Genomic DNA, 142,722 nt, shown 5'->3' with positions numbered 1-142,722 from the left:
GGGCTGGGGAAAGTGTGGACCTGAGGCCCCTCAAGCCCCAGCTCAGCCAGGAGCAGACGGCCCCTGTCTCAATTGGGGAATCACCGCAGGATCTCCCAAGCTGGCAATTTTCTGGGGAAACCTCAAATAGGGGTCTCAAACTGAAGTGACTTTGGGAGCTAGGTAGTTAATGCATGAGAGCAAAGTCAACTGATTATAATAATAGACAGTTCTGGGGACTGTGGCTAATTGTCTAAGCTCCAGTTGAATATTGGGATTTGGGAATGAGGGTCCAGTTTTGCCATCTGTTCTAATTTTTTAGGAGAAATGGAAAACTGGATTTTGTGTACATGTGTGAAATATTACCATTTTTAAACAGTAATCAGAGTTGTTTGTTTATTGTTTTAAAATACTCTCCTCATCATTTGTGTACAAACACATCCATAGGCCAGAGGAGCCAAAAGGCCTATTTTGTGACCTCTGTCTCAGAATTCTAAAGCTTCAGGAGTGCAGAGTCCCTTAAAATTCACTTAAGACTTTTGGTTACTATTTTCTAGAGACTTCAGACCAGTCTCTGGTTGAGAGTATCAGAATTATCCAGAGAAAGCTTTTTAAAAAAAATGAATATTTAGGGATTCTGATTCAGTGGGCTTGGAGTGGGATCTGGGGAGGGTCTCCTATTTTTTTTTTTTAACTCCTCAGATGTTCTGGTGTGCAGCCAGGTTTGGGAAATGGTGACCTCATCAGTTCTTCTTAGTGTTTTTAAATTTTTTTAAATCATAAACACTTTTGAGAAGCTGAAGAAAGTTATTGGGAGATGAACTTTTTCAACATGAGTCAGGTACAGCTTGGAGATACCAGAAGCATCAAATATGCGATCACTTGAATCCCTTTAACCCAGTACTCTTGCTTTGATCAGGGTCTAGTGGGCACTTGCAGGAGAGGAATGCTGCCGTGACATTCATGCCATCCCATTCATTCAACATTGGCCAAACATTGACCACACGGTTGTAAAAGGGCCTCCAACCTAGCCTCAGATCTGTCACCTATTGACAGATTGGAAGCAATTTGAAGCCTTCTTAAACCTGTTTTTATTCTTGGCCCATCCTACCTCTGTCTTGGGGTAGGAAACATCATAAGGTCCTTCTGAGAAAAATAGGTTGGGGTGTGTGTGTGGCTTTTCTTTGCCTTAAACTCTTTTAAACTTCAAGGTGGAACCTCTCCTTCTTCTAACAGTTGAGGTTGGGTGTCCATCATCCCTCCCTCTGCATCCAGTTGGGATTTTAGAGATTTAATTAAAGTCTCCTTTTCTCTATCTGGAAGAAGCCTCGTTTTGAAGCTCTGTCATCTCATCATCCCTTTGATCACTTTAGTCCTCTGTACTTGCCTGACAAATGTACCCGGGTTTGAATGCAAATGCCCCTAAGTGCTTTCACTCACCTTTCATCCCAGAGCTTCTGGAAAAAGGGAACACATGGGCCTGCCCAACATGGGTTTGAGTGAATCCCACAGGGAGGCTGGAAAAATGCTATCTTCTTACTAACCCTGCCGGAAGACAGGGAGGATTGGCCTCTTGTCATTGAATGGATGCTCATGGAGCTGGCAGAGTCCCACTCATGCACTCATACCATAAATATTTACCAAATTCATAAGATAGGCCAGGTTCTGGGCTGCATGCTGCAAATTCAGCAATCAATAACACCAAACAATCCTTGCCCTCCTTGGGTTTCTATTTTAGTAGGAGAGACAGAGACAAATAAATAAGCATACACATGAATAATTATAAGTTGTGATATGTGATATGAGAGATAATCACAGATCCATTAAGGGGAACCCAATTCAGACAGAGGAGGTAACCTTCAGCTGAGACTGGTGGAGGGAAGTGTGTTCCAGGCAGAGAGAACAGATTATGCAAAGGCCCTGTGACTGAAAAGAGCTTGACTTTTTTGAGAAACCCAGAGAAGGCCAGTGTAGCTAGCAGGTAGTGACTAAAGGGGAGGAGATACTTCAAGAACTGTGATTCGAATGCCTACAGGGTTCAGCAGGTTTCATGAATGAGAGAAGTGAGCCAGGTGGGAGACAAGAGGGAGCAGTGGGGACTGTGGTAAATTGGTGAACACACCCCCTGTGTAAAGGAGACAGTCACTGCTCAGCTCTAGCCAGCCTTACACATGTGAAAATGGAATCCTGGCCAGTATTGCAAGACCTTTTGATTTTTCAAGAGAACTCTCAAATCTAGATTTTTATTAAAAAATCTTTTATCTTTAAAAAACTTTGAGGGGACTTCCCTGATGGTCCAGTGGTTAAGATTTGCGCTCCCAATGCAGGGGGCCTGGGTTTGATCCCTGGTCAGGGAATTAGATCCTACATGCATGCTGCAAGGAAGAGCCTGCATGCTGCCACTAAAGATCCCGCACGGGACTTCCCTGGTGGGCCAAGAATCCTCCTTGCAATGCAGGGGATGTGGGTTCGATTCCCAGTCAGGGAACTAACATGCCGCGGGGCAGCTAAGCCCGTGTGCCACAACTACTGAGCTCACACGCCTCAACTAGAGTCTGTGTGCTGCAAAACACAGAGCCCACACACCCTGGAGCCTGCGCACCACAACTAGAGAAGAGAAAACCCACACGCCACAACTAGAGAGACACCCGCGCGCCTCAACAAAAGATCCCACATGCCTCAATGAAGATCCCACGTGCCGCAACTAAGACCCAACACAGCCAAAAATAAATAAGATAAATAAATCTTAAAAGAAAAAAAAAAGATCCCACACGTGGCAATGAAGATCCCGTGTGCTGCAAAGACCCAACGCAGCCAAATAAATAAATAAATAAACATTTTTTAGAAAATAAAAGACACTGAGATCTTCACAACACACGTTTGAGGGCCGAATGTGACCTGCCTGGGTGCTCCCTCTCGGCAGCCCCTGAGCTAAGTAAATCCACGGTAGCGAATTAAGGAATTATAGAGTGCGGGGTGTCTCCTCACCCAGGGAAGTAAACTGAGACCCCTAGTAGTCTCTGCTTCCAGTTCTTGCTCCACCCAGTGGTTTCCTGAGGAATGAGCCGCCTTTTAGGCTGATTTCCTTTTTGGCTCCAGGCAAGCTTTTAACTGTGAGGCTCAGTTTTTCTAATTTGCAAATGGGAGGATTGAGGCCAAGTTTGGTGGCTCCCTGGGGCTCTAATGTGTGGGGTAATTAGGGTTTGAAAATGACTTTGGAGCTTCCGAGAGTGAAATACCCACCAAAGTTCAGAATGGGACTGTTCCTTAAAGTGCCACCAAGTTGTATATCCACCCGCCCCATCTCCAGGCCTTCCCCAGATAGCAATGCTGTGGGATTCCAGGGAACCCCCAGTACCTCCCTGTCTTCCCCACCAGCCTGTCCGTTCCTTCCCTCCCTTCTGTTCCCTTTCTCTCCTTGCCCAGAGACTCAGTGGGTCCAGTCACAGGGAGTCACAGTGTCGGCTCTAGGAATGCATCCTTGCGGAACTTGCAGCCCAGCAAGGAAAACGGAGAGTCAGACATGACATAGGCAGTGCACGTTACAAGATGGAAGTTGCAGGGTGTCTAAGGAGCCAATAATCCACTCTGGGTTTCAGGAACCCCACCCCTGATCCCAAGTAAGTGATGCTTCAGTTGAAAGCTGAATGTTGAGCAAGGGTTAGCCAGAGTGGAGACAAGAGTGGGGCAATATTCCAGGTCGAGTGAGCTTCCAGGATCAGAGGCTGGAGGAGGGGTGAGGGTGCTCTAAATTTTCCTAGACCTGAATTGAGGCCCACACTTCTGGGACCTCAAAGCCCAAGGCCAAGTGGTGGATTGATGGTTAGGAGGGTACAGGGTCCAGCTTACATGGGTCTTAGGAGCCACCAGGGCAAGGATTTTTTTTTTTTTTTAACCTTGAGAATAATAGAATTATAAGAAGTTGATGAGTTTCACCCCGCCCCCAATATAGGATTTGATTGTATCATTCCAGAACTCAGTGGTTACTCCCTTGGTCTCATCTCCTTCAAGGAAATTTCCTGGCCAATGAATACCTCTTCTGTGATCTCCAAACACCCTTTCTGCATCTTTTCTTCATCCCAAGACACCAGCTTCTCACCTGCAAAGTAGGTGCTATATTGTAGATCCATATGGGGATGACAACACACTGGCTCAGAGAGGTCATCCGCCAAGGTCATCCAGCCAGGAAGGGGCAGAGCAAGGATTTGAACCCGGGTCTGTCTGTTCGGAACCCCGGGCTTTGTCCACCATGTGTTCATGGTCAAGAGAATGACCGACACCTGGAAATAACCATCCTCAGCCACGTCCCCAGGTAGAAAAAGCCCTGGTCTGTGGAACTCTCCTTGCAGATGCTGGAGGGAAAACAATCCCCCTCTAAAATCAACATCTACACAGAGCTGGGTTGAGTGGGAGCTCGAGGAGCAGGAGCTCTGTTTGCATATTAAGGAGGCAAAGATGCCAGTGGCTAATTAATGACGACCTGGCCTCCAGGGTTCTTAGGATGCCAGCTTCAGTCCAAGTCTTTTCTCTTTCAGAGAATACTGAGCTGGTTCTTGGAATTGATGCAGCACAAAAGGGCAATTCAGGGCCTCCTTTGAATGAAGTATTCTGTTCCCACCACAGCTTTTTAAAGACGTTGGGAGAAAATAAAAACCCAGAAGGACTAAGAAGTTCTGTTTCTTGGGGTGAGCGGCAGGAGTGCTGCAGAGTCTGAGGACAGGCCTGCCAGTGGGACAGACACCTGCAGCCTGCTGGTTGGAGAGCTGGGGGCTGCCCTGGGCCTGGGCTGAGTCACCTTCCTGGTGCCCGTGGTAAATTATCACCCTTGGTTTACAGCTAGAAAACCCAAAAGGAGACTTGAGTCAGTGAGCATGATTGTGATCTGGACGTACCAGAAGATATGGATCCTCTTCTTTTCAGTCCTCTGAGGGGTCCAAAGAGGGCTCAGCCTGAGATCGATGCCATGGGTTTCCCTGTGGGAGGGCTGGATCTGTGTGAAAAAACTTAGACCATTCATACAAGTATAGAAAAAATAATACAAATGGCTCTTAGAGCAAATGATAAGATACTCATCTACACTTATACTAATAGAAATGCAAATTCAAACTACAACCAGATAACATTAAAAAAAAAAAATCTATCTGATTGACAGGGATCCCAAAATGTGAAGTATGCTGTGTGGGAGGGCGGTGAGGAAACAGGTGTGCTCTGTCATGGATGGTGACATGCAAACTGCAGGATAACCACAATTGCTCCCCAAATTTAAAAAGCACATGTGTGTCTAGATGCTTGCGATACATCAGTGAACAAAACTGATGAATATTCCATCTCTCAGGGAATTTACATTCTCAGGGAAAAGCAGGAGGAAAATATGAATAAACATGGGACTTCCCTGGCTGTCCAGTGGTTAAGACTCTGCTTTTCCACTGCAGGGGGCATGGGTTCGATTCCCGGTCGGGGAACTAAGATCCCACATGCTGTGTGGTGTGGCCAAAAAAAAAAAAGAATAAACATAATCGATCAAACGATCCTATAGTTTGTTAGGAGGTAATAACTGCTATGGAGAAAAGGACAAGTAGAGAAGAATAAGAGGAGTCAGAAGTTGCTGGGGGCAGGGGACACATGGCATATACAATAAGGTGGTCAGAGTAGGGTCCTTAGAGAAGGTCCCTCAACAGCCCTGTGCAGTAGTCCCCATTTCACAGATGGTGCAACTGAGCCAGAGGTGGGTTTAGTGACTTGCCTGGAGTCACACTGCCAAGAAAGGGAAGGCAGGAATTCTAACCCAGGCTGAATGGCTTGAATCTGTGCATTTCACCACCTCATTATGTTAGAGCTATTAGGAACCTGGAGATGGGAAAACTGAGGCCCAGAGAAATCAAAGGGACTTGCTCAAGGTCATGGAGCAAGAGGAGGAGTGGGGTTAGTGAATCCTCTGCTCACCAGGGAGAGAGGTGCTCTAGCCTGGGGTTCCCGAAAGGGAGAGGCTTTAAGATGGTATGCTGAAAAACGTCGTTGTTTTACTAGTTTTAATTGACATTAATGCGTATTAGAAAGAAATGCAACTAACAAATGGAATTTGTAATTGCACGAGGTTTGTGCTTAGGATGAATAATTAATTAATTAGGTTGCTCCGGGTCTTTTTTTTTCAAGATTAAATCAAAGCCTTTATTAAACATCTCTCCTTCAAACCACCTGCATTTAAACCTATACCCCTCTCCCGACTTGCGAACTGCTAGGGCTATGTGTGTGTCATTGTCACCTGGAGGGTCAGATCCAGTTGGGCTGCACAATGCTGAAAAGCCACAGCAAGACACACCACACTGGGCAGACCGCCACGGTTCTGTGCCCCTCAGGATCTAGGCAAAGGTTGGCAGCACTGGCCCTGGAACCAGAGCTCAAGCACAGGAGACCAGGAAGCTGAAGTCTGAGCCTCCTTGTTCCAGACCTAGCCATGCAGAGCGGACAAGCAGCTCTTGGCTACCACTGTGCACTGGGTCTTAGTTGCGGCAGGTGGGCTCCTTAGTTTCGGCTCACCGGCTCCTTAGTTGCGACACGCAGCCTCCTTAGTTGTGACATGTGAAGTCTCAGTTGCAGCATGCATGTGACATCTATTTCCCTGACCAGGGATCGAAACTGGGCCCCCGGCACTGGGGGCGTGGAGTCTGGATAAGACTTCCTGCGCCACCAAGGAAGTCCCAGGATGAATAATTTTTAACTGAATCAATGTAATAGAAAGACTAAGTAAATTATAGCACAGGCAGAATGCAGTTATGGCAAAATCTGGGGGGAGTATGCACGGAAGACTGAAGTTTGGACAACTCTGCCCTAGATTGTGGCTACCTCTGGGGCCACAGAAGAAAATTTTGGGAACAGCCTGGAAGCTGAGCCTCCTGGCTCAAGGCTGCTCTGCCTAGGAAACCCTACCCTGTTCCTGCATTGTCATCACCGCAGCCTCCCCCCAGACCGTCTCTGCACTGTGGGAACCAGCCCTTTGTACGGGCGATGTCATCTTCAAATTGCTTTTGGCTTGTTAGTTAGCTGTGATTCACACCAAGCTGGCTCAAGATCCCACATAGCCCTACAAAGGAGAGCTGATGTCAGTGGCATCGGGAACACCCTGCCAGGCTGGTGGCCAGACCCCACCCTAGAGACCAGCCTGGGAGAGGATCCTGGCTTCACCCCCACTGTTTAAAAAATAATATTAAAAAAATAAAAATAAAAATAATATTTATCACCTTGGAAGAAAATCCCCAAACAGTCAGCTCCTCTAGGTATTTATTTATTTATTTATTTAACTTTTTTGGCCGCGCTGCACGGCATGTGGGATCTTAGTTCCCCGACCAGGGATCGAACCTGTGCCCCCTGCGTTGGAATCGCAGAGTCTTAACCACTGGACAGCCAGGGAAGTCCCTTCACCCCTTTAAAGCATCTCTGGGAGCCTCAGGTTTTTTTACCTATGAAATGCAGGTAAGGTTGTTGGAAGCACTCAGCATATCAAGCATCTGGTGTGGGGCAGCTGCTCCATAAACATTGCTTCCTTTCATAGCCAGATGCCACTTCCTCCATGGGGCATTTCGAGGTTCCTCATCATCCCCCCTCTAACTTCCAGAACATTCCATGTGTTCTTCTCTTTTAACACCAGTCAGTTCTCTGTTTTGCATTAGGGTGAACTGTGCCCCTCTTTCAATTAACTCCCTGAGCTTGGGGCTTTGTCAAAAGGCATCATTATATCTCTCTGGGGAGGAAGCCCAGGGCCTGGCGAGAAATGCCATAAATGTTTGTGTGCCTGAGAGGCAGCAAGGCGGCGGGCCGTAGTGAGCAAGAACAAGGGCCCTAGAGCCCACTCTGTGGCTTCAGTCCCAGTTCTGCCTTTCATTAGCTATGTGATCTGAGGCAAGTCACTTACCTCTTCATGCCTGGGAGTACTGACCTGTAAGATGGAAATCATTGATAATAGCACCTACATCATAAGGTTGAGGATTAGATAAGTTAATGTGTGTAGGACACAAGCTGCCACATGTTAGGAGTTTTATAGCTGTTGACTATTATTATACCAGCATCGCACAAAGGACCTTTTTCCTGGTGTGGCCTCCAAAATATTTGTGGGGTTTTTTGTTTGTTTGTTTTTTGCAGGGGGGAAGGTTTTTTTGGCTGCGCTGCGTGGCATGCAGGACCTTAGTTCCCCGATCAGGGTTTGAAAGCGTGGAGTCCTAACTACTGGACCATCAGGGAATTCCCCATAAATATTTGTTAAGCTGAACTGAAAAGACTGTATCCTCACCTCTCATTATATACTCGGCAGGTTTCTGAAAGTCTCATTCCTAGTTCATTCTCTGGAGTGAAGACATTGTGCCTTATTACAATGCAAATGTTGTCCTCTTCAAATGTTATGTGAACACTCTCTGTGTAAAAGGCTTTGCGCAGGAATGCCCTCTGTGGTCTTAAAAGGAGAATGACAATGCTCTCCAAAGCATATTGTTAAGTGCAAAAAACAAAATATAAACCCCTGAGTCTAGTATGCTACCATTTATGGAGAAAACAAAATCTAGGGAGAGGGGTATACATAGGAAGAGTGGACTTACCTATGTAGTCATAGACCCTCTTCAGGAGACCCAGGAAATTGGTCTCAGGGAGGTCTCCAGGGAGTGGATTTTGGTGGTGAGGATGGGGGTGAGAGGGGGACTTCCTTTTTATTGTATGACACTTTTTAAAAATATATATATTTTTTATTATGGTAAAATATACATAACATAAATGTTATCATTTTTAGCATACAGTTCAGGAGCCTTAAGCACATTCACGGTGCTATGTAAAGAGCTTTTTCCTCATTCCAAAGAGAAACTATACCCATTAAACTCTTAACTCCCCTGGGACTTCCCTGGTGGTCCAGCCGTTAAGACTCCGTGCTCCCAATGCAGGGGGCCTGAGTTCGACCCCTGGTTGGGGAACTAGATCACACATGCATGCCGCAACTAAGAGTCCACATGTAGCAACTAAGAAGCCCGCATGCTGCAACTAAAGATCCCACGTGCCACAACTAAGACCTGGCTCAGCCAAAATAAATAAATAAATAATAAATAAATATATTAAAAAAAAGAGCAAAAGCGTTAATTTAAAATATAAATAAATGAACACTAACTCCTCATTCTTTCCTCCCCTCCAACCCCTGGTAACCTTTATTCTATTATACTTTCTCTCTTTATGAATCTGTCTATTCTAGTACCTTATGTAAGTGGAATCATATAATATTTGTCTTTTTGGGTCTGGCTTATTTCACTTAGCATAATGTCTTCAGGGTTCCTCCATGTTGTAGCATGTTTTGGTACTTCATTCTTTTTTATGGCTGAATAATGTTACAGGCTCCGGACGCGCAGGCTCAGCGGCCATGGCTCACGGGCCCAGCCGCTCCGCCGCACGTGGGATCTTCCCAGACCGGGGCACGAATCCGTGTCCCCTGCATCGGCAGGCGGACTCTCAACCACTGTGCCACCAGGGAAGCCCCTAATGACCTCTTTTAATTTGATTATCTATGCAAAGACCCCAGCTTCAAATAAGGTCACATGCTGAGGCACTGGGGGTTAGAAATCCAGCATACCTTTTTTTGGTGGGGCAGGGAGGATACAATTCAGCCCATAACAGGTGCCTCTTTTTCCCGTGTTGGTTTCCCAAGTCCTGTCCACACTGTCATTCAGTTTCTTGCCATCCCAGTTGAGCATGTGTTCTGTGTCTTGCAGGGACCCATCAAGCCTTAGCACTCTGGTCATTTGCTTCTGTCTATTTTTCAAAAAAATAGCCCTGATCTTTGTTTCCTGGTGTCACTGTTGGAGAATTTCACGGCTGCCTGACACCCCTGTTCTCTGTGTGGTAGTGTAGTGCTGTCATCACCTTGGCCTTGTCCCTGGGAGCTTGAGGCAGGTGGAGGGAAAGGACGTCTGTGTGTGTAGGAGGAGAGGGTTCACAATATGTCACATCTGCTTTAAAGTTCCTCTCAAAGCAGACTCCTTAAGGGAGAAGTAATGGTTAAGTGTGTCCAGGTGGGTAAAGGAACTAGGAATTTCATTCCCCCAAACTCCCAAACTCTTGAAGGATCCACCTGGGGGTGTTCAGCATAAAGAAGCCATGGAGGGAAGATGATAAATCTTCAAACACCTGAGGATCCCACATGGGTATAGTGATGAAGTCAATCTGTCTATTTCTATAGAGAGACGAATACATGACCCAACATAAGTAAGAGATTTCTGAGAAACGTGTTCAAATGTAATGGCTTCCATGTGAGTCATAAGCCCTTCAGTCACGGGAAGTATTCAAATAGGAGCTGGATGGTGATTCTTGCCTTGGTTAGAAGCCCGGGCTGGCAATCTCTCTGGCCTCTTCCTACTGGGAAATGTCATGATTGTAGAAATGGAACTTGGAGTTCCCTTCAGCTTGCCCTGCTCCCTGAAGATAGAATGCTCAGATATGGGGTCTTCCCTGGTGGTCCAGTGGTTAAGAATCCACCTGCCAACGCAGGGGACGCAGGTTTGATCCCTGGTCGGGGAACTAGGATCCCGCTTGCCGTGGGGCAACTAAGCCTGCGTGCCGCAACTACTAGTCCGCGCGCACTCTGGAGCCCACGCACCACAACTAGAGAGAAGGCTGCGCGCCACAAGGAAAGATCCCACCTGCCGCAGCTAAGACCTGACGCCAAATAAATAAATAGATATTAAAAAAAGAATGCTCAGATCTGCAAAGCTGCACACTGCTTTCAGCTACAGGAACTCCTAAGAAGGTAGAAAAACTCAAAACTTTCCAGACCAGTTGCCCCAGAGGTTGTCTTCCTGCCCAAATAGGTGGTTATGAAAGCTGAGACAAGCCTTAGCCAGCGTCCAGTGCCCACACCCATGCCCACACCTACGTATGGCTCCAGGAGGCTATAAAGAGCACACTCCTTGGAAACTGGGACAGACTCCAGCCATCAGCTTTGATCTGAACCCTGGGGGTGGTCTGGGCCAGGAACCTCTTCCACTGCTCCTTGGATGCTGGGCTCCCTGCATCCTTGTGGCCTCCTCTAATTTAAAAGTAATTTGAAGACTCTTGGGTCTTCGTTGCCCTGGCAGAGCTGACTTGTCATTGTCAGCTCACTCTGGTCACGCCTCCCCATCAATCAATACCATCTGCCACCGTGGGCTTGGCAGGTGGAGATGAAAGTGGGAGTAGTTTTTCATCAATCACAACAACAAAAAGATTAAGGAGAGAAGATTTGCAGATTACAAAAAAAAAATCACAACTCATGTAAGTTACATAAGGATTTCAAAATCAGAAGCTTATGCTTAAAGCCAGAGAGTATTAGAAGAACATCAACAAAAATTAATCAAAATCTGTTTCTTTGAGCGAATTGTTTGGCAAGGCTGTTATAATATTTGAATCCTGCTAGACAAAAATCTTTACTTTCTTAAAGGGTCTTTTTTTTTTTTTTTTTTTTTTTTTGCAGTACGCGGGCCTCTCACTGTTGTGGCCTCTCCCGTTGCGGAGCACAGGCTCCGGACGTGCAGGCTCAGCGGCCGTGGCTCACGGGCCCAGCCGCTCCGTGGCATGTGGGATCCTCCCGGACCGGGGCACGAACCCGTGTCTCCTGCATCGGCAGGCGGACTCTCAACCACTGTGCCACTAGGGAAGCCCCTTAAAGGGTCTTTAAATGTAACTTACTAAGTCTTTGAATAACTGAGAATGTGATGTATGAAAGCATTGCTTTATTGTTGTTTCTATAAAAAAATAATAACTCTGGTCCTCATATGTGTGCAAGTGGTAATCATCCCCTCATGGCTTCCCTTCTTCTCTTCAGGAGCCTGTGGCTCACCCAGAATCATGAATCGTGCTCAGTTCATGCCCAGAATGTCAAGCATGGTCTTGTGGGTGTCATGGTACAAAATAAGAAAAAGGAAGAGGTGTCACTTCTCAATGCCCAGTAATACAAAACCATACAATCTGTTTTGAAATTTTCAGTGGGGAGAAGTTATGTCGGCCGGTCCTACAGAGTGGACCAGGGTCATGAGAGAGAGAGATGGGGGCTCTGGGCAGGCCTCTCTGAGGAGGGAAGCGTTGAGCTGAGATCTGATTGACACATGGGAGTCAGGCTTGAAGTGCTTTGGGGGCTGAGCATTCCGGGTGGAAGGAACTGTAAGGTGGTTTAGTAAGTCCTGCCAAGTGAGTTATTTAAGACGTGAATGTTGACATATTTGCATAGACATCATTCATTCACCAAGTAATTAGTATTATCCATTATGTGCCAGGAACTGTTGAAGACACTTGGACGACTTTAGGCTGGAGTATCCTTTGCAGAGGCAGCGAGAACACTGCATGACAGTCCTGGTGTCCTTTGTTCCTGCTGCTCTGCCCTGTCTCCTGGGGTGTGCAGCTCAGCCGACCCCGGGAGCTGGCCTGCCTATTCCCCCAAGGGTGGTGAAAGAGGCTTGCCCCCAGGACTTGGCCTGTAGTTTTCCAGTGATGAACAAATCTCCTGATTCTGGAGTTCAGGATTAGGAAGCCCATTTTCTGGCAAACAGAAGTCACATTCTCCATTATCATTTCTTCTTTTTCTTAATAAATTTATTTATTTATTTTTGGCTGTGTTGGGTCTTCATTGCTGCGTGTGGGCTTTCTCTAATTGCGGCGAGCGGGGGCTACTCTTTGTTGTGGAGCACGGGCTCTAGGTGCGTGGGCTTCAGTAACAGTCTCAGTAGTTGTGGCTCGCGGGCTCTAGAGCTCAGGCTCAGTAGTTGTGGCACTCGGGTTTAGTTGCTCCGCGGCCTGTGAGATCCTCCTGGACCAGGGATTGAAGCTGTGTCCCCCGCATTGGCAGACGGATTCTTAACCACTGTGTCACCAGGGAAGTCCCTCCATTATCACTTCTTACAAAGGAAAAAGTAATACACTGACCTCCATCTGCCTGATTTCTCTTTCGTTCTCTTGAGGTGGGGGTAGGGAGGTAGTGGGCTCCCCTACCAAAAGTGGGCAAGACACTTGAATTCTAGTGTGGAGAGACAAAAAAAACCCAAAGAAATAAATAAAGAAGATCATCTCAGAAAGAGAGAAACACTTTGAAGAAAATAAAGCAGAGTGATGTGAGAGTGAGAGAAATGGAGCAAACGAGGGCTGCGGCACTGGGCAGTTCTCTCTGAGGAGGGGAGCTTTAAGCTGAGATCTTATTGACACATAGGAGCCAGGCTTGACAAGATCTGGGGGCTGAGCATTCCAGGCAGAGGGAACTGTAAGTGCAAAAGCCCTGAGGTGAGAACTTGAGGTGTGTTGGGATGATTCGCAGACACCAGAGTTCTGTAGGCCAAGTTAAAAGTTTGGATTTTGTTCAACTTATAATGGGAAGCCATTGGAGGATTTTATGTAAGGGAGCGACATGATCTTATATTTTGATCTCAAAATGTAAAAAAAAAAAAAATTCACTTCCTAGAGGCATAATTTACATACCATAAAATTACTTATTTTAAGTGTACAGCTGATGAATTTTGATGAAAAATTTCCATTTTAATATGTGTTTCTCACTTAGTCTGACTTTCAGCATCTCTTCCTGAGGTTATTCACAGACTTAAGCTACAAGCATCTGAGCACCATTGTGGACCCCAGCCTCACCTGGGGATGTGGCAAGAGCCCCAAGAAGAAGGCAATGATGCTTCGAGGGATGTGGGACCCTGGGCGCTGGGATTTTTGGCCTCTCCAGGACGTTTCAAGTCCTATGGAAGTATCAGAGAACCCCCCATTAACAAGAAACCACTGAGACCTTGGACAAGGATATTGGCAGCAACCACAGGAGACTGGGGGTCGGAGACCCCTCCCCCCATTTTCTGGCATCAGTAGGCCTCCCTAGTTCTGATGGGTCTCTGAGGTTGGGGTGTGGTAAAGTGGGTGATGCGGGGGTACCTAACCCTGATGGATGGCATTTCCTACCAGTTCAGTGAAATGCGCAGGTTGGGGTGGAATAAGGTGGGGAGTAGAGGAAAATTGGAGTTGAAATGAGTCTGTGCAAACTGTAAAGTGGGGATAATAATATTACCTCTCTCACAGAGTTATTATGAGGATTGAGATAAAAATACAAGTAAATAATTTAGAGTCTGGCACATAGTAAGTGTCCAACAGATGTTAGCTCCTATTAGTATTATTATTATTTAGCTTTTCCCTGTCTGCTGACCAAAGGTTAGCTGTTCCTGTTTTGTGTAAGTGACATGCTGTGAAGTGGCTTTGCATGTGAGTCTTGTACTCCACATTTCACATGTGTGACATGGGCTGACAGAAGAGACCAACACAAACGGTCTCACCTTCACGGCCCCCAGTAGACGCATCCCAGAGTTACCAGGGAGTCATGTGATGAAAGATTGAAGGATGGAGCATCCGGGAGGGCTATTTGTGAACCGTTCTCACAGAGCCAGGCTCTGTGCCGTCTGCTCTGCCCAGTGGTCCCCGGCCCCTGCCCCTCCATGGCCTAATGGTCACTCGCTTTAAGTTTGGGGAAACTTAAAGCTGGGGTCCTTTATTGGCAGGTTCTGGGGCAATGGTTGGGGAGAGGCTGTGGATCTCTGAAGTTCACAGACAGTCCCCACCCTCACACTCCTTTATTTTCAAGTCGTGCGTATGTGTTAATTACAGAAGTAAACAAACTCACTATAAAAACAGCCAACACCACAGTGCGTAAAGATAAAGGCAAAAATGCTTCTCCAGCTGCTCCCCTGCCCCAGTCCACTTCCCAGACGTCAACCCTGTGACTAGACTAGTGGAGGCCACAGGTCCTGGGGGCCCTCTCACCCCGCCTCTGTCTAGGCCTTTAATCCTGAGTCCTGATGTGTGAGAGCCTCCGTTCTTTACACCTGCACACCCTCTAGTGTGGGTGCTTTGCATAGGCGAGGTGAGGACACAGAGGTAGAGGCAGGTGGCAGGCATGGCCCCTGTAAGTCAGGATCTAAATTCTTGGTCTCAACTAGGTCCACCAGACCTTGACTAGTGAGGTTGGTTTTTCTAACCCCAGTGCTGAGAGGATATTTGGAACAAAGCTACCTGCTAAAAAAAAAAAAAGAAAAAAAGAAAAAAGACACCAACTTTATTACAATAGCAACCCTAACAAGTCAAAAGCAGCCTTTTCAGCTATAGGTAATAATAATAACCTTATAATAACGACGATAATAACCATTTATGGGGTCCCTTATTAAGTGCCAGGCGTTGCTTCAAGTCGTTTATTTATATTCGTTGGTCTAATTCTCACAACAACATTCCCCAGAAGTAGTACTATTAATCTTTCTCTTTTCTAGAAGAGACACTGGTGCTTGGGGGGTTGACTGAAGGAGACAGGACGTGCAGTGGTTAGCAGCTCAGGCTCTGGAGCCCAGACCACCTGGGCGAGCCCTCCTGGTTCTGCCACTTCCCAGCTGTGTGACCTTGGACTTAGGTTATAAAACTGCCCATGACTCAGTTTCCTCTCTTGTACAATGGGATGATGACAGAATCTCCCTCAGAGGGTGGCTGCGAGGATTCAGTGAGTTAGTGTGTCCAGTGCCTGGTACAGAGAAGGCACTCAATACATGTGGGCGTGAGGATTAAATGATGGGCCCCAGTCTCAACTAGTGATTGACCGAGGAAGAATTTAAACCCAGGCCTGCAGGCTCTCAAGGCTTGTGGGCTTACCTGCTATGGAATGCTGCCAACCTAGAGCCCACAAGCTCCTCCCCTCCAAGTCTTGGGCTCTCAGGAGCCTCAGATCTCCCTGATGTGAAGAATGTGTCCCCTCTGAAAAGCCAGTGATTCCTAGTGGGTGGTGAGAGGTAGAGAAGACTGTAGGCCAGCCTCTCCTGGCTATGGTTGGAAGGCCTCCAAGTCCCTGCCCTGATCAGCACTTGGCAGGGAGGATGGGGATTCTCTACCCTTCTGGGGGATCCATGCTGTTCCTAATTAGGGTTGTGATGCAAAGACTCAAATACCCCGAATATGGCAAGTGATGTGACTGCTGGGGGACCCATGGAAGCACAGAGAGGAAGGGAGGCTACCTCCCAAGTGTGGTAGCTGCTGTAAGAGAGACCGTCAGACATGACTCCCTGGAGTGGTGCTGTCCAACCTATGAGGTGGGGGTGAGGACATTCCAGGCAGAGGGCTAGCGTGAGCAAAGGCAGAGAGGCTAAGAAAGCAGCTGAGAAGGGACTGAGCTTGAGGCAAGAGGCAGCAAAAGCAGAGCTGCAGAGGCCAACAGTGGTCAGAACTTGGAGATCTTTGTATAATCTGTCAAAGAGCTTGAACTTACTTTGGCTGCAAATGGGGAAGCAGTGAAGAGTTATGAAGGGAGGAGGTGATTCTGGGAAGGTTTTGTCATCTGTCAAATGGGATAACAGTGGTATCTGCCTCATAGGGAGGAGTAAGAGAGATGATCCATATAAAGTACTCAGAATGGCACCTAGAAAATGCTCATTAAATGTCAGTGATGGCTGCCACTGCTGCTGGTACTGTCCTGTTGGGAAGAGCAAAAGCAAAGTTGCAGGCCCCCAAGGCAGTACACTGAGTGAGCGAGGCTTCACTGGGTGGATGGAGGCCAAGACCAGCTTTACGTGGATATCCAGCAGGCCATGGACTTGTCTGCCTGCTAAAGACTAAAACCCAAGCTCCTTGGTGTGGCTCACAGTCCTGTGTGTTGTGGCCCTTCCTGGCCTCTCTTTCTCACTCGCTAGGCTCCCGCCACCTTGTCTTCTTTCTGATCTTCAAACGTGCCCAGGCTGGGCCTTTGCCCTTGCTGTTCCCTCTGTCTGGAATGCCCTTCCCTCACATCTTCTAATGGCTGACACTTTCTTGTCATAAAGCTCTTGGTTCAAATGTCACTTCCTCTGAAAAGCCTTTTCTGAGCCTCAGCACATCAGCCTTATCAGAGAAAGTGATCTTATTTGCTTTCATGTTCAGTGTCTGTTTCTCCCTGTCCCTTTGATACAGGCTGAATTGTGTACCCCTCCATCCAAATTCATTTGTTGAAGTCCTAACACCCAGTACTCAGAATGCGCCTGTCTGGAGTTAGGACCTTTAAAGAGGTGATTACGTTAAAATGAGGCCCTTAGGGCAGGCCCTGATCCAATCAGTCTGGTGTCCTTACCAGAACAGGAAATTTGGACACACAGAGAAGGGTGCATGCACAGAGGGACAACCATGGGAAGAGGCAGCAAGAGAGGTTTCAGGGGAAATCAATTGTTTCGGCATCTTGATCTTGGACTTCCAGCCTCTAGAACTGTGATTGCATAAATTTCTGTTGTTTAAGCTACCCAGTTTGTGGTATTTTGTTATGGTGGTGTATTAGCAAATGAATACACTCCTAGATGTAAATTCCGTGAGGGCACAGATTATGTCTTTCTTGTATACCATGGTGTCCCTAACTACTTGAACACTGACTAGCACACAGAGACCCGCAATACATGTTTGTCAGAAAAATGAAGACTGTGAGATGACCTCTATTAGAGATTTATTCCTTTCAAGCTGTTCCTGGGAGGGGTGTCCTGTTAGCCTTGTGATCAGCTATTAGCAAAAGGGAGTGGATTCTGTGAGCTGATGCCTCCCTGGAGGCAGAGTCTAGGGGCTGAGGGGAGGGGTACCTCACAAAGTTCTGATGGTAAAAGGCAGGAGAACAGACCCAGGGCAATTTCCATTACAGGGCTGGTTGGGTAAGTGCTACAGGACTGTGGGGTCTAGGCAGTGAAGCAGAGACACTGGGGCAGAAAGGAGCTGGGAGAAGCCAGAGGCAGGGCCTATCAGACGGGGTTTATCGGGCTGTTGGCTCAGGCCTTACATTCCATCGAGGCCCTCAAATTTAGTTTCTTATAAATTTATTTATTGAATTTATTTATTTATTTTATTTTTGGCTGCGTTGGGTCTTCGTTGCTGTGTGCGGGCTCTCTCCAGTTGCAGCGAGTCGGGGCCACTCCTCGCTGTGGTGCGCAGGCCTCTCAGTGCGGTGGCCTCTCTTGTTGTGGAGCACAGGTTCCAGGCGCGCCGGCTTCAGTAGTTGTGGCACACGGGCTTCAGTAGTTGTGGCTTGCAGGCTCTAGAGCACAGGCTCAGTAGTTCTGGCGCACGGGCTTAGTTGCTCCGTGGCATGTGGGATCTTCCCGGGCCAGGGCTCGAACCTGTGCCCCCTGCATTGACAGGTGGATTCTTAACCACTGTGCCACCAGGGAAGCCCAAATTTAGTCTTTTGACATTATCTCCAGAAGAGATTACAACTAGTCACAGACCACCCCCCCACCCAGTACGCTTGAAAAAAGATGCTCATTTGTACGGCTGTAATTACAAAATGGAAATATCAAGAATATTCTAGAACCCATCTTTCAAGACCCACCTACAGCATCTGACACGGTTATTTTCCTACTCCTGGCAACACTCTCTTCACTTGGCTTCCTTCTCAGTCTCCTCTGTTGCTTCCCATTCATCTCGTCCCTCAGCCCTAACCGTTTATTTCTGGAAGGCAGCCAGAGCGATCCCTCAGTACCTTTGCACCTGAATTTCCTCTGCTGGAACACTCTTCCTCAAAACTGACTCCCTTACTTCTTTCAAGTTCTTGCCTGGACGTGACTGTCTCAGTGAGGTCTCTTCCCCACCACCTTATTTAAAACTGCACTCCCTCCAAACTTCTATCCTTCTTCCCTCCTTACCACTTACTACCAAAAGAGCTCCCACATGTATTTCTCAGTTAGTGTTTGTCTCCCCTGAAATGGAGGTCAGCTCCAGGAGGGCAGAGGTTTGTCTCATGTTAACTACCATACCTCTGTTGTCTAGAACAGTGCCTGACACATAGTGAACCCTCAAAAATTATCTGAATGAATGTCGAGAAGTTTAATGACTTTTCAAATTTTCGTGTTTGCATTTAAAATTTATAGAGCATCCATCTTACAAAGAGCCATGGACCATTTAAAGCTGAGAGTTTAAAACATTTTTTTAAAGAGTCTATATATTTAGTAACTACTGTGAGCATCAACATAACAGCTAAAGTAAGGAGAAGAGTAGGCATTCAAGGCATATTTCTTGAATTAATGACCCTTTGGAGTGTGGTTGACGTGCGCGTAGTCTGCAACGGTGCAGCAGCTTGGTTGTAGTGCTAGAAGAAGCCCCAGGGGTGCGCTGGCTCAGACACCGCCACTGTAGACCTGTTAGTTGAGTCGAATCCAACGCGGATAAGTTTCATCTGCTAAAGACACGACCCCACCACCGAGACCCAGTTTCAGCCTCAGCCGAGCCTGAGACCCGACCGCGCAGCCGCAGAACTAGGTGGGCGGGCCTGCGCAGCCGCAGAAAAAGCCGGTGGCCTGGGGTCCAGCTCAGTCCCGCTCAGTTTCCCGCCCGGCTTGGTCCCCGCGTTCTTCACCGCCGCGTGTGAGGCCGGCTTCGCTGCACCGGTATCGGACCACTAGCCCTCTTCTCCTGAGCTGTCGCCATCATGCTGCTGCCTGTGTTCACCCTGAAACTGCGCCACAAAATCAGCCCCCGCATGGTGGCCGTAGGGCGCTACGACGGGACTCACCCGTGCCTGGCGGCCGCTACCCAAGCAGGCAAGGTAACCGCTCCCACACGTTCCCACCCGTTCCCACCCGCACGGGGCCCGGGCCCCGGGAGTCGCCACGACCTCCGCCCGCTAGGTCCCTGCAGTCCAGCTGCTCATTCTCAGGCTCCGCCCCCAGCCAGGGTTGCCCGGCAACGGGTTGGTAGCCTCCGTAGCTCTCCATCCTGCGCACACATCATGAATAATCACGCAGAACGGCTTTTCTGAGCAGTTAACTTGTCTTCAGGCACTTAGACTCGGACAATGTTGGTGTCTCTCTACAGACAGGGAGCTTACGGAAGAGAAAACCCCAGAGGGGGAATGGCTTGGTCAGGGTTAGCAGTAATGGCAGACCCCAGATTAGAGCCCAGGCCCTCTGCCCTTCGCTCTGGAACTCCTACTATCTCAGACTGCCTCTCAGAGCCAACAACTTTACGGGGGGAAAAAAATCACACAGGACCCTTAAGTGATTCAAATTGCACTTTCGATCTTTATCCATGTACAGTCACGTCTCTTCCTATAATTTATTTACTAAGTACCTTTTAGGGGCTTACTATGTGCCGGGTGCTGGGCAAGGTGTGGGAATTACAGAGACGAAAAAGGTATGGTCATTCAGCATTTACCAGACTTACTGGACACCTTTGTGGTAGATCTTGGGGATTCAGAGAGAAAGTTGGAGTCCTGACTTTCAGAAAGCTTATAGTCCAGAAGGACAGCAGACAAGGCAAATCAAGAAACTGTGTGTTGATGGAGGCATGCCCCCAAAACATGGAATACTATGACGCCAAGCGTAATAACTTCTAACAGGTACAAAGCCTTATTATGTTAATCATCTCAGCGTCCTTGCTAAATTGCCAACCGCTGCCACATAGCACAGGTGTCGTAGATTGTGGCTCCGGTACCTACTAAGTTCATGACCTTGAGCAAGGTACTTAGTATCTACCACATAGGGTTGCTAAGAGGATTAAGTCAGTTACTACTGATACATGTCATGCGCTTGGCATATAGGCAGTGGTCACTAACTGTTAGCTGTTATTTTCTTCTTATTACTCCCACTTTACTGATTAGAAATAATGGTTCAGAGAGGTTCAAAGCAATGTTTGAGGCTGGTCAACTGGAAAGCGGTAGAAATGAGATTAGAGTGCATGTTCTCTGACCCAGTGTGGATTTAATAAACTAACATTTATATAATTTATAGTTTTCGAGACACTGCCACCTATGTTGTATGTTTTCTCATATGCCGTGCCTTGGGATACATAAGTAAAAAGTAATGATTCATTTTCATTAAGTTGTATAATGGAGGAAAGCATTTAGCACAGAGCCTCATACGTAATAATGTTTGTAGGCACTGACAAATACCAAAATTTCATATTGGTTCTGCTGTAGGTGCATAGCAGCTACATAAGTGGGCTGAAAAGATCCCATTGATATTAGCTCAGGCCCTGATTTATTGAGGGCTTGCTATGTGCTGGGCACTGTTCTTAGCTCTGCAGTTACAAGGGTGAAGGTGACAGACAAGCCTCATCCCCTTGGAGGTTACTTTGAGAGGGGGAGCCAGATAGTTAACAGAAACACACACACTGTCTCCATGGGAGAAAAACAGAGTAAGGGGTTGGGGGTGATGGGAGATTGCTATTTTAGACAGGGTGGTCAGATAGGCCTCTGATAACTGTGGATCAGAGGTTTGAAGCAAATGAGGAAACCAGCCCTGCAGATAGGTGGAGTAAGTGTATCAGCAAGTACAAAGGCTCTGAGGTAGAGATATACTTTGTGTGTGTTCCAGAAACACAAGAAAGTTGCTGGGGCTGGAATGGATTGAGGGAAGCAGTGGGGTAGCCAGCGGCTGGATCATATAGGGCCTTGTAGGCCACCGTAAAGACCTTGGTTTTAATAAAGTGTGTGACGGGATTCGGTTTATGTTTTAGATAAAGGATCACTGGCTGGTGCTGCAACAGAGCTGCAGGGAGGGGAGTGTAGGAGTGGAAGCGGGAAGATCAGGCAGAGGTTTCTATGGAATCACTTTCATTAGAATGTGACCTAGAGTGGGAGGCAGGGACACTTGATTCTAAGTCTCTTTCTGAAGATGGGGGGAAAAAAGAGAGAGAGAGAAGTTCCTATGTCCTGTGTAATTGGACACTTTATATTCAGAACTTCAAAAACAAATCTGAAAAGTTCTGATCTTTTATCTTTAGACTTAAAGAAAAAATTGGTACTATTTTATGATCCAAATAATACACAAATATATTTTCCTTTAAAAACAAACATTGCAGGTAAGGCTAAAGTTACCTCCTTGACTGTCGGGGCCCATGTCTCTAGAAACAGGATTTTGTCATTTTCAGTGGGACTCTGTTGTGAATGGGGGGCTGACTTATTGGGATCTGGTCTCTGAACCTGAGCAAGGATGCTTTAAAAAGGGGTTTCTTATAGGATGAACATTAGTTCTTCGGGGGACATGTTTCCTCTCACCATGGAATTGGAGGGCCTAGTTGGAATTTATATTGTCAGCAACACCCCCTCAGCCAGAACAGATATGTGAACTTCAGCCAGTCCTTTGGCTGAAGGCACTGGGAGTGATCTGTTTGTTGTGTGACTGAGCCTGAGGGACAGGTGAGTCTCCAGGGCACTGATTGCTCTATGCAGAGAACAGCAGGAGGGGAACTAGGGAGAAACCAGACTCCTGGGGCTCTTGCTCTTGACAGCAATCTCCAAACTCTTTTCATCCCAATAACAGTGAACATGAAGTCCATAGGTTATTTTTCCTCCTGTTCTTTCTCAGCCTGTCTAATTACTAGAAGACTCTGTAAGAGTTCTTTTGTTCAGAACTGTTATAAAAGGAAGTAAGATGTGACTAGAGATTACTGGAGCCAGACACCAGGCATGCATCTTAGCCCTGTCACTTATCAGTGGTGAGACCTTGGGAAAGGGCCTTAACCCTTCTGATCTCCTCTGTATATCAGGAGGACCAAATGTTGTGAGGACCAAATGCAGTAATGTTTATAAAGGCATGTTGGAAAGTATTACACAAATGAGAACATGAACACAGTATTCAGTAGCTACACATATTATCTCTATGTTTCTAACCAATCTTTTAAAAATTATTTTTTGTGGGCCTCCCTGGTGGCGCAGTGGTTGAGAGTCCGCCTGCCGATGCAGGGGATACGGGTTCGTGCCCCGGTCTGGGAGGATCCCATATGCCGCGGAGCGGCTGGGCCCGTGAACCATGGCCGCTGGGCCTGCGCATCCGGAGCCTGTGCTCCGCAACGGGAGAGGCCACAACAGTGAGAGGCCCACGTACCGCAAAAAGAAAAAAAAATAAAAATAAAAAAAAAAATAAAAATTATTTTTTGTCGAATAGGTTACCTTGTTTAGATAATAATTTAAAACTAATCCTGCTTGGATTTAAAACCGAGTCCCCTAAAACTGAGTTCCTCTGCTGAGTTTATGATTAACTTCTCTATCTCAAACTTTGTTTCCTTTCTTGTTCTACCCCTGTTCCTCCCCAGGATTGAGGATTATCAAAGAAAAGCAGGCATTGTAACCAAGCAGGACGCTATGGGGCCTTCCTGGGACAGACCCCTCCCCTCCATGTCCTCTACCTGCCTCTTGTTTGTAGAAAAGCTTTAGTCTCCCAGGCCTGCCCTGAGTCTCAGAAGGCTGACTCAGGAGTTAATTATTAGGAATGGGAAGGTGGAGAAACAAGCTGTTGAGCTGGGAAACTGGCAACAATTTAGACTCTAAACCAGCCATAAGGAGTCACGGGAACTCCCAGCTCCCAGTTCCCTGAAAGCTATAAAAGTCTGACACACATTCCTAAGCTGTTTTTACAGGGAGCAGACTCCTACCAGATGAAAACTGCTGATCACAAGCACGTAGACCCCAGACCGGTTGAAGCCAGAAGATAGGTGATGCTTGAAACTTCAGCTTGATGCCAACCAATCCAGGAATTGTGCACGAGCTGCTCACGCACCCTGCAGATCCCTCCCTCACACTGCCTTTAAAACCTTTGTCTCCTAACTGGCAACTTGCAGATGGTCTTAGGACATTAGTGCACCATCTTCCCAGGTTGCTGGCCTCTTGAGTAAAGCAAAATTTCCTTTTCCACCAACACGTGTCTCTCCAGTATTGGCCTTTTGAGTGGAGCAACCAAACTGGCCTCGCCTGGTTACAGATTTATACCAAGGGGTGAAATGCTCATTTAAAATTAGGAAATTTTAGAACTAGAAGGGGCTTAAGGCATCTCTAGTGCAGTTTCTCATCCTTTTCTTTTTTTCCATATTGCCTCCTATAGAGCTTTTTTCAGAAAATTAAAATTTCCCTAATGAAATTTTAATACCACAGACATACAGTATATCTGTTTTTATAAAGACCCTTTGGAGGCTACAAGCCATTCTAATGTCTAAGATCCCCCCCACCCCAAACCCATCCACCCATCTTTTTTTTTTTTTTTTTTTTTTTTTTTTTTTTTTGCGGTATGCGGGCCTCTCACTGTTGTGGCCTCTCCCGTTGCGGAGCACAGGCTCCGGATGCGCAGGCCCAGCGGCCATGGCTCACGGGCCCAGCCGCTCCGCGGCATATGGGATCCTCCCAGACCGGGGCACGAACCCGTATCCCCTGCATCGGCAGGCAGACTCTCAACCACTGCGCCACCAGGGAGGCCCCATCCACCCATCTTGAGAGCAATATCACCCCTCTTGAGAATGCATGTTTTAATCTAAACCTCCTTTTAGAGAAGCCCAAGGAAATTTAAAGATTTGTAGGGATACTCAGATGATTATATTTATGATAGTTGAAACTGCTAAATTAATTAACTTTGAGCTAATTATTTAATTCTGTCTTACTAGTTTAGACTATGAAAGCCTTCAAGAAGCTTGCTTTGTGTGACTCAGTTTAGGTTTGTAAGACAAATTTACTACCTACCAGACCTTAAAACTACCAGTTTTAAGGGTTAGGAAGTGAATTAGTTAGGTGCTTGGATGGAAGATACTAAAGGAAGTGTTTATTATTCTATTTTCTCTGATCTTCGTGTGTAGCAATCACATTGTAGCTGGTAGCAGCTTCCTATAGGTTGACCAGGAAAAGGATGGTTTGTAAGAGTGCTTTAACACTCTACTGGTGGGTAGTATATAAGCTGCCCTGGGAAGCAACAACTAGATCTTGGCTATTACCTTGTTCTTTATAAGGCTAAGAACCACTGGGTTTCCACAGTTTGCAGTGATTGAAAGCCAGCCTTGCACAGAACTGTGTATGGGTGTTTTAAGTTTTGTAGATTATTAAAGTCACTTCTTGTTAATGTTGATATCTGTTAATAACCTGAGTCTTTTTAAAAAAGATGTATGTTAATTTTACATTTTTGGTATTTTAAGGGGATGTAATTAACTGTTTTTGTTTTAGGTTTTTATTCACAACCCTCATACCCGGAGCCAGCATTTCAGTGCATCCAGGGTCTTGCAGAGCCCCCTGGAGTCTGATGTTTCGCTTCTCAACATTAACCAGGCAGTCAGCTGCCTGACTGCAGGAGTACTGAACCCTGAACTTGGCTATGATGCTCTTTTAGTGGGGACACAGACTAATCTTCTGGCTTATGATGTCTACAATAATTCGGATTTGTTCTACAGAGAGGCAAGTATACCCCTTTATAACCATAAAACTTCCATTACCCATTAAGTGTCCACTTTTTCTTTTTTATGATTAAAAGAGATCAGACATTTATTTTGGTTTTTTATGTGGTTGTTGTAGTGTAGTTAAAAAACATGCGGATTTTGTCATTTACATCTCCTTTGTGTACTTGACATTTATTTGGTCATGGTTGGTAACCGCTTTTTGACACACCAGCTTATCTCTCAGGAGGTATATCTGTGCTACTTCCATCTGTCAAGATTTGCCATTGAGAGTTCTGCCAACAGCCAGGGAGCCAGCAAACAGGTCTCCTGGTGGCTTTGCATTAAAGTTTAGTATAGTAGTTTCTAGGAGAAGCACTTACTGTAGACTGCCATCTACAGGCTACTGCAACTTTAATTCTCAGATAATCCAAATTTATTATAGAAAAGATATAGAAGCAAAATAAAAATAATTACGCATGGTTTCTTCATTTGGAAATAGCACTTAACTCTTGAATTGATTTATCCCGACTTTTTACTAAGTATTTGTGAGTGATTTTTTTTTTTTTTTACAAAATGGGATCATACTATATACATGTAGCCTTTTACTTTTTTCTATAATAGCTTTATTAAGATATAATTCATATACCATACAATTCACCTATTTAAAGTATACAGTTCAGTGGTTTATTCAGAGAGTTGTGTAACTACACCACAATCAATTATAGAACATTTTCATTATTCCAGAAAAAACCCCATACCCATTAGTAGTCACTTCCCATTTTCTCCCAACCTCTCATCCTTAAGCAACCACCAGTCTACTTTCTATCTCCATAGATTTGACTATTCTGGACATTTTCTTTTATAAATTTATTTTTTTTATTTTTGGCTGTGTTGGGTCTTTGTTGCTGTGTGCAGGCTTTTCTCTAGTTGCGGGGAAGGGGGGATACTCTTAGTTGCAGTGCGTGGGCTTCTCATTGCAGTGGCTTCTCTTGTTGCGGAGCACGGGCTCTAGGCACGTGGGCTTCAGTAGTTGTGGTGCGCAGGCTCATTAATAGTGCCACATGGGTTTAGTTGCTCCGCGGCATGTGGGATCTTCCTGGACCAGGGCTCAAACCCGTGTCGCCTGCATTGGCAGGTGGATTCTTAACCACTGCGCCACCAGGGAAGCCCTATTCTGGACATTTTGTTACATGTATCATACTTCATTCTTTTTATGGCTGAGTAATTTTCCATTGTATGTATAAACAACATTTTATTTATCCATTCATCATTTAATAGACATTTGGGTTGTTTCTACTCCCTGGATATTACATGTGGCCTTTTTATTCAGAAATATATGTATTGTATTGAACTTTATATTGAAGTTACTATATATCTATGCTTTATTCTTATTGGCTCTATAGTATTTCATTGTGTTAAAATATATCATAATTTGTTTAACCCTTTCCATATTGTTTCATATTTATGTTATTTCCATAGTTTCTCTATTACAATTGAGAATTTCATAAGCATATATCTTTGCCAACTTCTCTGATTATTTCCTAAGGGTAAGTTCTTAGAAATGCAGTTTTTTTCCTTTGGTATTTTTTTATTGAGGTAATGTACATACAGTGAGATACACAAACCTTAAGTGTTCAGTTCAATGAGTTTTGATCCCTGTAATCAACACCCCCCAATAAAAATATATTGGGGGTGTTATGGAAGCATCTTATGGAAAAACCGGAATGAACAACTTTTTGGCCAACCCAGTAGAACATTTTCATCCCTTCAGAAAATTTTGCTGTGCCCCATTCCAGTCAATTCCTATTCCCTATAGATATTCACTGTTTTGATTTCTGTCACCTTAGATTAGTTTCCACTGTTTTTGAACTTCACACAAATGGAATCATACAGAATGTACTCTTTGGTGTCTGGCTTCTTTCACTTAACGTCTGTGAGAGTCATACTTGTTGCATTTAGCAGTAGTTCTTTTTTTTTTTTTAATATTTATTTATTGTGGCTGTGCCGGGTCTTAGTTGTAGCATGCGGGCTCTTAGTTGCAGCATGTGGGCTCTTAGTTGCGGCATGCTGACTCTTAGTTGCTACATGCGTGTGTGCTATAGTTCCCCAAGCAAGGATCGAACCTGGGCCCACTGCATTGGGAGCATGGCATCTTACCCACTGGACAACCAGGGAAGTCCCTACCAGTAGTTCTTTTTTGTTGCCGAATAGTAATTCCATTGTGTGAATATGCCACAATTTGTTTATTCTTCTGTTGATGGACATGTGGGATGGACATCCGGGTTGTTTCCAGTTTGGGGCAATTATGGATAAAGTTTCTGTAAACATTTTTGTCCTAGTCTTTTTGTGGACATATGTTTTAGTTCATCTTGGGTAAATACCTAGGAGTAGTTGTACTGTTTTACACTTCCATCAGCAATGTGTGAGAGTTCCATTTGCTCCACATTTCTTGTCAGCATTTGGTGTTGCCCATCTTTGTAATTTGAGTCATTTTAGTAGGTGTGAAGTGGTATCTTACTGTGGTTTCATTTTGCATTTTCCTTGTGACCAGTGATGTAGAACACTTTTTCTTGTGCTTTTTAAAAATTTGTATGTCTTCTTTTGTGAATCATCTAAGTCTTTTGCCTATTTTTTATTGGTAGTTTGGGTGTATTATTGATTCGTAGATGGTCTTTGGATATACTGGGCACAAGTTCTCTGTCAGATTCATGTAAAATAAATATTTCCTCTCAATACGTGGCTCATTCCAATAGGTAGGTATCTTTTGATGAGCAGAAGTTTTCAATTTTGATGAAGTCTTGCTGATCAATTTGTTCTTTAATGGTTAGTGCTCTTTCTGTCCTAAGAAATCTTTGCCTATTTCAGTGTGACAAAAATACTGTTGTATTTTTGTATAAGACTGAAATTGAGTTTAGGACTGTATTAGGATTCTTCAGAGAAACAGAACCAATAGGATGTGTATGTATATATATATATATATATATATAGAGAGAGAGAGAGAGAGAGAGAGAGAGAGAGGGAGGGAGTGGAGATGGATTTATTTTAAGGAATTGGCTCATGCAGTTATGGAGGCTGGCAAGTCCAAAATTTGCAGGTTATGCCAGCAGGATAGAGACAGAGGAAAGAACTGATGTTGAAGCTCAAGTCCAAAGGCAGTCTGGTGGCAGGATCCTTCCTTCCTCAAGGGAGGTCAGTCTTTTTTCTACTTAGGCCTTCAACTGATTGGATGAGGCTCACCCACATTCTACAGGGTAATCTGCTTTACTCAGAGTCTACTGATTTAAATGTTAATCTCATCTAAAAAATACTTTCACAGAAACGTATAGAATAATGTTTGACCAAATATCTGGGTACCATGGCCTGGCCAAGTTGACACATAAAATTAATTATCACAAGAATTCAGCTTTACAGTTGCTGAGTTAAAAACCTTTTCTAAGTGAAATTTTTGTTAGATATTGCTAAACTGCTCTCTAGAAAGACTACTGTTTTCCCACCTACCCCTCAGAATATGAGAGTGCTTGTTTTATCACACCCTAACGAACAATAGGTCTCATCTTTGCTAATCTGAAAAGTCAAAAATGATGTATTGTAGAATGAACTTTTTTTATACTTGTTGGCTATTTGTATTTCTTCTCTTGTGAATTTCCTGTTTATTTTATTTATTTATTTTTGCTTGGGGTGTGTTTACCCATTTCTTATTTATTTACTTTGTATTAACTCTCATTAACAAGAAATATTAACTCTTTGTCCTATATATTGCAGTTATTTTTCCCAGTTTATTTTTTTTACCTTTTAACTTGATTGATTGACCAGTTAGTAGTTTTGGCTTCTTATGAATTCTTTTCTTTTTTTTATAGCCAATCTATTTTTTATAGTTTTCCTACTTAAAGATTATGTAAGTAAGGACTATTTTCCTATACAATAAACAGTGTTTCCAAAGATGTCCTCGAACCTTCCAAAAATAAATTAAATTGTGCTTATGTACTTTATTCAAGAAGTCAAGACACTTATTATTTCTGGATGGTGGGTCTATAGGTGTTTGTAGTTTTTAGTACTTTACAATTTACTTTACGATTAAAAAGAGCAGTAGCGAGAGAACTGAGTAATAAGTATTAAAAAGATTTCCATCTAAAATAGTTAAAATAGGTTACAAAAGTTTGGATGTTTAAAGGCATAAGTCTTGATTCTCTGGGGAATTTGGCCTTTAGAACCTGGTGGTCCAAGAGAGCCTGGGATTTTGTAGCAGGTTATCATAGCAGGTTAGTGTGAGAGACCAAGGGCCTGAGTTTATCCTGGGTCTGTGCTCATCCTTGCATGAGCACACATAAGCCACAGACACGGTCCTCAGTGGACAGCCCTGGCCTGCCTCTCAGGAGACCATGTGGCTTCTCAGAAATGATGACAGACGACTCTGAGTATCTAAATAAAAAGAGGGGTATATGTTACCTCCAGTGTGCCCGTGCAGCATTGTGTTTGAGAGTTCCTGTCTTTTTTCCTTTCTTAGGTAGCAGATGGGGCCAATGCAATTGTGCTGGGGACATTGGGAGACATTTCCTCTCCTCTTGCAATTATTGGTGGAAATTGTGCTCTGCAGGGTTTCGATCATGAAGGAAATGATCTCTTTTGGACGGTATGAAGAACGAAATACTCTCTTTAGTACTCTTAAACATTTTTACTTTTAATGTTCTTTAGGTCTTGTTTGTTTGTTTTTTACCACTAACTGTAATGAATAATAGAAACAAAATAGAACAATGTTTATAATTCTGTACATTAAAAAAAGGATATGAGTAATTAGAGTTTTAAATTAGTGGTTTGTATCATCCTCTCTTTCATGTAGCTCCTGTGTTTGGATTAAGTGAAAAAAGATGGTGTGGTAATGATTTTGGTTCTATTTTCAGGTTACCGGAGATAATGTTCATTCCTTGGCCTTGTGTGACTTTGATGGTGATGGGAAGAAAGAGGTACGTGCGGGAGGAGATACTTCACTTGTGTATACTTCTCAGCTGAGTACATACATTTTCCCCTGACGGTGACATTAATGTTGAGAGAGCTGTTAGCTTCTCACAGGTGATTTTGGTGCTCTGTTGCCTAAATGATGAGCTAAGTGGCCTCATTTGTCTCTCTCCTCTCTTTTCAACAATAATTTACTTGTGTTTGTCTAATACAGAGATCAAGACCATGATGTTTCAAAGACATCTGACAGGGAGAGAAGGCAGAACATTTGATGGGATCGCAGTCACATTCACAGTCTTGTAACTTGATTCCAATGCTTTTAAATCGTACCTAGTTCTCAGTTTTAGCCAACTTTTTCAGTAATCTGAAAGTTTTAGAGATTGGCTCTTAGCCTTTTTAAACTATTCTAATGGTTTCTCTAGAAATTAACTTCTTGAGCAGCCAGTGAAATACTGGGTTGGGCATTGACTTAACCTCCACTTGTCCACGGATACTGGGCTCCGGCTTTTGAAACAGGGCTTCCACCTGCAGGCAGACAGACACCAAACCAAGAACATTTTCAGGTGCCTGGTGAAAGAACTTGTTCTGGGTAGGAGGTGCAGCCCACATGGCAGGATCTATAGTAACCACTTTTTCTTCACTGACTGAATCTTGACCTTCTCAATGGAAGGAACCTTTCTGAGCATCACATTACTGGGAAGTTGGAACTCCTGGGTGGCTGTAGGAACATACGAAGTATCGTGCGATTTTTTTGTTTTATTTTTGGAAATTTTGCTGTGTTCACTCACTGAACTAAATATGTATGATTTTTTTCCTTTCAGCTTCTTGTTGGATCTGAGGATTTTGATATCCGAGTTTTTAAAGAAGATGAGATTGTGGCAGAAATGACAGAAACAGAGGTAAGAAGTGTAAGAAGGTATCAGAATTATGATAACCTTGACAAATTAGCATAGTCAAATGTAACATTAAAGGAGAGTGCTGGGACATCTTCTCACAACCCAGACAGTTTTAAGGTAAAAACTGTGGGGATTAAACAGAGCTGTGCATTACAGAGAAAGAAGCATTTTAAATATCCTTTATCAAGATATATCTTGAAAAGACTGATTAAATACAGAAAAATTATTGAGCACATAAAGGTATTTCTTTTAATGAGCTAATACATACTACTGATAATAATAGCAACCATTTATTGTGCACCTGAAATATGCCAGGCACTGAACTTACTCATCCTACAACAACCCTGTTATGAAGGTATTATTAGTTCTCATTTTACAGATGAGGGAACATGTTAAGTTTCCCTGTTAAGTTTCTCTTACAAGCTCATGGCTGTTAAGTGGCATATGGTCAGGATTTGTAGCTTTGTGCCTCCTCCTCCTCCTCATGTGTATTAAATGGGGTTGAATATTGAATAAAGTGTGTAAATGAGATTTTTATACTTTTTCTCTTAATTCAAATTAAGTACTTAGGCACATTTCTATAGGTAAACTTAAAAATCAGATGTTAGAGAACTTGACTAGTTTCTTTGTGATTAGAATTACTCATGTAATTGAACCTGAGATGTTTCTTAAAGAGTGTTTTTTAAAAAAAACATCGAAGATTACTCTTATCCTTTGTAGTTTTGGTATTCTTAGGATATTTATATGCTGCTGGTTTTCCAGGATTGGGCAAGATGGAAACAGAAAAAAGAATTAGGATATTCTGAATTAAGAAAGGAGAAAGGGATAAAGGAGCAATGGCTTGTAACCATTGTAAAGGGACAGAAAAAAAAAAAAACAGAAGGAAGTCTTGGAGATCAAAATGATGGGATTGTGCAAAATTGAATCAGGTGGTGTTTGGGAGTCTGTATCAGAAAAGCTTGAGGGCACCAGCCTCAGAACTCACCTTGGCCACTCATCCTCGCTTCTCGCCACTTACAAAGCTGTCTAGGGGTGTCACGCTTCTATTTCCCTGACTACAAAAGGGAGACCACAAAGCAAAACATGCATATTGATATATAAAAGTGTTATCAATGATTTTAACTGGTTTACCTTTATTATAGATTTTTACTTTGACTTACTATACTTTTTATGCAGTCTTAGTTATTATGGTTGTAAACTAATAGCTGTGGATGGAGGAAAATGAAGGGGAGAAGTGAGTGCCAAAAGCAACAGTCTGAAGATGTGTGTCCATATGGGGGCGGTTTTGTTTATGTGTATGTGTTTAATGTGTGCTTTTCTAGAGAGAAGATCCTTAGCTTTCATTAGATTCTTTTTTTTTTTAATTTATGTATTTATTTTGGCTGTGTTGGGTCTTTGTTTCTGCACGCAGGCTTTCTCTAGTTGTGGCGAGCTGGGGATACCCTTCGTTGCGGTGCGTGGGCTTCTCATTGCGGTGGCTTCTCTTGCTGCGGAGCATGGACTCTAGGCACGCGGGCTTCAGTGGTTGTGGCACACGGGCTCAGTAGTTGTGGCACTGAGGCTCTAGACACAGGCTCAGTAGTTGTGGTGCGCAGGCTTAGTTGCTCCACGGCACGTGGGATCTTCCGGGACGAGGGCTCGAACCCGTGTCCCCTGCATTGGCAGGCGGATTCTTAACCACTGTCCCACAAGGGAAGTCTCGGACTCAAACAATTCTGTATTTACAATTGTGTCCTCTCATATTCATACCCGTGTTCCTCGTGTTTCTCTCTCTCCCTCTCTCTCTCTCTCCAGAATTTATATCTCTGCATCTGCAGGGAAGAGGTCAGTATTCTCTTAGCTGCTTCTTTACACTCTCAGACTATTCTCTTGCTCTTTTATCCACAAAACCCTCTTCCCCTGAAGCTCATGCTTCTCCCTCTCCTTGTCACCTGTTAGGAGCCACCCCCCAAAAGTCATGGATTCCTTTGGCACCCAGTTCACCCTTTTCCTTTCATCTCTTACATGATTGCAGGTGACTTCAACAATTGTGTGGAAGCGTTAAAAAACAGTAAAAATACTAGCTAACACTTCTGAGCACCTTCTACGAGCCAAGCACTATGTAAGTGTGTTCCTGAATTATCTAGTATAATCCTCCCACCAATCCCATAAGGTGTGCTACAATTAAGCCCACTTTACAGATGAAAGGATGGAGGCTTACACACTCCATCTGACACTTGGCCAAGGTCCCACAGCTAGTAGGTAGCAGAGCTGGGAGTGAAGCCCAGGCAGCCTGACCACCAAGCTGCACGTTGAACTGTCTCCTACACTGTCTCAAAATTAACCGAACAGCATGGCCACCCAGCTCCTGGGCTTCCCAACCATAGCACTCTCTACATCCACGACAAGCTACTGCTCCAAACCCAGGAGTCTGTGGACACTGGGAACCGCTCCACACACGAAACCTTTATCTTCCAAATTGCAGGGCACGTTATCCTTCTACCAGCCCCTCCCACTTGTTCCCCTCTCCCACGAGGGGTTCCAGTCCTTTTAACCACTCCCTCCTGGTCTTGAAAGTTTGGCCTCTGTGCACTGGTGCCAAATAGGATCTCAGAGACAGAGTTCTGGGTGAAGTAGAAAGGAATAGCTTTAGAGCTGTGCCAGGCAAAGCGGGACAAAGCGGGCTCCTGCACCGAAAAAGGATGTGTCCCCTCATTAGATTCTTGAAGGGGGTCGCCACCACCCTGTTAAAAAAACAACTTAAGGGCTTCCCTGGTGGCGCAGTGGTTGAGAGCCCGCCTGCCAATGCAGGGGATGCGGGTTCGTGCCCCGGTCTGGGAGGATCCCACATGCCGTGGAGCGGCTGGGCCCGTGAGCCATGGCCGCTGAGTCTGCGCATCTGGGGCCTGTGCTCCGCAGCGGGAGAGGCCACAGCAGTGAGAGGCCCACGTACCGCAAAAAAAAAAAACCAAAAAACTTAAGAATCACTGGCCTGTAGGTGCTGTGTCCTGCATTACCATTTCCCTTTCATTCAAATTTGTAGTAAATCGGGACTTCCCTGGTGGCGCAGTGGATAAGAATCCGCCTGCCAATGCAGGGGACATGGGTTCGAGCCCTGGTCCGGGAAGATCCTACATGCCGCGGAGCAACTAAGCCCGTGCGCCACAACTACTGAGCCTGTGCTCTAGAGCCTGCGAGCCACAACTACTGAGCCCACGTGCCAAAACTACTGAAGCCCGCATGCCTAGAGCCTGTGCTCCGCAACGAGAGAAGCCACCGCAACGAGAAGCCTGTGCACCAAAATGAAGAGTAGCCCCCGCTAGCCGCAACTAGAGAAAGCCTGCGAGCAGCAATGAGTACCCAACGCAGCCAAAAATAAATGAATACATTAAAAAAATTTTTTCTGTTTAAAAAAAAATTTGTAGTAAATCTTTTCTCTTTTAGGGAATCATTGGGGTGTTGTTGGATTTCTGCTTATTGTCAATACTAGATGTGAGGGGAGTGCATTCTTTGAAACACCTCTTCCCTAAATCCTGGAAAAGGACAGAAGAACATGAAATAGAGCAAGGGATTTGAGGTGCCTCTTGATCCTCTAGTCCGCAAAAGAAGAAACTAGTGAGCTAATGAGGGACTAAGGGACCGAGGGAAACTGGGGCTAAATTTACGAAAATGTGGACTTCATGAGATTGTTCATTTCAGAGCTGTTTTCCTGTCCTCTTGGTTTGATTTTTGTTCCTAGTTCAAATGTCTTTTCACACATCAGCAAAATTATAATTTATTTGGCAGTTGAACAGCACTGCCAAAAGAATGCCTTGAGCTAAATAATTCTGGAGTCCTACCCAGCACTTTGTATTCAGAGTTAAGTGAAGTGGGTGGTTTTATAGAAAAGCTGTAGGTGTAGAAAAAATTCCACAACTATTCTCTGCTTTATACAATTTATTTCTTTATATCTCTTGTATTAGTGTCAGAATTAGAAAGTAGATCTGCAGGATCATAGATATCATTAAACTTTGGTTTTAACTTTTAAGGATAATTTTTTTCAGTATCTAAAATTTTGTCCTCTTAAGTATGTTAAATCCTCTAATAATTCTGTAAATATTTCAGTATAATATATACATTATATATATTGTTAGATACAGAAATCCATGTGCTGGGTTTTTGCTTTTCAAAGGATTATGTTTTCTTCTAAAAAATGTCTTTCGGGTTTCCCTGGTGGCGCAGTGGTTGAGAGTCTGCCTGCCGATGCAGGGGACACGGGTTTGTGCCCCGGTCCAGGAAGATCCCACATGCTGTGGAGCGGCTGGGCCCGTGAGCCATGGCCGCTGAGCCTGTGTGTCCGGAGCCTGTGCTCTGCAGCGGGAGAGGCCACAGCAGTGAGAGGCCCACGTAATGCAAAAAAAAAAAAAAAAAAAAAAAAAAAAACAAAAGTCTTTCATCTCTAGCAAACAATAAATTATGTCATAGAAAAGTATACACTTAAAAGATGTTTAATTGTGGATTTTACAAGTCCTTTTAAAATTTAGGCTGTAGGATATCATAAGGAAACTGGAATAATAATTAAAACATTTTGAGTTAGTGTGTGTAACATCTATTGTACATATTCCAGATCTTGTGTATGTGGCTTATTCCCTCCTTAATTCCTTAATTTTATTATTTAAAAAATACTAATTTGTTGAAACTTGCTACATATGCTCAATCTAAAACAGTAAATTTTGTGAGTTTATTTAATGCTGATTATCCAACTCTGAAATAGATGACACGGATCATAGAGAAGGGGAATGCATTCCCCTCTAATGGATTGGAAGTGCATTTAAATCTAATTTTAACATACTTATATTATAGCAAGGCATGCAGTTTTATAAAGCCACACTTTGCATTAAATTGAGCCTTAATAAACTGTGTGTTTATCATTATTTTTTGCAGATAATCACCTCTCTTTGTCCCATGTATGGCAGTCGATTTGGTTATGCCCTTTCCAATGGCACAGTTGGAGTTTATGACAAAACAGCCCGATACTGGAGAATTAAAGTTAGTATGATTAAGCCTCTGAGATTCAGGGATTTTATACTTATTGAGAGACTTATGTACTAATTGTTGAAATTCCTTTTCAGTCCAAAAATCATGCCATGAGCATTCATGCTTTTGACCTTAATTCTGATGGAGTGTGTGAACTGATAACCGGTTGGTCCAATGGGAAGGTAAGTTTAAACAGTAGAGTTCAAGTATGATTTAAAGTAATAATTGTCTGAGATACATTGGCTGTATGACTCAGAGCAGTAACACGAGAATATAAACTTGAGTTCCTTGGCTGTGCTTTCAAATGTAACTTTATAATCTTCCCATGTATTTTAATTCTTGCTCTAGTTATCAACACTGCAGAGTGAGTGAGTGTCCTTTCCGTCTCATAAGCGCTATTTGGGGAAAATCTCTAGGAAGGTTCTTCCTGAATCTCTTCCTTGAAGGAATGAGAATCAATTTAATCAAGTTGATCCTAAGCATAAGCGCGTTAAAAAAAAAAGGATTTTTAATAAGCTAATAGTGAACTGTGTGTATAGCTCTTTTCTAGTAAATCTTCAAGTCTGACTAAAAACAGGATTAATGGGAAGAATTATGTTAGCATATTGTTTTCTGAGCTAGAACTTCAAAATAGAATTTTTTTGCTTCTTTCCTTTTTTAACTTCAGATCAGAATTTTCTACAGTCTTTTGGCAAGTCAGGATTATCTTGTTAGCAACTGCTTCAGTAGCTGTCGGATCTCCATGGATACCATTTGCCCTAGCTCTTTCATCTGTCAGTGCCGATTGCCTGGAGGAGATCAGCTAATTCTATCTTTTCTTCTTTGATTTTTCTTTACTTTTGGCCAGTGCCTTGTAACCTTCCTTTGGTGTTGTGTGAAAAACAGATTCTAAAAAACTGTTATGTTGGTTGCTACTTCTCCACTTGGTTTTGTCTTTGGCAATGGGTGTTAAAAATGATAAAGGAAGACCATGTAGTTGCTTATTAAGAAACTTGAAAATCCATAAAGGGGACCCTGTTCTGGAGGAATATAAATTATTATGGTTGATTCGAGAATTAGAAACTACTTGACTTGAGAAGTTATCGAAAGTAACCTTCAGATCTGACTCTGGACCTAGATGTTTTTCTCGTTAAATGCTTTCAAAATTTTAAGAAATTTCTATTATATAATCTGTTGTAGGGCATAAAAAAGATAAGAAACTATACAGTTCATTATATAAGTAGAAAAATTGATATCTGCACTTAACAGAAATAGTATTAAAAGGAAAATATACAGATCCAGCAGGTGAATATAGGTACAAAATTACTAAATTAACTGCGACTAGCCAACTGACTTTTTCTCTAGTAGGTCATTTGTTGAGTTGGAGGCTCATCTTCTCTTCCAAGGCAAAACCTTCATGTTGGATAAAGCAAAAGAATAGAAAATCCACAGAAATATAAATTCGTAGTCCTGTTTCTTAGTTAGCAAATGAACCCTCTTGTTTGCTAAATATTGTGGAAATGCAATGCTGAAGGCCATGGAGTAGTCAGAAAGAAGCAAGTTCAGTTCAATCTGAGTTCGAGGGTTCTGTTAATGTGCAAAGAGCTTTGGTTAATACGGGCCATTCATTACTTTACAGGCTTTAGCATCCATACTTTTCAGGTTTAACTGATGTTGTTATTAAGAGCATGGTATTCTTCAGACAAGGGGTAGGAACTAGTAGTAAGCTATGACCTAAATTAGTGTTTTTCATTGCAAAGTTTTGCCCAGAAGGATGTTTATGAAAAGACAGAAATGGTGGTCACTGAGATGCTTGCTCTATTAGATTTTCTGTAGCTAGCCTTTTATTAATATAATGCATATGTTCTTGCTTAGAACAAAGTCATCATTTTAAGTGGTTATCCTTCATTGTCGTTTTGAGATGCTTTTGTTTCTGATGGGTTGGTTAGTTATTTGCCTCCCTTGGGAAGAGGAGACTCAGAGGATAGTAGGGCTCTCTGAGGTGTCTCAGTAGTGTATGTGGAAGAGGGACTCTTTTTTAAAAAAAATATATATATATATTTATTTATTTATTTGGCTGCACCAGGTCTTAGTTGCACCATGCGGGCTCTTAGTTGCGGCATGTGGGATCTTAGTTCCCTGACCAGGGATCAAACCCGGGCCCCCTGCATTGAGACCACCAGAGAAGTCCCAGAAGAGGGACTCTTAAACAGGGCTATTACAAAAGGTTATATGGTGGAAGATTGGGCTAGGTTGGCATTTTTCAAACTTTAGCTATAACTATATAGTATACATTTACGTATAGTAAAGATAAAGTTTGTATATAGAGCTAACATGTCTTGTATGCCTCTATGTGCCAGGCCCTGTTCTGAGTGCTTACCACGTGTTAATTCCTTTAGGCCTCATTACAACTCTGAGGTGTGGATACAGTTATTTTCCTCATGTTCTTATTATTGATCTCCAGATCAATTAATTATTGACCTCCAGATGAGGAGGCCAAACACAGAATGGTTAAGAGACTTGTCCTAGATCCCACAGACAAAAAAAGATCCCAGTGGCAAAGCTGGAATTCAAACCCAGGCAGTTTGGACTTTTGCACTGTTCTGTATATTCTAAATGTACTGCCGCTCAGGCAACCTACTTCTGCAAAGGAAATACTATGTGCAGGCCAGTATGTAAAACAGCTTTTACTTAATAAGAAAAAGAAAATAGAGCTGATTGTGGCCCCTTGGCCCTGATGGTTGTAGGTACGTCCTGAGAAGCCACAGGGCCCCATGGAATACTCTTGAAAACTTCTAGACCATAGCTGATTTTAAAGCTGATTCAACTTTAAAATTTTGTGTTATTTAAAAAAAACTGTAGCATAAGCTATTTTTCAAGTTCTTGTTTTATTTTTAGGTCGATGCTCGAAGTGACCGAACTGGGGAGGTCATCTTTAAGGACAACTTTTCTTCTGCAGTTGCTGGTGTGGTGGAGGGAGATTACCGGATGGATGGCCACATACAGTTAATCTGCTGCTCGGTGGATGGGGAAAGTAAATCGGGAGAGGGAAAATCCTTGAAAAGTCAGATTTTGATTTGGGTCTGAATACTGGTAAATTCCACTATAAAGTGTTTGTGTTGATATCCTTTCATCCTAATAAATTCACCTAAGTTGGGGAAATGAAAACTTAGCTTTTAAGAACAGGTAATTGATGACTTAAAGGTAGACCTGGCTGTACCTGGGCTTATCCCTCAGTCTGGTGAGTGTTTTTTCCTCTTGTCAGTCCGGGGCTACCTGCCAGGCACGGCTGAGATGAGAGGGAACCTCATGGACACCAGCGTAGAGCAGGACCTGATCCGAGAGCTGAGTCAGAAAAAGCAGAACCTGTTGCTGGAGCTCCGTAACTATGAGGACAATGCCAAGGTAGGTCCTAATGTGGAGGGCCCATGGGAGTCTGAGAAGTTGAGAATGACCAGGAGGATTGGCAGCTGTGAAAGAAGAGTTTCAGCGTCTGCCACGGTGTGGGCTCCCCCTCCCCGCTGGTGGAAGCACAGATGGTTTGCCTTTTTGCTAGTGTCAGAATGAAGAGGGTGTGTATCCTTTAACCTAGAAATTCCACTGCTGGGCAGCTAAACTATGGAAGTATTTGCATGAGTGTTCAGAGACATTTACCACGGCACTATTTGTAGCAGGGAACAGTTGGAAGCAACTTAACTTTTGATCAGTAGTAGGGACTGTGGGCTGGGGAATATTAAGCAGCTCAAAAGAATGAAGTATATATATGGGGACTGATATGGAAGGGTATCTGGTATTACTGAATGAAAGGAAGTGAGAACAATATGTATAGAGTAACTTTTATCTTTTTCAACAACAAATAACATAAAAATTGACAACTGCAGAAGCTCTGTGTGTGTGTGTGTGTGCATGCACGCGCATGTGTTTATATATACATGTATGTACCAAACTGGCTGGAGGATGAGCTGGGGAGTAGGATTTTAATTTGTCCCACGATGCATAACTGTATTTGAATTTGCTATACTAAGTGAATTTCTTTAGTTACTAAAAAAAAATGCAGAAAAATATAAAAGACATGCTGGGGGACACTGGACCCTAACCACAGGAAGGGATGAGAGTATTTTCCTTCGGGGAAAAGCCAGGTTAGAGCGAGAGCACTAATGAGGTGAGTCCTCTGAAGTCTAAAGAATCACGTGAATAAGATGATGGGGGATCTGTCTTCTGAAGCTAAATAGCCATGTTATTTAAAATTAACATTAGTTCACTGTTCCGGTGACTGAGTTGGAAGTGGGTGGGATGTTTTGCAGGCCGAACTGAGCAATCCACTGAATGAGGCTGATGGGCATCGGGGCATCATCCCGGCCAACACCAAGCTCCACACTGCCCTCTCCGTCAGTTTGGGGAGCGAGGTGCAGGCTGCCCATGCAGAGTTGTGCATTTCCACTTCTAATGGTAAGTTGTTACTTGGAGCTGGTGTGTTGGCACCTGTGCCATCTTGGAGTGGTTCTTGGACTGCTGTCTTCTCTCTTCCCTGCAGACACCATCATCCGAGCAGTATTGATTTTTGCAGAGGGAATTTTTCTAGGTGAAAGCCACGTGGTGCATCCCAGCATTCACAGCCTTTCCAGCTCCATCCGCATCCCAATTACACCTCCCAAAGATGTCCCTGTGGATCTGCACTTGAAAACCTTCGTGGGTTACAGGAGCAGGTGACCCTTTGCAAGTCACAGTTCATTTCCAGAGAGCAGTTAGCAAAATGTGTGGATTTCCCATTATGTCATGGATTCTCTGGGGCCGGAGAAGCCGTTTAATGGTTCTTCCCACCCAGGCAAGGTTTCCTATGACCTCTTATTTCTCTAATTTGAAATCTTTCAAAAAAAATAATGAGTATGTAAGTTTAAGATGGTTATTTCTGGTTTTAGTCAGATCTCATTCACAAAACTTCCAAAAATACATTTAAAGGATGATTTAGTTTTGGCCACTAAGACTACAAGGTTAGGTTGCACCTTTACATGAGAGTCATATGTAACCTCAGCTAGTGAAAGAAAACCACTAGATTTTTGGAAGATAAAAACCTTTTCACATTCCTTTTAGAGTGTTTTAAACCCTTGGTGCAGGCATGTATTGGGTTGGCCCGAAAGTTCGTTCAGGGTTTTCCGTAACATCTTACAGAATGAACTTTTTGGCCAGCCCAATATGTACAGACTCATAATGTCACTAAATCTCAAACACCATTACATATGGGACTTTTTTTTTTTTTTTTTTTTCGGTACGCGGGCCTCTCACCGTTGTGGCCTCTCCCGTTGCGGACCACAGGCTCTAGACATGCAGGCTCAGCGGCCATGGCTCACGGGCCCAGCCGCCCCGTGGCATGTGGGATCCTCCCGGACCGGGGCATGAACCCGCGTCCCCTGCATCGGCAGGCGGACTCTCAACCACTGCACCACCAGGGAAGCCCCTACATATGGGACTTTAACCCTCAAGTCTTTTTTGGGCTGGGGGAGTTTCTTTATTGAAACCCTTAAATGTCAGTTTGATGACCTGGTAGTGACGTTACATTTATTTTCTGGGCCTTGCCCTTTGAAATAAATTCTACATAAACAGTTCTCTTGTGTTCCGTTGGTTGGCCACAGCACCCAGTTTCATGTGTTTGAGTTGACAAGACAACTCCCCCGTTTCTCCATGTATGCGCTGATCAGCCTGGACTCTGCCAGTGAACCACTCAGTTATGTCAACTTTATCATCGCAGAACGGGCACAGAGGGTGAGTATCTGGCTTTTCTCTTTCAACACTTTTGCACTTTAGAATCCTTTGGATGTTTTTTTGTAGAAAGGGGAAAATTACATGAATGTGTTATTCGGTAGCAGTAAATATGACATGAAAGAGTTATGTAGCTTGGAGTTGGATTGTTTATAACCTGTACCAAAAATGTTGCTAAAATATCTTCTCCCATTTTGAAAAATTATTCAAAAATATTTATTTTGGATAATCAATTCAGAAATATTTATTTTGAATAATTTATTAGTAATAATTAATAATTATTAATAATTTATTATCTAAGCAATCCTTAGTCACAGGTGAATTCTTCCCAGTTTTCAATTCCTCTCTTTCTTATAGTCTTAGTGTGGTTGGATCTAGTGTTCCAAGAGGAGCGTGCATCAGAATGGAAAGAGAGTGGGGACTTGGAAATGGGAACATTTTTTGGGTTCAAGTGCTACCTTAACTAGTAAATTCTTAGCGATCTTACGGAATTCCCCTCACCAGTCTGAGCCCCAGTTTTCTTATCTGTAGGTGAGGATAGTCTTACCTCACAAGGGGGCCCCTGAGGATTACATAATTGGTATAATAGCATTTTGTAAAGTTTAAAGGACTAATACCTGTGCACTTTAACATTGGCTGGACTTTGGAATTCTCAGTGAGGCTTTTAATCATGTAGATTCTCAGGCCCCTTCCTGGCCTGTGAAACATGAAACTCTACGGTGGCCCCTTCCAAAAGGCCTCACAGGTGGACCTTATGTGGAACCTGTGTAGCAAACCACTGTAAAGTATTATTATTTATATTAAAATTAATTCTTATAGTGTGGATGTATCTCTGTGTTTGTGCTGTATGTGTGCAAACTTCATTTAAATTTTTTAAAGAGTGGAATGGAATGATTTTAAGCAGGATATAGCCACAGAAGAGCTATCATGTAAAAAGAATTAGCCTCATACCTGAATCATTTCCACATTGCATATAAGATAATGTCTAAGTAGAAAATGCTATAAAATTACGCATGCTGTGGGACCAGACATAATTATGAATGTTACTTAAGAACAGGCATGGGGTGGGAAAAAGGAGTGTGAATAGTGTTTTCTTGGTGGGGGTGAAGTATAATTCTTTGTTTTTTGTTTGTTTTGTTTTATTTTTCCAAGGAGTAAAACTAGAAAGCAGGATAACTCTTAGTAATGACTGTACTTTAAAAATGGAAATTCATTTCATCCTGTTCATCTTTAAGGTTTTTATGTGGCTCAACCAGAACTTTCTGTTACCAGAGGACACTAACATTCAGAATGTTCCATTTCAAATGTGTTTCACATCCTTGCGGAACGGTGGCCAGCTGTGTATAAAAATAAAACTTAGTGGAGAGGTAATTTTTACTGTCACGGGCACAGATTTTTCACGTAACATTTAACGTTCAGTGTAAAGTGAGGCAGGTGAAACCAATCTGAAGGTCGTAAAACCACGTGTTTCAGCCTAGTCTGTTAGTGTTATCTCTGACGAGGGCGTATAATCTATAACAGAGGTTTTCTGCCTCTCTCCCCGCTTCCCTTCACCCATTCCTTGCCTAATTTGGGACAGTTTAGGAATACAGAGGAGGACAAAACATTTTCACTGTCTGAATGACCTTGTTGTTCAGTTTATAAGGCAAGAGGATTGATTTTTTTTTTGCCTGCTGTTAGAAATAATTAATGTGGTTTGTAATTTACTTGAGGGCTAGACCTTATCTTTATTTATCACCACATATACATTTATGTTCAATAAATGTGTTGGATATGGGGAATTTCAGGTAGTTTCAGCCAAGTTCATCTTTAGTGTCCAAGGATGCTAACTTGTCTTTTTTTCTCTGGATAGATCACTATAAATACTGATGATATTGATTTGGCTGGTGATATCATCCAGTCGATGGCATCATTTTTTGCTATTGAGGACCTTCAGGTAGAAGCCGATTTCCCTGTCTATTTCGAGGAATTACGAAAGGTGCTAGTTAAGGTGAGGGCACCTGGTGGGTGCATTTGAGAGAACATTGTGGTCTAATAATGTTTGAAATATTTCTCTTAAATTAGTGGTACTACAAATGTACATATGTTACATGATAGCCATGTTTTAAAGAACTTTTGAAAATTCTTAAAATAAAAATTGAGCTAGTATTGGAGAGTTCATGAGTTAAAAAGATATCTTTTATAAAAGTGAGTGGTTGGGCTTCCCTGGTGGCGCAGTGGTTGAGAGTCCACCTGCCGATGCAGGGGACGCGGGTTAGTGCCCCGGTCTGGGAAGATCCCACATGCCGCGGAGCGGCAAGGCCCGTGGGTTGTGGCTGCTGAGCCTGCGCGTCCGGAGCCTGTGCTCCGTGACGGGAGAGGCCGCAGCGGTGGGAGGCCCGCGTACCGCAAAAAAAAAAAAAAAAAAAAAAAAGTGAGTGGTTAGCTCTTGCACCCTGCTTTCTGTGTTTGGTTTGGAGGGACACTTTAAAAACAATAAATGAACATTTTCCTTTGCTAGCCTGTCATCTTATCTGTTGTATCTACTTTGCTTTTTGGTTTAGTGCTTTCCAAGAACCCAAAATCAAAAAAGAAAAGGATTGTGATTTGTCCCCACTTATAACAACATCCCTACCCCAGATCTCTAAAATGTTAATATTTGTGTTGCTTGGGCTCACGCTGCTAAGACATGGGAAAGATTCACATCGAATGTCATTTTGAGGGTTGGAGGAAGCACAGGAGGAGATGAAACCCGGGAGATAGTTAAGATGGGGCAAGTGAACGGCAGAAAGAAAAGGGTAGGGGTCCCCTGGTGGTGCAGTGGTTAAGAATTCGCCTGCCAATGCAGGGGACATGGGTCCGAGCCCTGGTCTGGGAAGATCCCACATGCCGCGGAGCAACTAAGCCCATGTGCCACAACTGCTGAGCCTGTGCTCTAGAGCCGCGAGCCACAACTGCTGAGCCCACGTGCCACAACTACTGAAGCCTGCCCGCCTAGAGCCCATGCTTCACAGCAAGAGAAGCCACCACAATGAGAAGCCCATGCACCACAGCAAGGAGTGGCCTCTGCTCACCGCAACTAGAGAAAGCCTGCGTGCAGCAACGAAGACCCAACACAGCCAAAAATAAATATAAGTAAATAAATAAGAAATAAAAGGGCCTTGGTATATAATACATAGCGTCTTTTCAATTTATCTAGCTTTCAAGACGTTTGTGAGGTGCTTTTTTTTTTTTTTTTGGCCACCATGCGGCATGCGGGATCTTAGTTCCCTGATCGGGGCTCAAATCTATGGCTCCTGTAGTGGAAGCTCAGAGTCTTAGCCACTGGACTGCCAGGGAAGTCCCTGTGAGGTCTTTTTAATTCCTGGGTGTTCATGGTCTCCAGGTGGATGAATATCACTCAGTGCATCAGAAGCTCAGCGCTGACATGGCTGATAATTCTAATCTGATCCGAAGTTTGCTGGTTCGAGCTGAGGATGCTCGTCTGATGAGGGACATGTGAGTATTTACCATGGCTAGGACCGGTGCGTGGTTGAAAGCGTCAGCGATGTGGAGTAACATCTCTCAGGTGCTACTAGTAGGAGTGTAGATAGGTACAGAGACTTTGGAAAGTAACTTGGCATCATCAGTAAAGTTGAAAATGTGCACACCCTATGATCCAGCATTTCTCCTGGTTTATAGCCTCAAGAAACTTGTGCATATAAACCAGGATATTAGTTCAAGAATGTTCATAAAGGCATCGTTCATACGAACCCCAAAGTGGAAACAATCCCTACTAATTGATAAATTATGATATATCTGTACAGTGGAATACTACATGCAATGAGAATGCACATATCTGGATGACATGTAACAACATGGACAAATCTTACAAACATAATGGAGATTGAAACAAGTAAGACTCAAAAGAATATGTACAAAATGCTTCCATTTATATAGTTTGGAAACAGACAAAACTAAGCTATATCATTTGGGAAGCATACATAGATGATAAAAATATAAAGAAATACAGGGAAGAGATTATCATTTAAGGTAGTATATTCTCCTTGGGGAGGAGGGGACTCTATTCAGAGAGAAAACATTGGGAATCTTCTTGAATGTTGGCAATGTCCTATTTCTTGACCTAGTTAACAAGCGTTTGTTTTTTGAGTTTTTCTGAATATGTATTATATTTTAATATTTATATTAAAAAAATTTTTTTTAAACTTTTGGCTGCATCAGGTCTTAGTTGCGGCACGCAGGATCTTCGTTGAAGCATGTGGGATCTTTCGTTGTGGCGCTCGGGCCTCTCTCTAGTTGTGGTGCACAGGCTCCAGAGCACGTGGGCTCTGTAGTTTGTGGCATGCGGGCTCTCTAGTTGAGGTGCGTGGGTTCAGTAGTTGTGGTGTGCAGGCTTAGTTGCCCCGTGGCATGTGGCATCTTAGTTACCCGACCAGGGATCAAACCCATGTCCCCTACATTGGAAGGCAGATTCTTTACCACTGGACCACTGGGGAAGTCCCTGAATATGTATTATAGTTTAGAATAAAAAGTTAAAAACAAATTTGTGCACGTCTAGCTTCTTGCTAAGATGCAAAATTTATCTTGGCAATAAAATGTACTGAGGTGGATTCAGTGAAATAGTTCACCAATGATAGGTGAAGTTTATGTGTGCATCTTAGAGGCAAGAGTTCGCCTAAGGTGCTGCTTGTTTTTTTCTGAAAGGCCTGAATCATTAGCAGATAGTTAAAATGGTCTTGCTCAGAAGTCAGTGATTTCTGAAAGTTATATTGTTGAAGATTTCAAACACAAAAGTAGATTGAATTATATAATGACTTCCTCTATAGCAGCTACTTAGCTTCAGTAGTCATCAACTAAGGGCTCATCTTGTTTCATCTCCACATTCACCTTCTTCCTCTTCTAGGTACTGTATTATTATTATTATTATTATTATTATTATTATTTTTTTTTTTTTTTGGCGGTACATGGGCCTCTCACTGCTGTGGCCTCTCCCACTGCGGAGCACAGGCTCTGGACGCACAGGCTCAGCGGCCATGGCTCACGGGCCCAGCCGCTCCGCAGCATGTGGGATCTTCCCGGACCGGGGCACGAACCCGTGTCCCCTGCACCGGCAGGCGGACTCTCAACCACTGCGCCACCAGGGAAGCCCCGGTACTGTATTATTTTGAAGCAAATTCCAGACATCATATAATTTTAGCCACAAATATTTCAGACAATAAACCTTTAAAAAACAATAACCACAATACCATTATCACACTTAGAAAAATGTAAAATAATTTCTTAATATCACAAAATATCTAGTCAGTGTTTAATTTCCCCAGTTGTCTCAAATGTATGTGTGTGTGTTTGTGTGTTTGAAGTTGTTTTGTTCAAATCAAGATTCAGAGACCAAAGACTGTACATTGAATTTGGTTGATAAATCTCTTTTAGTCCATATATTTGCTTGCTCACTTTTTCTCCTAACTCTCTCCGTCTTCTGTAGTTTCCCACTTTGGATTTTGTTGATTGTATCCTGTGGTAATGTTTAGTATTATTCTTCTGTCCCCTGTATTTCTGTGAAAATGGTAGTTAGATATAGAGGATTGATCAGATCCAGGTTCAATTTTTTAGCAAGAATGCTTCATAAGTGGTGCTGTGTACTTCTGTGAGGATGCATGTGACGTCTGGCTGTCTCTTTTTATTATGTTATCAGCCGTTGATGATCACTGCTGAAATCAATTATTCTGGGGTTTGCAAAATAGTGATACTTTAATTGTTATTTTTTCTTTGTAAATTGGCTGAAGTACTTCTATAAAGAGTAACATTCCCTCATGAATTAATGAATTATTTGGTTCCCTGAGGTACAGTTTGTACTGGAATGACACACTATCAGTTTTAAAATAATGAGTTGGTTCCCTAGCATATCCAAGTTGACCAATGAGATTTTTAAAATCCTATTAACATTTTTAATGTGCTTCAGGCCATTTCAGATATTCTTTATGGTGGCTTAGTTGTCCTGTCTTTGGCCAGTAGAAGCCTTTTCAGGTTGACTGCAGTTATCAATGCCTTTGGACAGACCTATTAGTTTCATTAGTTTGTTTTCTTGTACAAGATGTTTTAGGCTTATCTGGTATATATCCTCTTCTGAATCTGGAATCAGCTATTTCTTCAATCCTGGTCCTTTATAGTGGGAAATGGAGATCATAGTCTGAGCATTAGAGATGCTCATTGCTACTGGGTTGGATATTGATTTGAGACCTTTTCCATAGATAAAGCCAGGTAATGTATATATTTTTTTCAATGAGCAAATATATCATGAATTCATACTATTTCCACTTCAAATTTATGAATACAGGCTCTTACTTAATTTTGATGTTGACGGTGTATCTCTTCTCTCTCACATTGGAAATCATGTCTCTAACCACTGTCAATAGAACTATTGGCTTTATCTTATGGTACACACGCAACATTTAAGGATAATACCAATATTACTACCAACAGTATGATTGCTGAAAATGGTGTAAGGCTTTTTTTCTAGTTCTTTGTGTCTTTAGAGTGTGTTCTAGTAGGGAGTTTTAGTCTAATTACTATATTTTAAAGTCATTTGAAATAATTCCTCTTTTTTTGGTCATGCTACAAGTGTGATATACAGTTAGATTCATTTGGTTCATTTTGCTGTCAATCTTAGGGGATTGACATTTTTTCCTTTTTGGTTTGATTTTATTACATATTTATTAAAACCTTATGTGGGGGCTTCCCTGGTGGAGCAGTGGTTGAGAGTCCGCCTGCCGATGCAGGGGACACGGGTTCGTGCCCCAGTCCGGGAAGATCCCACAGGCCGCACAGCAGCTGGGCCCGTGAGCCATGGCTGCTGAGCCTGCGCGTCCGGAGCCAGAGATACTTCTCATTTGTTTTTATAGCTGCACAATACTCTATTCTCTGGATGTTTATTCAGCTAGTTCTCCACATTTGGGTTGCTCTTCTGCTATTATATTGCAGTGAATAATTTTGTTACATAAATCTTTTCATATTTTTACTTAGGTATCTTTGGGGAAAAGTTCTAAAATGGGATTGCTGGGGAAAATGATAAATGTGTATACAGTTTTGAAAGATTTTGCCAAATTCCCCTCCATAGCTGTCATATCATTTTGCATTCTCCTCTGAGAGTGCCTGTTTCCCTTAGTCTTGTCAATGGAGTATGTTGGCAAACTCTTGGAAACTTACCAATTCAGTGGGTGAGAAATGGTCTCATTGTTTTAATTTTCATTTATTATGAGCAGTATTGAGCATCTTTTCATTATTTTAAGGGCTATTTGCGTTTCTTTTGGTGTGTAAATTGTTTCTTTCTTTCTTTTTTTTTTTTTTTGCCATGCCAGGCAGCATGAGGGATCTTAGTTCCCCAACCAGGGATCGAACCCATGCCCCCTGCAGTGGAAGCTTGGAGTCCTAACCTGACTGCCAGGGAATTAATTCCCTGTAAATTGTTTATTTCTTTTGCCTATTTAGATTTTTGGTTTTGCATATAAACGCTTTTAAAATTTTTTATGTAGTCAAATTGATCCATCTTTTCCTTGGTACTTCTACATTTTGAGTTCTAGTTACAGAAGTTTCCTTACTTCCCCTTTGTAGAGAAATTCACCTATACTTTCTTTTAGTATTTTGTATATTTACATTTAAGTCTGTTACAGTTGGAGTTTATCCTGGTGTTCAGTGTAAGTTATAAATTCAGTTTTATCTTTTTCTATGTGACTGTCACATTGTTTCAGTAATACTACTTTAAAAGCCTGTTTTCCCACTGATTTGAGATGCTGCCTTTATAATAATATAATGTATTTCCATATGCAGTGGGTCTATTTCTGGATTTTCTATATTGCTCTATCCGTCCGTCTTGTCTCTGCATTTGACAGTGCGATTCTTTTCTTAAAAATGCTTTGTATGTTTTAATGTCGGGTATGGCTAGGTGCCCCTCCCCCAACCCTTTTGCTCTTCTTTTTCATGGTTTTCTGGGCTACTCATGCTTGTTTGTTCTGTGAGCTTTATCAGTTATTTTAGCTCCAGAAAAAAGTAGGTAGTTTTACTGGGATCACATTAAGTTTATTATTGACATTGTTACAGTGATGTTCAGTCTTACTAAGAATGCGGTATGTCTTTATATTTTGCTCAAGGCATGTTTATGTGTTTCAGGAGTTTTATGGTTTTGTTCATGTAGGTATCAGACATTGCTTGTCAAGTTTAGGTGTAGGTATTTTCTTTTTGCAATTGTAAATAGGCTCTTTCTTCCACATTATATCTTCTTTTTCTGTTTGTCTATATGAACACTTGATTTTTCTGTGTTGATTTTGTAGTCTACTACTTTACTGAATTATCTTATATTATAGTTCAGTTTTTCCAGAGGTACGCTGTATTATTTGTAAATTGAGATAGTTTTACCTCTTTCCAGTTCATTTTCTTCCAGTTGTTTTCTCTGAGGTATATAAGATTTTTGCTTTTTTTTTGCCAACTTTATCTATAGGGCTCCTCCTTTTTTTCTCTCTCTGGCTTTTTTTTTTTTTTTTTTTTTTTAAGTGAAAGAGATGTTGCTGGCTTTAGGCATTTGACTGTGCTAAACTGGAGGGAGGTGACCAGCAACCTCTAAATTCCTTTTTTCTTGATTTATTTATATTTAATTTAGAGACTATCAGATATACATTGTTTGTATTTTTTAAAGCCAGGTTAGTTGATATATAATTTATAATATACGTGTAGATAATTCACCCTTTTTAGGTTTACAGTTCAATAAATTTGGGGAAATTTATACTACTACCAGAATCAAGTACCTCTCCTAACCTCTAGGCCCTGGCAGCCACTGATCTAATTTCTCTTCCTATAGTTTTACCTTTTCCTAAATGTCATATAAATGGAATCATACAAATATATAGCCTTTTGGGTCTGGCTTCTTTCACTTACTGTAATGCCTTTGAGATTCATCCATATTGTTGCAAGTTATCAGTAGTTCATTCCTTATTAGTGCTGAATAGTATTCTATTGTATGGATATCCATACTTTGTGTATCCATTCACCAGTTAATTGACATTTGGGTTGTTTCCAGACTTTGGTGACTGAGAATAAACCTGCTATAAACATTTGCATACAGGTTTTTTGCAGACATATTTTCATTTATTTTGGGTGAAATGTGGCATAATGTGATTGCTGTGTTGTATAGTAAGTGTATGTTTACTTTTACAAGAAACTGTCTGTATTAATCTGAAGCTTGGAAGATAGCCTATCACCTTACTCACTTTTCCTCACCCCTCATATCATAGGCATGATAATTCTTGGTTCCTAAGTTCAAACAAACCATGGATCAATAACCAAGGAAGGCCACTTGTCTTCCATTTATTTGGAAGAAACAGTATTTCATAGAAAATTCTCAATGTTTTCAAAGCAGACTTTAGCAGTTACCCTGTTTTAATGACAATACAGCTAAAAATCTGGTTTGTTCCTTTTTTTTTTTTTTTTTTTTTTTTTTTTGCGGTACACGGGCCTCTCACTGTTGCGGCCTCTCCCGTTGCGGAGCACAGGCTCCGGACACGCAGGCCCAGCAGCCATGGCTCACAGGCCCAGCTGCCCCGCGGCATGTGGGATCCTCCCGGACTGGGGCACGAACCCGTGTCCCCTGCATCGGCAGGCAGACTCTCAACCACTGTGCCACCAGGGAAGCCCTGTTCCTTTTTTTAATGTCTAAGAAGTTTGCAAGTCTTTTCATTTAAGCCTGCCATATTGAGGTACAGTGGTGTAAAATTTCTCTTGATGTACACAGGAAAACAATGAAGAATCGCTATATGGAACTATATGACCTTAATAAAGACTTGCTCAATGGATATAAAATTCGCTGTAACAATCACACAGAGCTGTTGGGAAGCCTCAAAGCAGTAAATCAAGCGATTCAAAGGGCAGGTCGTCTACGTGGTAAGTCTCTTTTTGTAGCACTGTATTTCGTCTGTAATTTTGGGGTGAGAACCATTGAAGATGGTGGTAGCTTCAAGAATTCATATCAGGGCTTGTATCTATAAAGATGCCTTTCATACTGAAGTTAGCACCGTTCACTTGAGTTTCAGTCAGCCTATTGTTTGGCTTTAGTCTGCAGACTTCAGAGGGAAAGAACACTTTGAGCTCCTTTTCTTAGATCTTGCTGCATCCTCTAAAGAAAAACCTAGTGACATATACTCAAGAGGAAAGCCTTAAATACTCCTATTAGAAAAAAATAAAAACGACTGAAAATTAATGAGTTAAGTGTCCAACTTAAAATTTACAAAAAGAACAACAGAATAAACCAAAGGAAGCAGAAATATCAGCTAGAGATTTATACCTGGAATCTGCTGTTTTGGGTCAGTGCTTTGACCTCCTTTTATAGAAAAGGATCAAAGCTCATATCCACTTAGCAAAGATTATTTCTAAAACTGACTCTTGGTTTCTAGGTGTGAGATAGTTTCTAAGCTTGGTTTGTGATAAAGTCCCTTACAAGGGTATGTATCTTTTTTAGGGAATGGTAAGATAAATTGGTTAAATTTGTACTTACCTATAACTCTTTTCTACCCTAGTTTTATGTTGTTTTTATAGATAGCCTCTGATTCATAATTTCACTTTTAATAATCTTGGCTCATATGGATTTGATGTTTCTTCTCTTACAGTTGGAAAACCAAAGAACCAGGTGATCACTGCTTGTCGGGACGCGATTCGAAGCAACAACATCAACATGCTGTTCCGAATCATGCGGGTGGGGACAGCTTCTTCATAGGAGAGGAAAGGATAGGTAACTAGGTTGCTAGAAGGGGTTTTTCCTTAAACTTCTAGGCTGGTTTGCTTTGGATCACATCCTGGTTAACCCAAGGTGCTGAGAGCGAAAACCACCTTGGTGAGTTGTACAAATGAAGGACAAAGCATTGCATCTGAAAAGTGTATTCACTTTCTCTTTTTTAAAATCAATAGTACTGTTGCAGAATACACTAGGTTTGTATGGAGGGAAATGAATACTTTTGAAACATTAGGGCTTCAAAGTCCAGTTTTTCTGTACGTATGTAAAGTCAGTATGTAGATGCATCTTTTTTCTTGAAATTGTAATTAGATTATCTACTTTTTCATTAAAATTTAAAGGTGTTGCACTATGTGTTGACTGATTGTAAAATCACCACCATATCAGAATTGCATAAAACCATTTGTGTTATGTGGAGAAAAACAAAAATATGGATATTGAATTTGTGTGCCTTTTTTTTAAACCTCACGTCATTTTATTGAATATATACTTTTTTTTTTTTTCTTTTTTTTTGCTGTATGCGGGCCTCTCACTGCTGTGGCCTCTCCCGTTGCGGAGCACAGGCTCCGGATGCGCAGGCCCAGCGGCCATGGCTCACGGGCCCAGCCGCTCCGCGGCACATGGGATCCTCCCAGACCGGGGCACGAACCCGCATCCCCTGCATCGGCAGGCGGACTCTCAACCACTGCGCCACCAGGGAGGCCCTGAATATATACTTATTAAGAACTTATTTACAGTAGGAATGTTCTAGACTTTGGTCCAAAGATGGGCCATATATATAATTCTCTGTATAACAAAAAACCGTTTGGAATTTTCAGAGCTGAATGTGGAGAAGTGAGGGTGAAGTCTAATGCAATTATGGAGGCTTGGCTCAGAATATCTGTTCCAATTTTCTTCTAGTGTGACTTCCCTTTCCTGTGAAGAGCAGGAAGCTAAAACTGAAGTTTCTCCAATTCGTTTTCAGCTGGTGATCCAGGTTTGATTCAGCTTGCATTTCAGATGCAATCACATGAGACTTGAAATTTGAACTGAGATAAATGGGATATTGGGCATGTATTTGATCAATGTGGATTATAGCAAATGTAGTGTGGTTCTGGAGCCAAACTCTGTCTCTGAGGCTTGCCGATGTAGCAGAAATAGATTCTGGGTAGTAGAAAAGCTGGCATGACTGGGGGACCTTGAAGCTAGAGTGGCAGCTTCCTGGTTTTGCACATGAGGTTTCCTGAATGGAGCACTGTGATGCTGTTCTGGAACCTGTAAATGGTAACTGATTTAGTGGCTTAGCCTGAGGCAGTCCTATGTTTATATATGCAATAAAGGGTGCCTCCTGGTTTCACAAGCAGCTTCCTGATCTGTCAGGAGCAGCTACTTTGGCAGCCTGGTTCTGCAGTACAGACTCGAGAAAAGATTCTGGAATTGCATCCTACAGGTTTTTATTCAACAGCCTTAATAATTCTGTAAGCCATCTGGCAGGCTGTAATCCTTTTATTGAAATTGTCTAGTGAGGAATCTGTTCTCTGAATCAGAATACTGACCTGTATGAAACCCCAAAGAGACTATACAGAACACAGGCCTTTCCTCTGTGGTAAATTAATTTCATAGTTTCCTCCGTTTGGCCATTTAGGATTACCTCTTCTATTTCTGAAATGTGAGCTTTAAGGGGCCCTAATTTTTATGAGACTGTTATGCCCCTCTAATACCTTTGTTTTGCATTTTCAACCTGTAAGCTCAAAAGACATCCACATATACTATATTATCTTCAGTAATCTCCAAAGTAGTAATCTTTTATACCTGCTTCAGAGATGAAGAAACTGAAGCGCAGGGATTAATTACTTGCCAGAGCCACAGAGCTACTGGCAAGACGCAATCCCACCGTGGGGTCTTTTTCTGTTTTAGCCATAGTCTAACTTACACCTTTTGAGATTAAAATCTCTAGTTGGTGCTGGTTTTAAATTGTATGGCATTATTCATTTTTAGGGACCCTTAAAGAATCATCTCATTAAAGGTCATTCTGTTGTTCTTCAGCCCCCAAACTTCCTTCTTACACCTAAAAATATTCATGGCCAAGGCTTGAAGGAGTCGACCTGCAGCAAGATTATTTTTTATAGCCCTGACTTATAGATTACAAATAGGTTATTTTCACATTAATTTGATCCTCTTGGTATTAGTATCTCTGAGCTCACACAGGCAGAATGTTTTCTACAGGGTCCTATAGCTTGGTTAAGTCGCAGTGTACAAGTTGGAAACCAAGTAGTCATGGCCCTTTCTGCTATTTCAGACTGCTCCCAAGTGAGTGAAGACTAGATGAGATGAAAATGTTCATAGTATTCACCCTTTTTATCCTCTTAGAAGTCTTGTTCAGCTTAGGGAAGAGAAAAACTGTTTGGTTATCAGCTACTTCTCTATTTTGTTGCCATATTTTTCTATCCTGATAGAATCTGAGTGCCTTCTGCAGCTATAGCTTAAGGTCTGTTTTGTTGCTGAATTTTGTTGAAGCTTTAAGTGAACACTCTGCCTTCATTTAAAAGCTGATCTTGAGGATTCTGGTATCTGGGAGAAAGCTTTTTAGTCATTTTTAAAGCATCCCTTTTAAAGTCACCCCCCTTATCCCTAGATTCAGGTATTCAATATTTTAGAGAGAGTATGGTCTTTATTCTTTCCCACCATGTCTGCCTGTTCAAATACTACATCAAGGCTCAGTTCAAATGCTCTCTCAGGAGACCTTTCCTCTCCCATGTCTATTCTTTAACCCTTATTACATTCTGTGTTTATATAAATCTTAATCCGCAATTAAGTGAGAGCAGGGGCTGCATCTTAATCAGCTTTGTCCTCCCCATGGTGCTGAGCCAGTGCCTTGAGCATAGGAAAGCATCTGCTGCCCCCCATGGAAGTGTTTGTCCTCAGTAAGCCTGTCAGTGGATTCAGAAATCAAAGAACTAGGAACTTTACAACTATTATGCAACCCTAGAAGTACTTTACAAGAATGATTTTCAACATTATTAACATTTCAAATTTTATAATTAGCAGTTACAAATCTGCCAGTGCAGAGTCCTGTGATCAGAAAACTAAATTATCTCGTTTCACTTTGACACTAAAGTACAGTAAGACACCCATTGCAGCCTGGTGTTTTGCATTTTTGCCTCTTCCCCATCTGGCCCCTGCCCACACTGTATGTTCTAGCTCATGAGTCATCTTTTTATTTGTGTGGTAGAGAAATGTGCTATTCCTGACATGAAGCCACATGGGCAATTTCCAAGTAGTTTTCAAAATTGCCTATGTGGACTGATCTTTTGTCAATCAGAGAAGGAGTTATCTGTTTTTGTAGGAATGTCCAGTTCACGCAGGCTGGAAAGCCTGCCGCTGATATCATTCTCTCTATGAAGGACTCTTTTAACAGGGTTTGATTTTCTCATTCAGTTGTAGTAGTGGCCAGTATGTAATGGTACGGAAGAGGTACCGCAGCCGAAACTTACTTGCTGAGGAAATGCTGGTCTGGGAGAGGCAGCCCAAGCATTGATTTTTTTTCAGCATTCTGTGGGAAAGAAACACCACATTCAGAGGAGTTTGAGGCAGTCAATGAGCTGTAGAAAAGCCAGGTTCAAAACGTAACAGCCTCTTTCTCTCCTAGGTTTCATTTTTCTACATCTTTAAGTGAGGGACTGAAATTAGATTTATGGGGTTCTTCCTTAAATATTTTATTTTTCCTTCGCTTAACAGAAATACTAATATACTTTCAAAGTAACTTTCTGAAAATGTTCTTATTTACATAATGGTTAACATGATAAGGGGAATGTGTCATGGGAACTTGACCTTACACAATTGTAGGAAGTGGCAAAGTGTAGTCTGTCAGTTTTCTAGTCTGATGCTGGAACTTGAAGCCCACAGGACAGGCAGTCAGAAAGGATGTAGAGTTGGGAAGAGCAGGAACAAGCTGGAACCCAGAGGCATGAGCTGGAGCCCACAAGGACACATTAAAATCTCATTTCTTGCCTCTGACCTTGATGGTGTGGGGAGACCCTTCATCAGAGAAGCTGGAGGAAGAGCCAGGGACGGTGGAGCAGTTGCAGGTGCAGACGTGGAATCACACTGAGAAGGTGAGCCAGCAGGTAAGCTACAGAGTGTGTGAGCTACAAAATGGCTCCTGCTTCATTCTGGCCCTCCATATCTTGCACAAGAATGTGTGGCTCATCCTAACTAGAAACAGAGGGAAGGGGGTCCTGGGAAATGTAGTTCAGTCTAGCCAAGTTGATATATCACATAGCACACAGTGGCTATCACAGTATGGTGGGATTCCAGGTGACCTTTACTTCATATTTTTACATGTTGTGTTCTTCACAACAAACATGTATTATATAGATAATCTAAAAAAATATATATATATAAAGCTATTTGGGAAAAAAAATCTTCCTTTATTGAAAGGAATTATAAGAATTATGAGATGACATATTTTACAGGTGAATATCATAGCTTTTCTCTGCAAGAAGTATAAAAAAGATGCCCATGTTTTAATTCCTCTGTTGCTACTTAACAGTTGTCAACATCAGCTCTAGGCCCTAAAAGTCAAGGTGAAGAATGAAATGCTGAGGAAAAGCAACTTCTTCATCACTGGGTACCTTCAGTAGAGAAAACTGACCTGCGAGTTACACCATCCTTCACAGTCTAAGAGGTACAACTGTAAATGATGTAACTAACAGCAACATCACAGTCTGGCTCTCAGGGATTCTTTCCCCTTGGACACCAGAATCCTTTTTTGTAGTGTGTAGATGATTCTGCTGTGTTGACCATAAACACACTGAGATTAAGGAGAATGTAATAAACACATTTTACTGCTTGTGTAGGATGCTATGACTTAGACTCAGTGCTCCAGAACTCTTAGATGTTACCTACAACCATGAGTCTCAAACTGTTTTCTAAGCTTGGCACACATGGTGGTTTCACCTGCTCAGCCCTATTCCCTGGGGCTTCCTGGGGTTATGCCACTAAGAAGGTGTTAACTAGAACTTCACCCCTCTTGCTGGCACTTACAAAAACACATCAGAAAGCAAGTGAGTGAAATATTATAGGGATGACTTTCAGTCTGCAGGAACTTAAAAGAAAAGGCAAGCTTTGAAATTTAAACCATTAGTAACAGAGTAGTACTTGTAATCCCACTTGAGGGTCACTACACTATGGTTAAAAAATTGTGCTCCCCAAAAAAGTATGCATGTAAATGGTCCCCCCCACCATGCTGGTGGGGAAAGACAATATGAGAACTAGTGCTAGGTATTTCTTTTTAGCTCAATTTTTTAAAATTAGTGTTTGTTTTATAACAACTAATACTGAATATTAGTACATGTGTAAAATTTATAGATAAATATCCATATAATGAGCATACATGCTAAAACATTTTTTTACTGATTGGGGTACAAGATCAAAATTTTGAAACCATCAACCTAAAAGAAAGTGCAACTCATTTTCTTCATTTAAATTCAAATTTTACTACTCAAAGTTTTAGGAGATAAAAAAAGATAAAGCCAAATGCTTTTCCTATTAATGAGTAAAATCCAAGATAAAAGCTACTGCAATAGCTAATAATACACATAAAAAAAGAGGAAGTTAACAGGGAGACAGCACTGGAATGGAATGAGAATAGCATCTTTCAACTAAACATGTAGTGACACCTTATACCCATCCATGCACGCCCATGCACATGGGTAGCAGTTATTATATAATCCCCTTGAACAGTTCAGGGGAAAAAGAATGTAACAAAATGGACAGCTTCTTGGCATTTTGCCATGGTCTTTAGTATTTGGTCTCTTCAAGAAAGGCAACTAGTTTGATGGTTGACCCTATAATATTTAGGAAATGAAAGCCATATGTGAGATTAGAAAATCATTTAGTCATAGTGGAGGCACAACTCCAGGATGGAAGAGCAGTGGGCACCTGAAAACTACTGCACATCTTCTTTACCAACCAGAACTTTCTTGTGGCCACGTGGTTTTAGGCCAGGCTTTTTCCAAGGGAACAGACTACACATCGCCTAGTCTATACAGTCCAGAGAGAGTCACAGTGGAACAAAGCCATAGGCAGTGGGAGGAAGTGCAATGGGCCCAGAATGAACAGGGTGTAAGGTTCTGTAATCTTCTAAACCAGTGAAATTAGGAAGGACAGAATCTGCAGTCATAAATTTATGAGTCCATATTAAAAAAGTCAATCACTGGAAACATGGATGAGCCTTGAAGATTTTATGCGGAGTGAAATAAGCCAGTCACAAAAGGACAGACATTCTATTATTTGTCTTATGAGGAATATGAGTTGTCAGATTCATAGAGACTGAAAGTAGAATGGTGGTTGCCAGAGGCTGGGGGGAGGGGAAAGTACAGAGTTACTATTTAATGGGGACAGAGGTACAGTTGGGAAAGATGGAAGAGTTCTGGAGATGGATGGTGGTGAAGGCTGCACAACGATGTGAATGTACTTAATGCCACTGAACCGTACATTTGAAAAATATACATTTTATGTCACGTATATTTTACCACATATTGTTTTTTAATCAATCAATCACTGAAGAAGCCAATATGGAAAATGAACTGAATGTTAAAAGAAAAAGACAAAACCCCTTTTTATTTTACATCAAGAGATAAGTACCTAGCTCCAAGCTCAAGGTCTAGATTGAGGATAATCATTATGAGCCCTACTAAAGGACAACCACACACAGTTTTAAGAACGCTGTCACACAGGTCACCTTGTAGCTCTCCTTCACTCGATGCCTAACTAACTCTTCCAGACGTCCCAGTACTGAGGAAGGGTTTCCTCTTTCCAGCTTTGCCCAACCTTATTCATAATAGACAAATGAAAAGTCCCAGAAACCTGTTCTGTTTGGGAAAGTTTTCTTTTGTTCTAGGCTTCGGTGGTTAATATGCTTGACGAATTTCAGAGTTTCTCTATCTCTGTAGACCAATGCCAAAGAATTGTTTTCTGGATTCACTGTTAGCAGCTGAAATAGGCAAATACAGTGATACATCAGAACACGGAGATTATTCTCACCTCTTTTCTTAAACAGATGGTTCCATATCAAATACTCAGCCTCTGGCGATAGAGGATCCTTTAAAGTATCCTTTACTAGGAGGAGCTATTGATCTTGCTGTCCAGCATTTTCCAATAGGCCCCATTCCAGTACATACCCAGAAAAGTTTTACCTAATGCATTTATTTCTTACTACATTGAAAGATTCATGGGAATGCACCATCTGACTCTTAATTTATTTGGAATTTCTTTTAGCCGGGTAGAATGCTTAGTGATTATCCTTTAGCCTCTTTATTCCATGCTGAATACTTTCTACTAGAAATTAGAACCACTGCCAGCCAGACCAATGTGGATTTATCACCTAAAGACCCTGGCAGAAGGTCATAAAAGTTGTGTCTCTGAAGAATGAAAGTGTCTTCAAGAACTAAAAAAGGATGGTTTGCTATCAGAAGCAACTTACCTCTTCATCTTCTCCTTTGGCAATGTAGGAGGTAAAGCCACCATACTCTGGCTCCCAGCCTTATGAAGGGAAAACAAAGAGCATTCAGAAAGCTCTCACTGCAAGAGTTACATCATCTGTTTGAATCATTGATCCCATGCTGTTTAAAACGGGGATCTGGGAGTTCAGTAGAACCAACTCTGACTTATGAGCCTGAATTTATTATTCAACCAACACTGAATAAGAACTGAAAACTAAGAACTAAATATAAAATACACCTAGAAGGACAATTACATAAAAGCTCTGGGGGGTTCATTAGATGGAAATTATGATTTAGTTCATCTCCTATACCTTGGTCACAGATACAAATAGTACTTTGAGTTGGGAGATGACTGAAATTCATGACCCCTAAGATGCCTTCCAGCAGAGCTCCTGTGATCTGAGATCCTGGCCAAGGCAAATTACTTGTGAACTGGTTCAGTTAGAGAGGGTCACTCAGGAGAGACTGTCCCTCTTACCTTCACAGCCACAGTAGAGAAGTAAGTCCAGGGCAAATTCAGTCTTGCTGTTGTCATGGATTAAAGTGTAGTGACCAGTCTTCCAATGCCTCAGTTCCCCCTGGCATGTGGGAACACTTGATTCTAAGAAAAAAACAACAGAAGGCCAGAAAAAAATAACCTTGATACCACTGTAAATTGCAAAAGAATGATAATTAGGAACAGTTATAGCACTAAAGAGAAACTATTTCCATAAACCTTCAGCTGACCTATTGCTCCATTATATTATTAAATATATAAGCCTTATAATGAAAAAAAGTTGACTTTCTATTTCTCTTTACCATGATTTTCAGATGGAGTATATATTTAGCGGCCAGAAATTTTCTTTAAAATAACATGAATATTATTGTTAAATAAACTTTACTTTTTAGAGCAGTTTTTACAGAAAAATTAAATTTCCCAGAAAGTACAGTCCCTCTACTCCTGCCACACACAACCCCTGCCCCTCCCCATCCGTTTCCTCTATTATTAACATCTTGCTTTAGTGTGCTTTATTTGTTACAACTGACCAATATTAGTGCATTATTAACTGAAGTCCACAGTTTACATTAGGGTTCATTCTGGGTGTTGTACATTCTACTAGTTTAATGTCACGTGTCCATTCCGTCTTGTTTGTAGACGATTAAACGTCCTCTGCTTTTAATAATTTCCTTCTACCTATTTGTCCAAATTCAAGCACGTTTTTCTTAGGCTGATATTGGTTCTTAGCAGAAAGAAGCCACTCACCTTCCTCTTCTTTGTGTTCCTGTGTTTTAGAGTACGTTTAGGTAAAGCCAGTCATGTTTCTCTCCACCATCTGTACTACTGTTAGCCTAATACAACGTACTAGCTGTTCTTCCTCCCCGGAATGCTGTTCTAGCAGATCCTTCTTGTCATTCAGATCTGAGCTTGGATGACAGCTCCTCAGACAGGCTGGTCCAGATTGCCCATTCACCTAAGAGGCCACCAGTCATTCCTCAGCCCATAACCCTATTCAGATCTCCTGCAGAGCACCTATCCTTATTTGATGTTTTCTTGTTGTTCGTGTATCATTTAATCTCTGTCCTCTCCTACTATCAACAGACTATAAGCCAGGGAGAGCAGAGACCTTGTCTGTCTTCTTCTCCAGAAATAGGGCCTAGCATATAGTAGGTGCTTAAGAAATGTTTGTTGAATGAATAAATGACTGAATCGTGAATACCTAATAGTAAAAGAAGGACAGAACGCAACAGCAGCTTACCTTTCTTTGCATCGTTTTCCTCTGGCTCTGGGTCCGTCTGTTCGTTGCTCTGCTGGCTGCTGTTGCTGATGGCCGCCCGCCTGCTCTCTGGCTCAGAACTGCGGCTAGGCCCTTCTTCAGTGTTCTCAGCAGCAGAGGCTGCTTCTCCCTCTTTTTTGTCCTCAAGCTCACCTTCTTCTGAAGGGGCCAAGAAGTGAAGTTTCAGGCCTGTGAAGTTGGAGAGCAGCAAGAACATTGCCTCGGAGTGAAATAATGCCATGCAGTCCTTCAAGATGTCGGGAAGTTTGCTCTCCTCAGCCTTCTCGTAAAACCTGGAAAGCAGCGATGCCAAGGTGTTCATCAAAGCCACAGATGTAATATTACTCATGGGATGAAAGCTGATCATTAGCTTTGTATCTCTCTCCCTAAACCTTGCATAGCTTACTAACGTCCAAGTTATTACAATAATGAGGTTTTGTTAGGGCCTGCTACTGGATGTCCCTGGGAACAAAACATCATTTGGGCAAATGCCCTATTATTGGAGGTGAGCCTTGCAGGCAGGTGTTGAATGCAGAAGCAAATGTCTTGGATGATGGGTTCTACCTTTTGTTAGGGGGACCTCGGCTGCTCCATTCCACATCTCCTTTCTCCAAAGCCTCACACACCTCTGCAAATTTCTCAGGCTGGAAAAGGAGCAAATGAAGCAGCAGTTAGCAGATCTCCCTATGATCCCACACTGGTCTTGCAGGTACAGCAGCTCTGCGGAATCATGCTGGCTGATTCCTAAAAGGGCCAGGTGACTCTCATCCCTTTCACACAACCTCCCCCAGTCCTGATACGCTGAAGCCAGAGCAAAGACTGGATAAGTCGTCAGCATGCTTTTAGCCAAGTCACATGAGTGTCAATTTGGGCCATTTCCTTAAGTAGCTGTATGTCTTACATCAAATTGCTAAACCTCTCAAATTCCTGCATTTATTATAATGAAAATGTCTATATAATAATACAGATTCTTTAGGCCTCAGCTCATTCCCTTGATTTAATCAGCATTCTAAACTTGTCCAGTGTAGTACAAGAAGCTGATTAATCTATTAAAATATTCTCCATAAGAGCCTTTATAAGTACTTTTTTAATGCAGTTTCCTATGGAGTATTCTACAAACAGTAATCCTATCAGTTGTAAAACAGGAAAAAGGATCCCAAAGGATGGTTTAGGTGAGCTAAATTAAATAGGGTTAAACAAATTTATTTACTATTAATACTTCTCAAATTCCTTAATATGCTATGTCAGCTATATATTTCAGAGAGAGAGGCAGTATGTAGTGTCTCTCAACCTTTTTTTCAAGGAGGCACCAACTCTTGGGACTGTGATTCCATGGGACCCAGGGTCACCTGGGAAAAACCACACTCGCATACATGATCTCATTTTGCCCTCACAACAACTCTTCAAGATGGGCAAGTATTATTCCAGTTTAACTGATGATGAAATAAAAGTGAGACCTTAGTAATTTGCTCAGGTCAGTAAAACGACGTAGCCAAGATGTGAATATAAAGTCTTCTAGGGCTTCCCTGGTGCTGCAGTGGTTGGAAATCTGCCTGCCAATGTAGGGGACATGGGTTCAATCCCTGGTCCAGGAAGATCCCACATGCCACGGAGCAACTGAGCCCGTGCGTGCCACAGCTACTGAGCCTGCACTCTAGAGCCCATGAGCCACAACTACTGAGCCCGTGCGCCTAGAACCCGTGCTCCACGATGAGAGGCCACCGCGGTGAGAGGCCCACGCACCACAGGGAAGAGTGGCCCTCGCTCTCTGCAACTAGAGAAAAGACCACGCACAGCAATGAAGACCCAACGCAGCCAAAAATAAATTTAAAAAAATAATAATAAAGTCTTCTAACTTCTAACCTAGTTCTCTCTCCATTATAATGTGCTACCTCATCATTCTCAAACATTTGTTACTAATTTGTTAATCAGTAATCTTTCTATTATTTAAAAGTAATTGGTAAGTACCATAGTCATCAAATGACTAGGATGGGAACTACACACCACTCATCCCCAATATAGAAGTGTGTGTGGGGGACTTCCCTGGTGGCGGGCGCAGTGGTTAAGAATCCACCTGCCAATGCAGGGGACACGGGTTTGAGCCCTGGTCCGGGAAGATCCCACATGCCGCGGAGCAACTAAGCCCGTGCACCACAACTACTGAGCCTGCGCTCTACAGCCTGCGTGCCTAGAGCCCGTGCTCCACAACAAGAGAAGCCACTGCAATGAGAAGCCCACGCACCACAATGAAGAGTAGTCCCCACTCACCGCAACTAGAGAAAGCCCACATGGAGCAGTGAAGACCCAGTGCAGCCAAAAATAAATAAATTAAATAAATTTAAAAAAAAAGTGTGTGTGATTAAGATTCTAGAGAACGGGAATACCCAAGGGACTCGACCCACTAACATACGACTGATACCAATGTTAACTATTATCATCATTTCTATATTTGAAGAAGAGGATGATGTAAACATGCTAACCAGGAACAAAACAAAAAGCAACAAAACGGGCTTCCTTGGTGGCGCAGTGGTTGAGAGTCCACCTGCCGATGCAGGGGAAACGGGTTCGTGCCCCGGTCTGGGAGGATCCCACATGCCGCGGAGCGGCTGGGCCCGTGAGCCATGGCCGCGGGGCCTGTGCGTCCGGAGCCTGTGCTCCGCAACGGGAGAGGCCACAACAGTGAGAGGCCCATATACCGCAAAAAAAAAAAAAAAAAAAAAAAAGCAACAAAAACTCTTAGTGATGCCTCTTCACCCACTCAGGAAGCAAGGCTGCAAGCCAAATGTGGTATATCAGACAGGATTTGCTGGCCTACCTTAAGGAACTCTTTTAGGAGAATTTCAGAGCTTTCTTCAAATTCTTCTTGAATTTGAACTTGGTACTCCATGTCGAGATAAGTAGGGTTGATCCAATCATACAAAATTTCATGCTACAAAGAAGCAGCAGGTGCAAAGGGTGAGTTAATAATTCCTACTGCTTTTGTTCTGACATCATTTTACACTGGTAAAATATATGCAAATCTTCACTTTATAATTTTCTCCTTGTTAAATAAAGTTCTGGAAAGCTCTGCCTTAGAAAGACACTATCAAAAGTGTATCTAAGAAGGGTGGAAAGGCAAGCTCAAAGCCTAGTTCTGTTATCAGGATGAGCCACTTTTAAAACCAGAAAAGCAAATGACATGCCACAGCTTTTCTAAGACAAGAATTCCAGCAACAGGAATTTATCCTTACATCTTGTGGGATGTGAGGGCTCCGAGGTATGAGAGGTTCAAAGTAGGTGGGAGGCCTGGTCAGTGAAGGACCGTGAAACCAGCCGCTGATGGACAAACGCGACTTTTCTTCAGACAGGACTTCGGAAACCTGAAAGACAAGACCAGCAGCACATCAATACAAAGACCAGCGGGGCAAATTACCAGCCAAGGCTCACTAATTTCAGGACCCTTCACACTAGGTGTGAAAACAACCTGGCCGGACAGTCCAACTGGAAGCCGTCACATTTAGAGAACAGGCGACTGAAAAGCATACTCTGTGGCCCTCTATGTATTTGTGGCTCACAGTCTTTACCTGGTGAAAGGATACTGGAGACACTTCAAAGAAAACCAGTGTGTTCCATGAAGGGATAAGAGACTTGACAATCTGCTTCGGCTGAAAGTGTTCTGCGTGGGGAGACAACACATCTGTAAATGTGCTTCATCATCATTAATCACTTCCAGGCCGCCTCGTTTCACCTTGACAATTTTCCAATTTCTACGGGTAGCTAAATGTCCCCTCCAGATCTCCATATGCCACCCCCTTCCATCTGTTTCTCTTATATAGTTCTGCTAGGTGATATCTGTTCTTACTCCACCATGCTCTATTACTGATGAAGGCTGGAAAAGGTTCTGAACGTCTTCTGGAGTCGAGCTCTGGTGTCAGTCATTAAAAAAAATAAAAAAGACCCTGACTTCCCATCAGAGGCACTGGTCCTGGCAGATTCATAGCCACGGGTGGCTGCACATGTTCTCTACCCTCCCACAGCCAGCATTCAGAAGCAGGGTCTGACTATTCCTCATCTTAACTCGGCTCTAACTTATCTCTGGAGTAATGACTATTTCAGGCACAACTCAGGAGAGGTGGCTGTCAGGGCTGGCAATTATCCCCCTGCGGTCGCCACTGTAATGAAGAGCTTCCATCTCCCGAGGAGCACAGACAGAGCGCCTAAGGACCCGGAAGTGGCTGTTGGTGTTGAAGAGCACGCCTTTGTCTTACCATCAACGTTGTACAGGTCCAGAGTGCCCCCCAAGCTCCTGTCCCAGGGAGGAACCAGGTAAAGAATGAAGGCAATCCGGCGTCCTTCCAGCTCGTCGTCATGGCAGAGCAGGGCATCTGCAATAGTTCAGCGTGCACCATAATGTCCCTGTGCGGCAATGAGCAGCGGACATCTGACTCTGCGCTCACTATCAGTCCACCTGCTATTCCTCCGTAACGTCAGCTCCTCCAGCTTTAAAATGACACTTATTTCTCCTCTTTCATAATTACAGAAATAAAACTGTCAATATAGAAAACTCTAAAAACGCTGAAGAACACATATACAGACTCAGACAATCACTACTAAAATTTTTACATATATTCTTGCAGTATTTTTCAACATACATGTATTTGCTTTTTAAAAAATAGCATCCTACAGTGGTTGTTTTGTGGCCTTTTTTCTTTTATTACATGGCAAATGTCTTTTCTATCATCTCTTTTAATGGCTGCATAGTTATTCTAGGACTGAGCAAGATAGGCATCCGGGCAAGGTGGGAGAGGGGAGGGGATGCTATGGGTGAAGTGAGATCATTCCACACGGAGGGATTGTTTTAATAAACAAACATATTGAAAATAATGGAAAGCAGATTTCTTAGGGTTGAAGACTGGAATTGCAAATATGGAAAAGGAGAAATCTAGAATGAACCCTATGGTGTGGAAATGAAACCAGAGGAATCAATGTGACTTGTCTAGAGCACAGGAAATATAAGATAACCCTGGAAAATCTTGTTTTGCTAGGAAGTAAGATATAATAAGAATGATGAGTGAAAGTGAGTGAAACCCACATAGGGGCCTTCTCGGTGACAGACCTCTTGGTGTCCCCTGCTTATTGCTGATTGGGAAAAGAGGCTATGGAAATTAAGCTGTGACTTCCTAGGCCCTCCATGTGAAGCAAAGAGCAGGCCCCAGCAGCTAATGATTGAGGAATAAAGAATGCAGAAACAAAGGGCAGGCAGACGAGAGTAGCCATAACTTAATAAGTCAGTCACAAGGACTCCCAGTTCTGCTTCAATGGTAAAGGTAAGTCTGACACACATTCCTAAGCTGTTTTATAGAAACCAGACCCCCCACAGCAGATGAGAAAAGCTGACCACGAGCATATAGCCCCCAGACCGGCTGGAACCTGAAGACTGAGGACGCTGACCCCTGTGACCTCACCTTGTTACCTCACCATGCACCAATCAGAGAACTGTGCACGAGCTGATCACGCACCCTGTGACCCTCTCCCTCACCTTGCCTTTAAAAACCCTTCCCTAAAACCCATCGGGGAGCTTGGCTCTTTTGGGCACGAGCGGCCCGCCCTCCTTGTCTGGTGCCCTGGAATAAACTGTACTTTCCCTCACCACAACCCGGTTTCAGGAGGTTGGCTTTGCTGTGCATTGTGAGCAACCCGAGTTTGTTTCAGTTAACATGAGGACATACTAAAAGGACACAGAAGTCAGCTTAAAGGGGCTCCTCTTGATCAAATCAGGGACAATATGAGCATCAACATAATGACAGTAACCATTACATAAATAGTAATCCTTAAATTCACACTGACATAAATAAACAAATGAGTAACTGGGGAAAGGTTTTCTTTACAGTAGAATGACAACTAATAAAGAAATGATTTTATTAGGAAGGAAATCACCATTTGGCAACCTGCATAGTAATAACTGTAGTAAGAAATATCAGTGGATACTAAAACAAGTGAATCAAAGTTTGATGAGAAATGGAATATTTACATAATCTTAAAGTGTCTCCCCACAAAATACTTATTAACTTAAAGAGAGGAAAAGAACAAGTTTACAGTGGAAAAACTTGATGTCAGCCACCACCTTAATTAAGCGATCAAAGTTAATATCACTAGTAATATGACACACCATCTACCACTTGATAAGATGCAGTAAAAAGAACACATATCTGGGCTTCCCTGGTGGCGCAGTGGTTGAAGAGTCTGCCTGGAGCGGCTAGGCCCGTGAGCCATGGCCGCTGAGCCTGCGTGTCCGGAGCCTGTGCTCCACAACGGGAGAGGCCACAACAGTGAGAGGCCCGCGTACCGCAAAAAAAAAAAAAAAAAAAAAAAGAACACATATCTAATGAGAAAGCAGAGCAGACAAACCCAAACTGAGGGAAGTTCTACAAAATAACTCATCTGTAAATCTTCAGAAGCATCAAGATCATGAAGGTCAAAGAAAGACTGAGGAACTGTTCTAGACTGAAGGCACATGACAACTAAATGCTATGCACAACCCTGGACCAGATCCCTTTGCTATAAGGGACCACATCAACCTGAACGGAGCCTGCGGATTACATTGGAATAATGAATGTATCAATTGTAGTTCCTGATTCTGATGGCTTCTTACTGTCACACAGCAGAAGCGTCTTTGTTGTAGGAGTTACTGAAGTACTCAGGGGTCACGGAGCATCCTAAGGGCAACCTAGTCTCAGGTAAAATGGAAAAAACTTATTTGTACTATGCTTGCCACTTGTCTGTCAGTTTGAAATTACTTCAAATTAAAAAAAAAAGTTAAAAAAAGGGCATATGATATGACTCTTCATGTCTCTAAGTTATCCTCAAAATGCTGTTACCAATTTGTACTTCCCTAGGGCAATGTGGGAGAGTAAACCCAAAGCAGAATTTTATTTAGTAAAACAAAACACAAAACACTTTTCCTTCCAGATGAAAACCAAACATATTATCAAAAGGACATTTATATGCTCAGAAAGGTAACAAGAAGGATGCACCCCAAACTGGTGACAGTGGACACATCTGAAGAGAAAGAGGGACAAGGAGAAGGTGAAGGGGACTATTGTGGATTACACTGTATTCTATATTGTTTGACGTTTCTTCTTTAAGAATATATTCACTCATTACCTTCAAAAGAAAAAAAAGACATTGAGGGAAATATGTGTTTCCTGGGAAGTTTAAGAGTAGTTTACACCATCACCTCTGAATTTCCTGATACTGTATGCAAAGTTGGTGTGTATGTGCATTATTGGCCTTTTTCTGAAAATACTGAAACCAAGCAGGACCCTGCAAGGCCTTCCTGGGCACAAAAGCCCCTCTGTGTCCCTTGTTTCTTGTTTATAGAAAAAAAGCCTTCTGTCTCCTAGGCCTCCCCCAGGTTACAAAGAGCAGGCTCAAGCAGTTAATGATTAGGAAAGGAGAGTCACAGGACTCCTAGTTCCTCCTGAAGGGATAGAGATAAGAATCTGATACATATTTTTGAGTTGTTCTGCAGAAACTAAGAAACCCCCTCACCACCCAGGTGGAGGATGGCGATTATATGCTGACCACAAGCACACAGACCCCAGACTTCTGGCTGGAACCAGAAGGTCAGTGATTGAGATTCCTGAAACATCATTCTGTTCCCTCACCACCAACCAATCAGAAGAAAGTCCACGAGCTGATCATGCATCCAAAAACCTTCTCCCCTGTCTTTAAAAACCCTTCCCTGAAAGCCGTTGGGGAGTTGACATTTTTTGAGCGTGAGCTGCCCGTTCTCCTTGCTTGGCGTCCTTATTTTGCTACAAACACTGCTGTCAAGAGTTTGGCTTTGTGTGCCTTGGGCACACAAGCCCTTGCTTCGTTACAATATGTTCATAGCTTTCATCATACTCCCAAAGAGAACCACTGCCTTATACCTTCCAATAAGATGGGCATTTCTGTACATGACCTGGGTCAGATTGTACTCATTAAGAAGATCCTCATGCTATGAAGGGACACGAAGTCTAGGATTTTGGAACACTGACAACTGTCTTCCCATAACCATTTAGATAAAGCCTTTAAATCTTAGCGACAGCAAGATTTTAATCTTTCTTACCTGAGAATTCATATTTAGCACAGGACACGTCAATGGTTGATTCCAGGTCAATCTTCGAAATGTCTGAAAGCCAAGCCCGGAAATGTTCAAACAGAATTTTCCTAGAAATGTAAACAAAAGCTAACTTGTTACACCATAATGTGGGCTCCATTTGGATCTACGTCACAACTATTTTTTCCTGGAGGTTTTGGTTTATTTAAGATCCGTTCTTGAGAATGCTCCTCACTTTAAACTTGCAAAGTTTAGGAGTAACGGTCCCGGAGAAATAAATGTAAATCTCTCTACTGCAATATATTTTTGCTCTACTGTTTTCTTTTCTTTTCTTTTTTTTGGCCGCGCCATGTGCCATGTGGGATCTTGGTTCCCCAACCAGGTATCGAACCAGTGCCCCCTGCAGCAGCAGCGCAGAGTCCTAACAACTGGACCGCTAGGGAAGTCCCTCATCTTATTTTTCTTACTCTTAAATTTATAGTATTGCCCTACACGACAGTGGTCTGGCCTTTGTCACAGGAACACCGGTGTTCCAGTCCGAAGTCACTGAGCTGTAGGGCTGTTTTCCAGCACGAACACTAGCACTGTTGTTTGATGCACACTTGGGTGGGTGACACTGCTGTGGATTACAATAACGGTGGCTATTCTGCTCACTGTGTGATAATAAACTCTTTCACCGAAGTTCTGATATTAACAGGATATACCAAAAAACAAAGATGGTTGAACATTGCCATGTACCAGCTAAAGTGGCCCTGTATAGAACTCTAACACAATTTAAAACTTACTCAGTTGGCAGTCAACTTTGAAATGATGTTAACTTTGATGAATTAACATTTTTATGTCAATTATATCTCAATAAAACTGGAAAAACAGTTTAAAAAACAGTTTTAAAGGTTTATGTTAGTTCAAATTTTGCACATGAAGAGACGGTATTTTTTGGATCATTCTAGTCCAAATGTACATCACTGAAATCCCCATAAAATGCAATTGTACTGTTAATAACTAGATACCAAGTCTCCAGGTTGATGCCCTGAAATTTTATTACCAAATATCTTTTTACACTGTATGCTACCCAATCCAAAAAAGTCTATAAAATATTGTGCTTGGTTAGTCCAAACAAAAGTGCCATGTAACTTTTGTAGGCAGAGTTGCAAATTAGACATAATAGGTCAGCATAGCAAACTGCTAAACCAGGCTTCAGGTAATGTAGGTGGTCAACATTTTTGCAAAATCTTGAATCTTGATGTTTTATGTAACTAGTAGTATCAAAGCCTTCACCCCCTCTGTTACTGGTAACATCAGCTTCCACAAATTTATTCCATAGAAAGCTCTTTCTCTAGTTACCCTATGAAAGTGTCACGACAGTGTTATTTTCTGCTGTCATTCTCATTTGTTAATTGTATTCATGAGAGAAATCACAGGACCCAACTGGGAAATAAAAAGATCACCTTTCGGTAAAGACCAAGGAATTCCATCTCTCGTACCATCTGGCTGTTATGCGTTGGATACAGAATGTAACTCAGTCCCACAGGAAAGAAATGCTTACCAGAGGTGTGGTATGAACTAATGAGATAGTGCTTTAAGGCATAGTCTTGGGGGAAAAAAGTTCTAAAATAAATATGAAATATTATGAGTTACAGTTAACATGTGAGCAATACTTCAGGATTTAGAAGAAATAAACTCTGCAGACTGCTACCATTTATGGAAATATTGCAGAGAAAAAAGAATGAGAAAATATAACTTGTACTGTATAGATGAAAAATAGACAGCCATTACAAAGTAACATGGGCTTACTGTAGCAAAACTAGGAAAAAACCCTATTATAAGTAAAAAGAAACTTTAAAAAACCTGTAGTCCTACTAACCAGATTTAAACGTTCCATCCTTCCAAGTCTTTTCCTTTGTACACACGTAGGTATCCAAATATACGTCTCGTTTTTCATATGGGATCCACCATGTGTGCTATTTTAACTTTTCTCTTGATAAGTTTATTTCATCTAGCCTAATATGCCTTTGCCTACAAGAAGTATCATCGTTTTATACATCACTTCAAAAAATCGGATACAACAATAATTGTATGAGACACTGAGTCTCAGAGGGGTTAAAATACACACACAAAAAGTATCTTAGAATGATGAAATAACTTTACCATACTCATGTGTTAAAAGTCACACACATTGGGACTTCCCTGGTGGCACAGTGGTTAAGAATCCACCTGCCAATGCAGGAGACACAGATTCAATTCCTGGTCCGTGAAGATCCCACATGCCGCTGAGCAACAAAGCCTGTACCCCACAACTACTGAGCCTGTGCTCTAGAGCCTGTGAGCCACGACTACTGAAGCCCGTGTGCCTAGAGCCCGTGCTCCGCAACAAGAGAAGCCACCGCAATGAAAAGCCTGCACACTGCAACAAAGACCCAACGCAGCCAAAAAAAAAAAAAAGTCACATCATATTCAACGATTGTATAGTTTTTCACTTTGTTTTGTACCATTAGCTATGTAAATCTTAATGGGTGGGCATTTAATTTGTGACTTTTCACTGTTAGAAACACCATCACAATAAACAATCTTGTATAGAATTTTTGAGCACACCCTTAATTATTTTCTCAGGATAAATTCTTATAAGTGGAATTACACTACAAAAAGACAAGCATCATTTTAAGGGTTTTGATACACCTTTCAAAACTATCTTCAAGATTGCGGCACTGTATAAAGGTATCTACCCCTCTGTCAACACTGGAGTTTTTGTTTTAAATACTTGCAAACTAACATGTGAAAGATGGTATCTCCATTGTTAATTTGTTCCTTGATTACTAACGGTTGAACATTTTATCATTGAGAACTTGGGCCCTGGAATCAGACAGACTTAGGTTTATATCTTAGTTCCCTCAATTTTTACCTAGTTAACTTTGAAGAAGTTACTTAATTTCTCAGCGTCTGTTTCCTCCTCTACAAAAGGGGACAATAATGCGAACAAAGGTTGTATGACATAACGTTTAAAGCACTTACTCCTCTGTCTGGCGCATATTATGCACCCAACAAATATGAGCACTTGTTTACCTTAAAGCACAGATGTGAGGCTCTCTTCTCTTCTTCAGATCATCAGACTTGATCATGAAAAAAAGAGAAAAAAAGGATTTCCTTCATAAATCAGACACACAGAGGAGACTAGTTAAGGGAACACTCTGGCAGTAGAGCATTGTCGTTAAGAGCCTGGACTCTGAAGCCAAACTGCCTGGGTTTGAGGTATGGCCCCTCCATTTGGCAGCTCTGTGACTCGGGCAAGTTACCTAGCCTCTCTGTGCCTTATTCATTCAACAAATACTTACATAGTTATTACAGTGGAGCTTACATTCTTGACGGAGAGGGACAACAAACATAAAAAGTCGATTATCAGTATAAAAAAAGGTGACAAATGTCGAGGGAAAATAAAGCAGAGTACGAGGGACCAGAAGTGCTGAGAGTGGGGAAGGGTTTGCAATTATAAATTTGGTGGCCAGGTTAGACTTCGCTGAGGTGAAGCAAAGGCTTGAAGGAGATTGGGAGGTGTACCAAGGGAATATCTCAGCAAAGCGCATTCAAGGTCCTGAGTGTGAAGAATGCCTGGCCTGTTCAAGAAATTGCAGGAGCCTGTGCAGCTGCAACAGCGATTTGGGGGAGAGCAGCAGGAGAAGGGGCCAAAGATGCAATGGGAGCCTTAGAACCACTCTGGCTTTTACTCGGAGAAATGAGAACCTTTGGAGATTTGGGGCAAAGGAATAATATGATCTCATTTAATTTTTAAAAACTGAGATAAAATTCACATAACATAAAATTTACAATTTTAACCACCTGAAAGTGTGTATTCAGTGGATTTTTAGCATATTCACCTGCTGTGCAACTATCACCACTAATTCCAGAATATTTTCATCACACTAAAAAGAAACCCTGTACCTATCACGCAGTCACTCCCCATCCCACCCTCCCTCCCCCCAGCTCCTGGCAACCACTAATCTACTCTCTGTCTCTATATATGTTTTGTTGGTCATTACATATAAAAGGAATCACACTATATGTGGCCTTCTGTGTCTAGCTTCTTTCACGGAGTATGTTTTCAAGGTTCATCCATGTTGCAGCAGTACTTAGTACTTCATTCCTTCTTCTGGCTGAATAATATTCCATTGTATAGATGCACCACATTTGGTCTATCCATTCATTAGTTGACAGACGTTGGGTGTTTCTACTTTTTGGCTATTATAGATAATGCTGCTACAAACATCTATGTACAAGCTTTTATGTGAACAAATGTTTTCAATTCTCTTGGGTCCATTAACTTTTTTTTTTTTACTTTATTAATTTTAATTTTTGGCTGCATTGGGTCTTCATTGCTGCACACGGGCTTTCTCTAGCTGTGGCGAGCGGGGGCTACTCTTCATTGTGGTGTGCGGGCTTCTCATTGCGGTGGCTTCTCTTGTTGTGGAGCATGGGCTCTAGGCGCGTGGGCTTCAGTAGTTGCGGCATGCTCCTCAGCAGTTGTGGCTTGCGGGCTCTAGAACTCAGGCTCAGTAGTTGTGGCGCATGGGCTTAGTTGCTCCACGGCATGTGGGATCTTCCTGGACCAGGGATTGAACCCATGTCCTCAGCATTGACAGGTGGATTCTTAACCACTGTGGCACCAGGGAAGTCCCTCCATTAACATTTTAAAAGAACACAATGAAAAAATGAAAGAACACAATGGCTGTAGGTGGGCAAGGGTGGAAGCAAGGAGACTGGTTAATATGCTAAGAGAATAATCCTGGTGAGAGAAAAAGATGGCTTGGACAGGTGTTGGCAGTGGAAGTGGAAAGAAGTGGGCTTTTCTGAATATATTCTGAAGGTAGAGCCCACAGCATTTCCCAATGGACTGGTGATGAGGTGTGAGAGACGAATCAAGGATAACCTCAAGGTTTTTGGCCTCAGCCACTGGAAAGATTGTCGTGAACTGAGATGGGGAAAATTGCAGGTGGAGCAGATTTAGGGGGAGAAGGTCAGGAGTTTAGTTTTGGAAAGTGTGAGACACTTCATAAGTATCCTAGAGTAAAGGCAAAGCCATGAGACTCTCTGCAATCTGTTTGGAAGTGATTCAAAGGCTAAGCCCTAGAGTACTCTGTCATTAAGAAGCCAGGTACAAAAGGAAGACCTATCGAAGGGAACTAAGAAGGACTCACCTGTGAGGTAGAAGGAAAATGAAGAGAGCATGGTTTCCTGAAAGTAAGGGGGTTCGGGGGAGAGTCTCCAGGAAGGAGGAGTAACAAAGTAGGTCAAATGTTGCCGAGGGTCAAGTAAAACCAGGCCTGAAGACTGATGACTGGATTTACTAATGTGGAAGTTGTGAGTGACCTTGACAAGTACAGTTTCAGTGGTGTGTAACAGGTGAAAGCCTAATAAGGTGGGCTTAACAGAGAACAGAAGAGGAATATGAGACACTATAGATAACTCAGAAGGAATGCTACTGTCAAGGTGAGCAGAGGAATGGGGTGATAGCTGAAGGGGAAAGTTAGGTCAACAGCATTTTTTTCCTTAAGAGAAGAAGAACTAACAGCTTTCTTTCTTTCTTTCTTTTTTTGGTATGTTGAAGGGAATGATCCAGAAGAGAAGGAAAACCTGATGTAGTTTCTTTATCTGTGAAACAGGAACTAGTAATGTATCATTATAAGGATTTAATGAATTAATAAATATAAAGCACTTAGCATGGCATAAAGCATGCACTCAGTAATGCTTGCTTTAAAATACAGAGTATCAGGCTACTCCTAATGACAAACTTGGTTAGGAGGACTGGAAGTTGTTATAGACCCAATTATCAAGTCAATTCACAGCACAAGCAAAGAAAAAGGGATATAATTGAAGTTTTATGGGACAGGAGACTGAAAGCAGGTTTTATATTTACTGTCTTAGGATGAAGAAGTTCAGTCCCAAAGTGAGCATAGTAAAAATTATTCACAGCAGAGTTTCATCAAGCACCCATGGGGATCTAAAGTAATGGCTGCTTCTTTTTCCTCTCATTACCCAGTACCCTTTCTATTATTTTGCCTCTCACTGACTTCACAATTAGAAGTATTTTCATCTACCAAATTGCATTAAGTAAGAACCACTTTGATTTCTCAATTTCAGTAATCAGATGCATATAGCCCCAAATCAACAAAAGAGGCCTAGTGTTATCAAAGCTGATATAATTACAAAGGCAGACAACCATGGTTTTTAATTAACCTATACAACTTTACTATGGATGAAAGTTATTTTTCATTAGATTTTCTGAATTATTAAGAGTAACATCATTTGTGTATTTAACCTAACTTGGTTAATTCAATCATATGTTTAAGGCCCAAAGATAGCCAGACTAGGGGACACAACCAGCTCTAGTGTAAAAGAATAAATGCAAGACAGAGAAATTTGTTACTCTTTTATCCCAGATAAAAAGAAATCAGCGGGAAATGGAAAGAAAACAAAATAGTTCTTAATCTTCACTTTTATTTTATTTTTTGTGATTTTAAAGGCTGATGTCCTTGAGGTTCTATAACGATTTCTAAGAGTGATGTACACCATGTACTAAAAGATATCCCCCACAAACTGGGGAAACCAATGACCTATATGTTTTTATACCTAGACTGGGCCTGTCTTCTAAGAGTAGGAAAACCAGCCTTGATTTTGAAACAGTCTTTTCTGCCAAATTCAACTGTCCACCGATTTAAAAAGAATAGATCTAACTCTCTGCAGGACATACTGCAATACAGAAAGCCACCTAAAACAAAGACATGAACTCAAAAATTTAAATGGTTATTACCTTCCAACATACTACTCTCTTCATTATACCACTCCCCAAAATGTACTTATCCTTTTTGTTTATAATGTATTTACTTACCGGCTTACTGTATTTTCTGACTATCTTTCACCATCACTATCACCTCTATTATTTTAGATTTTAAAGGCTTTCAGGGTAGGAACAGGCAAAGACTTCCATATAATAATTAAAGCACCAAACACATAGTTAACACTCAGCTTATGTTAAATAAATGAATGCTTTTAACAAAGTCAAGGCAAGGACCCTCAATGGCAAACCCAAACTAAAACCTCAAGTCTAAAGGTATTCAATGATTTTATAGAAAATGAATTTCTGAAGTGGAAAAGCTAATGTGAAAGGGCCATAAATACCTGCTGGAACTTATATAAATCATTATACTTTTCATGGAAGTCCAAGTTCAAAAGTTCCTTCTGAAGTCCTTCCAAGAAGTTTTCACTTTGGATGAAGTTTGGGATCACACAGTGAAGAAAGGGGTCCATGTCCATGACAATGGCTTCTGTGGGGAGGAAAGCATTATCTATGACTTTTCCCTTTTTTTTTTTTTTTTTGCGGTACTCGGGCCTCTCACTATTGTGGCCTCTCCCATTGCGGAGCACAGGCTCAGGACACGCAGGCTCAGCGGCCATGGCTCATGGGCCCAGCCGCTCCGCGGCATGTGGGATCTTCCCGGACCAGGGCACGAACCCGTGTCCCCTGCATTGGCAGGCAGACTCTCAACCACTGCGCCACCAGGGAAGCCCCCTTTTGTATTTCTGACCTGTGAGCAGCACAGTAGAGAGAATACAAAAGGGATGGTTGTGAATTTTCAGAAATCTAGTACCTAAAATTTAAGATTTTGGGGAAGAATTATAAGCTCTTCCTTTTTTTTTCCCCACTTAATACTACTTTTTAAAGGTAATGTGCTTAAAAATATTAGTCCTTAAGATGAGTACAAACGATATCACTAAATTAAGATTTCTGCTCTTTTTGGGGTTTTTTAGTTCAACGATTACTTATTCAACTGAATGTATTTTAGAGTCTTAATTCATTTCCCCCCAAACTTCAAATGAGAGTAGCAAATTAAAAACAAGAATAACAATACTGGCAGCCAATTTTTCTTCAACCCTTTTTCTTTGCCTAAGTTACAGCTAGAGGAAGTTATAAAATTCATACTTCTTAAAAAAAAAAAGTCAGGTCAGGCATAACCTCCTCTAACTCTTTGAGTTTTACCTCAACTTTTTACCCACTGCTTCTGGTGGGATAGATTAAGTACCCCTCTAATACAAACCACCACCACCTCCCACCAGCTGCCAGGCACTGTGGCGCTTTAACATGTATTATCTCATTTAATCTTCTCAAGAGTTTTAAGGTAGACGTCATCACTATCTCCATCCCACATATAAGGAAACTGAAAAGTCCCTGAGTGTCCAGAGCTTACACTCCAAACACTAAGCTACCACTTTCTATGTGCATCCGGGACACCAAGGACTCATCTCTTAAAGCACTCAACCACTGAAACAAAAATCATGGCAAACTTCAGAAGGCAAAGCATGATGCATTAAGCAGAGTTCTTATCCTATGAGGTGATATTTGAAGCTGAGGCTGGAATCATTTGATGAAGGTTCCTTCCTTTGGTGAAAACCATGTTTACCTTCATGGGTCACGTTGTTGAACTACAGGCCGGCAAAACTGAGTAAGCTCAGGTGCCTGCTATCTGGCAGCTCCCAACAAATGCTCTGGCTACGCTATCATGGGACAAAGGAGCGTTACCTTCGGAGGAAAACCGCAAAAGCCACTCAACTATGCGTCCAAATGTTTACCGGTCCTTACTCAGAAAAATATGTAGTGATGCGTACATACATTAGCTTATTAATCACAGTCAACATCTTTCCGAGGGAGATACTATTAGTTATCCTACTTTACATAGTAAGGAGCTGAACTCATTGCCCAACGACGCACAATCAGTGAAGAAGGTTCTACCTCACCTCTAATTCCAGAATTTCCATGAACTTGCATGCTCTGTATTTCCCGAAACTCCCTGGCCTTCATTTCTTCCTCTTCTAGGTTTCTAAATCCAAACTGAACTTGGAAAAGGGACAGCAGGCCAGGCAGGAGAGTCGGAGATGGCAAAGTCACGCTCTCTCCAAAAGCCTCTTCCCCTGTGGCCTCGCTGCTCAGGAATCGGCTAGAGTGCCAGGACTTTTTCAGAGGCTCCCGACCCGGTGCTGCGCCTCCCCCTTCACAGCACCCGCTTACCGTGGCGGAACGGCGTCCTGCGACTCCAGGCCTCAGCCACCTGCTTTTTCAAGGTTTCCTCCGTGACAGCATCCGAAAACTTCGCCATCACCTCCTTCTTTCCCTTTTTCCCAGCCCGGCTCGGGACGGGCTCAGCAGGCCGCTTTCCACTCATCTCCTCGCAAGCGGCAAGACCCACGTCACGCTAATCTAGCGGCTCTTTTCCTACAGAGACTGCAATTCCCAGAATGCCTCATTTCCCGTGTTTCTCCACCGCTATCTAATAGGAAGTACCAAAGCAAAGGGAGGCGGACCCCATACCCGACTTACCAATGGGAGCTCCAGATATTGTGGCCATCCCAGCAGCGATTGGATCGATGTTGCTCGGTCGAGCAGGCCACCCCCTCTCTACTTCCTGCCGCCAGAGACTCCGGCTGCACTTCCGGCGTGCGTACGCCTCCTCAGGCGCTTTCTTGTTAATGGCGGGCGGCGGCTACTGAGTGGGACGGGGTTAACGGCTGTCCGCACAGGGAACGTCTCCCTGCCTCTCCTTTTCCACTTGCCGCTAGTGCCCGAGCTCGCCAGCATGTCCGTGGTGCCGCCCAATCGCTCGCAGACCGGCTGGCCCCGCGGGGTCAACCAGTTCGGCAACAAGTACATCCAGCAGACCAAGCCCCTCACCCTGGAGCGCACCATCAACCTGTAAGTGCGGCCTGGCCTTCGCGCGCTGTCCTGTCGGCATCCCTTTCGTCGTGAGCGCCCCTAAAGACTCCAGTCCTCTCCTTCTGGCGCGCCCTCGGGGGACTCCGCTTCTTCGACCTCCAGCACCACGGGGCTAGAGTCCTAGTTGAGAGGGTTTTCCCTTTTCTGGAAAGATGGCTTGTTTCCATGCCCCTGCATTCAGTCATTGTAGGAAAACCCCGTTTGCTGTGAACTCATTTTTTCCTCACCTCTCCGGAGATAAGCGGCCGCAAACCGTGGTGTTTATCCTTCAGCATCGCGTGTATGGTATCGTTTTGTGTGTTTTTATTTGGCATGAGTGGTATAACGTAGCATCGCTTTTGCAGTTTTCGCTTTGCTCTAATAGTAAGCTTTCGAGATCTAGCTATAATGCGCAGGTTTAGTGTTTTTCCTCTGTTGCTTTATTGCGTTTCAGCTCCTGAATACACATTTTATTCGTCTGCTCAGGGCTATCTGGCTTCCCCCTATGCATTCACGTGTCTTCCCTGCCGCAGCGACAGCATCCAAGCGCCCAGGAGGGCCCAGCTTGGGAGGGGGCTGGGACTTTCATTGAGGTTGGGCTTTCAGACCGTGGCGAGGACCAAAATGTAGCTCCAGAGATCCCATTGCGGGTTGCGTTTATTTTCAGCATCTTTCTGTTTAAGCTCTTCAAGCCATTGCATTTCGAATTCACTCTCAAAAGTAACCTCGCTGTGACAGGGAATTGACATTCGGGCTGTGTCTTGCTCAAGAAATTATCAGTGTGCTTTTTTTTTTAATCACCTCTGAAAGTTTGTGAGGCACCGTGGTGCTGACCCTAATGGAAGAAAACGGCCAGTTTATGCTGGTCAGTATTTAAAGGGTGCAAGGATTTACTGATACTGGTGTTTTGGTAGGACACTTTAGGTGTTTCTCTATTTTATATTCAAATAAATGAACTTTCTTTCCTCAAAAGCGATTTGAAATTGAAAAGATGGTTATTGTTGTTTTATTTGACAAAACAGGTACTGGAAATTTAGGTAATAAAAACGTTGGGTTTATGAAATCTGGAACTAGTAGATAGTATACAAGTTAATATCTTTAGCTGTTACACTAACATAATAGCATTTTAATTTTCTATGATGTCTTTAGAAAAATCCTCATAATATTCCCGTGAAATGGGAAAGGCTAAATCTTCTTCTAAAAAATGTGAAAGCACAGCTTCTGGATTACTTTCACTGGTAATTAGAACTAGGACTCACAATTTTCCCTTGATTTACCTTGATTATTGGATCAATTTGCATCAAGCCATTATATGGAACTAACGGTGAAAATGTTTTAATTTTTGCTCCATTAAAGTTATGGGTTAATGGATTTGCAGTACTTTTCCTCTCCTATATAAAAACAGTATTCAGAAATGATTGTGTTGTGAACTCAGTTCACGTAGGTGAGTAATGGTCTGAATTGAAAACAAGTTCTCTCTTCTCCAATATATTTTATTAGGAAGTATTGTATGAGATATTGCATGAATGCTTACTTTGTAGCCGGCACCAGGAATAATGCTGGGTATACAGTGGTGAGGAAGTAAGGTGTAGTCCCTGATTTACAAAGCTCACAGTATGATGGGAATACTACAGATGTGTCTGGGCTGGCACTCTCATTTCACAGCTGAAAATTCTTACATTTCATCTTGATGGCATCTCGTGATGGGAGAGCTGGCTTTTACAGTAGAGGTGTGTTATAGCTGTCTTCAATTCTTTGTAACTCAGGTTTTGAGAACTAAATGTTAATATATATAAAGCATTTTCTTTTTAATTGCAGGGCACACAGTGCTGTATGGGATTGCTGCTGCTAGTGATGAAGATGTTAGATTTAGCATTGAGTCTGCTGGGGAGATTCTTAAAATCTTTAAAGCATCTTGGAAATAGTTCATTTTAGTTATTTTAGAGCTGCTTCACTTATGCCTAGAATTTGGCTTCTGGGATTAAAGTAATTTTTAAAGTTTTGGCAACCTTGGTTTGTTCCCCTTTCAAGAATAACTAAGTGGATTAGTTACGCTGTTGTTGATTTCTAATGCAAGGTGTTTTGATAGACTAAATGCATTGGGGACAGACAAGTGTGGCCAAAGCATTCTTACTCAAAGGCTTATAACCAAAGACTTCTTATTGTAAGTCTTATGATCGAGGGGTTACAAGGTAGTACCTGTGATGAAATATAAATATGAGTTTTTAAACTATCTTTAAGGAAAAAATCTTACTAGGCAAGAAGAAAACTGTCTTCAATATAAGTCGTATTTTGAATTCTTGATAAAGGAGGAGAGAATATTCAGATTACATCTAGTGGGCAGAAGATTCAAATGAGGGGAAAGGAAGAATAAGGATACTGAATAGAATAAATGCAGAAGGTTAAAAGGCTTAGAAGGGAAAGAAAAGTTCATCTGAAGAAGAAAGGTATGAGAAAAGTCTGAAGATAGTTGACTGGGAGAAATAGAAAATAACTGGGGAGATGATGGAAAGTGGTGGCTCAGCTTGTAGAAAAAGAGGGATTAGCCATTAGCACCCATAATTAATAGAATTTATGATTAGATTAGTAGAGGAACTCTAGGGCACATTAGCCAGGTTGGCAGTGTTAGTGTAGCATCCATGATCTAAAACCAGTTATTCAGATACCCACTCCTCTAAGGATTTAAGGGCTTTAAGGATACTGTCATCTGTGCTTGAAAGTTCAAGTATGAAGTAGCAGCTTGATCTAATGAAAACTCTGGCCTTAGAGTCCAAAGAGCTAGATTCTGGTCTCCGCTGTCTTATTAACTAGTTGTTTAACTTTGGACATATCCTATTGTCTCTGAGTGTAATATATAAACTTTTTACCATGGTTTCCTTATATGTGATTGGTATCTGTCCTGGTAAATTAATGTTCTACAGTTCTTTGATGTTTGTCTTTGGATCACAGGTACCCTCTTACCAATTACACTTTTGGTACAAAAGAGCCCCTCTATGAGAAGGACAGCTCCGTTGCAGCCAGATTTCAGCGCATGAGGGAGGAATTTGATAAAATTGGCATGAGGAGGACTGTAGAAGGGGTTTTGATTGTCCATGAGCACCGGCTACCCCATGTATTACTGCTACAGCTGGGAACAACTTTCTTTAAACTGTAAGTGTCATTGGAAATTAACAACTTTTAATAGGATTGCTGTTCTCCGCAGCTTTGGAATACAGTTTTAGCTTTTAGTCATTTATCTCAACAAACACTGCTGTTAATGGAGTGTTTAGAAAGAGAAGCTCAAAAGCATTTTTTTCTCCAGTGCAGTGCTCATTTATTGCCTAAGTACAAATCTGCATGTTTCTGTGTATTGTTGATGTTAGTGACTGAGCTTGATAGGAGCCCTATGAAACAAATGAGTCTAAGTTCAATTTCTAGGTGTCTTTGTAGCATTACTAAGAACAATTGATATTATTTCCTGCTTAGGGTGAATAGTGTTTCCTATTCTTAAAATGGGTTACATTTTTATAGATAATTGTTTAGTTTCCTCATTTAAGCTCATAAATCTCTCAATACGTGTTTAGTCCACAACTATTTGACCAGATTGTACCAAAAAGAGAGTTCTCAAATACCTAGTTTGGAAATTTTGAAAAATGCCCCGTTCTTCAGATCTAGAGAATGTGGGTCCACTGCTTTCTGGGCGTTTCTCGACTCCATTATCACCAGATAACGTCCGGAGAGAAAAGAGTGGGATGGACTGGTTTCCAGCAAATATGTGATGTTTATGTTGTGGTCCCTATTTTGTTTATTTAAAACTAGGGTTTGTGTACTGTTAGCCTGGCGACTTAACATTATGAATTCAATTTTCTAGCACATTCTCCCCCTCCATTTGACATTAGTTTGCTTTGATTGCCTTATCATGTGATACTGAAATGTGTTATGCAGTTACTTGATAGAAATAATTATTATTGTGTTCTTCCTGTTATCCCAAAATTGTATTAAGTTGAAAGCTGAAATTCTTAACCTTTATACAGACCTGGTGGTGAGCTTAACCCAGGAGAAGATGAAGTTGAAGGACTAAAACGCTTAATGACAGAGGTATTTTTCTATTTAACCACTTTGACGGTTTCATTAATGCTCATTTAAATACCATCAGCTTAATGCATAATCAGGTTTTTTGTCTTGAAAAGGATGAGTTTTAACTATTTAGTTTTCAATAAATAAAACTTAAACCTGAGAGTGTTAGTACAATGTTTATTTTCTGCAAGTTGAACTTATACTTACTTTATCTTAACATTATTTTACATTAATATTGTAGATACAGCAATAATGGTTAATAAAACAACATTTACTGAGTACTGGCTGCTAAGCACTTTACATGCTTTACACGCGATAATTCCTTTACTCATCATAACAGCACTAGGAAGTGGGTACTATTATTAATCCTGTTTTACTGATAAGGAAATTAGAGCACAGAGAGTTCAAGTAACTTGCTTGATGTTATACAAGTAGTGTGTCGTGAAGCTGGAGATTTGAATGCAGATAGTTTTATTCCAGAGGAGGTGTCAATAGAATTTTGACAAGGGAATGATTTCTGTTATATACCTGTTTTCATTTTTGCCCATATCTTTTAGGCTTTGCCCAAGTTGTGCTACTTCTTAGAAGTTGTTCTAATGTCTGCCTCTAAAGACTTGGGGCCAAATGCATATAGATGCTGGAGGTTTTTGAGATTGTAAGCTGTTTTCATTATTAAATATTTTTCTTTTTTAGCATGCAATCCCCCCACCCGCTTAGTTACAAAACTAATACATATCTGTACAACAGCCTTGGCAGATACAGAAAGTAGGAGAGACAAAACTAAAATCATCTGTAATTCTACCACTTTGACCTATTGCTTTGTCTTTTTCGTATTTTTTAAATGCATTACAACTCTTAAATATTGTGCTGCATTTGGACTTTCATTTACATATGGTAGATTGAACCTACCTGCTTACCTCAGCTTTTTCTCAGAACTCTACCGACAAGTAGTAAAGGGGTTATAGAAAGATAAAAATCCAGTAGGATTGAGGGAGTGCAAAATGAGATAGCAGCCAGAAAAAACTGTTAGAAGCTAGAAGGCAGATGAGCAAATCATAACTGACTTAGCCAGAACCTCAGCCCAGCAGAAGGGCAAGTCCAGGACCCAGCACTGTAGAACACCAGAAAGGCCAAGGAATTGGGGGTGCCTAGTGCCAGTGAAATAGGGGGCATGTACGGACTGAAAACTGAATTGACTGGCAGTCTGTATAGGATTATTTATATACCTAGATCATCTTCCCCACTCTGTACATTTAGGCAAAGACTGGCTGCTGATTAATTCTCTGTAGAGACTGAATCAGAAAACACTAAACAATGAAAAAGTTGAGGAGGTAGGGAGAATACATGAAAGTTTACATCCTGAATAGGGAGACTTATAGACTTCTACCAGTTTAATGGAGGGATATTCTACAAAATACCTAACTAGTACTCCTCACAACTGTCAAGGTTATAAAAAATAAGGAAAGTTTGAGAAACTGTCACAGTCTAGAGGAGCCTGAGGAGAAATGCAAATATAATGTGATATCCTAGATGGGATTCTGGAACTGAAAAAAGGACATTAGATAAAAACTAAGGTCATCTGATTAAAATACAGACTTCAGTTAATAAGGAGGTATCAGTATTGGTTCATCAGTTGTGGCAAATGTGCTGTCCTTATGTAAGATGTTAAAAGTAGGGAAAACCGGGTATGGGATATATGGGAAGTCTCTGTACCATCTTTTCAACTTTTCTGTAAATGTAAAACTGAGATAAACTGTCTATTTAAAAACAAGAATGCTTTTAAAAATAGAGGCAAATATTGGGGGAAAACAGCTAAGAGTTGAAAGTTATAGCCAGCGGGAATGGTGAAGTGGGACAGGGAACTGTTCTTTCTCATTACGAATTTTTGACCAATTAAAATATATAGAATATAGCTTTGATTAAAATAACCTTAATCTTATGTTTTACATATTTATAGAAATGAAAACTGTGAATTTTGCACACTTATTTCTATAGGTTGGTTAGATGGGTGATTTACAAAAGCTACAGTTGATTCTAGAAAAAACTATGCTATTGGCTGGTGTAGGTAATTGATCACCTTTGGTTTTCCATGCATAGCAAGGGCAGAGACCAGATGTGTTGGTCCTCCATGGTTATGTTGATGCTAGACTGCTAATTTTGAACTAATAGTGTGTCTTGGGCAGAGTGACACAGATAATAAATAATAAACAAATTACAAAAGGAAATCCATGTGGGAGGCATATTAGCCATTAGTCTCCATTAGGAGTGCTGCCAAAGATATTTTCTTCACTGAAGAAGGATATTCATGGCTATGTATATTTAGTTGTTTACTGGCTCTATCATTTCTTTTTGACAGATATTGGGTCGTCAAGATGGAGTCCTGCAAGACTGGGTTATTGATGACTGCATTGGTAACTGGTGGAGACCAAATTTTGAACCTCCTCAGGTTAGTGTTCCGTTACATTTGCTGGGCATTTGGGGAAGTAGGAAGCTGATTAATTCCAGCCATTTAAAAAGATCATAGTAGAATTTGACTTGAAATTTCCTTTCTTCCCTGCTTAATTTAAATTTAAAAAGCCAAGCATTTTTTTCTTTTAAAGGAAAATTTCAAATATATACAAAAATAGAATAGTAAAAGTAAACAAACCTCATTACCCATCATCCACCCTCAGCAGTTAGCAACTCATGGTCAAACTTCACCAACCCTATCCCTCCCCTGACTGCTCCATTCCTGCTGCCCTCATCTTGGGTTACTTTGAAGCAAATCCTAGATATAATTTCAGTTGTAAATATTTTAATGTGCATCTCTTAAAAAGTAAGGATCTTTTTAAAAACATAACCACAGTACTACCATTGTCATGCTAAAAATAAATAATTTCATAATATCATTAAATGTGTAGTCACTGTTCACATATCCCTGATAGTTTCAAATTTTATTTTTATAATTTGTTTGAATTAGGATAGTCTCTTTCTTAAATATTTATTTATTTATTTATTTATTTATTTTTGGCTGCGTTGGGTCTTCATCGTGGTGCGTGGGCTTCTCGTTGCAGTGGCTTCTCTTGTTGTGGAGCATGGGCTCTAGGCGCGTGGGCTTCAGTAGTTGCAGCACACGGTAGTTGTGGCTCACGGGCTCCAGGGTGTACCAGCTTCAGTAGTTGTGGCGCACAGGCTTAGTTGCTCTGCAGCATGTGGGATCTTCCTGGACCAGGGTTCGAACCTGTGTTCCCTGCATTGGCAGGTGGATTGTTAACCACTGCACCACCAGGGAAGTCCCTAGGATAGTCTCTTAAGTCTCTTTTTCTTCTGTAGGTTGGCTCCCTATCTTTCTTTTTTTCCTTGTAATTTATTTGCTAATGGAGACAGGCCATTTAAAGTCCTTAGTGTTTTCATTGCTGATTGCATTCCCCTGTTATCATTGAACACATAGCTTTTTCCTCTGTGTCCTATGTAAATTGGTTAGTTAGATCACGAGACTGGATTTGGGTTCAGTTTTTTGCGAAGGGGGTACAAGGCTTGTAATAGGTGCTATATTACTTATCTATTGCTGTGTACGTATTTTCCCAAAACTTAGCAGCCTAAAACAACAGACATTTATTGTCTTAGTTTCTCAGGGTAAGGCATCTGGGAGCTGCTTAGCTGGGTGGTTCTGTCACCCAGCTAAATTATGGTCAAGTTCTTGGCCAGTATTGCATTATCTCAAGGCTGGACTGAGGCTGAATTATCTGATCCCAAGCTCACACATTTATTTGTTAGCATACCTCTCAGTTCCTCCTGGGCTGTTGGACTGAAGGCTTCAGTTCCTTGTTGGCTGCTGACCGAAGGCCTCCCTCAGTTGTTGTGAGAGCATCTCCATAGTGCAACTCCTAGTAAGACAGCTGGCATCCCAGTCTGTTATAACCTAATCTTCGCGGTGACATACCATCACTTCATCACTTCTGCTGTATGCTATTGGTCACACAGATCAGCATAGTACATTGTGGGAGGAGATACCATGAGACAGGGATCATTGAGGGTGATCTTGGAGCCTGGCTAACACAGGTGGTATTGTTTACTTCCATCAGGAATTTTCTAATGTCTGGTTGTTTCTTTTCATAATGTTAGTAGCTCATGGGTAATAGTTTCCTAAATCTATTAATTCATCAGGATCGTGTTCCTTATGTAAAGAAAAACTTACCAATTATTTGTTACCCTGAGGTATAGTTTGTGTAGGAAAAAACAGATGTTTCTTTTCCTCTACTTACCAGTGTTCAGAAGAATGAGTTAATTTCTTAGCATCCTCCAAAGTCATGACTTTATTCAAAAAGAGAGTAAGACAAAGACTTGGGTGCAGGTAGTTTGTTTAGGATGTGATCCCAGGAAGCAGCAGAGTGCAGGGAAAGGGAGACCAGAAGCAGCAGATGTTTGTTTGTTTTTTTAAAAAACGGTACATAATTGATCTTATTACAGCTGTGGGTAGCTGGATTGATCCTGCTAAGGACCATGAGGGATGCACCTCAGAATTGTCTGTTGGAAGGATGGAAGGCCAGGGACTTCCATCCCCCATTGGATGAGGGTTGTAATAACTCCCTTGCATTTTCATGTTGAGACCTATCACTGGTTGAGAGAATTTCCAGGGCTTTGGAAATGCTTTGAGGCTGAAAAGCAAGAGTGTGATGTTGGAAGCAAGCAAGGGAGCTTTTTGACAGTTTAAAGCACAGCCTCCCTGAAATTTGAGGTGGGATGAGAAACCAATGAGAAGCACAAAAAGCATCTCTTTTGGTGACCTTTTAAAGTGTCGTTTGACCTAATGGGTTTCAATATATTTGATGTGTTTTAATCCATTGTAATGATTGATAATGTTACTAATGCTCAAATTTTCCTATCTTTGACTAACGGGAGCCTTAGTAAGTTGGATCCTGAATTCTTCTGACAAGGCTCTATGCCTTTGATAACTTCTTTGCATGATAAGATGTTCCAGGTCAAGAACTGCTCAAAATATTAGCCAAGCAGAAGACTGTTCTGTTTGTTGTCTTCTGACTCTGGTGTAGCTGCAGGATAGGAAGAGAATGTGCTGTGGAAGCTGGTGCTCATGCTCACTACCTGAGAATTGTCTTGGCGTTAGGAAAGTATAATTTCATCTGGAAGTAGTGAAGTTCCTGGTCCAAAGATAAATAGAACAATTATTATAAACTTTTTTTTGGTTTCTTGAACATTCCTTGATCTAACTGGAAAATGCTCAGTAATAATACCATTTTCCAGGCTACTTTTCTGAATACCCTCATTCACCTCCCCTACCACGGTTCTAGGACAGTTCTCTTAATTCACTGAACCCTAAGCTTGGCTCTGTTAGTATAAGATATGACATAAGGATTGTGTGTTTATTTAGTAAATTTAGGGTATTGGTTAGGTGTCAGTGGGAAAAGAGCATCACACCATGTCCCTGGTCTTTTTGTATAAAGTGCAGTTGGCTTAAACACCAAGATGAGGAATGGAAAACAAAGGCTTAAACGAAAAGGAACATATAGCGTCGAGTAGAAGAAAACTGGGGTAATGCTGGTCACTGGTTTGGCCATGGTTTGGGAACTTTTGTTGTATGTGAACCACAGGTCTCACTGTGCTGTTCAGGCTCTTCTCACTTCTTTGTCTCTGTTGCTGCCAATGTGCCTGGTTTTCATGATAGTATAGGGTACCTCCAAAGTCTAGGATAACTGTCTTGATTCATTATACCCTAGGGATGGCTCTGGTACATAATTATTCTAGCCAGAGTACTGGTTGGGTGCCACTGGGACAGCATAGTGGGAAATAACATAGGCTTTTATAGTTAGATGAGAGTTGGATAGATTCAATTGAATCCTGGCATCGCTGCTTAGCTGTATCGTCATGGGAAAGATACTTAGCCTCTCTGCACAAGTTCCTTACATAAAATGGGGGTGATAATACCTCCTTTTGGCAGCCACTGTTTTTATCCTCCTTTCCCATTATGCCTATTTTCAGCACTTTTTAATTCCCCTGCCCTCAAATACTCCAAAAGAAAAGTAGATTTTTCTGAATGTATTAAGGGGAGATGTAGGAGAGGTTTTCATTACACGCACACAGTAGAACAAAAAGAAATCTCTATCTTAGACTTAAAAAATTCTCTGTGTTAAAATTCTTCTTTCTCAGGTAGCAACCTTCTCTCTCTGATTTCTTTTCATCCCTTTAAATTCTTCAAAATATTTTCTCATTTTTCACAAGCAGTTTGACTTTGTCCAGCTGACAAAGACGGCTCACCTGGTGTTCCTGCAGCATGTGTCCCATATGCATGTGTGGTTGTTGTGGGGAGGAATGTCCTGTTAAATACCTCACGGGCTGTATTTAAACTTTTAATATAGTAAACATGTCCGCATCAAGATTCTAGAAAATTTAACTTAGTAATGATGTATTTTTAAAAGACAACTTTTATTAAAAACATCAGTATCAGACTTCATTGAGTTTAAACTTCTCAAGCAATAAATCCTATGTGTACACATTTAATTGTCTTGAACAGTTGAATGGTTTACTACTTGATATTTTATATTTATTAAAGCATTTATTTATTAGTACATCTGTTAGGTACCAGATCCTGGTAAAGGGAAGACTAGAAAGGATTCTTCTTCTCCAAGCAGTTTACAGTATATTGGGGAGTAAACATGTAAGAAATAAATGAAGCCATGGTATACATGTTAATATTGTGTTGGGGTTATGAGGAACTTGGTTTCAGAGGGCTGATATTTGAGCTTAATGTCTGAAACAGGAGAAGTTGGTCAGTGGAGGCATGGGAGGTATCAGGGATGTCTTGGCAACTACAAATTATTTTCTTGTTATTTTAGTATCCATATATTCCTGCACATATTACAAAACCTAAGGAACATAAGAAGTTGTTTTTGGTTCAGCTTCAAGAGAAGGGTAAGTTATTTTGTTTTTGAAGGCAGCCATCTAAAAACTTTTACAGTGTAATTTCAAGGATACTTCTATTTGTGTTTTTCCCAAGTTCCTTGAATTTGGGGATTTATCATTAAACTAAAAGCACATACCATTTTTATACAGAATTACCTAGTTTTTCTTGGATCTGCCAGTCATGTTACAGGGAAAAGTAAGTAACTAGAGCCTAGAATACCAGATTAAAGTATTTTTAATAACTGTTTAGCTGCTTGTATTGATTTTCACATTGTGATAAACTGAAAATTTTAGGAGACAGATGAATTGATTTTTTTTAATATAGTCTTTAGCTCTGTTGTGCATATTAACAAATAATTGCTCCATTTTTTGTTACTTTTAAAATGGAATTCAAAGTAAATTAGAAGCTCAGGGGTCTTCTCCCCCTTCTCCCAGGGTCAGCACTCATAAGGTGCTCTTGGTTGTTAACAGCATAGATCTCTTTAGAGAGTCAGTTTCAAAGCTGTGACTATGAACTTCGCTTAAAAGACACAACCAAAGTGTGTTAATGAGAGTTATCTTTTTCCTCAAAAGTTTCTCAAATGTAAAATTGGTTATTACTTTACTAGTGAAGTAGAAGCAGTGATTATATAAGAAAATATAGAAAATGAATACTGTTTTATCTTATTTTAGCCTTGTTTGCAGTCCCTAAAAATTACAAGCTGGTAGCTGCACCACTTTTTGAACTGTATGACAATGCACCTGGATATGGACCCATCATTTCTAGTCTCCCCCAGCTTTTGAGCAGGTATGGAAAATTGGATGTTTTGTGGTTGATAAGTCTAAACTGCCAGATTTAAAGATAATCCAAGCCACTTGAGGAGGGACGGTTCATAAATTTTGGTCTTCAAGGAAACTAAGACAGTAGATGGATCCTTAGGTCTTGTGCAGATTAAGCCAAAGATTAAATATGACTGTGTCCTCAGACCCTAAGTTGCAGCATGACATTCTGGTATTTGTGCATCTCTTCTTCCCCAAATCTGGTATTCTCTACAGTTAAGTTTGAAGTCTTCATTCAAAGAAGAGATGGTAAAATAGTAGTCAGCAATGTATAATAAATATGAGGATAATAAATATGATAGGAGTTACGTATATAAAAACGTGGAGAATTGAATCTCTAGGTGTAATACATATTCTCTTTCCATTTGGAAATCTATTCAGGCCCAAGTTGAGGCATGTGGGATTAAGTCCTGAATTTTTACATGGAATTTGATTTTTTTTTTTTTTTTTTAAGGCAGATAGAGTGATGAGAAATGTGTGTTGTTTTGTTTTTTAAATTGACTTGTACTGGTTGAGGTCCTTGAGTCAATCAGAATAACATAGTGGTTAATAATATGGATTCTACAGCCAGGGTTTGGATTTGAATTCCATCTTCATTGCCTCCTGGCAGTGTGACCTTTGACAAATTATTATACCTGTTTCTTTATCTGTAAATGGGGATGGTAGTCCCAGCTTCATAGAACTGTTAGGACTAAATGAAATAACACATATAAAGTGCTTAGAATAATGCCAGGCACCTGGTAAGTGCTTAATAAATGTTAGTTTAAAAACAATTTCAGTAGTGATTTTGGCCTTCTATGAAAGCCTGTTTAGTATGAAATTGATCTTTCTATTTTGGCACAGAAATCAGACTTCATCTTTTGCTCTCTGCTTTGGTCTGCTGATGGGTTACACGTTGAAATATGGGATATGTAAAAAGAGTCATATTATTCATTTATTTGAACACTACCTATCAGGTAACAGGAATTGTGCTGAGTGGTCAGAATACAATGAGGTTTAAAAACTTTTCCTTCCCTCAAGGAAAGTGGATAATTAATCAAATTTACACTCTTAAAAGTTTTTTAAATTGTAAGTATTCAGCGATACTGTTATTTAATGTGTAAGATGTGACAGGTGGAAGAAAAGGGTGTCTCTGTGTAGAAAATGCCCAAAATGTCAAGGGAGGGTTGAAATGTCCAAATAAATTTCTTTATCAACTAAGGTAGAAACTATGTAAATAATACTGTTTTTAATAAAGATATTGTTCTTTTTAAAATTCAGGTTCAATTTTATATACAACTGAATTCCTGCGCAACAGAGAAGTAAGGGAAGCCGTCTCTGTGAGCACAGCTATACACAGTGTAGAATAAACATGCTAGAAAAGTTTTTTTGGTTTTATCTCTTCCCCAGTCCCTAAATGACCACCTACTTTCTGTTGTTTGAATAGTAAAGTTAATATGAAAAACTCAATTGTGGTGTAAACAAATGTGATAATGTTTAATTTACTTTTGGTTCTACTCATACTTTTTTGTACAACATTAAAGAAAGTGGACTTCTTTCTATTTGTTTTTTTGTTGTTGTTTTGTTTTTTAATTTCACATGAAACTTGTAAAATTCTTACAGGCAAGGATTGCTTTTCCCCTACTAAGCAGGTGAATGTTAAGAGACAATGACAGGTTTAGGTCAATAAAGTTTGTGGGACCCTTGCTCCGATACCATTCTTGGGGGTATACTCCAAGACCGTGTTACAGATCTTTGTGATGAGGATCTTCTGTTACTTTTGGGAGCTAGATTTGCTTGAGTTAGTCCAAGGTGCAACTCCTGTACCAGTTTTACACTCTTAATGAGTTGTATTATTACATCAGAACTCCCAGTGTGTTACTGACTAGTACATTTTATACCGGTATCACCAGATCTTACTTCACAAACAAAAGATCCTAATTAAACAGACGGGAAACTATTAAAATTGACTAGGCTGGGGAACGTTATGGGCATTGGTATAAAAAGAGAGAGATCCAGCGCTCATTAGAGCCCTCCCCCGTAATGCACAAATTACAACATTTGTGCTGTTGGAATTTATGTATCTTAGGTGATCTGTGAAGGTGAAAGAAGTTTCTAAAAGTGGATCTGTTACGTTTTGAACTCTTGGATTGTAAAGTTAGTTATTTCAGTTGATGTGAAGTTACAGTGAAAGAGATGAAAATTTGGTTTTAACAAGTGACACAAAGCCTTTTCAAAAATATTTTGGAATGATCTGAATCAGAATTAGATTTTGTCAGCCTAAGAGAAAAATACGAAATTTTAAAATCTTTTAAAAACACTTCTAAATTAGGATCAAATTTGAGGGAATTAAAAAAAAATCTTAAGGCAAAAGAGTTTGCTGGTCGTGTTATTGCTTAATGGTATATCGTGTATGCCTTGTTACAAGTGATTGACTGTAGGCTTAATGTAGAGGAAATCTTACAAGATGCAGCTACTTAAAGAAAAGAGATTGACACAGTTAATGTTTTTAATAGATAGAAATGACCTTTTGGTTAGTTGTACGTCTTTATGGTACTGACCACAGGGCTGTTCTCCTGAATATTGGGTGATGTGAAAGATACATCATACATTCTTCCCTATTTAGACTTGAGAAAATCAGACCAAGAGCAGTTGAGCAATTATGTTTATAAACATTCAAGTTTATTTAGTTGAAGTCCTGTCAAATCTTCACACAATTACGTATCTAATAGTGACTGTAACTGTGCCCATGCTTAGTAGTAGGTGAGCACCGGTCTCCAGGACCAAAAATGACCAGGGATCTCCTTTGAAAAAGCCCCTAGTTTTGTGGATAGTCGTCCTCCTTCAAGTGTAACAGTCCTGCCCTTCTGGTTTACATTCACTTGTTTCTAACTTAACTGTAATTTTACTGGTGAGCTCACTGATGAATCCTACAAGATTGGGGAAGGCAGAGATGGAGATGGCTCGACCTAGCCCACCTTCCAAGATTGTTTCTGGAATCCAAGTGAAAAGCTGCAGTGGTGACTTGCAGGTGTGTGAGCTCCTGCCATTTGGGGAGAGTGAGGAGAGGCAGACTTTTTCTTGGTGTGATTTATAAAGTGCTGTCAGTAAGGAGTGTTTGAGTTGAAGAGTCATCTGATTCGAGGGCACTCGTGTCCTTTTGTAACTTAAGCTTTGACCTAGAAATTCTTTCTTGAGCATTACTTCCCAGTTGTATAAGTGCTTGAGTCAGTCATCCATACCCTGGGGCTTAAGTGAGAAAAACAGTAAGTTGGCCGAGTTAGTAACTTTGGAATATAATAGATCTGGTTTTGAGTGTAAAATTCATAACACAAACACAAATTTTTTAAACTTGTATTTGAACTGGTTAGTTATAGTATCCCAATGCTCTCTTGTTAAGTTTCCTGATGAAAATAGTAGAACTAGGGAAGTTCAGATTTGATGTATTCCATTAGAAAGAGGGTACAAGGGTACTGTTTAACACTTTCGTTAAGTAAGTTCTTACCACACTTCTTCAAGAACCAACAGTCTTAAAATGTGCATTCCAATTCTCTAAATAATAAATACTGACTAGTTTTTAAATGAGCTCTTGATTAACTTATATTTTTGAATGCCTTCTATGTTCCAGGTTTGTTTGTAAATGAGAGCCCACTTTTGCATTGTATAATTACAATATATGCCGTGTTCTTTTCCCTGAGTAATCTAAGTAGTGAATACTCTATAAGACTACTAAATGGCATTGGAAAATATTCAGTAGGTTGAGGGAAAAACTAAAAAGTTTTACTCAAATGTTTTAAATCATATTTAGGATTGACATCCCTTTGAAGAAAAGTGAAATCTATTTTTTTCTATGTGGTGAAGACGTGATTTTTTAAAAGTAGATAATACTTAAAATAGCATTATGATAATTCTGTGTATGAATTTGTACTTTTAACAGTAGTTAAGACTTTTTACTTTTTATCATTGTCTTCCCTTGTAATTAGCATTGTATGGTTCAGTTATTATTTTTTATATTTAAGGGTTCTGTTAAGTTAGCATTTTATTTGGATAAAACATACCCAAACTAGCCAGTCTGTTTTCTTACATGGTTAATTAGAAGTGAGGGGTAGAGGTCCTCCAAATTCAGCAGGCCAACAGGCAATCAGCTTAAAATTCCCTTTCTTAAATGGTGCGACTCTTACACTCTCGGGTTTTTAATGACTTCATTTTTTGAGATGAAATTCTTGGAGTACCTTTTCCATGTTTGAGTTCCTCAAACCTGATGTTTTCACTAGTTCATAGTGTTTGGAACAGTATGCGCCCATCACTAAGACTGTTTCAGAGAGTGCAAAATTTTGTATGTCCCATTGTCAGAGAAGGCTTAGTGGGTTTTGACTGTAATACAAGTCAGCTTATATAAGCATGAGGTTTGATTTCCTATAATTATTCCACATGTTTTACATTACTCATTATTTGGGTTAAACTGGACTCATTTGAAGCAGTTTGCCTTTGCTAAATATGTAATGAGAAGCATAATACTGTAATTTGACTTGAGCCATAAAACACATTTTAATATTAGTTTATATTTATCTAGCTTGTTTTTGTGAAAAAACTGACTAAAAACTGAAGTAAATCTAGATTAAGCCAGTTTAGACGTAATTTGTATTTTAGTGATGGATTGTATCGTAAGACTAGAGCTAAATTGAGAAAATGTATTATGTTCTGTTAAGGGAAAGATCAGCGCATTTAAAAACTTAAACTTTGGTTGCTGCGTTCACATTCTAATGTACAAGCATCATTTATAGTTTGGCTTTGGGAATTTCTCTGGCATTAAGTTTATAGAAAAATGTATAAAAGAAACTGAAGTTTTGGTTATATTTTTATATTTGTAAAGTAAAAGTTTGATTAAAATGGTCACTGTTCTTTTTTTATTTTATTGTCATTTCAATAAAAAAAATTAGAATGGCTCTGAATTTGTGTGTGGCTACTAATCTTAGCGTGCCATTAGAAATCCTGCACGGTTCTTTTTCAGTGTCATTGGCCAGAGGCCATTACATTAGGTAAGAGACAACTTGCATAACAGCAAGGGCTTGAAGACCTGGGACATCCATATTGCCCTCCCCTTGCATTCCTCCATTGTGTGTTGGCAGTTGTCTTAGGCAGATGCGGTTTCCTGCAATGTGAAAGGGTCATTGGATTTGGAACCTGAAGACTGGCATTTAGAAGTTGCCATGCAATTTTGTTAACTGTGTTATATCATTGGGGACTCATCAGTTTCCAAAGAGAGTATTGACTTTAGTTTTGGTTTTTTTTTTTTAATCAAACTTGCTTGGAGGTAATGATGTGCTGTGACACCATGCTTGCTACTTTTGTAATATTGGGTTGGCCAAAAAGTTCACTTGGTTTTAAGTACAAATAAAAAACATTTTTCGGGCTTCCCTGGTGGCGCAGTGGTTGAGAGTCCGCCTGCCGATGCAGGGGACACGGGTTCGTGCCCTGGTCCGGGAAGATCCCACATGCCGCGGAGCGGCTAGGCCTGTGAGCCATGGCTGCTGAGCCTGCGCGTCCGGAGCCTGTGCTCCGCAACGGGAGAGGCCACAGCAGTGAGAGGCCCGCGTACTGCAAAAAAAAAAAAAAAAAAAATTTCATTTTCACCAAGAACTTTATTGAACGATGTATTCGTTAACCGAATGAACTTTTTGGCCAACCCAGTACTTTGCAATTCAATTTCATTATTGTAATAGAAACGGTTTACTCAAAACGTGAGAATATATGTGTAATAAAACCATAGGCTTGAGACTTTATATCTGAACAAAAGTTGAACAAAACTTGATACAGTTATTGCAGAGTTTTTCTGAAAATTTTACTAGTTTATAGCAGGCACCAAAGAGCTATGAAAAATTATGAAAGAAAAGCTAAAAACTGAAATGTTCCCATTAACTTACTTTTTTCCCTATGAACTTGAGTTGATTATTTTTTCCCCTCTGCTAGATTTAGTAATGGAACACATTGGTCCAGCTAATGAAAACACAAGCAGAATTCCATGGGAGCACAATGAAGGCTACTGGATTAGATGATGAAGTTCAGTTCCTAGGCTGCTGAGAACCTTAAACAACACCCAGACTACTCAGCGTTTCTCACAGGATGGTGAAAATCAAATGAGATCATGAATATAGAAGGCTTTTGGATATTTTTTAAAATGAAAAGAGCTATAATGTATCTAGATATGAATCTTCACAACTCTGGTTTGTCTGAAATGTTATATTTATTTCCTTTAAATCAAACCAAATCAGAGCCCCCGTCTCACAAAATGGCAGGGAATTCAGTCTCAGTCATTATTGGGAATAGGGGACCTACCCAAAGTCATACGAATCCAGAAAGCATAAATGGCACTCTGAAATGAAGGTGGGGGTGGGGAGACCTCTAGCTTCCATCATGGACTCCATGGATATTTGTCCAAGCTGAACTAGCTGCTTTTTTTTTTTTTTTTAGTTTCTGCTTTATAACAAATTGAATCAGTTATACATATACATCTGTTCCCATATCCCTTCCCTCTTGCGTCTCCCTCCCTCCCACCCTCCCTATCCCACCCCTCCAGTCTGTCACAAAGCACCGAGCTGATCTCCCTGTGCTATGCGGCTGCTTTGAACTAGCTTCTTAAGTCTGGTTCCATTGCCTCCCTGCTACACTTGGGCCTTAGGATGCAAATGATGCAGGTGGCCCCTATGCCTATGGCCCAGCCTTCCTGGCCACACTAGTATTCATCCCCCTGAGTCTGGTCTCCTTTCCCACTCCTATCATGATGTAGGATGCAGTACAAAGAACCAGGAGCATTGGTTGACTTTAGAAGGTGGGTTCTGTCCTTGAAAAAAAAAATCCTTGAGGGAAGGATGTGCAAAAAGCCTGGCTACCTTCTTGGAATGGGTTGAGGACAAAATGTTGGCAGAACAAATACTAATTATCCCAGTAAGATGTCCAGATGCAAACCTTTAAGATCTTTTAAAATGCAAATAAAAAATAACCTTATATAGTTAGGTTAATGTCACCTATTCTCATATTGAATCTTCAGAAATTACAAGCTTCTGAGAGTATAATATTTAGACTATAGTTTTTATGTAGTCAGAATCAAATGTTAAAAGTTGCTATTAAACACAAAGTCATTCCAGGAAACAGGCTGCCTGAAGTTTTAACACGTAGAAAGTAGTGGTTCTCTCAAAATATAACTCAGAGTATAACACTTTGAATTCAAGATGGTGGAATACTGTACCTTAATAAGGACAGATTTATTAACAGTAGCCCCTTATGGTGACAGGACAAGTTTGGTATATGATATTTTATAACTATTGTGGCTTGGATTGAATTTGGATAGTTGGATAGTGTGGTTTAAAATTTATGGGGGCTCAGATAAAGTAGAACTGTTACTTGTGGAAAATCACTATCCTTTTTTCCGTATAAAACTTTATTTACCAATAAAGTTGAAAGTTCAGCATTTTAATCAAATGGCTGCAGGTAGAGAACCAAAGGAAACTGAAAGTTTAATCATATAGATCTCATATAAAAAAGTGTGTGTGTGTGTACGCGCTCATCCTCCCTCCCCAGTAAAAGCCATACTGTTGTGTTCATCACAGGCCCTTTAATAGGATGTTCCTAAAAATTACAAATTGGGTAGTAATGACGAGCTGAGCGATCTTTTGTTTTCTAACAAACTTTTAGAATTAGAATATTAGGTATGAAAGAGACCTTGAATATATTTTAGTCCTTTTCTTTTGAAAGTTTGTAAGATTCAACAAATATTTGCTGAATACCTACTCTGCATCAGGCACTAGTACAGGCCTTGGAGAATAAGACCCCCAAGGTAGCACTTTTTTTTGGTAGTGCTTTTCTTTCTTTCTTTTTTTAACAGTCTTATTGAGCTATACTTTACATATTTCACCATATAAATATACAATTAAAGATTTTTAGTATATTCAGAGTTGTGCCACAGTCACCACAATTTTAGAACACTTTTCATCACCTCAAAAAGAAATCCATGTTTAGTTTTTATACTTCAGTTCCCTCATCTCCCTAAGCAACCATTAATCTACTTTCTCTGTCTACCTATGTTTTTGCTTGTGCTGGACATTTCGAATAAATGGAACCACACTATGCGGCCATTTGGCTGCTGTCACTTAGCATGTCGTCAAGATTTGTCCATGTTGCAGCATGTATCAGTACTTCATTTTCATGGCTGAATACTATTCCATTGTAGGGGGTATCACTTAGGTATCCATTCATTGCTTGAGGGACATTAGGGTTGTTTCTACCTTTGGCTATTAAGAATAACGTTGCTATTGACATTTGTGTGCACATTTTGTGCGGTGGTGTGTTTTCATTTCTCTTGGTTACTTACCTAGGAGTGGAATTGCAAGGTCAAATGGTCACTCTTAGGTTTAAACTTTTTGAGGAGCTGACAGACCACTTTCCAAAATAGCTGCACCATTTTACATTCCTACCTGGTGTATGACGGAACACATTTTTATTTCCTGCTTAATCGGATTCGTTTTAGACTCTGCTGGAGGTTACGAGTAAACAGCAGAAACTTTATTTGCGAAGAATTTAAGACCGTTGGTTAATTTTCTTTCTATGAGGTCAGGGCTTCTATTATTCCCTAAGCACCATCTCCTCTTTCAGCCACCTAGGAAGCTCCTAGGCCCGAAGGGGGTGCTCCGGGGTAACCTGCTTAAGGGGGAGTTTTAAGGAAGCAAGGGAAGGGACAAGTGGCCGGACGCCCGGGGGTGGGGGTACCCGCGTCCCGCGGATCGGCCACGCGGCCAGGTCTCGACCGCTTGTCAGCGCCGTCGGGCCTGAGTGACGCTTGGGCTCGGCCCCGGTCGGGTGGCCTGTGCGTCCGTGGGCCAGGCCGAGCTGGGGTGTCGGTGGAGGATAATGCTAGGTTCTGGGCCCCAGGGCCTGCAGTCGAGGCCTTCGCCAGCCAGGCGGCGGCGCGACCGATGGGGGCGGGGGACGGAGGCCGCGCCCCCGCGCCCGTCCCGCCCGCACCCTGCTGGGGGCGGCGGCCCGCCCCTAGCCAGCCGAGGATCTTCCGCGCCGGCAGGGGCAGCAGCGGGAGCGGCGCGGGGCGGAGCGGCGCGAGCGGCCAGGAGCGGCCCGGCCCGGCGAGGCGGCAGCGGCGACGGCAACGGCAACGGCGACGCCAGAGCCCGTGGGCGCCGTTCGCGAGGCCGCCGCGGCCCGGCCGCAGCGCGGGGAGGCCTGGGGGCTGGAAGCCGCCGCTGCCGCCATGCCGCTGCTCTTCCTCGAGCGCTTCCCCTGGCCCAGCCTCCGCACCTACACGGGCCTCAGCGGCCTGGCCCTGCTCGGCACCATCGTCAGCGCCTACCGCGCTCTCAGCCAGCCCGAGGCCAGGCCCGGGCCTGGGCCCGCCGAGGCGGAGCCGGTAACGGCCGCGGTGCAGCCAGACCTGGCCGCGCTCGTCCGGCCGAGCACCGGGGGACCCCGGGCCCGCGACGTGGCCCAGTACCTGCTCTCGGACAGCCTATTCGTGTGGGTGAGCGAGGCTGCCGGGTCCCCCGAGGAGGAGCGGAGAGGAGCCGGGCGGGGGATTGTGGGGACCGCCATGTCACCCATTATCTGTGGGGGGCGTGGCTGGGGCCGGGGTCCCTTCCCCCCGGGACCCCCGGGGGCGGGGCCCCGCCCGCGTGCGCGCCACTGAAGGATCCGGTGAGGGGTTGGCGGGGGTGGCTTTGGGGTCGTGAGGAGCGGCGGGTCCCGAGGGCAGGGTCGCCTTTGAGGGCCTGAGGAAGGGACTTTGGGACGCGGTTGGGGAGGCGCAGGAGGCGGGGTGCGAGGGGACGCGGCCGGCCGGGGAGGGTCAGGGCCGGGGGGTAGGGGGGAGGTGCTGGGGTGGGTTGGGGGGAGAAGTAAACGATGGCGGAGCAGAGTTGGGGTTCTGAGGGACCACCGGGAAGGAAACAAGGAGTCTTCAAAGAGCGGGTTGACCTGGGAGGCTGGGACCGGCCAGTCAGTTACCCCGGCTATTTTATTAAACTGTGGAGGGAAGTTGGAAGGCTTTTCGGACTCTGTCAGACCCGGAAATGTTAACAGGTTTCCCACAAAGAGAGGGAAGAGACAGGATGTTGAGCATAGGAGAATTTTAGGCATCTGGGTGTGTTCGGACATTCCTGTTTGGAGAGAGACCTTTTTTTTTTTTTTTTTTTTCTATTTATTATGTGATTGTCCTCTTTGGGTAGAACAAACATACAAACTGTGCTTCCTTTCCTGCTGCTTTTACCTGGTGGTTCATGAAAGTTTCCTTTGATGTCTGAAGGCAGCCAAAACATTCGGAGTCAAGAGGTGTCTCTCCATTTGAACTCAGGATTTCTCCTTTTAGTGATCCATTTTAAAACACGGTTTCCAGTTTGTCTGCCAGTGTAAGATAAGCAGCATTTACAAGGCATAAATGCTGGTTTCACTTATTAGAACAGATAATTTCAGGCGGGTAGATCAACAGTATTTTGGCTTAAGAGCTTGGCTTCTACCTTAGCCTTTGAATGCCTCACAGAAACCCCACGGCGATCAGAAAGGTTGTTCCAGGACTGAAGTCTGTCCCTTGGATGTGCTGTGGTGTCTTGGGTCCAGAGTCTTGTCTTCTGTAAATTCCCGTTTTGGGGTGAGAGCCGGCTGTAAGTGACTGGGATTAATATTCCAAGTACACAGAATGATACACAACTCATTTGTTATAATTAATCCCGCTGTGCTTCATCAGGAACCAGTGGGATTTATGAACTGTGGGTGTGGATCAAGTCTCTTGGTCCTTCTGATGAAGAGATGAGTAGAAGGCAGTGAAGGGTGGAGTTCCATTCCTCCACTGCTGTGTAAAGCTGAATCTTACAGTACAGAACAAGGGAGAAGAGAAAGAACTCAGCCACACGTCTCTTGTTTAATTTCTATTAAACATAGATTTAAAAAATCTATTTTTGCATTTCAGTTGGCAGGTAAACTGTGATGTGAAGAGTGATTTTGCCAAATGTTGAGATTATAATGTAGTCTTTTATATATTTATTTATTTAAGTATAAGGTACAAATAAGCCTTTGAAATGGAACTGCTATAGTATTTAACAACTACTAGTATTGTTTAATGATCTCCCTGCCCCCTCGCCAGAGTTTTTTACAAAACTCATGTTCAAATTCCAAGGTTAACACCTCTTCATAAAACATTACATAAAGCCTGTTGATTTTCTCTGAAAATTATTACTTTTAAGAAAATTTCCTTTTCTTCCCAGCTTTTTCAACAGGTCTTGCCTCATGCGAGTTTGTAATTTCTTCCTATCTGCTGATGATTTTTTACCTTTCTCAGTTGATCTTGCTGTTTTTCTTCCATCTTTCCTCTGTGGTTTTCACACTTATCTTGGTCTTCCTTGGTTCCTCAGACCCTCCATGTATGCATTGTCAGTTTTCCTCATTACTTAAGTTTCTGCTTTAGTAGACGAGTGGGAGTCAAAATCTCAAATGCCTTCCTCCGAGGCCTGACAGATCGCATTATTAGGAGAATATATGGCGGGGCCTTTGTCAGAATGGATCCTTTCTTTCCCTGCCCAAGGACACTCAGATTCAATTTTTTAAAAACCAAGCAAGGGACTTCCCTAGTGACGCAGTGGATAAGACTCCACGCTCCCAGTGCAGGGGGACCGGGTTCGATCCCTGGTCGGGGAACTAGATCCCACATGCATGCCGCAACTAAGAGTTCACCTGCCACAACTAAGGAGCCCAACTAAGCAGCCCGCCTGCTGCAACTAGGACCCGGCACAACCAAATAAATAAATAAATATTTTTTTAAAAAACGGCAAGACAAAACAATCAATTGATCTTTCTGCCAGTTTGCAAATCCTGCTAGATATTATTTTGCATACTGGAATCTCTAAAACTTATCTTTGTAGGGCACAGTTTAGATGAATATAGATACTGATATAATGTCTTCATTTTGATTAATATCCTAGGTGATTTTAGGCATGTTAATGGTTGAGAAACTGATGAGGGAGAGGATGGGGTATGGGGTGAAGGTCAGATGATGTAAACCTTGCCTGCTCTGTTAAGGAGTGTGAACATTATTTCATGGGCCAGAGGGTTTAAGCGGGAGTGGAGGGGAGGAGGGGCTGTCATGATGAGATGATCTTTTCAGGGGCGGACCTATAGCCGCAGTGGGGAAGATGGATTTGTGTAGACTGGGAAGAGGCCAGGAGATGTAGTGACCTAGGACTCCAGTCCCCAAGGAAAGTTCTCCAGGTGGCCCTCTGGCACTGACATTGAGAACAGGTGTGAGGGGAGGTTCCCAGGGTTGCACTAACACCTACCCAGGTTTGGCATGATTATTTGTTTCTTCATGTCTTTCTAGAACTTTCATTCCAGATTAGGTTTTATTTTGTTACTCATTTCTTGGGTACTTTTACATTGTTCAGATGTCACTTCCATTAAAGTACCTCCTGATCAGTTTCCATCATTGTTTTGAATTGTTCAGGTGTTTTTGGCTTTTCAACTTCATTAATCTTACTCATTAGTTTCATCACTTTCTCCTGGTTTTTTTTCAGTTCTGGATTTTTCTTTTTCTTTTTTATGTATTTGCTTTTAAAACTGTAAGAGCTGGACATGGTAAAATGGAGAAATAGACATATGAAACAAGTTTTAAGGTTCTGATGACTTAATTATATGCAAATGAAGTAGTTTAAATAGAAGTGTCAAGGGAAAAAGTCACCAAAAACGAAAATGGATAAAAGTCATCTGACGGTTAAGAGCAGGGATTGGCAAACCGTGTTGGCCTATTTGGCCTATTAGCTAATAATGGTTTTTACATTTTTAAAGTTTTTTTTTTTTTCCGAAAGGAAGAATATGTGACTGAGAGCATGTGGCCTACAGAATCTAAAAATATTTACTGTCTGATAGCCCATTAGGGAAAAAGTTTCTGACTCCTGCTTCAAAGAGCCCATCTTCACATAATTATACAACTTGAGAACTGAAAGTAATTTACTAGGTTTGAGTCTTTATGAGGTGAATATTCCAAAGATGATTAGAGAAAAATGTTAGCTCCAGAAATGTTGGGGCAGCTGAAGAAAAAGACTAAACTTGTAAATAATAGGATATAAGCCTAGATAAACAACTTAAAAATATAGGAAAAATCTTTATAGTGGGGAGGGAAGGAGATTGCTGTTTGATTACTTGCTAGATGTATGCTGCATGCTTTGTATACGTAATCTCATTTATTTCCCTAATGTTGTGCAAAGAGGAACACAAGCATCAGTATAATAAGGGGGAGTTTGCATTACTGGCATTTTATACTTGTCACTGGGAGCCTACAGAAAAGTAACATTCCAGTTGTCCTTAAAGGAGGAGACTGATAGAAGGTGTGTTTTGTGGGGGGAGGGGGTAGTTAGTGCTGGTGTTAAGTAGAAGACTAAGAAGTACCCAGATTGATCAAGTCGACACAGTTCACATCTACATATCATACAAATATATATGGTATGTATACATATTCTTTCTTTTTCCTACACAGAAGGTAGCGTAGTAATCACATTTCTACACTTTGCTTTTTTTTCAGTGAGCAAGTTATCTTGAAGGTTCTGTATAATGCTAGTAAATGCAGAACTGCTGACTTAGTTTTCCTGGCTTCATTATATTCTGTTGAATGGCTGTTTTACGGTTTATTGAAGTAACCTCCCTGATGGACATTTAATTGGTTTTCATTTTTCTGCTATTATAAACAGTGCTCCAGTGAACCCCTTGTACTTAGATTTACTTACATTTAAGTTTGGATTCTGCCCACAAAGAAAGATTAGTTAGCTGTGTAGAGCAGAATGAGGTTAGTACTTTTACTGTGGTCTGCAAGGATAAAGTGAGGTGAGAAAGTTTGTCCGAATTCCGTTGGTTTAAATATGGGCTGAAGTGTTGTTTCTGTAAGGATATCACTGGTGACCTAGTGGGATCTGATTTGGAATTTTATTTTATTTTTATTTTATAATGGAGTATAGTTGATTTACAGTGTTGTGTTAGTTTCATGTGTACGGCTAAGTGATTCAGTTATACATATACATATAGCCATTCTTTTTCAGATTCTTTTCCCATATAGGTTATTATAGAATATTGAGTAGAGCTCCCTATTTATTTATTTATTTATTTATTTATTTATTTATTTATTTATTTATTTATTTTAATTTATTATTATTATTTTTTTTTTGCGGTATGCGGGCCTCTCACTGCTGTGGTCTCTCCCGTTGCGGAGCACAGGCTCCGGACGCGCAGGCTCAGCGGCCGTGGCTCACGGGCCCAGCCGCTCCGCGGAATGTGGGATCTTCCCGGACCGGGGCACGAACCCGTGTCCCGTGCATCGGCAGGCGGACTCTCAACCACTGTGCCCCCAGGGAAGCCCTATACCTCATTTTTGAACTTAGAAAAACTTAAGAAAAGTTTTACCTGAGAAGTAATACTTTATTTCTTATTTTGTAACCCAAGGTGTATGAGAATGCTGTTTAGCGTAGAGAAATGATTAAGTGACCCTAAATTTGATTTCTCCTCTGTTGTTCTTACAGCAGCTGGCTTGGTCTGTTAGATGCTTACCAAGCTGTGTCTTGTAGATCCTAAAAGCTTTTTGAGTGCAGGGTCCAGATCACCCTCATTTCTCTTAATGTCCCACATTCCTTGAGCAAGTAGGTGCTAAATGTGTTGAATTTATTTCTTTACTTTGTAAGCCTACCTGCAAAAACAGGAAGAATTTTAAAAAATTGTTTTGTAATTAGGTTGGAGATGTTTGGCTGATTTTAAAAATCCTGTTCAGCTGGGGGATATGGTATGAAGGATTGGGGCTGTAGTTTTGTCTTATGACATTTTTTCTTAATTTTACTTAATTTTAATTTTACTTAATTTAACCTGATTGGGGTTCCCATTAACTGGTTTAGAGCACAATGAAGATGAGCCTTTTAAACCTCTATTTCATCTCCTTAAAATTTAGTATTCTACACTGTTTGTTGGAATGTTTTGAATAGGGCTGCTCCACAGGGAGTCATGTTAGGGAGGTGGGATGTTTTGGATAACTAATTTGAGTTTTTTCCTGGCTATTTGAAGGATTTAATTACCAGAAGAGTTTCATTTTTCAGCACTATTTTTGTTTCAGTTCTTTGAAAATACGTCACATACTTCCTTGCCCCATTAGACAGGCAGAATGTAACTAAACATAATTTAATCTTTTGTAATGAATCAGGGCTACCACTCGTTGTATGTAATGCGTCAGGGCTCCCAAAGGGCTGGATGCTGTGAAGCACTAGGGAACCTGAAGAGATCTTAGGGAGTTTGCTTTCTTACCTTACTCTCTTCCGTCACCTTCCGTTTATTTACTTCTTCTTAAAATATCATTTGCTTCTTTTAAAAGTAGATGGAAGAATGACCTGGAAAGAGGAATATGGCCACCTTCCTGTAAACTTAGTGAATCAAAGATTGAAGCAGCCTTTATGTTGTTGGTGTTTGTTTTCATTTGCTCTTAATAAAAGTCCTCTTTACCATCTTCATCAAGGTCCTTTTGGCTTTTTCAGGTTCTGTGGTTTTAGAAATCATTTGAGCATCAGTAATGTGATGTGCCACACTAGCCTCTGAGTCAGGGGTAGCCCACGTTTTCATTTTGTAAGCATTACATTTGTTGTTTAGGTGTAAGGAGATCCCTCTCTTAATTACTAAGAAAGTTTTCCACTTGCTGGTGAAGAAGGCTTTGGATTGTCATTGGTGTCTCATGGTTGCCTTTCAGTTCTCAGCTCTTCCTGCTTTCTTGATTCCACTCCCCTTAAATGCCCCAGAACCTTTACTTTAAGGCCAGCACCATCCACAGATATCTTTTGTCCCATTGCAATACATTTGAGAATGTGTATGTTTTTGATTCTCAGTTCTTCATGATCTTGTGACTTTTTTATGACCATCCACACTCTTCTCCACATGTCCTATTTTTCTGACAGGGCAGGGCAGGATGTTTGGGTGCTGGACTTCACTGTTCATGATAACTGAATTTTCTGGAAAAGTTTTCTTCTAGGCTGTCAAAATCTTAATGTAGGAAGTGATGTACCTAGGAGATACTTATGGTTTTTTCAGGTGCACACAGTACAAAGTTTACACACAGTTCAGTTAAGACTGAAGGGGAGGATGGCCTTCTGGAGGGTACATGTTGGGGCGCGGTTCTGTGAATGAACTGCTGAGCTGGTGCCGTCCTCCCCACTCCTCATCCGTACCCTGCCACCCATAAAAATGTGCCCCTTCAAATATTACTTATCTTGTACTGGTAGAAAACTGGAAAGTCTCCGTCATTAGAAACGTTGGCTGAATTCCTAATATAAAATTTTTAGAGCTGCTTTTATTTTTCAACAGAAGTAAATAAACTTCCTTTCTTTGGTTTGTGTACAGGTTCTAGTAAATACTGCTTGCTGTGTTTTGATGTTGGTGGCTAAGCTAATCCAGTGTATTGTGTTTGGCCCTCTTCGAGTGAGCGAAAGACAGGTAAGTCCAGATAGCAAGGATGCATTCTTGTGACCAGATTAAAGAAAAAAATTTTTGGTATAATTTCAAACTTACAGAAAAGTTGTACAAATAACATGAAGAACTCCTATACAGACTTCATCCAGATTCAGAGTTATTAACATTTTTCCCCATTTACTCTAACAGTTGCCTTTTATTTATATATACATATTTTTTGTGATCCTTTTGAGAGTAAACTGGGGACATCATACCCCTTTAACCTCAGGTACTTTAATATGTGTTTCCTAAGAGCAAGGACATTTTCTTATGTAACCATAGCACAGTGATCAAAATGAGGAAATTCAGCATTGATGAAATACTTTATGTAATCCACAATCCGTATTTAATGTATCCAAGTTGTCCCAATATTGTTCTTTATAGCTGTTTCCCCATGACTTTTATGAGGTAATTTTAAAAGAAGCTCAGACGTGTTTTAGTTTGAGTAATTGTATATATCATTCTTTAGAATATGGGTTCTTTTCCAAAGGAATTTACCAAGAGATTTTAGTTTTTCCCTTTGGAAAAGTGTATTAAGATGCATCATTCTACAAGCAGTGTTCAGGTGAGATAGTCTGACATTTGAACATTACTCTCAGAATGTATGTATGAGCAGGAGGTGCTTCCGTTAAAGAAGTAATGCCACAAGCATACTGTACAGATTGGCAGTTCCCCAGGGATTTTAGCGGATGGAGTGTTGAATAGTGTGTTTTAAAGTAAGAATTTAGAACTGGCTTTTAAAACAATAACATACAAACAGAACTATATTGTACTTTATCTTATCCCAGTGGTAAGACACAGGAACCTACTACATTAAAAGTACAACAGTGACCTCACCCCTTACGTATCCTTTTCAACCCAAATCTCTTGATATTAAATCAGCTGAGGTCCTAGTTTAGACTTGAGCCCTTGGATGCCGTTAAGGGCAGGACTGTTTGTTTTCCCAGAAATTTTTCATTAGTGAGTATTCAGTACTTTCTCCAAAATATCGACTCCAGAGGTCTCCCAGATGGGATCAGTAGAACATAGAGGGTTTTTTGGTAGGATACAGAAGCTTTTTTTTGATACTTCTTTTGTTTTCAAGAAAAACTTTTGACTTATGGGCCAGAAATTGGTCAGGCCAGGCAAGCAACCTAATTGCTGGTGGATTGATCTGGCACCAGTGGGCCTTACATACTGCTTTCTTTTTCCTAAAATGTTAAATATCAGTTCAGAATTTACAGAAAACATAACCCTGGAGTATTACAGAGATTTTTCGAATACCTGGAGGTAATCGTGATGGGCACATTTGTCACTCAACTCTACTTTCAGTTTTTTTTCAGTATAGATCACGTCTTTCGTGTTGTTCAGTGATGACAGTTTTTGACCAGTGTCATCCAGTAGCATTTATTAAGTGCCGTTTTGAGTTAGAATGCTACAGAATTGACATGGGTTTACTCTCTGTGTGCTTAAACTTCAAGAAATAGAGTAATGCTAGAGGCAAAGACATTGACTACCTAAAATTGGACAAATATTCCACCTGTTAAGTGGCGGTGTAGAACAAGGAATTTTTTAAATGCACTTATCGCCTACTATGGCACTTGTCTAAGCACCATACATATATTAACTTACTGAGTTACCCCAACTATTTTATGAGATATACACTGTTATAATACCTGTCTTATAGATGGGGAAACCAAAGCCTGGGGATTGTAAGTAACTTGCCCAAAGCCACACAGCAGATAGATGGTGGAGTGAAGGTTCAGAACCAGGACACAAAATGTTCTAGGTTCACTTCATGCTTTCCTGCCCCAGATCTGGAAACAGACATTCACCAAGGATCCCTAGTTCATTTTGTTCTCTGAACAAAGGGTGTACAGTCAGAGTACAGTGTTTTAAAGTTCTCCAAGTAACTCTTATCTTTAAATAGTCACATTATCAATTTGTTCCACATGTAGGTTCAATTATTTATGTTTTTATTCAATTTTGCTTTTCTTTCTAAGTTTTTGAATTTGTGAAACATTTACATGGTTCAAAACTATACATAAAAGTATACTTAGGAGCCATATTTTCATCCTTATCCTCTGCACTCAGTTGCCACCACTCCCACAGATGGCTTGAGGTATCTTTTAATATCTGTTGGCTAGACGCCCCTCATTGCCCTTTTTTTCAGGATAGTAAAGATTTTTAAAACTGGACATCCTCAGTGTAAGAAAGGGTACAGTGAAACAGATATACTTCTGTGGGAGTGTATATTTATATAACTTCTTTGGAAATCAGATGGATGTTACTTATTAGAAACCATAACAATATCCGTAAGCTTTGATTCTATGATGCTGAAAAAATAGAAACTTGTACAAACATATTCATTGCAACATTTTCTGAATGGTGAAAAAAACGTTTCGGTGTCCACATGTAACCACTAAAGTGGTCTATTCAGACAGTATTCATTGGCATTGGTAAGGTTCTCACAATATAAGTGAAATAAAAGTATACAAAAATCAATGTTTTACATTTAGGAAGAAAAATGCATAAAAATGTTAAGGCATCATTTTTGTTTTAATTTTCTTTGTACTTTTTCATACATTATTGATTATGGCTGGCAAATGAGCATATGTTATTTTGGAATCTGAAGGATGTTTTAAAAAAAAAAAGGAAGAAGAATGTCCAGTCTTTTTCTTTTGTTTGTTTTAAAAATCTAGAGAGTAGAAGTATTAAAAATGATATTTGTAGCTCTCACCATTCTTTTTTATTTTGTTAGAAGTATATGTATTATTAATACATAAGGTACTAAACTAATATCACTCCCCTTTTAATGGCTAAAATTTCATAACTAAGGAATTCAATCCAAAATCTATAGATTACTTTCTAGGTGTCTTCCCTTTATTTTTCAGAGGGCTCATTTTTTCTTTGCCTTCTATTGATATTTTCTTGTGGACAAGTGTTAGAAAGCTGAGAATAGACTATTTTCTCCTTAGAAGCCAGCTTTTGTTATGTTACCTTCTCCTTGAATGAGTTAGGTATAATGGTAATCACCTTTATAAATATTTTTCTTTTTAGCACCTCAAAGACAAGTTTTGGAATTTCATTTTCTACAAGTTCATTTTCATTTTTGGTGTGCTGAATGTCCAGACAGTGGAAGAAGTGGTCATGTGGTGCCTCTGGTTTGCTGGACTGGTATTTCTGCATCTGATGGTTCAGCTCTGCAAGGACCGGTTTGAATATGTGAGTTTTTAGCCAAGCTCTTCTCCTGCTTAGGCACACATTTGCCAGGTCTCAGTTGTGTAATATGAATGAGCCGTGACACACATGTGCAGGATAGCTCTCCCAGGGAAGGCTCCTGGATCAGGTACCTCCTACCTGTTTCTTGAGAAGCTTTCTGCAGCAGCCAAGGAATGCAGGAGCAGTGTCCCCTAGGGAGGTTTCCTTCCCCTCCCCAGTAGTGTTGCATTACAACCCACGTGAGGTCAAATCACCTACACAAACTGTTTTGATCACAGCGCAAGGAAACCTTAATATATAAACTGAAAAAAAGCTGGTCTCTTCCAGATGTTTTCTGTTCTAATATCCTTCCATTTTCCCCCTTCTTACTCTGGTTCTTGGAGCCCTTCTTTCTGACTAGCTTACATTGTTTCCACCCTGGGGCAGGACTGAATTAGCTCTCTTGGCTTCCTTGGTCCCTGGAGAAGTGAACCTTTTCTGTCTGGGTACAAGATCTGCCTCTTGGCTTCAGAGTTGTGTGGGTGAATCTTCATTTGTTAGTAGTCCTGAACTAATCTCTTGGATCCCCCGTAAATGGACGCCTACAATCCTGCCCCTCCGTTAAACCCACTCCACAACGCTGCTTGCCCCTTTCTTTACCCAGTCCTCATGGACCATGGTGGTCCTTGCCCGTCTGTGTGAGTTAATCTCAGTTCCAAAGCCTTCAGCTGTTTCATAATTCAACCCCCATCCCAGGCCATGGACAGGTGCTTCTAACCTCCCCGACTGCTTTGGTATCTACACCTTCCTGCTCAGGAGTCACAGCTCCAGGCCTTCCTTTCCAAGCTGTATACTGTTAACATAGCATTATGATAGTAGTCAGTCTGCACCTGGATTACACTTCAGTTGTCCTAGCCGTGAACGGGCTAGGAATGTCCTCCCAAGTGACTTTGAGGGATTAGGGCTAGAACAAGATTGTGAAAGAACACAGCAGAATGTGGTGCTGCCCTGTTGAAGTTGAGTCCTGTTGAAGCTAGAAGAGAGAATTACATTCCTTTGGCAAATTGTTTCTAGAGGCTTATAATCCCACTGGTAGGAGGATCCTTGAGAATTTGAGATGCAAATATAATGTATATTGTTATATTCCATAAATTAAATGATAAAAATCTCAAAATATCAGCTCATACTCATATTTAGGTTGGTTGGAGAATTTTGACCATCTGGTGATGGGATACTTTTCTGTGCTTCCATTTGGCCTTGCGGCTACGCACAGACCTCCAAGCAAAGACACCAAGGTTAATCTTGAGTTTAATTAACACTGCCATGCTTAGTCAGGTTTAATTAACACTGCCATGCTGAAGAATGAGCTTCCTTCTCCTGTTTTGCATTTTTAGCTTTCCTTTTCTCCCACCACACCGATGAGTAGCCATGGTCGAGTTCTGTCTCTACTGATTGCTATGCTGCTTTCCTGCTGTGGATTAGCAGTTGTCTGTTGTGTCACAGGCTACACCCATGGGATGCACACATTGGCTTTCATGGCTGCAGAGGTAAGATGCAGAGACAGGCTTTTGCTCTGATTATGTTCCTATGTGTTTTCAAGGAAGCTAGAGGATTATTGACAGATTATTTTCACCCACAGTGGATATCTGGTCTTCATTTTAACAAGCATTTTTTGAGTTCCTTTGTTTGGGGTCGGGTATTGGTACTGATTGCTTTTACATATGTTATTTCACGTGATCCTTGCTACAACATAATAAAAAGTACAGTTGGCCCTTGAACAACGTGAGTTTGAACTGTGTGGGTCCACTTATACATGGATATTTTTCAGTAATAAATTCTACAGTACTACATGGTCCCTGGTTGGTTGAATTCACAGATGCAAAGGAACTGGATACGGAGGCCCGACTATAAATTATATGGGGATGAACTCCCATATTGCCCAAGGGTCAACTGTAATTATTTTTGCCGACATTTATATAGTGCTTACTCTATGCTGGGGATTGTTCTAAATACCTTACATATATTGACTCATTTTATTATACCTGTTTATTAATGGGGAAATGGGCATGGAGGGTGAAGTGAATTGCTTGAAGTGCCAAAGTGGCAAAAGTAGCACAATCCAAGTTCTGTGACTTCCAAGTGGGAAGGGTTTTCTCCTTAAGATATTGTAAACAATGATTGGTAACAATTAGTAGGGAAATATCCTGTAATTGGTTATTTTAGATAGGCCATAAATTAAGATTTTATAGAATAATACAATATATATGCAAACTGTTGTTTTGAAAGAATAATCTGAGATATTCATGTATATTTTAAAATTTACTTTTAAACCCTTTCTGAAAATACTAATTTCTGTTCGATAGAAATCAAATTTTTTGTATGTTCTTTATATTCAGTGGCTATATTTGCTTTTTTCCTCAGGTCAAAGGCAAAATACTTTTATCTTGTCCATAATTGCTATTATTAATGGAAAAAATGAAATAATAGATATCTAATATCAGTATCAGTAGATAGCTAATATCAAAACACTAAGTTTGGGCCTCCCTGGTGGCGCAGTGGTTGAGAGTCCGCCTGCCGATGCAGGGGATACGGGTTCGTGCCCCGGTCTGGGAGGATCCCATATGCCGCGGAGCGGCTGGGCCCGTGAGCCATGGCCGCTGGGCCTGCGCGTCCGGAGCCTGTGCTCCGCAACGGGAGAGGCCACAACAGTGAGAGGCCCGCATACCGCAAAAAAAAAAAAACACTAAGTTTGAAGTACTAATTGGGAATAGTTAGAATAGGGTTAAAATTTATTTTGCTTAATAGCATTCATTTCAGAGTATAATATAGTAGTGTAAGAAAAATAAGGAAAGAACATTTAAGTACTTAATAAAAACATTTGCGGGCCTCCCTGGTGGCGCAGTGGTTGAGAGTCCGCCTGCCGATGCAGGGGATGCGGGTTCGTTCCCCGGTCTGGGGGGATCCCATGTGCCGCGGAGCGGCTGGGCCCGGGAGCCATGGCCGCTGAGCCTGCGCGTCCGGAGCCTGTGCTCCGCAGCGGGAGAGGCCACAACAGTGAGAGGCCCGCATACGGAAAAAAAAAAAAAACATTTGCAATCCTAGTTGAATACTTTCTGTATGTGAAAGGTATACAAATGTAAAAAAATATGTTTAAAATTTTATTTACTCTGACATTAATTAGTTTGATTTAGATATATTTTACTATAAATCACCATTTGAATGATACTGGGTTTCCCTTGTTTGTTTCTCTAACTTTTAATTAGTATTAGGCCAAAGTTTGAAAAACGGTATACCTAAAATTAAAGACATTTAAAATAGGTCTGTTGGGTCATAGGGCATATTTTCATTTTAGCTCATTATTTTTTTTAAGATAATTTATGTTACAGATTTGATATTTTGAACTAAATCATATGTTTATAGTGTTTCTCTTCTATGTAAAATATTTTCCATTTGTAAATGGGAGTTTCCTGATCTCAAATGTAAAGAATGTTAACAGTTTTATTCTGCTAGATTAAGAAGAAATTTTTCTTAGTATCAGTTTCTTTAATACAGAATACTATGAGGTTCTTATTTTGTTATTGATTTCCTTCATCTGTTTTATTCTGTGTGGGTGAAGGGGGTGCAGAAAGCATTATATAGAGAGCAGGGATTCATATCTAGGATAGTAGTACCTAAGCTGTACCTTGGGTATAGGGTCACCAAGTATTCAGACACCCTCTTAGGATAATCGATTATGGTGACTTAATGCAGTATAAAATATAAGTGATTGTCAAACTCAATGACCTCAAGATTGTAGAAGGCATGCCCAGGAAATGGACAGGTGTAATTGGTTGCCACCTATTAACAGGAAAAGGCTCAATGAAAGTTGTTTCTAGGTCATGGAAATATTCCATGGAAATTTGAAGCATATGAAATAAAATGGTTGGTAACTTGGTTTTTTTTCTTTCAGTTTTAATGAGATATAATTGACATACAGCACTGTATAAGTTTAAGGTGTACAGCATAATGACTTGACTTACATTTGTTGTGAAATGATTACCACAATAAGTATCATCGCATATTCATACCCCCAAAAATGTTTTTTACCCTGTGATAGAAACTCTTAGGATTTACTCTCTTCACAATTTTGAAATATACCATACAGCACGGTTAGCTCTAGTCATCATGTTGTACATTACATCCCCAGGACTTACTGATCTTATAACTGGTACCTTGTGACTACCCTCCTCCAAGTCCCCCACCTCCAACCTGATTTTTAATTGAACTGAGAACTTTCATCACTTTGTAAAAGTAAATTTGGTCTGAGCAATCCTAAATTTTACTAAAAAGAAAAAATCTCTCTTTTTTAAAATAGTCTCTTCTTGTGACAGTGAGGACTGCTCATGTGATTTTACGGTGAGTAGAAATTTGGGAGGGTGGTGCTGGAGGTCTACTCATACAGTTGATTTTAAGATACAACATGTAAAAAATTTATAAAAATGTGACTGTAGTATATCATGTTTAAAACAAATTCAATTGTAACAGTAAGTAATTAACATGATTCTTCTCTATTCACTGCAGATATGTAATTCACCTCTGGGACCTCAATCACGAAGGAACGTGGGAAGGAAAGGGAACGTATGTCTATTACACAGATTTTGTCATGGAGCTCACTCTGTTGTCCCTGGACCTCATGCATCATATTCACATGTTGGTAAGTTTCCCAGAAGGAGCTCTAACAGACAGCTAAGTTTTTTAGAATCAGGAACCCTGTTTAGCACAGGGTTTAACAGGTGAAACATTTGTGGATGACCCACTTAAAGACTGTAAAAATGATGCAGCTGTTCCCCTCCCTTTTTTTCCTTTTTTTTTTTTTTTTTTTTTTGGCCAGCAGGTATAAAGTAGTGTAGAATGAGTTTGGTGCCCAGCTCAGGAGGTGTTTGCTGTCTAGGAGATGTGGGTGACTCTGCTGACCAAGTCAGTAGATAATTGTTTTAGCATGAAATTAAGGGAATTCCTCTCCTCATAGTTTCTGTGGCTTCTAATATTTAACAGTTACTTTGTAGGTGGTAAAGGGAATTCCCACTGTGTTAGCTACTTCATGGATTCATAAATTTTCTATCTTTGTAATTAAAAACAAAGTCTTTATTCTTAATTCCTCCTACTTCATTGTTTACATTTTACTTTGATGTGCAAGAAATCACCATGCTGAAAACGTGCTTCATTGGTTTAGCACTTCAGTGATCTGTGAATGGCGAGAGTCAACATATTTGGTGGGCATTTTATTTAAATTGTAAGCCTATCAAAGTAGCATTTAAAAATGTTTGGGTAAAACAGCGCATTTCTATAAGTCTACTTTTTAAAAGTAACTTTCAAAACATACTTTAAAAATAAAAAGGCCCCCCCAAACAAATATCCAGAGATAACTGTTGACATTTTGTTGTGTTTACTGCTTCTTTATATATTCAAATCCATACATTCTTCAATGGAGATTGTGTATTGGGCATATAGTTTAGGCTTTTTGTAGCTAGTATATTATGTACATCTTCCTATGCTAGCAACAATTCTTCTAAATCATTTTAATACCTTTAAGATAAAACTTCCACAACATAGAGGTGCAATGATTTAATTGAAATATACCATACAGCACTGTTAAAACTATAGTCATCATGTTGTACGTTCTATCCCCACTACGTATTTATCTTATAACTGGAAGTTTGTACCTTTTGACCACCTTCCTCCTATTCCCCCACCCCCAGCCATTGAACAGCCTGCTCCCATAATAGAATATTTAGATTGTATTCAGTTGTTTGCTACTTCACATCTTTGCATACCTTTTTTTGTCACATATTAGTTTTTTTAAAGTACTTTTATCCTTTTTTCACTTAAATATTATTTTCCCATGTAATTCATCTTCAAAATGTTATATATAAAATATAATAATAGGATGTAATTATATTTTATAATAAATATAATGAGTATATAATGTTACATTATATGAGTTTACAGTATAATTATTCCCCTACTGGGCATTGTGTCCATTTCCTGATTTTCTGTTTTATAATTGCATGGAGGGGCATCATTTTGCATAAAGCTTTAAAATTTCTGATTAGTTCCTCAGGAAAGATTGCTGGTGATGGAATGACTAGGCCAGAGAGCATGTACATTGTTCAGGGTAGTGAGAGAAATGTGTGCATTTGCTTTCTGAATGACTGCTCCAGTTCACCTTCGCCCACAATTCAGAGCTTCTGTTGCATACCGCACTCTCAGCAGTAGCAAGTTCACATTCACTTTTATTGTATATTTTATTCTCTTTCCCTCTTGTTAAGTTATTTGGCAACATCTGGTTATCCATGGCCAGCTTGGTCATCTTTATGCAGCTGCGTTACCTGTTTCATGAGGTACAACGTCGAATCCGCCGGCACAAGAACTATTTGCGGGTGGTTGGAAACATGGAAGCCAGGTAATTAAGCACAAGTTGACGTTGCTCATGTTGACTCATTTGAGATCTTTAATAATAACAGATCCCAGATTATACGAGAACCTGCTTTTGTAAACTGTTAACGGAATGGTAAAGAGTATAGGCTCTGGAGTCAGACTGCCTGGGTTTGAAGCCCCACTTAGTTGCCGTGTGATTTTGGGCAATTTACTTACCTCCCTGTGCCTCAGTTGCTTAAGTCTAGGGATGATAGCAGAACCTTCTTCCTGGAACTGTTGGGAGGATTCAATGGGATAATGAATGTAATATTACTTAGAACAGTACTGGGTACATAGTACGTGCTCAGTAAAGATTAGGTTCTTTTATTAGGTCATTATTTTTATCATCATTATTATTAAATGGATGTTTCCTTGGGCTTCTGCCCTTTTTCTTCCTTACGCACGTGTGCTCACACACACATACTGTCTCTCATACTCTTAACCTCAGTGGAGGAGGTACTCACTTGCCATCCTGAGGCTAAACCAAGCCTGAAAGTGGGAGATCAGTGGGTGTCCTTTTTGTGTCCAAGGGAACAGTTTGGCTCTCTGAGGGGTCTTAACTCCTCTGATTTACCCAGAAATGTTCGCTTAAGTCATCACTAACAGGAGCCATTGTTAAGACACAGTCAGTTTCTGTGTATAGATTTCTTGCTCTTTGGTGGGCTATGAAGAGAATGCAGGTGTAATGTTTTTCGTGGGTGGAGATTTTTTTACTGAACACGATTCCTCTGTAACTGTGCTGTTAAAGGTGAAGTCTGTGAAATAAGTGGTGCTCAGTATTTGTGTGTGGAATTGATGGAGATCCCTGCCAGTTGCACTTTGTTTTTTACAGGTTTGCGGTTGCAACTCCAGAGGAGCTGGCTGTCAATAACGATGACTGTGCCATCTGCTGGGACTCCATGCAGGCTGCGAGGAAACTGCCCTGTGGACATCTTTTCCACAAGTAGGAGCTTTGCAAAGGGCCACATGGGACTGGTGTTCTGTCCAGGGGCATGTGGGTGCTTTTTGTGCCGAGGCTTAAGACCAGCCTTAACCAAGGAGTGGGGACATTCCCTCAGGCTGGCCGTGGTGCTGGTACTGAGTGGGATGGGGAGCCTGGGTGTGTCTTCCTTATTCCTCAGCCTCTTGCCTACAGGGCAGGACTGTTCCCCACTCACAGGTTACCATCTTAGTTTCTGGGTGTGTTAGCTGTCTTCATATTCCTTCTCCATTTAAGTTCTGAGATATAGCAAATACACCTGTAAGACTTAAAGGGGTGGGGGGATCCTTGCTTTCTAACAGCTTATTCCCTATTCTTACCCTGGTGAGAATATATATCTTTGCATTTTGCACATGCCCTAAGGCAACATAAAAAAACACACCAGGCAAGTGTGCTGAGATGGGGATCAGACGAGAAGCACTAAGCAGTCCAGAACTGTGACTGTGTTATCAGGAATTAGAAAATGGGATCTTCTGCAAACCTTCACGACTGGACTAGATCTGTGTGTGGTACAGGCTGTTCCGTTCCCAGGGAGTCCTGTTGTCTCTGTGTTGCAGTCCTCACTGCCTTACATTATTCATTTTTAGAGATCTCACAGGAACTGTGTCTGTTTAACCCAAATCATTCTGTTTATAGATTGGATGTTTTTGGTGTTGATGGACCTTGAGGTATCTTTTGGCCTTTTGTATCTGTGGTCAATTTTGCATATTGAGAAAGTTATAATCTTTACATCTTTAATCTTCCTTTCCTTATTTTATATTCCCAAATAGTTTTTCTTCTCCTTTTTAATATTACAAGGGCTTTGGAGCTGGAGTATCAGTAACTCAACACATTTATTGATTTCTTTTTTTTCTTTTTAATGTGCTGGGTGCTGTGTTGGGTTCTGGGGAATTAAATTAAAATGACAGATGTGGTCTTTGCTTTCACGAAGCTTTCAGCCTAATGGAGGAGACTGACATGAATTAACCACATGCGTTTATGAGCATGTAATGATGAATTGAGATAAGTGCTCTAAAGAAAAGGAACGTGGTCCTTGAGAGCTTGTAACAAAGGAACCTGACTCCCACCTGGAGAAAGTGACTCTTGATGATGAGTAGGAGTTAAGTCAGCAGAAGAAGGGATCAGGTGGAAGAGCATTTGAGACAGAAGGAACATGTCTGTAGCAGGAGGGAGTGTGGCGTATCCAAGGAATTAAAGAGAACCCGTGTGGCTGAAGCTCAGAATGTCAAAGGAGGAGTGGTGTTTGCTGAGGCAGGAGAAGCAGGCATGAGCGACCCTGCAGGGGCTTGAGGGTCAGGGATGAGGCATGAGCGACCCTGCAGGGGCTTGGGGGCTCGGGGTCAGGGATGCAGTTTGAAAAGATCAGGGGGGCTAGTTAGTAAGGGCTGCAGTGGTTCAGGTATGTGCTGAGAGGAGTGTGGATTGGTGTGGTGGAAGTGGAGCTGGAGGAGGGTGGACAGACGTGAGAAGGATTAGGAAGCACGTGGTGCTAGATTGGCTGTGGGAAAACGAGGAATATGAGGCGTTGGGGATTCTCCTAGTTTTGCAGCTGTGCGACTGGATGGGTAGTGGTGCTGATTGATGAGGTTGGAAGACCAGAGAATTCACACACATTTCTGAAAAAACTTTCAGGTAGTTCCTAAGGAGCTTGGGGACAGTTTGGAAGACTAACTCAAAGGAGAGTGTATTTCACCCCAGAAGAAATGTTTTCAATCACATGATTAGATTAATTTTAGGATTTAATGTTTTTGGTTGAGGCAAAATTCACATGACATACAGTTAACCATCTTAAAGTATACAATTCAGTGACATTTAGTGGAGTCACAGTGTGGTGCAGGCCACCGCTCTTTTCTAGTTTCGAAACTTTTTCATCACTCCAGAATAGTACCTCATACTCATTAAAGTAAATCACTACCCATTCCTCCCTCCCCATGTTACCTGGCAGTCACTAATCTGCTTTCTGTCTTTATGGATTTGCCTATTCTGGACAGTTCATGTGAAGGAAATCATATAATACGTGACTTTTTTGTGACTGGCTTCTTTTACTGAGCATAAAGTTTTCGAAGTCATCCAAGTTGTAGAATGTATCAGTACTCCATTTCTTTTTATGGCTGAATTTAAATTTTTTAAAATAATAAACAATTTGTTTATCCATTCTTCCATTGATGGACATTTGGGTTATTTCCACTTTTTAGCTATTGCAAATAATGCTGCTATAAACATCTGTGAATGGGTATCCATTTGTGTACCTGATTTTCTTTTAGGTATATACTTAGGAGTGGAATTGCTGAGTCACAGGGTAATTCTATGTTTAACTTCTTGAAGAACCACCAGACTTAGCTACAGCAGCTGCACCATTTTATATCCCATCAACAATGTACGAGGGTTCCAATTTCTTCACATCCTCACCAATACGTATTACTTTCTGTTTTTCTTATTATAGTCATCCTAGTTGGTAGGAAGTGGTGTTTCATTATGGTGGGTTTTTTATTTTTATTTTTTTAAATTAATTTATTTTTGGCTGCATTGGATCTTCATTGCTGTGCATGGGCTTTCTCTAGTTGCGGCGAGTGGGGGCTTCTCGTCGTTGTGGTGTGTGGGCTTCTCATTGCGGTGGCTTCTCTTGTTGTGGAGCACGGGCTCTAGATGCGCAGGCTTCGGTAGTTGTGGCGCACGGGCTTTGTTGCTCCGCGGCATGTGGGATCTTCCTGGACCAGGGCTCGAACCTGTGTCCCTTGCATTGGCAGGTGGATTCTTAACCACTGTGCCACCAGGGAAGCCCTATGGTGGGTTTTTTAAAATGATAATTCTCAAATGTTATGCTTTTATTGTGGTAAAAAAATACATACATAACATAAAATTTAGCTTTTAACCATTTTTAAACCATTTTTAAGTGTGCAGTTCAGTGGCATTAAGTACATTCACATTGTTGTGCAACCTTCACCACCATCCATTTCCAGAACTTTTTCATCTTCTGAAACTGAAACTCTGTACCCATATAACACTAACTCCTCAATCTCCCCTTCTCCCCAGCCCTTGGCAGCTACATTCTATTTTCTGTCTCTATGAATTTGACTGCTCTCACACAGTAGCACATCATACAATATTTGTCCTTTTATATCTGGCTATTTCACTTAGTATAATGTCTTCAAGGTCCATCCATGTTGTAGCATGTGTCAGAATTTCATTCCTTTCTAAAGCTGAAAAATATTCCATTGTGTGTATATATCACATTTTGTTTATCCATTCCTCTGTTGATGGACACTTGGATGATTTCTACCTTATGGCTATCGTGAATAATACTGCTGCGAACATGGGTGTACAAATTTCTTTTCAAGACCCTGCTTTCAATTCTTTTGGGTATATACCCAGAGGTGGAATTGCTGGATCATATGGTAATTCTATGTTTAACTTTTTGAGGAACCATCATATGGTTTTCCATAGCGAGTACACCATTTTACATTTTACACTAGATAATAGCCATCCTGAGGTGTAAAATGGTTTCTCATTGTGGTTTTGGTTTGCATTTCTTTAATGACCAGTAATGCTGATCATTTTTTCACATGCTTGTTGGCCATTTGTGTATCATCTTTGGAGAATATCTGTTCAAGCCAAATTATCCTATTTTAATTGGGTTGTCTTTCTGTTGATGAGTTGTAAGAGTTCTTTATATATTCTGGATACTAAACCCTTATCAGATGTATGATTTGTGTATATTTTCTCCCATTCTGTAATGTCCTTTCACTTTTTTCTTGGTAACGTCGTCTGGTGCACACATGTTTTAAATTTTTAATGAAATCCGGTTTACCTATTCTTTCTTTGGTAGGTCATACTTTCAGTGTCAAATCTAAATCCATTGCCAAATCTGGGGTCATGATAGTTTTTTTCTAATAGTTTTATGGTGTTAGCTCTTACATTTAGGTCATTGATCCATTTTGAGTTAAATTTTGTACATGAAGTGAGGGTAAGGGTCCAACTTCATTATTTTGCTTATGGCTGTCCAGTTGTCCCAGCACCATCTGTTGAAGAATCTTTTTTTTCCCCATTGAATGGTCTTGGCATCCTTGGCAAAATCATTTGGCCATAGACGTTTGAGTTGATTTCTGGACTCTCAATTCTGTTCCATTGGTCTATATGTCTATCTTTATTCCAGTACTATGCTGTTTTGATTACTGTAGATTTGTAGTAAGTTGAAATTGGGAAATGGTGCATCTTCCAACTTTTTCTTTTTTTATATTGTTTTGGTTATTTGGGGCTCTTTGCAATTCTATATGAATTTGAGGAGCCGCTTTTCCATTTCTGCAAAAAAGGCCATTGAAATTGAATAGGGATTGCATTGAATCTGTAGATTACTTTCGGGGAAGATTGCTATCTTAACAATATTGTTTTCCAGTTCATGAACATGGGATTCCTTTCCTTTTATGTAGGTCTTCTTCAATTTCTTTCAGCAATCTTTTATAGTTTTTAGTGTCAAGTCTTTCATCTCCTTGGTTACATTTATTCCTAGGCATTTTATTCTTTTGGATACTATTGTACATGGAATTGTTTTCTTAATTTCTATTTTGGATTGTTCATTGCTGGTGTATAGAAACATAACTGATTTTTCATGTTGCTCTCTTTTTTTTTGTGGTATGCGGGCCTCTCACTGTTGTGGCCTCTCCCGTTGCGGAGCACAGGCTCCGGACGCGCAGGCTCAGCAGCCGTGGCTCACGGGCGCAGCTGCTCCACGACATGTGGGATCTTCCTGGACCAGGGCACGAACCTGTGTCCCCTGCATCGGCAGGCGGACTCTCAACCACTGTGCCACCAGGGAAGCCCCATGTTGCTCTTTTACTGTGCTGCTTTACTGAATTTGTTTATTAGTTTTATGGTAGTTTTTTTTGTGTGTGTGTATTGTTTAGGGTTTGTGTTGCTTAGGAATTTGTCCGTTTTATCTGTATTATCTAATTTGTTGGAGTACAATTATTTCTAGTATTCTGTTATAATCCTTTAAATTTCTGTAAGGTTGGTAGTAGTAGTCACACTTTCATTTCTGATTTTAGTTATTTATATCTTCTCTCTTTTCTTCCTCTATCTAAAATTTGTCAGTTTAGCTTTGATGTTTTCAAAGAACCAACTTTTGGTTTCATTGATTTGCTCTATTGTTTTTCTATTCTCTATTTCATTTATTGCTGCTTGAATCTTTGTTATTTGCTCCTTCTGCTGGCTTTGGGTTTCATTTGCTCTTTTTCTAGTTCCATAAGTTATAAAGTTAGGTTGTCGTTTTGAAATCTTTTTTCTTTTTAGGCGTTTTCAGCTATAAATTTGCCTCTGAGCATTGTTTTTGCTGTATCATAAGTTTTGGTATGTTGTGCTTTTGCTTCTGTTTTCTTTTGTCTCAAAATATTTTCTAACTGCCCAAGTGATTTTCTCTTGACCTAGTCGTTGTTTAAGAGTTAGGATTTAATTTTTAAAACACCTGTCTGCCTGGGGTTGCGTGAGCAAACAATTGTTAGGATCTCTTCTTGGTTTGCTTTACTTTATAGCTTTGGTTAATAGATTGGGGCAGGATTGTATGATAATAATCTGACAGATTCATTTGCCATAAAGCTAAATGTCTAGATTTCAACAGATTATAGCTAGATAATTTGTTGCTGTAGAAGATGTCTTTGCAAGATTTCAGAGTCCACTAAATATTTAATTATATTGAAGTGTCATACTTAGACGGAGAAGAAAGAATCCTTCAATAGAATATTATTATAGTTATATAGAAATACAACTGTTTTCTCTGAAGTTTGGTTTCTTTAGCTGTGTAAGTTTGGCATTTTTTTTTTTTCCCAAGGAAGGCAACTATATCTGACCAGCTGTGCTCACTTGGAGTTTTTAGGCTATTGTACATAATGTGGGAAGTTTTTGCAGAGTATGAAGTAAAATTAGATTTGCTTATGAAAAGTGTGTCACAGGTAGCATTATTGGAAGGCAAGGATTTTACACATTTTGGTAGTCTCCCACAAGGCTGATTTTACTAGAGGTGTGATTTAAGGGTGTTCATTAAGGGGAAATGAACTTTAAAAAATATAATCATTTATTTGGCTAATAGTTACATGATCACAAACAGGAATTATAGGTACTTTATTGTTTCAAAATGTGATAGAGTTGAATGTACACATTCATTATTTTGGAACATTACTGTCATACATTCTTCCAGCAGAGAGATAGTAAGAAGTAGCTTCATCTTGGCCTCTGGGAAAGTTTTGGTACTTAAGTACCATTTGGTTGCTAGAGATGCTGAGGATCATCACATTTTGGTGAGGTTCTCCTGTGTAACCTTATGTGTGCACATGTTCCCAGATACTAAAAAAGAAAAGACACAGAGGAAATGAGCATTTTTATTCAGTGCCTCGTTGAACTCTTAGAAGAAAGATAATATATTATTATGGAACAGAAGGCCCCTTGAAATCTTAGGAGAAAGATAAGTATTATTATAAATTGGGAAGGGACCTTGGAGATCACTTCATCCAACCTCATTTTTTTTTTTAGTATACTTCCTTTAATGGGCAGCACAAGTATTTATTGAGAGACTGCCTTAAATAGGGCATTATCATCTCCTGAAAAAGGGCACAAGAAGCTTTTCAGCCTGGTTGGGAAAGCAGAATACAAATATAAGAGGGTTGAAGAAGTTGGGATTATGGATGTAAGGTTGTAGGTACGCTGGGTGAAGACAGAAGGAAGGCTCTGGGGTGGGGGGGTGTGATGCTTGATGAAAAAGTGGATGGGAGGTCTTAGCAAATAAGAGGCGAGCTGGAAGGAGAGGAGCTTTAGTTGGAGAGTGAGATCTTTGAAGTTGTGATTTTGAAGAGAAGGCCACGGTTAGTGGACGCTAAAGTAGAGTGAGAGAACAGATCATTGGAATAGAGGATTCAAAGACATGAGAGGCAAGGGTGTTGGATGGTTCAGCCACATGGATCTTAAGTTACTCAAATAGAGCTGGAGAGGAGGATGGTGAGCCAGGTGACGAAGTCTTACTGAAGAAGGGTCATGCCCAGGAGCTTGGTAGATGACCACGTATGTTAACAAATTAACGTTCGGAGCAGGATACACCAGAAGTACATTAGAGTGAAGCAGGGCAAAGAGGTAATGTCAGCAAGTGTTTCTCAACGTTTAAATCTTGCTAATGGTAAATAGAAAGTAAAATTGCAACTCATTGATACATTCAGAGTACTTCTGGTGAATTCTCACAAAATATGCTAAGGATATCTTATTTTGGACTTTTTGGTAGCTCCTGTCTTCGTTCCTGGCTAGAACAAGACACCTCCTGTCCAACATGCAGAATGTCTCTTAATATTGCCGACAATAATCGTGTCAGGGAAGAGCATCAAGGAGAGAACTTGGATGAGAATTTGGTTCCTGTAGCAGCCGCTGAAGGCAGACCTCGCTTAAACCAACACAATCACTTCTTCCACTTCGATGGTTAGTTGGTTTCAACCTCTAAAACCATCCGCCGGGGTTTTCTCCTCTTAGGGGATGATGTTTTAATTATAACTTGCCCTGTATGGGCGAGTTTAATGTTATATTTCAGTTTTAATTGAAAATGTTCGGTAAGTATAGACAGTACCGAGGGGTTATTCTGTGCCAGGCATTTTGCTAGATTCTGTGTGAATTGGGGGGACGGGGGGTGCGAGGAGGTGAAAGTAGTTACAGTTGAATCAACTGTGACCGCAAGGAGCATGCTGAATCAGCTTAGTAGTTAAACTGCTGCTAGTAATTTATTGAATCCATGTGATACTTAGCATATAATGAAGGGTCATTGAGCAGCCTTTCCAGTGGGTACCAGAAGGAGAATCAGAACTAGAACCCTGTTTCTTTGCCCATAAAATATGAATATTCCATCTTCCAGAATATTGAAAGGAGTTGTAATAAAACCACACTTAAAATTCTAAGGTCATGGGCACCATGTCAAGGGCTGATTGACCATCCTTCAATTCACATTACATCAGGCTGTTGTTGATTTTCATCAATTCCAATACCATTAAATTCTGTGGGTTCATATTCCCTACTCTAAAGTAGGTATCCCTGGACTATTTGTTTAAGAGGAGTGCTCTTCAGGTCTCTGATGTGAGTTTCTAAGGGTAGAACACGGTGGGAGTGGCAACACATTGAAATCCCTGATAGGAAGAACCGAAGGAGTATAATGGAGTCTCTGAGAGGAGGGGATGGTGGCTGCTTGGCTGGCTGGGCAGGGATGCTGGGCAGGTGTAGAGGGGCTGCTTTGTGGCTGCTAATTACGGCCTCTACCATGTAAGACTTCTGAAATAGACTAGCAGATCTTGGACATGGGTCCTGGCTATGTAAGCTATTATTTTATGAATTATTACTGAAAACGTAGTCAAAATAGATAAAGGTAACTTTATTTCTCTCTAGTAAGTACATGAAATAAGTATCCAGCTTTTTATTGGGTACAATCTATCCAGGCAAGATCTTTGAGATGGCCATTGAACTTGTTTTACATTCCAGGCCTCAGTGCTTCTTTGTGAAGGAAAGGGAAATCCTCCTTAAATGTGTGCTTGATAATGGAGTTGTTTTACTGCTGACACCTGGTGGTGGTATATCTTTTTTTTTTTTTTTTTTTTGCGGTACGCGGGCCTCTCACTGCTGTGGCCTCTCCCGTTGAGGAGCACAGGCTCCGGACGCGCAGGCCCAGCGGCCATGGCCCACGGGCCCAGCCGCTCGGCGGCATGTGGGATCTTCCCAGACCGGGGCACGAACCTGTGTCCCCTGCATCAGCAGGCGGACCCCCAACCACTGCGCCACCAGGGAAGACCCCTGGTGGTGGTATATCTTAAGAACCCCTTTGCTTAGTGAAATGGCAGAAGCAGCAGGCTTCTTGGTACCATTAGTCCGCAAACCTGTGTTATAGAACTCTTTGAAAAGAATTTCGAATCAGAAAACTAAAGTCTTTAAACCAGATTATTAAGTAAAAAAAATACTTCATGAAAATGATGTCTGCAAATGCGTAGTATTTGTGTGTATCGTGAAAGAGAGGGGCAAATTCTCATCTACTGTAGCAGCTTTAGAGCCCTGAAAACCTTCCTTTAGTGTAGCCTGAGAGAGGGATTGAGTTTGTGTGGATCCAGGGCCACTGGAAAGCAGGAAAGCCCAGTGGTGAAGTGTTCTGGAACCTGACTGTCTGGCTTCAAGTCCTGGCCACCATAATTAAATGCTGTGATCCTGGGCAAGTTACCTCAGTTTCGAGTGCCTTGGGGAACCAACAAGAGCACTAGAGTCAAATCTCTGAGAAGAGTAAAATGGGAATAATAATAATAATAAACCCATGTGGGGTTATTTTTTTATTTTTTTAATTTTTGCGGTATGCGGGCCTCTCACTGTTGTGGCCTCTCCCGCTGCGGAACACAGGCTTCAGACGCGCAGGCTCAGCGGCCATGGCCCACGGGCCCAGCCGCTCTGCGGCATGTGGGATCTTCCCAGACCGGGGCACGAACCTGTGTCCCCTGCATCAGCAGGCGGACCCCCAACCACTGCGCCACCAGGGAAGACCCCTGGTGGTGGTATATCTTAAGAACCCCTTTGCTTAGTGAAATGGCAGAAGCAGCAGGCTTCTTGGTACCATTAGTCCGCAAACCTGTGTTATAGAACTCTTTGAAAAGAATTTCGAATCAGAAAACTAAAGTCTTTAAACCAGATTATTAAGTAAAAAAAATACTTCATGAAAATGATGTCTGCAAATGCGTAGTATTTGTGTGTATCGTGAAAGAGAGGGGCAAATTCTCATCTACTGTAGCAGCTTTAGAGCCCTGAAAACCTTCCTTTAGTGTAGCCTGAGAGAGGGATTGAGTTTGTGTGGATCCAGGGCCACTGGAAAGCAGGAAAGCCCAGTGGTGAAGTGTTCTGGAACCTGACTGTCTGGCTTCAAGTCCTGGCCACCATAATTAAATGCTGTGATCCTGGGCAAGTTACCTCAGTTTCGAGTGCCTTGGGGAACCAACAAGAGCACTAGAGTCAAATCTCTGAGAAGAGTAAAATGGGAATAATAATAATAATAAACCCATGTGGGGTTATTTTTTTATTTTTTTAATTTTTGCGGTATGCGGGCCTCTCACTGTTGTGGCCTCTCCCGCTGCGGAACACAGGCTTCAGACGTGCAGGCTCAGCGGCCATGGCTCACGGGCCCAGCCGCTCTGCGGCATGTGGGATCTTCCCGGACCGGAGCATGAACCCATGTCCCCTGCATCGGCAGGTGGACTCTCAACCACTGCGCCACCAGGGAAGCCCCCATGTGGGGTTTTAGTGGGGATTGAATGAGCTAATCCACATGGGACACTTGGTCAAAAGACCTGGTGTAAAGTAAGCCCTCAGTGAGTACCAGCTGGTACCATAGAGTGGCCGACTGCAGAGTAACTGACAGGGGAAAGAGGTCTCTAAGACTTGTGCTGGCTTCTTGTTTGTTTTAGGGTCCCGGATTGCAAGTTGGCTGCCAAGTTTTTCAGTCGAAGTGATGCACACCACCAACATTCTAGGCATTACTCAGGCAAGCAACTCCCAGCTTAATGCAATGGTAAGAACCGCTCACTGCTTTTAAAAGGTGATTAATAATCGGGAGGGAAGGAAAAGCTGGAGAATGTGTGCAGTGTACATGACTCAGTTGGTCTCACTCTGCTCTGGCAGAACGGCGGGATTAAAAAAAAAAACGGCAGGATTTTCAGGAGCATCTTACTCACTGGGATGACTTCAATCCCTGCGCTTTAAAATTTGAAACTGGTTTGGAAACCAGCTTTCATTTTACTTGTGTGGCAGATAATCTAACCTTTGCTGAGCACTACTGAGTTCACTCTCATGATCTAGGCTAGTGTTGGGACACCTCTTGATTTTCACCAAAAATATTTGGGGAGTTATTGGCTGGAGTGAATGATGTGACTTTTATTAAAAATTGTTGTAGGCCTACTGAATGTGTTATTTTAACCCCCTCTCCCCCTTCCCAAAGTAAATAAATGAGTATACCTTCACATACACACTTACACATACATACATGCCTGTGGATATACATATATAAATATATACACACACACCCCTTGAGATATTCAAGCATGCTCATGGTTCAAGGATATCGTCCACATACTTCAAAATTCTTCGTATTTTCCTAAAGCTTTGTCATATGGTGTATATTTTTATTTTACAGTGTTGGAGAAACATGGTCCACCGTTTTTGAAATGTCGTGTTCATTGTGATGATAAATGCAGGAGTCTTAAAAATGCAACCTGTGTTAGTCCAACAAATGTGTACTGAACGTCTGTTCCCGAGACGGGCACTGTGCAGTGTCAACAAATTGCGTAGCATCTGTAGTGTCAACAAGGTGGACAGGAGCCCTACTCTTAAGAAGGGTGAATTCTACGTGGGGTGGGGGGGAGGAGACTGATTATAAACGCCAACAGATAAGATCGTTGCCCACGGGGATGAGGACTCTGCAGGCAGTAGGGCAGGTGATGTGGTGGAGTGGTGGGTGAAGGCTGTTCCAGAGGAGCCATTCAGAGAAGTCTTAAGAGGTGATATTTAAGCTGAAACCTGAAGGCTGAGAAGAGAAGGAGGCAGATCGGGGAAAGAGGCAGTGGAAACAGTAGGCCATGAGGTGAGAATGTTCTGAAAACAGGTGATTGTGGTTGGAGCCTGCGAGTCGGAACCAAGATTGTGACGTAAATGGAGGTTGCAGAGCCCGGTCACGCAGGGATTTGTAGGCTACAGTCCAGTTTAGATACTGTAATGAAAGTATGAGAAGGCCATTCAGGGCTTTTTTCCTCCCCCAGGGGACTGACAGGACAGTTAACAGAGAATAATTTACTTCTGAGAGAATGAATTTTAGAAGGGCAAAAATGGAACCAGTGAGACCAGTTAGGAGACTGTTGCAGTAGTTCAGGCAAAAACAGATGGTGGCTTGGACCAGGGCATTGGAAATCAAGATGAAAAGCAGTGGCAGATTTCAGATGCTTTTCGAAGATGAACTGATGGACTTGACAGTGCTTTGATTTGGATGTGGGGTAGTGGGGTGAGGGGAGTGCTGGTTTTCAGTCAAGCAGCTGAGCAGTGGTATCATGTATGAGATGGGCAGGACGGGAGGAGGAACAGATGAAGGACAGGGACTCGGCCTTCTGTTTGGCTGGGGAAGTTGGGGTGTCTATGAGACATCCAAGTAGAGATGTCATGTAGACAGTTCTGGACCTCAGGAAAGAGATCCAGCTGGAGAGAGACATTAGGGAGCTTTAGTCTGTAGGGGACTGGATCTCTTCGAGGGAAAGAAGGTAGCTCAGAAGAAGAGGGCTCAGGACTGAGGTCTGGCTGAATGGGAGGAGCCATGGCAGTGATTGAGAAGGAAGGAAACCAGGAGAAGCGTCAAGTCAACCATGTGGGAATTCTTAGAAGATGAGGCCAGAGAAGTGCATGTTGGGTTTGGCAGAGTAGAGGTGGTTAATCAGCTGGAGAGGAGCAAGCAGTTTCCATGGCTCTAGGGGCTGAGTACTAGATTGTTGGATTGGAAAATGAGTGGGAGCTGAAGACACGCAGTAGCTGGCAGTGTGTTATAAGAGGGAGTGGAGAAATAAGGAGGTGGCTTGATAGGGGTGTGCCGTCAGAGGAGTTTTTGTTAATATATTTTTTAAAAGATTTTAGAGCAGGCCATTTATCCACAAATTTCAAAACCTATAGAGAGTATCCAGTGAAGTCTTTCCCTCCATCCGCCCAGACACCCTCCTCTCTTGCAGTAACAACTTCAATTAGTTTCTTCTGTGTTGTGTTTTTCCAGAATGTTTACATACACATATAAGCAAATGCTAAGTATGTATTCTTTTTCTTTTCCCCACGGGTCTTCTTTTTTTCTATTTTTTAAAGTGTGATAAAATACACGTACCACAAAATTTATGGTCTTAACCGTTTTTAAGTGTACAGTTCAGTGGTATTAAGCATATTCATATTCTTGTGCAACTGTCAGCCACAATCCATCTCCAGAACTCTTTTCATCTTGTAAAACTGAAGCTCTATACCCAGTAAACAATAACTCCCCATTCCCTCCTCCCTAGCCCCTGGCAGCCACCATTCTCCTTTCTTCCTCTGTGGATTTGACTACTTAGGTACCTTATATAGGCAGAATCATACGGAATTTATCTTTTTGTGACTGGCTTATTTTACTGAGCTTAATGTCTTCAGGGTTCAACTATGTTGTAGCATGTGTCAGAATTTCCTTCCTTCTTAAGGCTGGATAATATCCCATTGTATGAATAAACCACATTTTGCTTATCCGTTTATCTGTCGGTGGACACTTGGGTTGCTTCCATGTTTTAGCTATCGTGAGTAATGGGACTATGAACATGGGTGTACAAATATCTCTTGGAGACCCTGCTTTCAGTTCTTTTGAGTACCCAAGAGTCTTCTTAAAAAGATTCTAAAACATGCTTGGTGTGCGAATAGGAATGATCACTGGAGGGGGAGAGATTGATGGTACAGAACAAACAGAAAAGTTAACTGAAGGCAAAGACCTGAGGTGGAGGGTGGGCTTGGGAGCCGGAGCCAGGAGAGGGGCATTCTCACCTTTGTTGGGAGGCAGGATGGACGTAGCTAGAGGCGTGTCATTTTGAGATACAGTTTAAAAAGAAGGCATGGCCCATAATAACCATCTAGGTAGAAGCAGCCTAAGTGTCCATCAGAGATGAATAGATTATGAAAATGCTCTGTCCACACAGTGGAATATTATTCAGCCTGAAAAAGAAGAACTTTGAGGATACTATGCTAAGTGAAATAAGCTAGTCACAAAAAGACAAATACTGCGTGATTCCACTTACATGAGCCATCTAAATTACTCAGACTCTTAGAAAGCAGAATGGTGGTTGCCAGGGGCTGGGGGAGGGGGAGTGGGGGGTCGCTGTTCAGTGGGTGTAGAGTTTCGGTTTTGCAAGATGAAAGCATTCTGGAGACCTGTTGCACAGCAGTGTGTGTATAGTTAACATTGCTGTACACTTAAAAATGGTTAAGATGGGCAATTTTATGTTATACGATTTTGACCATTAAAAAAAAAAATAGACCTGGCTTCCCGCGGGCTTCTGCTTTCTCAGTGAAGCACTCAGCCAGGTCATCAGCAGAGAGCGAGAGTGATGTTGTGAGGGCAGATGGACTGGAAGTGCGCAGCCCTGCGTGGCCGCTGACTGGCTCGGGTCAGGCTCTGCGTGGGTACTTCAGGGTCGGGCAGCTGTTGAAGCTCTTCAGGTGGATCACCTCACCTGCCCCCTTAAAAAAATCAGAATTCATGGACGTGTAACCCTCCCAGGAATGAGAATTACCTTCTTGGATTTGGTGTGTTTAGAATTCTCAGGCAGGCCCTGGTGTTTTTCCTCCCATTGCATGGTGGATTGGAATAGCCTATTTTTAGCACAACTAATTTACTGTCACAATACATTTTTTGTAAAAGTCTAATATATAACTTGCTGGATTTTCTGGAAGTAAAGCTTTGGCCCAATGAACTGAACCTTGGACTTATTTTATTTGGGAAATGAGAGGGGACCTTTTTAAGAATAGAGGAGGGCTTCCCTGGTGGCGCAGTGGTTGAGAGTCCGCCTGCCGATGCAGGGGACACGGGTTCGTGCCCCGGTCCGGGAAGATCCCACATGCCATGGAGCGGTTAGGCCCGTGAGCCATGGCCGCTGAGCCTGTGCGTCCAGAGCCTGTGCTCCGCAACGGGAGAGGGCACGGCAGTGAGAGGCCTGCGTACCGCGAAAAAAAAAAAAAATAGAGGAGAATGTTATCTGATTATTGAGGTTGTTTTGGACTCTTGCCCAGTTAGCTTTGACTTGACCTGGGTTTTGAAAAATGATCAACTCACATTCATAGAAACAATGAGGGGATCCCAGGTCCGTGGAGCTCCGGGTCCTTCTGTCCTACACACTTGTCTTGTCCTCCCTGCCCCAACGATGACCCAAAGTGAAGCTTTGCACAGGTTTCACCCCGTTCTTTTCTCTCTAGGCCTGATACTGGGACACGTTCCTCTTTTTCTACATGACAGCATATTCCTTGGGAGCCACTATCCCAACAGTAGACTTTATTGTGCCCCCAAAGCAATTATATGTTTCCTTGTCATTTTTTCTTTTGATCATTGGGACTTTTCCACAGATAAAGCCTTGAACATAAGCATTTGTAAACTAAATATGCCCGTATGAGAAAACAGTCTGGAGCTGCTCGGATAGAAGTACCGATGGTGGTGCGCCGAGATCTCTGCCTGCTCCCCTCTGTACACGCGCCCACCCTAGAGCCCTGACGGCCTCCGAGACGTTTCTAGAGTACAGTTTGAAAACTGCAGCTCCAGAGCAACATCAGCAATTACATTTATTTTTTTATTTTTTACTTTTATTTATTTTATTTATTTGGCTACATCGGGTCTTAGTTGCAGCATGCAGGATCTTCGCTGCGGCGCATGGCCTTCTCTAGTTGTGGCGTGTGGGCTGCAGAGTGCACCGGCTCAGTAGCTGCAGCACGCAGGCTCTCTGGTTGTGGCACGTGGGCTCAGAGGTTGCGGCGTGTGGGCTTAGTTGCCCTGCGGCATTTGGGAGCTTAGTTCCCCGACTAGGGATTGAACCTGTGTCCCCTGCATTGGAAGGCAGATTCCTAACCACTGGATCACCGGGGAAGTCCCAGCAATTATTTTTTTTTTTGTAGTCTTTTTTTTTTTTTTTTTTAAGTTGAAGTAAAATTTCTATACAATAAATTCACCTTTTTTAGTATCCATCTCTGAGTTTTGTCAAACTCATTCAGTCATGTGACCACCACAATAATCAAAATATAGAACAGTTCCTTTCTGCCTCCCCCCAGATTCCATTATGCCCTTTTGTAATCACTTCCTCTCCCACCCCCAGCCTGTAGCAACCACTTATCAGTTTTCTGTCTATGTAATTTTGCTTATTCTAGAATGTCATATAAATGGAATCATAGGGTACATAGCCTTTTGAGTTGAGCTTCTTTCACTTAACGCATTTGAATTTCACCCATGTAGTGTGTATCAGAAGTTTGTTCCTTTTAGGAATTAAATCTTCAAGCAGAACATGTTTATATACCTGAATTTTACTGAGCTTTAAAATGAATGCTTTTTAAAACTAGAATATTCTAGTTCAGCCTGTCTCGGGCTTCAGTTGGATTTCTGGGCTTTTTAAATTTGAAGTTGATGTTGTCCCCAAGTTTTCTGTTTGGCATTCTGGAAAAATACTAAAAAAACCCTGCAGTTTGACGGTGATCTGTGGCATAGAGGTGGCCCCTTACTTGTGTTTTCAAGGCAGGTCACCAAGTTCAGTGCCCAGAGGCTGCCTTACCCCATGACCTCAGTGAGTAACTGTTGAGAGTGAACATTTCATGGCTTCTTTGTTTGTATTCCTATAGGCTCATCAGATTCAAGAGATGTTTCCCCAGGTTCCATACCACCTAGTACTGCAGGACCTCCAGCTGACACGCTCAGTTGAAATAACAACAGACAACATTTTAGAAGGACGGATTCAAGTACCTTTTCCCACACAGGTAAACTGAGGTTTCAGACATGACAAATGAATTCTGTCCTCACAAAGGCTTAATCTTCTAGATTAACTTTCTAGTTACTTAACAGCTGAATATCATTTATGATTTGATGAAGGGTTTCTGTGAATTCCCTAACTTTCCAGATTATGAATGAGAACAGACCCATCCAAGAGGCTTGGATTAAGACAAGGACAAAACTCTTTGCCTAATTTTTTGTGCAGATATACACCCCAAACCAGCCTGCCCTTGCCGGTCCAGGACGTCCTAGCATCGGTTCCTTTTGGACAAGGATTGGCAGTCTTTCCCTATAAAGGACAGATTGAAATATTTTAGGCCTTGCAAGCCATGCATTATCTGTTGTAACTTCTCAATTCATGCTGTAGCACTGAAGGAGCCATGGACAATATGTAAATGAACGTGCATGACTGTGTTCCAGTAAAACTTTGTTTACAAAAACTGTTGGAGTGCTTGGCCCACAGGCTATAGTTTGCTAACCCCGGCTATAGGAGGTATCGCCCTCTGTCCCTGGCTTTGCACATTGGTATGGCTTTCCACTGGGTATAATTCCTATCTGTATGTGAGGCTTATATTTTTTTTTTCCTGGCCCATCATGTAACCTCTTTGATGGGTACAAAAGTATTGACATTTTAAAGAAAGCTTTCTGGCAGGACCAAAGGATATATGTGATTAGGGAATCATATACCAAGAAATTACTCAACTTAGGTATGCAAAAACATGGAAATCTGTTAGTAAAATCTTCAAGCGTGAGAATCTTGGAAGAGGGAATGAGCCTCAACTTGGGAGTCAAAGGGGCTGAGGTATTAGAGGTGGCTCAGTGGTCCTTACCTGTTTGACCTGGCTGTGACTTTGGGTTTCCCCAGGAGCAGACCCTGAGATAGGGATTCAGTTGCCAGTAGTTAATTTGGGAGGTGTTCCAGGAAACATGGGAAGTATTCCAGGAAACACAGGCAGCAGGTGGGGCTGTGAAGTGGATAAAGGGTTTGTTATCCAGCAGTTACCATCGTGGGCAGCTAGAGCTTGAGCCCGCTGGAGGCCTCTGGGGTCCAGTGTAGAATGCATTGTTCCTCCTGAGGGGGGAGGAGCCGGGGTGCTTATACACCAGTTCCCATCAGTTGTTGGTTGAGGGCTGCCTCCAGCGGGGGCCAGGTTCCTTCACACAGCCAGAGTGTGTCCTCAGGCGATGAAACACAGAAACTGGGCAGCCAGCACGCAGCGGGCAGACATTCAGGGACATGCGCAGGGCCCCGAGGTGTCTGCAGCGTGGGCCAGGATTTCAGCCTGGATGAAAGTGAGAACAGCAGTACCTAGTTCACAGGATGTTAAGGAGATGAATGCGATGATGGTGTCAGTGCTTTTCCAAAGTGTCCTGTCGGTGTTAACTGCTGTTGTCGTTTCGTATTGTTGTGCAGTTACTGTTACTGAAAGGGAAATTAAACGTGGGCCCACTGATGACTCTCAGATTTAGGCCTCAGGCTCCTTTGCGGTGTCTTTAAGCTCAGTAGCACTCTCATGTCTTCGATGCTGTGGGGTCTGCTGACCTCAGACGGTTGGGGTCGTAGCTCCCCCATGCTCCAGGTCCCCCCGTGCCCGTTCGCCGAGCTCAGAACGGCTCTGCACCGCCGGTGCTGCCCTCCCTTTCAGCGGCCAGAGAGCGTTAGGCCTGCATTGAACGGTCCTGTGGAGAGGCCAAGCGGCGAGCAGGAGGACGGAGAAGCTTCCACTCAGGTAAGGCCTGCGCGTCTGGGATGGGGAGCAGCAGGGGACCTGGCGGGGGTCTGCACCCTGCCTCTGACGTTTGTACGGCTGAGGGCGAGAGTAGGGAGGAGGCCGTGTGCCAGCGTCGTCTCAGTGTCCAAGGGTAACAGACCTTGCTGTGCCTGGGCGTGGCCTGCAGCCCCCTCCCTGGGGACTGGCCTCAGGACCTGGAGGAGAAAAGAGTCATGCTCTGCCGGGCCGGCCCTGCCGCTGTGGACTTGAGTGGCGGCACTAGGCAGGGCAGCGTGAGGCTGGGCCCGGGACCTGGGGTGACTGCACTGGGCTCCGCTCTCTAGGGTCCAAATCCTCAGCTTATTCTCCCCCAGCGCCTCGCCTGTCCAGCTCAGCATTTGCAGGGACTTCATGCATTTCACAAAAACGAGGCCCCTGGGGTGGGGGGAAGTGTGGTTCTCCTGGGAACCAGGTTTGCCTAGATAGCCACGCTGGGTGACCCGGGGTAGCTGCGTGCACCCGAGGGAGCTCCCGGGTCTGGCTTCCAGGGCAGAGGTGCCTCAGTCCCACGCCATGCTCTGCCCCACGCAGCCTGGGGTTCCGGTTCGTGTCCCTTTTCTGGAATTCCCATTTGCTTATTCAATTACCGTGCTTTCCAGAAGTTTTCTTAAGAGACTGAAGAAGCCTCAGGCAGCCCTATTTTTGTGTTTCCTTGTTGGTGTGACTCGTGGGGCTCCCCACACAGGGGCTGGGGCCTGAGGATGGTGCCGCCTTCTCTGCCAGCGTCGGTCAGGGCTCTGCTGGAAGCAGCTGCTTTCACTGACGAGTGACATGCAGGCTGCTTTCACCTCACATGCCTTTCCCTGCAAATAGGAAACAGTAAAAACTCCTAAGAATTCTTCAGATCTGTTGCTGAGTTAAAATTTTCGTATCCAAATCTGTAATTGGGTCGTGCAGCATTTGTAAAATGGCATCTGGCTTCTGAAGAAGGGACTCATTGTGTTTCCAGTTTTCGTAGCTGGCTTCGCTCAGATTTGGATACTAGGCTGGCTTGGGGGCCTTGTGGGTACAGCACGTTCGATTTCTGTCCTGATTCCCCATCTCTATTAGAGTGAGCATGAAGGTTTCTGAATTTTTTTAACATAGTGGAAGGAAGGCACTTGTTTCACAAAGAAGCTTGCTATATAACACTTTTGGCCGTTCTCAGGAAATAAAAAGTTCTTGGATAACAGTTAATAAAGACCTCAGTCTATCCCAGTCATCAGATCAGATCTGCCCGTTGCTTAATTCGGGGTCTCCCCTCTGCCCAAGCTCAGGCCTACGTGAATCAGGCTGGAGGCCGGCAGGGACCTGAGGGTGGCCTTCCATCCCCTTCCTACCACCTCCACCTCTACTCACCAGCTCTTCTTTCTAACTTCCTCTAGGGTCGGACTCAGGAGGAGAGAGGGTTAAGATGGGTCACGTGACCCCAGTGTGTGTGTGTGTGTGTGTGTGTGTGTGTGTGTGTGTGTGTGTGTGTGTACGTGTACGCATGTGCACATCTGTATATATATGTGTTACAGCTGTTATTGTAGAGCTCTCCCTGTCCTGTCTAGTACCAGAAACCTCGACTAAGTTTGAACTTGGGCTGGCTATTTATGACCAGCCCTTCCTTCATGGGGCTCCCTTCACCCCTCCCAGTGGTCCTCTTGGGCAAAGTCAATTTCAACAGCCTCAGGCTGGTTCTCCCGCAGGACCTACGTCCCCTCCCCCAGGACACACACAGCAGTGCCTTACAGTCAGTGGAAGTTGAACTGGCTCCCAGCGAAGCATTTTTAAAATCTGCTACAAGCCAGTTTCTTCCTCTTAGATTTCTCAGGTGTGTTAGTCACCACCAGTCTCTGTGTCCCCCAAACTCTAGGGCACATGAGTCAGGCCACATGGTTCTCTTTTTTATTATTATTATTATTATTTTAAATTTTAAAAATTTTTATTTTTTGGCTATTGGGTCTTCGTTGCTGAGCGCAGGCGCTCTCTAGTTGCGGCGAGCGGGGGCTACTCTTCATTGCGGTGCGCGGGTTTCTCATTGCGGTGGCTTCTCTTGTTGCGGAGCATGGGCTCTAGGCATGCGGCCTTCAGTAGTTGTGGCGCGGGCTTCAGTAGTTGCAGCTCGCGGGCTCTAGAGCACAGGCTCAGTATTTGTGGCGCACGGGCTTAGTTTCTCCGCGGCATTTGGGATCTTAGTTCCCAGACCAGGGCTTGAACCCGTGTCCCCTGCATTGGCAGGCGGATTCTTAACCACTGCGCCACCAGGAAAGTCCCCACATGGTTCTCTTGAAGTCCCTCACTCGCTTGGCTGAGGGCAAGGAGAGGTGGCGAGGGTGGGTGAGAGAAAAGCGCGCACACCAAGGACTCTTAAAAATAGCCTCTCAGCCTCTTCCTCCTCAACTCTGCTGTAACCTGGAGGTGGGTGCTGGGCTGACGCTGGCCAGCCTGGGTCTGGGCCTGAGTCTGGGAGCATGAGCAGGGCCGGGCAGCTGCCTGAGCCTTTGGGGGCTCCTGGGCATTGTGTTGGCCTTCACAGCTGCAGCCAGAACAGAGAGAGTCCCATTATTATATCCTGTTATGCGAGGAACCACATGATATTATATCGGTTTTAACAAAGATACTTAGAATTTACCTTTTTTTTTTTTTTTTGCCGTAAGCAGGCCTCTCACTGTTGTGGCCTCTCCCGTTGTGGAGCACAGGCTCCTACGCGCAGACTCAGCGGCCATGGCTCACGGGCCCAGCCGCTCTGCGGCATGTGCGATCTTCCCGGACCGGGGCACGAACCTGTGTCCCCTGCATCGGCAGGCAGACTCTCAACCACTGTGCCACCAGGGAAGCCCAGAATTTACCATTTTTTATCTGCCTAACTGTTCTCAGAGTCAAGTGAGGGTATAAAATTTGTGCAGTATATGTGATAAGACTTGTTTAAATTTTAGAGCAATAAGTAGCATTGAACAGAAAATTCCCAGAATGCAAATAAGCAGTTAACTTTGTTATCTTCTGAGAGTACAGTTTTGAGGTGCTTCTGTTTTCATACTGGTAATCATTCACTTATTCCGTAACGTTGAACATGCCATGTGAGTCAGGCCCTGCCCTTCAGGAGCCCATGTCTGCCGTTACATGTGTGCCCGCAGTTCCCTGCCGGGCAGCCTGCCTCCTTTGGGATCCAGAAGAGCATTATTTGGGGCACCAGTCAGATGGGGAATCTGCCTGGCAGGGCAGCCCATGCTCACGGCAGTCCCTTGCTTCCTGCGTGTCCAGACCGAGCGGATGCCGCTGGACCTCAGTCCTCGGCTGGAGGAGGCACTGGACTTCGGCGAGCTGGAAGCGGAGCCCAGTGAAGGGGAGGACTTTGAGGCCCGAGGGAGCCGCTTCTCCAAGTCCGCTGACGAGAGACAGCGCATGCTGGTGCAGCGCAAGGACGACCTCCTGCAGCAGGCACGGAGGTGAGCGGGTTCCGCAGCCCCCGCCGGGCCTGAAGGCCCTTGTCATGGATGCCAGCGCTGAAAACCTATCACCTGTCAGCTAAAACTTCAGGTTTCAAATCTCTGTTGAAAAGCCTGAGGATCTGGTAACACTGAGCCCAAGTAGTAACCTCCAGCTGGTGCTGCAGGCATTTCCTTGTGGATGCTCTCTGCCACCCTTACACGGTTAGCACTTCTGTGCCAGTGTGTTCTAGACCCTTTATGTTAATTACTCTAATTCCCTTAACTCTAAGAGGGAGCATGGTAATTATACCCATTAGACAGACTTAAAGCTGAAGAAACTGAGGCCTAGAGAGGCTAACACTGGCCTGATGTCCAGCTCTTGAGTCCTCCATCTTGGCCACTCTGCATGCATCTGGCCTCGAAGCGCCGACCCCCAGCCCCAGGCGGAAGCCGCCAGAGCGGGAATGTTCTGTCGCTGCGCAGGCGCTCGTTACTTAAACTCTCGGGGACGGGGCTGGTGTTCTGTTCCCGTGGGTGGGTTCCGTGCCCAGCGCAGGCCTTGTGAGTGGGGACTTCGCGCTGTGTGTGTAAGTGGGGAGGGGGTAGCCGGAGGAGAGCGAGGAGCTGAGCGGCCGCCTGATGCGGAGAACTTCTGCCCGTCTGTTCAGGGACAGGTATCTTTTTCACGGGGTGGTGCTGAGTGACAGCTTCATGACGGTGCCGGGAAAGTGGGGGAATTAAAGAAGCACATTGTATGTTTCTGTGTGTGTGCATGTTCCAGAGCTTCCCTGATCCCTCAAGTCCTTTGTTTTTTGTAGGCGTTTCTTGAACAGAAGTTCTGAAGATGACTCAGCCTCGGACAGCTGTCTCCCCTCGGAAGGCACGACCTCTGACCCCATGACCCTGCGTCGAAGGATGCTGGCTGCTGCTGCGGAGCGGAGACTTCAGAAGCAGCAGAGCTCCTAGCGCCTCCTCCCGAGCCGAAGAGGCCTGTCCCCAGCTCTGCCTGCTGAGTGAAGGAGTGGGCTCAACTGCATTGCGCCGTGTAAAGCACGTGGTCTTAATAGCGTGTGGACAGCTGACAGATTTAATCCGTTTTTGTAATACCTTCTATGTGACATTTCTCTTCCCTTTAGAAACATTGCACATTTTAACTCTAAGCATGATCTCTTCTGCGTTGACTGGACTTTGTAGGGGTGGGGGAGGATCAAGAGGAAGTGGGAAGCCAGAGACCCTGAAGGGGGCCGCTTCCATGACGGCTTTATGCAGAAGTCATAACAAATGCTGGTGTCTTTAGCTCCAAATGTGGCAGGAAGTGGGCGTGGGGGGGTTGGGGGGGAATCGGGAGGCGCAGGGGGCGGGATCCATAAAAAGCGGTGTGGAGGTGTACAGCCTGAGCCTGACTCCACGCCACTGGGTAATTTATGTTGTCACACTGCTGTTCTTGGTGCGGAGGCATTCAGAATGTCACAGAGGCCAGACCTATGGGCTCCTGGACCCCTGGGCCGGCAGGGCATCTTGGAAGAACAGTGCTTGGTTTGATACCTGCAGCAGAGGAGAGGAAAGCCCAGGAACGTAGTGTGAGGAGGTGACCCATCGTGTCCCAGTATATCCAGGACTAGCTTTCTGAGCCCCCTATCCGAAGCTGGCTTTATTTCCGTTAACGCTGGTGCTCCCATATCTCATGAGTACACGCCGTGTGTCTGTCCTCTCCTCTCTGCATTTCATTGTCCCCCCCATACCCCCGGACATGGGGAAAGGGTTAAGCAGCAAGCCTTGGTTCATGGTTTTAATTCCTTGTTAAAGTAAATTAGGTAATGCCAAAGGCTCTGGGTTTGGTCCTTGGAGAAAATGTGGGCCTTACAAGATGGGAGAGTAAATTTTTGGAGGGCTTTATTGAAGAAATAAAAGACATCTTTTGTATCTTTCTTCCCCGGAGCCCTTCATTTTCATAACTGTGTTCCTGTTGGTTTAATTAAACGTAGAAAGGTAAGATGTTGAGTCCACCTGCCTTGGAGCAGACCCAGGTCTGAACTTTTTCAAATCCTTGACTCATTTAACTTGAAGGATTTGAAACATACAATCATAGGTTACCTAGTTCAGTTTAATGTCCTACTGGATTAAGTTTTTTTTTAATGTTTGAAAGCATAGTTTTATGGTAGTCCTTCTGGGAAGAATCCAGTATTATCTAAAATTATTGGCAAAGTTAAATGTATTTTACATAACAAAGTTTTTAGAATGTTGAGAAGTAACTGAAAATAGAGTGATGTTTAGGCTGAGATAATTTATTTCAATACATCTTTCAAAAGCCTTATCTTGAAATGCTGTTAGTAAATTTCTGTGATTTTTTTTTCTTAAATTGGTTTTGCTGAGAGCATAGCTATTTGTTTTTATTGTAAAACAATAATAATGATAATAAAAAGCAAACTCTCCTAGTGTGTTGTGTGTGGCTGGGAGCTAAGGCAGTTTTTTTCAGAAGTGCGGAAATTAGAACGCGTTTTGATTTTGTGTGGTCCGTTTTGGTTGGAGGGTTTTTTCGTCCTTATATATGTGTGCATGTTGTGCACATTTAAAGATGATACCAATTCCATGTGTTCTTATGTTTCAGATGTGTGAAAAGAG

The 142,722-nt window shown here is 42.1% G+C and overlaps 4 protein-coding genes across 8 annotated transcripts; 3 read left to right on the top strand and 1 right to left on the bottom strand.

Moving 5' to 3' along the window:
* The first annotated feature begins 19,259 nt into the window (after positions 1-19,259).
* On the top strand, positions 19,260-52,801 carry BBS2 (Bardet-Biedl syndrome 2). 3 transcript variants are annotated; one of them, XM_082607716.1, is made up of 17 exons: positions 19,260-19,537; positions 24,914-25,141; positions 29,627-29,752; positions 30,021-30,083; positions 30,897-30,974; positions 35,874-35,978; positions 36,062-36,148; positions 38,844-38,979; positions 39,211-39,350; positions 40,250-40,394; positions 40,480-40,651; positions 41,576-41,705; positions 42,938-43,069; positions 43,555-43,692; positions 45,067-45,179; positions 51,460-51,608; positions 52,331-52,801. In XM_082607716.1, the coding sequence occupies exons 1-17, from the start codon at positions 19,421-19,423 to the stop codon at positions 52,435-52,437; spliced, it is 2,166 nt and encodes a 721-aa protein (XP_082463842.1). In that variant the 5' UTR covers positions 19,260-19,420; the 3' UTR covers positions 52,438-52,801. The 3 variants fall into 3 exon arrangements, 2 of the variants coding, with proteins under 2 accessions (XP_082463842.1, XP_082463841.1); XM_082607715.1 differs by having other exon boundaries at positions 24,914-25,145; positions 29,631-29,752; XR_014292252.1 differs by lacking the exon at positions 45,067-45,179.
* Positions 52,802-58,957: 6,156 nt separating this feature from the next.
* On the bottom strand, positions 58,958-79,040 carry OGFOD1 (2-oxoglutarate and iron dependent oxygenase domain containing 1). 2 transcript variants are annotated; one of them, XM_082607721.1, is made up of 13 exons: positions 78,826-79,039; positions 76,941-77,086; positions 72,834-72,880; positions 69,783-69,883; positions 65,938-66,054; positions 65,254-65,345; positions 64,921-65,049; positions 64,506-64,619; positions 62,255-62,334; positions 61,673-61,983; positions 60,415-60,537; positions 59,918-59,976; positions 58,958-59,428 (listed from the first exon to the last, which is right to left on the bottom strand). In XM_082607721.1, exons 1-13 carry the CDS (start codon positions 78,977-78,979, stop codon positions 59,267-59,269), a joined length of 1,635 nt encoding a protein of 544 aa, XP_082463847.1. In that variant the 5' UTR covers positions 78,980-79,039; the 3' UTR covers positions 58,958-59,266. The 2 variants fall into 2 exon arrangements, with proteins under 2 accessions (XP_082463847.1, XP_082463848.1); XM_082607722.1 differs by lacking the exon at positions 64,506-64,619 and having other exon boundaries at positions 78,826-79,040.
* Positions 79,041-79,255: 215 nt separating this feature from the next.
* On the top strand, positions 79,256-92,819 carry NUDT21 (nudix hydrolase 21). The gene is made up of 7 exons (XM_082607731.1): positions 79,256-79,506; positions 82,456-82,656; positions 83,520-83,583; positions 85,919-86,008; positions 90,393-90,468; positions 91,132-91,246; positions 92,539-92,819. The coding sequence occupies exons 1-7, from the start codon at positions 79,391-79,393 to the stop codon at positions 92,558-92,560; spliced, it is 684 nt and encodes a 227-aa protein (XP_082463857.1). The 5' UTR covers positions 79,256-79,390; the 3' UTR covers positions 92,561-92,819.
* Positions 92,820-100,380: 7,561 nt separating this feature from the next.
* On the top strand, positions 100,381-141,425 carry AMFR (autocrine motility factor receptor). 2 transcript variants are annotated; one of them, XM_082607719.1, is made up of 14 exons: positions 100,381-100,779; positions 107,665-107,757; positions 110,812-110,976; positions 112,347-112,499; positions 115,307-115,347; positions 115,513-115,645; positions 117,261-117,394; positions 118,241-118,351; positions 125,646-125,836; positions 128,836-128,939; positions 134,786-134,920; positions 136,580-136,663; positions 139,934-140,118; positions 140,919-141,425. In XM_082607719.1, exons 2-14 carry the CDS (start codon positions 107,695-107,697, stop codon positions 141,064-141,066), a joined length of 1,647 nt encoding a protein of 548 aa, XP_082463845.1. In that variant the 5' UTR covers positions 100,381-100,779; positions 107,665-107,694; the 3' UTR covers positions 141,067-141,425. The 2 variants fall into 2 exon arrangements, with proteins under 2 accessions (XP_082463845.1, XP_082463844.1); XM_082607718.1 differs by having other exon boundaries at positions 100,420-100,783.
* The last annotated feature ends 1,297 nt before the right edge of the window (positions 141,426-142,722 follow it).

This window comes from Mesoplodon mirus (genome assembly GCF_964341445.2).
Source record: "Mesoplodon mirus genome assembly, chromosome: 19".
Classification (NCBI taxonomy): domain Eukaryota; kingdom Metazoa; phylum Chordata; class Mammalia; order Artiodactyla; family Ziphiidae; genus Mesoplodon; species Mesoplodon mirus.
The sequence above is the reverse complement of the archived record's forward strand: the minus strand, read 5'-3'. Positions and strand labels throughout refer to the sequence as shown.

What these genes read in the sequence shown, in the direction of transcription:
- AMFR (XM_082607718.1), top strand. Translation starts at nt 100,517, where the DNA reads ATGCCGCTGCTCTTCCTCGAGCGCTTCCCCTGGCCCAGCCTCCGCACC. An exon ending in TTCGAGTGAGCGAAAGACAG is followed by an intron (nt 107,758 to 110,811) that starts GTAAGTCCAGAT and finishes TTTTCTTTTTAG; the next exon opens with CACCTCAAAGACAAGTTTTG. An exon ending in TGCATCATATTCACATGTTG is followed by an intron (nt 115,646 to 117,260) that starts GTAAGTTTCCCA and finishes CCTCTTGTTAAG; the next exon opens with TTATTTGGCAACATCTGGTT.
- BBS2 (XM_082607716.1), top strand. Translation starts at nt 19,421, where the DNA reads ATGCTGCTGCCTGTGTTCACCCTGAAACTGCGCCACAAAATCAGCCCC. An exon ending in TTCGTGGGTTACAGGAGCAG is followed by an intron (nt 40,652 to 41,575) that starts GTGACCCTTTGC and finishes GGTTGGCCACAG; the next exon opens with CACCCAGTTTCATGTGTTTG. An exon ending in AAATAAAACTTAGTGGAGAG is followed by an intron (nt 43,070 to 43,554) that starts GTAATTTTTACT and finishes TTCTCTGGATAG; the next exon opens with ATCACTATAAATACTGATGA.
- OGFOD1 (XM_082607721.1), bottom strand. Translation starts at nt 78,979, where the DNA reads ATGAGTGGAAAGCGGCCTGCTGAGCCCGTCCCGAGCCGGGCTGGGAAA. An exon ending in CCTCACATCTGTGCTTTAAG is followed by an intron (nt 69,884 to 72,833) that starts GTAAACAAGTGC and finishes TTACATTTCTAG; the next exon opens with GAAAATTCTGTTTGAACATT. An exon ending in GCCCTCACATCCCACAAGAT is followed by an intron (nt 64,620 to 64,920) that starts GTAAGGATAAAT and finishes GCTTCTTTGTAG; the next exon opens with CATGAAATTTTGTATGATTG.
- NUDT21 (XM_082607731.1), top strand. Translation starts at nt 79,391, where the DNA reads ATGTCCGTGGTGCCGCCCAATCGCTCGCAGACCGGCTGGCCCCGCGGG. An exon ending in TAAAACGCTTAATGACAGAG is followed by an intron (nt 83,584 to 85,918) that starts GTATTTTTCTAT and finishes TCTTTTTGACAG; the next exon opens with ATATTGGGTCGTCAAGATGG. An exon ending in GGTTCAGCTTCAAGAGAAGG is followed by an intron (nt 90,469 to 91,131) that starts GTAAGTTATTTT and finishes ATCTTATTTTAG; the next exon opens with CCTTGTTTGCAGTCCCTAAA.